This window comes from Clinocottus analis, unplaced genomic scaffold (assembly GCF_023055335.1).
Source record: "Clinocottus analis isolate CAN_PGR_092001 unplaced genomic scaffold, fCliAna1.0.p SCAF_15, whole genome shotgun sequence".
Classification (NCBI taxonomy): domain Eukaryota; kingdom Metazoa; phylum Chordata; class Actinopteri; order Perciformes; family Cottidae; genus Clinocottus; species Clinocottus analis.
Window position 1 is genome coordinate 10,957,140 of NW_027175876.1, and position 129,940 is coordinate 11,087,079.

General features: G+C 41.9%; 5 protein-coding genes across 8 annotated transcripts in view; 4 read left to right on the plus strand and 1 right to left on the minus strand.

The window, feature by feature from the left end:
• The window catches only part of esr2a (estrogen receptor 2a), an 11,326-nt gene extending 4,524 nt beyond the window's left edge, over positions 1 to 6,802 (plus strand). Inside the window, exons 5-8 of one of the 2 annotated variants that reach the window (XM_068577635.1) lie at positions 1 to 14; positions 1,981 to 2,114; positions 2,879 to 3,062; positions 3,297 to 6,802. The exon at positions 1 to 14 is cut by the window's left edge and continues 125 nt beyond it. In XM_068577635.1, the coding sequence (XP_068433736.1) occupies positions 1 to 14; positions 1,981 to 2,114; positions 2,879 to 3,062; positions 3,297 to 3,534 (570 nt within the window). In that variant the 3' untranslated portion in view covers positions 3,535 to 6,802. The remainder of the gene's footprint in view (positions 15 to 1,980; positions 2,115 to 2,878; positions 3,063 to 3,296) is intronic. The other variant, XM_068577636.1, reaches the window with a different exon arrangement.
• A 3,927-nt stretch (positions 6,803 to 10,729) lies between these two features.
• On the minus strand, positions 10,730 to 88,640 carry syne2a (spectrin repeat containing, nuclear envelope 2a). The gene is made up of 115 exons (XM_068577147.1): positions 88,598 to 88,640; positions 88,259 to 88,312; positions 86,714 to 86,855; positions 84,453 to 84,514; positions 83,480 to 83,575; positions 83,263 to 83,340; positions 83,092 to 83,184; positions 82,746 to 82,942; positions 81,960 to 82,159; positions 81,567 to 81,667; positions 81,262 to 81,351; positions 80,887 to 81,000; positions 80,645 to 80,782; positions 80,347 to 80,511; positions 80,082 to 80,194; positions 79,765 to 79,933; positions 79,458 to 79,554; positions 79,124 to 79,329; positions 78,823 to 78,975; positions 78,454 to 78,591; positions 78,227 to 78,328; positions 77,799 to 77,966; positions 77,255 to 77,413; positions 76,405 to 77,160; positions 75,890 to 76,024; positions 75,264 to 75,413; positions 74,968 to 75,128; positions 73,737 to 74,076; positions 72,469 to 72,584; positions 72,068 to 72,188; positions 71,678 to 71,844; positions 71,014 to 71,143; positions 70,007 to 70,923; positions 69,501 to 69,653; positions 69,248 to 69,398; positions 68,896 to 69,054; positions 68,188 to 68,355; positions 67,956 to 68,057; positions 67,644 to 67,847; positions 67,232 to 67,437; positions 66,290 to 66,397; positions 65,137 to 65,407; positions 64,621 to 64,799; positions 63,464 to 63,779; positions 62,772 to 62,936; positions 62,262 to 62,591; positions 62,033 to 62,160; positions 61,703 to 61,832; positions 60,066 to 60,236; positions 58,473 to 59,981; positions 55,931 to 56,101; positions 54,706 to 54,861; positions 54,302 to 54,543; positions 52,142 to 54,179; positions 51,708 to 52,042; positions 51,465 to 51,609; positions 50,700 to 50,900; positions 50,223 to 50,482; positions 49,993 to 50,143; positions 49,323 to 49,466; positions 49,092 to 49,223; positions 48,605 to 48,787; positions 48,357 to 48,494; positions 47,716 to 47,901; positions 46,522 to 46,644; positions 45,625 to 45,807; positions 45,176 to 45,277; positions 44,514 to 44,615; positions 43,976 to 44,053; positions 43,318 to 43,749; positions 43,031 to 43,116; positions 42,804 to 42,945; positions 42,140 to 42,226; positions 41,708 to 41,839; positions 41,340 to 41,540; positions 41,006 to 41,098; positions 40,385 to 40,570; positions 39,960 to 40,130; positions 39,659 to 39,790; positions 38,310 to 38,509; positions 37,459 to 37,591; positions 36,993 to 37,175; positions 36,272 to 36,421; positions 35,629 to 35,805; positions 35,019 to 35,174; positions 34,772 to 34,927; positions 34,232 to 34,396; positions 33,867 to 34,000; positions 33,392 to 33,581; positions 32,389 to 32,571; positions 32,076 to 32,189; positions 31,553 to 31,707; positions 31,163 to 31,310; positions 30,474 to 30,568; positions 29,588 to 29,819; positions 29,218 to 29,415; positions 27,478 to 27,585; positions 26,262 to 26,417; positions 23,990 to 24,148; positions 22,838 to 23,004; positions 20,016 to 20,178; positions 19,388 to 19,578; positions 18,870 to 19,020; positions 18,319 to 18,501; positions 18,032 to 18,169; positions 17,458 to 17,649; positions 16,764 to 17,052; positions 14,332 to 14,450; positions 14,060 to 14,186; positions 13,518 to 13,705; positions 13,261 to 13,437; positions 12,773 to 12,901; positions 12,496 to 12,687; positions 11,789 to 11,862; positions 10,730 to 11,566 (listed from the first exon to the last, which is right to left on the minus strand). Exons 3-115 carry the CDS (start codon positions 86,787 to 86,789, stop codon positions 11,356 to 11,358), a joined length of 22,773 nt encoding a protein of 7,590 aa, XP_068433248.1. The 5' UTR covers positions 86,790 to 86,855; positions 88,259 to 88,312; positions 88,598 to 88,640; the 3' UTR covers positions 10,730 to 11,355.
• atp5mj (ATP synthase membrane subunit j) lies at positions 88,575 to 90,701 on the plus strand. Of its 2 annotated transcripts, XM_068577152.1 has the most exons (5): positions 88,615 to 88,683; positions 89,193 to 89,330; positions 89,525 to 89,648; positions 90,052 to 90,072; positions 90,581 to 90,701. In XM_068577152.1, the coding sequence occupies exons 3-5, from the start codon at positions 89,525 to 89,527 to the stop codon at positions 90,592 to 90,594; spliced, it is 159 nt and encodes a 52-aa protein (XP_068433253.1). In that variant the 5' UTR covers positions 88,615 to 88,683; positions 89,193 to 89,330; the 3' UTR covers positions 90,595 to 90,701. The 2 variants fall into 2 exon arrangements, with proteins under 2 accessions (XP_068433252.1, XP_068433253.1); XM_068577151.1 differs by lacking the exon at positions 89,193 to 89,330 and having other exon boundaries at positions 88,575 to 88,683.
• A 1,789-nt stretch (positions 90,702 to 92,490) lies between these two features.
• Positions 92,491 to 106,444, plus strand: gareml (GRB2 associated, regulator of MAPK1-like). Of its 2 annotated transcripts, none has more exons than XM_068577149.1 (7): positions 92,491 to 92,823; positions 96,071 to 96,211; positions 99,894 to 100,024; positions 100,114 to 100,279; positions 100,773 to 101,623; positions 103,675 to 103,844; positions 104,901 to 106,444. In XM_068577149.1, the coding sequence occupies exons 1-7, from the start codon at positions 92,712 to 92,714 to the stop codon at positions 105,499 to 105,501; spliced, it is 2,172 nt and encodes a 723-aa protein (XP_068433250.1). In that variant the 5' UTR covers positions 92,491 to 92,711; the 3' UTR covers positions 105,502 to 106,444. The 2 variants fall into 2 exon arrangements, with proteins under 2 accessions (XP_068433250.1, XP_068433251.1); XM_068577150.1 differs by lacking the exon at positions 92,491 to 92,823 and adding an exon at positions 92,912 to 93,024.
• A 4,033-nt stretch (positions 106,445 to 110,477) lies between these two features.
• On the plus strand, positions 110,478 to 117,414 carry hadhb (hydroxyacyl-CoA dehydrogenase trifunctional multienzyme complex subunit beta). Its single transcript, XM_068576937.1, has 16 exons — positions 110,478 to 110,553; positions 112,194 to 112,266; positions 112,543 to 112,584; positions 112,813 to 112,909; positions 113,045 to 113,089; positions 113,305 to 113,404; positions 113,666 to 113,753; positions 114,022 to 114,209; positions 114,335 to 114,515; positions 114,822 to 114,943; positions 115,104 to 115,183; positions 115,278 to 115,325; positions 115,554 to 115,641; positions 115,917 to 115,991; positions 116,666 to 116,830; positions 116,987 to 117,414. Exons 2-16 carry the CDS (start codon positions 112,200 to 112,202, stop codon positions 117,020 to 117,022), a joined length of 1,422 nt encoding a protein of 473 aa, XP_068433038.1. The 5' UTR covers positions 110,478 to 110,553; positions 112,194 to 112,199; the 3' UTR covers positions 117,023 to 117,414.
• The last annotated feature ends 12,526 nt before the right edge of the window (positions 117,415 to 129,940 follow it).

Sequence of the window (129,940 nt, forward strand, 5' to 3'; positions counted from 1 at the left end):
CTCAGCCTGAGCAGGTACCACCGCCAGCATCTCCTCTATCTGCCGCACAAGCTTGATTTCAAAGGGACAGTTTGGCATCATTACTGTGGATGTTAGGCTGAATGTTCCCCGCATGTATTAAAGCACAATATACACATCTGTATCTCGGTGGACAGAACGCTGACGCTCACTGTGCTGGGATTCCTGTTTTGAGTCTCGTGCTCTCTCACATGCAAATTAAAAGTTTCAACAGAATATATTGCAATTTACATTTTCGACAAGCTGTCATTTCGGGGCTTTGTGCTATATTTATTTATTTATTTATTTTCTCTCGGCAAGTGTCAAACCATACAAGCCGAAACATGCCACTCCATAATTTCTTACTAACGTGTCTTTTGTTCATTTCTAAATAGTAGTTCTTAAACATATGTTGTTCTCGATGCTTAAAAAAAAAACCTCATTTACAGTTTTAACCCGGGAGATTATTCTGAAATCAAACCGTTTTGTTTTACTATCGTTGGCCGTTTATTATTCTACCGGAAGCCATTCAATGTATTTACTCCATACAGTTGTTTTATGCTGAGCGGCAGGGTCCGCCATTACCGCAAAACTAAAATGTATTTCTCCCGCACAACGGATGCAAAGGAAACTCTGCATGCGTGCGCCACATCCTTACTGTTGTATGTCTGACGCAGCAGCTGCTCGAGGAGTGTTTACTTGATGAAACATCACTTGCTGTTACCACAGAAACCACGAGGGTCAGGAAATCCACCGGGACTGAAACTGTAATCATTTTAACAAGGACTCCACTCAAAGTCGGGAATCTTGTTTAATTATGATTGGAAAATAGTATACTGGTGGTTATTGTTGTCTTCCCCTCCCCCCCTCCCCTTCTCAATAATCAGCATCAGTATCTGTCTTAAAAGCTCAGTGCACGATGTGCGCCATCCCCCGTTTATTCAGAATGTAATTAACTGAAATTAAAGATCATCCATCCCACATGCAGTGCAATTCCCGCCACAATGTGATTCGGATCATACTGGTTATAAATAAAGATGTAGCTTCCTTTTTCTTTAATGTTCAAACTGCTCCCTCCTCCACAGCTCCGTCATTTAGAAACTGACTGTAGAAGAGCAGCTCTGCACACAGTCAACGAGAACAACTTCGAAAGTTTCCCGATCCCTCTCGCTCGCGCCACTTTCTTTGTGGCGGCCCGTATAGTCATCATAGCGTACCGTCGATAGAGTGCAACGCATGCTCTGCAGTCAACGGCACATGGAAAAATTGATCTTCCAGTGTAGGTTTTGGTAATTTGCATAAGTAAAAAAAAAAAAAAAAAGATTCCACACAGAAAACGTACTCATTGCAATCAGAAATGTACTTGTGGAAAACTACCAAAATATTATGAGTAAATAGTACTTTAAATATCAGCATAATAAGTCATTTGCATGTGGAGTCCCCACTAGCTGTCACATTACTTTATTATTCGATTAAAAATATGAATGCATCAACATTTTTAGATTTTTTTTTTCTTCTTTTTTTTAGCATTTCTGCTTTAATAATGAGAGACAAAGACGGGAAAGTCTGGGGAGAGAGACGGCCCTGAGCTCCCATGGCACCGGGAGCATTATTATTCTTTTTGGCCCTCATGACATTGTATGCAAGATTAATTTTGAAAAGTAACTGGTAACTAAAGCTGTCTGCTAAAAGCAGAATAGTTCCTTCTGAAATGTAGAGGAGTAAAAGTACTTTCCACCACTGGACCTTCTGCTATTTGTGCAACTTCCAGTTAGGTGTGAATAAAACTTTCAAACGATCCAGACAAGAATTTATTCATTTCCCTTTCCACAAACTGTTAAACAAGCTCCGCTTCATTGCTATCTGTTGGATCTCGGTGGGAGTTAAACACATGCGGCATTCTTGTGAAAACGTCACAAGATTTCTGCCTAATTTCCTAAAAGGCAGAAATAAAAGAGCGGTTTCTGTGTCTTCACATGGTAGAGAAGAGGGGAACTGTGTCCAGGGCCTCTCGGAGATCTTTGATATGCTGATAGCTGCCACGTCCAGGGTGAGAGAACTCAAGCTCCAGAGAGAGGAGTACGTCTGCCTCAAGGCCATGATCCTCCTCAACTCCAGTAAGTGTGTGTGTGCGTGCGCGTGTGTGTTTGTTTGCACGTACATACACTTACAAAGCTTCTTGTTTGCGAAGCCGATGTCCTCTCTGTGCGTAAGTGAGACAAAGAGTTGTACGTTTGTGTCTGTGCTGCTCCACAACGCGTCTGATTGGTGCCTCAGCATGTGATCCTGTCGGTGCGTGAGTCGACACAAGGTTGGCAAGGGGACCAGCTAAATAACTTACCAGTGAAAACCCTAATGGGAACACTCTGTATGCTCTCACTGGTCCTGCTGAATGCTCAGAGCAACAGACAGTGCCTCTTTGAGGATGAACAAGGTCAGAGCCTCTCCGGTGAGCAGCTATTCCGAGGAGTAATTATCGTCTGACTAATGTTTCTGTTTTTCTTTTAATTCCCTGAACCAGTCGAACGGCGCTCCTATTTTTTTTTGCACCAAACTCTCTTCCATTTCAGCTTTTTTATGGGTTTGAGCATTTGTGTATTAGAAGGACGTCAAAAAAAAAAAAGGAATCTCTGACACCAAACCTTTTAAGAAAATTGAAAGGTTGGAAAGTGCTTTGCAGCTTATACAGTAGTTTAAACCAGATGTATCGCACAATAAAGGCTTTGACTAAAATGAAGGTTAAATATAACAACTACAGATCATAAAAGAAGTCAGACGCGTATATTGGAAGCTAAATGGCCTCCTCACAGCACCATCATCCTCGTCAGCGCATTGCCGGTTAGTCGAATCCAACATGTCCGCCTTCCCCGCGTGTTACCAGACATGTGCCTCAGCTCGTCGGACGGCAGCGAGGAGCTGCAGAGTCGCTCCAAGCTGCTGCGTCTCCTGGACGCTGTGACGGACGCTCTGGTGTGGGCCATCGCGAAAACCGGCCTCACCTTCCGCCAGCAGTACACCCGCCTCGCCCACCTGCTGATGATGCTGTCGCACATCCGCCACGCCAGGTAAGAGGACCCCATGTGGGGGATGTTCTCGGGGGCTAATTTACGAATGGATGTGTTGATTCACTTGCCTAGTCCCGTTTGAGTAGGATGCTGACATTGTGCACTATTATTAAACAAAGCGCTGCTCACGTGTGACTCTCCATCGTCATCTTGACCCAATATGTGGTCTGAAGTCATTCAGCTCCCGCCTTCACTACTCTCTTCTTCTTCTTCTTCTTCTTTCCAAACGCGCAGCAACAAAGGCATGGACCACCTCCACTGCATGAAAATGAAGAACATGGTGCCGTTGTATGACCTGTTGCTGGAGATGCTGGACGCCCACATCATGCACGGCTCCCGTCTGCCCCGCAGGCCTTCCCAGCAGGAGCCCGGCAGCCAGATGCAGGTTCCCGCTCGGCCACACGGCCCCAGCGGCGGCCCCTCGAATACCTGGCCTCCCAGCAGCGCCGGGAGCGGAGGGGAACCGAAGTAGTGGGACGCGACGAGTCGTCACCGCTTTGCACAGAACGTAATCCACGAGACGGATGAGACATTTTGCTGGAACGTTTGGCTGAACTCTGTGAACTCAGAAAGGGGAAAGTGAAGCTTTGAGACACTAATCATGAGTGGATTTTTGAATCTTTTGATGTTCCGCTGCAGACAGACCAATCTCTCAGTGTTCATAGCCTTATCACTACATTATTGAAGAGTCCGAGTGGAAACAAAGCGTTATTGATTTGGCCAGTAAAAACACTTCTTGCTTAAACAGTCATGTAACTAAATGTTACGTCTATGATTTCATATCGGATCATAATCATATATCCATCGTGCATGCCTGGTACTATTCTGGAGATCCCACAGAGAACGCTGTGTGTAAATAATGACTGAAGAGAAAACAACTGCGCTAATTAAAATTCTGACTTGATTGTAGTATTATTATTTTTTTAATCTTAAGTGAATAAGCCTTTTTATATTTTTTAAAATAAGCTTATTCGCTTACTTGTCGAGAGTTAGATGAGATCAATACCAGTGTCCCATATATGCGATAAATATGTATCGCAGGCAGTTAGCTTAGCATAAAAACTGGAAAAAGGGGGGAAAACAGCTAGCAGTCAGCACCTGAAACATAAACATGCTATATGTTGGTGATTTAATATGTACAAAAGACATAACCAATGTGTCATTTCAGTGCAGATTTAATGAATGAAATCATTAACGGGTTACTGACATATTTGGCATAAACTGATATGAATGGTTTCAATCCTCTCATCTAACTCTTGGCAGGAAATTCAAACAAGTGTCCTGTATGTCGTATTTCTTTAATGCAAAATTGAAACGCAGGTGATGGAAGACGATATAGTTATTTAGTTCGCATTCAACAACTGCGGCTCATGTAAGACTTTTGATAGCATACATGTGGCTCAAATATGGAAAGTGTTGTTGCGCGATACTAAAAATAACTTTGAACTGAGACAACACATTTCAGTTTGGCCGCAGAAAGATTGAAAGAGTAATTGAGAGCTGAAAGCAGCTTTTTCCTGCTCGTTTTGACCACTAGAGGACGCATTACAGCTCATCCTCGCCCGAGGGCCTTCTGCACACGACTCAACGGTTCCTCTCGAGTCCTGGCTTTCTCATCATAGACACACAATTTGTTTTCAGAGAGGAACAAGTATCTAAACCGTTATTGCTCTTACGACAACATTGCACTCCGACCTGTAAAGTTTTGCTTACGGAACAGGGAAAATATTTTTGTATCTTTAAGAAATGTCATTGTAGCGCTTCGACAATCACGATCACAGCAAGAAGAGCGCGTAACATGTAAATCTGTAGACTTTGATTTCTTCTGGTCACGCTCTTTATCCATTCTTGCAAACTGTTTTTTCACTGTGTACTTGGTTGTACTTTATGTTCCCGGACAATATTGTGATAATGTGATAATTAGTTTCTGGTCAAAGGGATCTGGCTGTTCCATCATCAAACATCCTGTCCCGTGTGTTCCACCACGCAGTTTGACCCGACTATGAACGATGTCGTTTTTGTTTTATCTTTATGCATTTATCCATTCTCTCTGTTTCACACCATGAAAGAAGAAAAGGTATTGTACAGCTAATACAAGACAACTATGGTTGGTAAATGTCATTTAAAAACGTACAAACAAGCGGCCCATCTGTTCTCCACTAGTTTATCAAAGATTCAGATGGAAGAGAAACTAAAAGAGCTTTCAACGTTCAGCGATGATTTCAATGATCATTGATGGTTGAAAGCTCCAGGATGAGCTCGTTAGTGGACTCCAAACTACGTTTTTTCTAGATCAAGAATGAACTTAAACCCCAAAAGTGCTCTTACCTAATATTTCTTAGTGAAGTTTTTAATGGTTTTAAAGTGAGTTACTTAATGTGGCTTGACACGTTTAAAAAGGCAATTACCAAACGACTTCATGCCAATCTTTAGTTTTTAAATTGTAGACCCACCAGTGTGCACTGGAGCTGGTTAGCTTAGCATTAGGCTAATCTCTGGAAGCGGGAGAAACGGCAAGCATGACTCCAAATTTAAAAATCAGTTATAAATTTGTATGATGTTTAAATATGTAAATAATTGATTCATGCTACTGTTCTTACTCGTTGTACCACTGGACTAATTTGCCCAAAAGGTGACTCAACGTCATACTACTCACCTGCTGTGTACTTCTACTTCAGAGCAAAACATTGCAGTACTCTTACTGGTTACGTTGCAGATTCATTGACTAAATGAAACAAACTATGATCAATTATTATGCATAAAATAATCCAGCATCATATTATAATTGAAATCTCCGCCTCAAACAGACGTAAGTACAGTGAAGTACATTGATGCCTCTACTTCACCCTTTACTTAAGGTAAACCTTTTAATGCAGGACTTACACTGTGCAGTATTAATACTTTTACTAATATTTCATAGTTTGACTGTCGTAAGAATGTTTTCAGTACCCTAAACAATTAAGTTTAATATGTTTTCAGGGGAGAAAGTATGCAATACACTGATGAGTATTTAGAATGCAGTCGGCTTAGAGGAGACGTTCATGCTTTTACGTCATTAGGGTTGAAATGACAATATTCTGTGAAGAATCACAAATACAACGAATGCAACAAGTTCTGCCCGTAGACTGCAAGTCCAACCTCCAAATATTGAGCTCCAAAAATTGATTACGTCATTTTCGTGCCGGCTTCATTACAGCGACTAAAGCCTATCGAGCTCACTGCCCTCTATTTTCTGTGTTTAAAGCTTTACCTCATAAAAAGGGAATTAAGGGCCGTAACTATTTCCTGGTGGACAACAGCTCGGCGCCAGTACCTTCTAGAAGGAAATGGTTGTGTTCACACTTTAGTTTTATAGAATGAGATATGTGTTATTAATCATAATGAAGCTGTTGGTGGTGCGAGTATTTTTGAGAGTTGTAGAAAGATCAAGATCGTTGTGTTCAGCGAGTTCCAGTCTCATGCTAAGCTAATTTCCTCCAGGCTTTAGCTCCGTGTTGAAGGTACAATCAGTGTTATTGTTCTTCTCATCCGACTGTTGGAAACAATCAAAAGGAGAAAAGTAATTCCTCTGTAAAGCGCTTAGTCACATATTCATTTTAGGAAAATTACACACAAAAAAAACATGTTTTACAGCTATGTCTATGAAACTGCCTTAATTATGTACAGTTGGCTTTATAAAGGGAACAATACAATTGTAAAAGTGTCTTTGATGTAAAAAAAAACAAACATTTGAATTAAAAATAATTCAAGCAGGGACTTGTCACTTTTATACTGTAAAATATTGTGTTTTGTTTTCAATTTATTTGGCTTCCACCTCAATATCAGCTGGAATATGTACACTGGCTTATTAGCTAAAGGATATTTAACATATCTTACCCGTTAGTATCACTGCTGGTATTTGTTTGCTTTACTCCTCCACAAGTGTCAAGATATTCCATGAAACCCATTAAGGCTGCTGGTCTTTGCATTATTAAACTAAAATATTGTCTTTTTTATTGGTCATGATATAAATGCAGTTAAATGATGTCGTTGTTTTAAATTAGTAAAACCTTCAGTAGAGAAACTTTCTTTGGATCCGCAGAGGAACTTTAATGTCTGCGGGAGCTTTATTTTTGAAAGAGGTTTTACAAAACACAATTATAAAGAAAAGCAAAGAAACGTATTTTGAACATTGGAAAAAAGAAACTGAAAGTCAAAGTAGATTACAATGTTATCTGGCCCTAAAAAGAGACTATAAATTGGCATAATATCTCTTTTCTGTCAGAAGTAAGAAGCAGAGACAGACCTGAGGGACACGCTCACTGACCACCAATTAGCGATGGAAAAAGGCCGACAGAAGAAATCTTGGCAACTAAAAGAAAACAGAATATGAGGTCCCTGTTAGACAGGTGAGGTTGACAGCATGGCACCAACACATAAACCCTTTAAAGGAGCTGTGATATTGTTTTTTATTCCCATGTTACTATAATGGGTGTAATATAATAGGTTCTGTTACTTAACTCATTGTTTTGTTGTGCACCTTCAACACACACACACACACGTGATGCATTGAGTGCATGGGCACTGACAGTAATTTCCAGGCCACTTTTTCCCTCAGTCCGCTCCTGGTAATGCGTGACACCTTTTTTTTGCATCGCGTCATAGATTTTTGCAAACGCCACCTCGCACCGATCAGCTTCAGACTTTTTTAATTTTATTTTTGAAAAATGCACATCTAAAAGCTCCAGGCTTTCTTGCCTCTAAGATTACTTTGAGGCTAGATTTAGAGTCCACGCAGTTAGTCTGTTTACGTTGATTCCGTCTAGTATAACCTAATTAAGCAGCTAATAAACAGCGTGGAGCACGAAACTAATGATAAATGTATCCACGAATATATAATATTTCTCGCGGGACGGTGGTGTGGTGGGTTAGGCAGGCGACCTTCACACAGGTGATCCGGGTTCGAGACTGAGTCGGGCAGTGCGCTGTCTGCAGGCTTACCTCTCAAGTCTCCTGAGTAAAGAGGCTCTACTCAGGCAGCCTCCAACCCCTGGTGCTCAGTGGTTTGAATGGCGAATGTGTGTATGAATGGGAGCGAATGTGTGTGTGTAAGGAGTTCACTCAGATTGAGCATGTTCACCTGGCGTGCAGCACTTGGGTTAGTTCACTCACCACAGCGGACAAATTTTATTTATTGAATCTATAGAGTATTACTACAGTAAGACATAGAGTTTATTATTCATCTATATTTATTATCTATTTTGTTTTCTTTTTTATTTAACTTTAATTTTGTTTTCTTTCAAAAACGATATCCGGATGCTCAGTTGAGGAGAATATGTTTTCCACAATTTAACTAAAAAAGGACAATACTTTATGAATTCCCAATTTGTCTCTAATTCTCATAACAATTGCAACCCAATTCTCTATATTTATACATTTTTTAAAAATGGCTATAAGAGTGCTCAAGGAAGTACACCTGAGCGTGAAGCACCTGTCGGCACCAGTCCGCCCCTGAGATGAAGTCATGTTGGATCATAGCGGGTCAAGGAAAAGATATCACAGTGATTAGTGCAGCGTTTACCTTTAGACAACACCTGCTAGTCACTTCAACTGTTGAATCTGGGATTGCGCTTTATTGATGGTGAATATGGAGAATTGCATCATAGTGCCACTGGCATGAGTGACTGGCAACTTTAGTTACAGGCGACCCCCCCAACTCCCCGACAGGTCCAGGGGGGATACTGGGATCCCCGGTTGGCCGACGGGATATGGGCCGACCCACCTCCATCACATCCATTACAGAAGCGCTCCTTAGCGCCATCTATCGTCAGGGAGTTTGAAAAGGGACAAACGCGATTGGTTGTGTGGCGTGTGAGCGTGTGAAAACATGAAAAAGCGTGTGTCACACGGTGAAACCGTGAGAGTTGGTAGCTCTGGTCATGGTTTCCACACCCAGAATGCAACACTACTGCTTGCAATCTGTATTCACACTCGTGGTTTGGATGTTGCGTGCAGGTTTTCTTTTTAGCCATTTTAGGATATTCTGTATTGATTTAAAGTCTGCCAGCACTCCGACAGACTTGAAACGTACATTTAAGTTTTATTTTTTGGGGCAAAGTCATCACGTAGCCTCTTAAGATGTGTCGAGAGTAAGAGGCTTAACACACAGACGGATGTGTCTGGTCCGTTTTCAAAATAAAACCAGACTTGATTTTGAAATTCCCAATTTGTCTCTAATTGTCATAACAATTGCAAATGAATTCTCTATCTTTATACATATTTATACCGAGGGGACGTTGCGTCACTCGCTCGCAGACGAAGTCGTTTCTGAGCGTGATTCGACAGCATGGCAGCAACACGTAAATCCTTTAAAGGAGTATGCTGATGTTTTTTATTCCCATGTTGCTATAATGCACCTGAGTTAGCTGCAGAGTTAGTTTAGATTCTGTTACTTAACTTATTGTTTTGTTATGCACCTTCAACAGCCCTACACACACACGCGCGCACACACACGCACACGTGATGCATTGAGTGCATGGGCACTGACAGTAATTTCCAGGCCACTTTTTCCCTCAGTCCGCTCCTGGTAATGAGTGATACCTTTTTTTTGCATCGCGTCATAGATTTTTGCAAACGCCACCTCGCACAGATCAGAGCACCGCTTCAGACTTTTTTAATTTTATTTTTGAAAAATGCACATCTAAAAGCTCCAGGCTTTCTTGCCTCTAAGATTACTTTGAGGCTAGATTTAGAGTCCACGCAGTTAGTCTGTTTACGTTGATTCCGTCTTCTAGTATAACCTAATTAAGCAGCTAATAAACAGCGTGGAGCACGAAACTAATGATAAATGTATCCACGAATATATAATATTCCTCGCGGGACGGTGGTGTGGTGGGTTAGGCAGGCGACCTTCACACAGGTGATCCGGGTTCGAGACTGAGTCGGGCAGTGCGCTGTCTGCAGGCTTACCTCTCAAGTCTCCTGAGTAAAGAGGCTCTACTCAGGCAGCCTCCAACCCCTGGTGCTCAGTGGTTTGAATGGCGAATGTGTGTATGAATGGGAGCGAATGTGTGTGTGTAAGGAGTTCACTCAGATTGAGCATGTTCACCTGGCGTGCAGCACTTGGGTTAGTTCACTCACCACAGCGGACAATTTTTATTTATTGAATCTATAGAGTATTACTACAGTAAGACATAGAGTTTATTATTCATATATATTTATTATCTATTTTGTTTTCTTTTTTACCTAACTTTAATTTTGTTTTCTTTCAAAAACGATATCCGGATGCTTTATTTATTGAATGCACCTGAGTTAGCTGCAGAGTTAGTTTAGATTCTGTTACTTAAGTTATTGTTTTGTTATACCTTCAACACCCCTACACACACACACACACACACACACACTTTCAATCTGTTTTATTGTTGTTGTTATTATTTTTGTTATCTGTATAAGTTGTATATTTCTATATTTTTCTGATGTGTTTTGATGCTTTGGCAATGTTGTTATTGCAACGTGCATGCCAATAAAACTAATTGAAGAGAGAGAGAGAGAGATGTTTAAGCATTTCCTTCAAATGTTCTTGATTTAAAAAAGTAATTTCACAAGTTCTGTTAGTTTTGGTGCATTGATTGTCAACGAGAAACTTTTAGGTTGCAATTCTTTCCAAAAGCATGTACTGCGTCCCTCTGTAAAGTACATATTTACATATTTATTTGTTCATCATTCTAGGCAACAAAAAAAATGCTTTGAGTAAACAGAGTTAAGACGAGTGTTTACTACCAGAGAGTTAGGAGCATACATCAACCATTTCATGTTATAAATAAGCATTATATTAAAAAAAACGTTTACATACACTTTCTCCTACATGATCTTGAGAGTTTTAACAATGCACTGATCACAATCAATCGTCAAATAGTGTCTAAAAAATATGTTTATACAATAATATGTACGAAAGTGCCGTATTTTTAAATGGTTGGATTCATAAAGATAACATTACAATTTTAACAAGTGCCTTCGATGTTTAAAATATACATTTCAGTTCAATCTAACATAATAGATTATGCATGATTCTTTTTGAAATGTTAAGTTCATAATGTCTAACAGGGACTTGTTTATGTTCACTATTATGTGACTTCTAATTTGTGTTTGTTTGTGAAATAAATACAATCTGTTCAAGGAGCCTGTAAGCAGACAATCCCTTCATCAGATTAAACACCTGAATGTAGAAATCATGTCAAGTGTGACCAAAAGGTGGCTTGCGAAAAATGTTCATTTTGTTCTCAGTCTTCGTATCTTCCTCCTGAGTACATTTCTATCAGGTGGGCGGCGGGCCGTTGGTGTAGCGCAGCATGGGGTAGAAGGACCGGGCGAAGTTGTTGGCCCCCGTGCAGCCGGGGTCGCTCTCTGACTGAGGAATCAGACAGGGGAGGAGCAGGAGGAACAGCAGGAAGAGGTGCAGCGGGAAGGCCGCTCGCAGCACTCTGTAGAAGAAGGAACGAGGCGGCGGCGGCGCGCCTTTCTTCTCTCTGCACGACACACGAGACACGGAGATACCGTTCATCATGGGAATACAGGAAGTGCACGCGCGTTTGAGTGACAAGGACACGACTCAACAACACCAGCAGAGCCTGCATACACTTTTGAGTATCTGCAGTCTTTCGGAAGCAATCATGTAAACTACTTATTGAACAAAAAAAGCTATTGTACTTTATTAATAAATGGCAAGACACTGAAGTCTTTCTACGCACCTTTGAGGAGAAGAACCTGTCTTTGGATCGGCAGCTGTGCTGCGGTCTTGGACGTCTGAGGCAGTTTCACAATCCTGAAGTGAAGACATGTTATTATTTCACCATCTATTATTTCAACATGCCGCAGGATCCTAAAAGGTTTAAAGTGCTGCGCCAGTTACCAGTAAGTATTTACAGATTGTGTAGGTGGAATCCAGCTGTGACAGTAATAATTATGCATCGCTTTACATGCAGGTGTTAAACTACTTCGGTAAAGGGGGAATGCAAATTTTCATAAAAATGAATAACAAATAAAAGTATAGTTTTCTTGACCTCCAATTCCTTTATTTGGGACTCGACACACGAAAGACACTAACATTAAGGACTGATATAAAGTAGCCTACAGTAATTCTATTCAAAGGAGTTCAAGTATGTGTTTGTGTTATCGGGAACAAGATTGTGTTTGTTGCTCTCGTGTCATATTGCGCTTGTGCTTCGTTCCCACCGTCAGTCATCATGTTGTTGCATTCGCTGTCATTGTCTTGCAATAAATGTTTGGATCATGTTTGTTTCAGTGTGTCGCTGATGACTTTAGAACTAAGAAGTGGTGACGAGGTATTTCCTGTAATATCTTGTTTTAAAATACATGAAATCCATAAAAAGTCTTAAATAAGAATTCAGGATTGCTGTCGGACACGACAAAGAAAGGTTGATGGTTAAACTCTCACCAGACGCTGTTGGAGAGTGCTGAGGTCCTGGTCCACTTGCCTCAGCAGCATCTTCAGCTTGCGACTCGTCACGTGGAGCTTCTCCTTGGCCTCGTCGGCCTCGTCGGCCTCGTCCTCGGGCTGCAGCTGAGACCACAGAGCCTGGACGGAGGCCTGCTGAGTCTGCCGGCCCCGCAGCTCCTTCTGCAGCTCCTTTCAAAACCACAATCGAAGGAGATGGTGACGCGGCAGCACATCAGAGCGGTGCATATTCGACAAAGCACGATGATCTGCTTACTGTGAGCGTGCTGAGATGTTGCTGCAGGGCTGGAACCGGTGTGGCTGGGTCACTGATGTCCACTGCATAGCGTCTGCTCTCTGCGTGGGCCAGCCACAGCAGCAGGGAGTGCAGGGTTTCATGGAACTCCTGTGTGGAGAAGAACAAAGGCATGGCATTTAGACGATAATTATACTATTATTTTACTTAATGACACACTGTCCAAGAGACTAATGCACTATGTTTCCTTGAAACAATTACAAATCTGTTGTTTGTGGACAGCTACATAAGTAGTGGAAATGTTTTTTTTATTGGGCAAATTAAAAATGTCTACATGCTGTGAAAAGGGCATTAAAATACGAATTGTGGAATAAACTCAATAGAACAATCCACCTTTTGTAATACTTCAAATGAAGAAGCATACAGAGCAGTAATGGCACAGTAAGAGTCAGACACACTTCTTCATATTTCAAGACACCACAAGTCTATAATGAATGCTCTCTTCTCACCTGGCAGCGCATCAGCGTTTTCCTCAGACTGGTGTCCCACTGCTGGAGGCCGGTGCACGCTCGGCCCCAGTCGTGGTTCATGCCAGCCAGCCTCTCCTGCTGTTCTGTTGCTTCCTGAGCTCGCAGGTTGACGGACAGCATGGTGGACTTGTAGCGAGTAAACGTCCTCTGCATCTCCTGCAGGAGAATAACATGAATATAAACACCGAAGCCGAATACTTCGCATCAGATCTGTTGCATTTGGTCTTATATTTCACCTTCAGTTCTGTGGCTCTGGCCGCCATGTCCTCGATACTGGCTGCGGGGTCGGACTGCTGGTGGCGCTCCAGCTCCGGGGTCACCTTTTCCAACCAGGAAGTGATGTCGTCGAGGACAGACGTTAGATGACGGGCCTCCTGCGGGCTCCTGGACTGAGCCTGAAGCAGCTCCCAGCGTTCAATCACACCTGAGGGAGCAAAAACACTTACTGATGTGGAAGTTGAAGTGCGGCGTTGGTTCTTTTGTCACAAGATGCTACGAGAAGCTTATCATCATGACACATTGATGAATAGACATTAGCACCAGCCAAGTCTGCTGTGGATGCCAATGTCCAAGCTTCCAGCTGGTCACACAGACATGAAGAAACATCCACATATGGGGCCAGTTTACAGAAGATTTAAAACACAACACTCAGGGGAATACATCCTCTGGATATATCCGCTCTCAAATGGATTCTTCATGAATATTGTGTTGTGCTTTGGCCTTGAGTCAAGCATTGAGCTTTACAGTCCATTAGAGCGAATCTCTAAATGTCTCTCACCTGACTGTTTGTCTGAGGCCGTCAGTCCGGTCAGCCCAAGGTCTTCCGGCTGCTCTTCATCATCCAGGATCAGCGAGACTCTCTTAATGTCTTCAATGCTGCCGCTGCACTCAGACATGAGACGCAACTGCAGACACAAGAAAGAGAGTGTTAGTAGAGACTGATGGCGCCGCGAACAGGCAGCACATGCTGTAAGAAGCATCTGTTACACAGTAATAGCCCATCCCAGTTATCTGGTACTGGTTTGCTTGTATCCACTACGTAAAACGTACATAGCCCTTCTTTAGAGGGGTGCTGGTGAGGAGGGCCTCGTCTGAGTCCAGTTGTGTTTCTGTGTCTCCCTGGGATCGCCATGTGGGAGACTCGTGTCCAGACATGGACCTGCCTGAAGCTGTAACAGAAAAAAAAGAAGAAAATAAAAGTGAGTTACACCAGCATTAATATGCAACACCCTCATCTTTGACAAATTATTAGTATTTCCGACTAAAAACATCTCATTTGGGTATATTGTATTTCTCAAATGTGTTGACCGATAAGAACAGCGTTTTTTATCGGTCAGGGAGGCAAATTGTGAGATGCAGGGTTTTTTAGTTTTGGTGGTATTATTTGTAGCTCTCTATTTGGGAGATAAAAACATCAGGATGACTCACTTCCTGTATGTATGTGGAACACTTCACTATCGTCAACAAAACTAATGCCACCGAGGGAAAGAACTGGAAGGACATTTACAGCGATCACTGATGAGAACTCCTCAGTTACTTCATGTTTGAAAAGCTAAGTGAAGGTGTCACCCAGACACAAATCATCCAGCCCAGGAAACTGAAGGCCTTGTTATTGTCACAATGGTGATGTTCCCTTGATGCCATTTTCAGCGGCAGGAGAGAAAGAATATGGCGCAGAGAGAAACTAGTTCAAACCTATCCTTAAACAATCAAGACAACAACTTTAAAATATGAAAAGTTTTACTTTCCCTGCCTGACAACTGGAATCTCGCATATGTCACAAGATCACGCGAGAATCGCTGGACTATGTGTGACACAATTTTGTATGATTTGTTTTAATATGCCAGCTTTTTTTTTCAAATTTCTGTTTCCAATGATGATGTCTCAGATAGTTCTGTGTAACAAACCATCTGATGGGTCAGATTAACATTAAATCAGTGATGGGGGCTGATCAAGGGTCTTTTAGAGTTTTTATATATGTGCCTAGAAATGATTGAATGAATGAAATGGGTGAAAACATTGTAAAACAAAGCAGGAAGGTCACGAGGAAAAGGTTCAATGAGATGGGATTAAATGATGAAGAAAGGGTCAAAAGAAAAATGGAGGAGATAAAAGACAGGGCAGGAGGAACGGGAGGATGAAAGGAACTAAAATTAACACAACACAACAGATTGGACTGGGATGAAAATAAAAGGAAGGTTGGTGGGGAAAGACATGTAAAGAAACATGCAAATTCTGTATAAGTGAAAAAATAAATGAAAAGGTCCAACAAAAATAAATAATCTTCATAATTCATGCAGCCACTGTATTCATCACGTATCCAGCGAGGACATCAAAGTTTGACCAACATTAAACCAGTCATTAAACCAGTGGTATTTGTATGGAGCCATTCAAATGTATAATTCGCAAGAAAATATAAGAATTAAAACTAATACAATAAGACGTCTGAACAGAGCTTTAACATCTAAGATTTATTAGCTTTATTTATATCCTACTTACAGACAGTTGGTGTTCTTCACGAAAAAAATTCAGACCACAGGGTGTCTAAAATGAAACATACCCGCTTAAAGCGAAAGAAAAGGCTACAAAGTGTTTATGTAAAATCTCGGCTTTCCAAACCGCATGTGACAGGGAGCGAAGTATCTGAGCAGCAGCCACATTACGACAAGATGCCAAGTGATTCATGAGCTGCTGCAAGATTTGTTTGGAACTTAATTCACCGCTAAGAGTCAAGGAGCGGATTTATTAGGAAGAAGGTGAAGATGTTCTTTTCTTGCATACCCTGTGAGGAGGCTCGTAGGGCCTCCGGGGCTTCGACAAATTCCTCCTGGCTTTTAGTCAACTCCACCTCTGCGAGGAGAGATGGGTCAGAGTCGAGACGAATGGATGTGTGGGATTATGTGTGTGTGAAATGGATGTTACACTCTTTTATTTTTAAATGGGTACTTTGGACTTTTTTGAAGGGGGTTGTATAAAGTACCACAGTAGATGGCGGTCGGCACGCCACCACTGAGAAATAGACAAGCGCTGTGCCATTGAGGACGGGTAGCCACCGAAAAGACTCATAAACTGCCATTATCTAAAAGTCATGTCTGCTGACCACTGACTACAGGGGAAAAAAACAACTGAACCATCACTTTAAATTCTTAGAAATCTCATAAAATCAGATGTTCATCATATAATTTTGTGGCCAGCATAAAATAATATTTTTTTTTACAAAAGGAGCTTTTCAGTAACCCAAGAAAAAATGTTGGGACTCAAAAGCTTTATTTTGACTGGAGAAACTAAATCTAAGTTTAAAGCCACGGTTCCTGAGTGTTCCTCATCTCCTTTCATCTGCGTGTCTCTTTTGCAACAACCAATCACAATCAGTCACATGAGGAATAATACGACCTTGTGACGTTTAAAACCCTTTCATCAAGAAAAACTAGGAAACCTAAAGTGTGTGAACCGTGAATCAAGATGTTTTTCAGTAAATCTACCTGATAGTGCACTGAAGTAGGTTCTGTCATCCTCATGTTCTTCCTCCTCCTCCTCATCCTCATGGGACGATGACCCTCCTACGTCTCCGGTGTGGTCCCACTCCAATGGCAGGGAGTCCACGCTCACCGGTGTCTCCCGTCCTGAGCGCTCCAGTGGAGAGGCCAGCAGGCGGGTGGGTGTCGCCGGGAGGCTTCCTTGGCTCCGCCCAAGCCAAGGTCGGCCAATCAGCTCCAAGCTCGACGCCAAGGAAATGGCAGTATCAGAGAGCTCCGGTTCTTCTCTGATCGTCTGCGGTGCAGAAATGACAGGTGTTCAGCTGGTCACTTTTCGGTTTGTGCATCTTAAATTTAAGATTTAACACTGAATATCACAATGTTTGAAACATAAGCTGCGATTTGACACATAGGATCATTTGCGCTTTAGTATCTTTGGCAACAACAGTCACCATCATCGGCACCATTTGTGATGCGCATGTCAATTTGTATTTCAATGTCAGATAAAGACAGCAGGACATAAAAATATATAATTAAATATGTTGCGATTGCAAATGGAATCACAGATGTACACATATAAAAATCTGTAAATTAGAATAGAAATAGTGAGATTTACTTGTTAAAAATAAATAGAAAAAGGCATAAATCAAGTAGTGAATGGAAGAATGGCTGAAGCTGATGCGTGTGTGGTCCAGCTCACCGGGGGCTGGCTGAGACGCTGATGGAAGCGGACCAGTCTGCTGAAAACCTCCTGGCAGTACGAGTGCAGCTCCTCCAGCTCGTCTTCTATCAGCGCTGCATCCTGCAGTGAGCTCTTCTGGATTAGACCCTCTCCAAACACGATCAGCCCGTCAATGCGCTCTGTGTTCAGGGTGATCTCCTTCTGGAAACTCTGCAGGAAGATTGGACGAACAGAGACAGAGTCAGTAACATGAGGAGTTTCAGAAAACCAAAAGGAACCAAACACAACTGCTAAGAGTATCTGTTATAGGGCCCTGGTACAAAACAAACACGAAAGCAGTACCTTAAACATCTGAATATGTATTTATTCTAATGGATACAACATGTAAGTGCCAAGAGAACTGGCCGAATACATTTTTTCTCCAATGTTTTTCTTTTTGGTCATAGGAGATCAATTCTTCTTTAAAAGATAGAAAGGCTTGAAGTCAGACAAATAAAAACTGAAAAATTCTTAAATTTAGCATGACTTGCAGTTTGTGCCTTGTGCAGACACCATAAAACAGGTGTCTGCATGTGTTCCAGTGTGTCCTCACGTTGAGCTGTTGGATCTTGTGGTGGACGTCGCTCTCTGAAAAGTGTTCGACGTTGGTGAGCTGCAGGTCCAGCTCGGTCAGCCACACCAGCATGCTTTCCCTGGTGCCTTCAAATTCCTCCCTCTGGCTGGTGAAATACTGAGAGAAAGGTGAAGAAATAGATGAACAGGGGAGAGAGGAAAAACAGGTAGACGCATACTGGCCGTCACTCTGATGAACAATTAACCAGAATCGTGGCTGCTGCGGGTCGTGGGCGGGGCCTTTCATGCCTCTGTCCTGTGCGGTACCTTGAGTCTGCGGAGGATGGCAGCCACTCTGCGGTGCAGGTTGTCCCAGCGGCGGTTGCCTTCGTGGACCATGACTTTGAGCTGGCTGGCTCGGTCAGTGCGGTTCTCCCTGGCCAGGCGGCGGTACTGGTTATTGACAAGTTCCAGCTGGGTCAGGCGCTCATGAACCTGCCTTTGGAAACCCTAAAAAGAGCAGGGCAAGATGGAGTGAACCAGCTATATTGAGTGACAGGAAGGAATTATGGCTCCAAATATTATAACAAGTGTTTGAATTTACTGCAATTACATGTTTTCTTTTTTTTATTAGTAGTAGTATATGGTGTGAATTATCAATTAATCATTTAAGGATTTCTTAAATTTCTTAAATGAATTTATTTCATATATGTATCTATATTTTCTAATTGTTATAAAAAATGGGATATGAGTAGTATTTTGTAGTCACATCCAATTTAATACAGAACAATGAAAATATTTCCCTTTGAGAAAACAAGCAAGCATTAAAAAAACGGAGCTCCTTCAAGTCTGTTCCGTTTGCCGATGTCACAACTGACCTCGAACTTCTTGAGCTCCTCCTTGGCGACAGTATAGAGGACGTCTGCAGAGTTGGGATTGGCAGCGGTGCGCTCGGCCATCTTGAGCCAATCCTCGAACCGCGAGTAGTCATCGAGGAACTTGCACCAGAGTCTCCAAGTCTCCTCGATCCTGCAGGGACACGGAGTTAGAGTTATTCTGTGACACAGGGGAAGTCTTTTCCAACCAATGAGAGCTTTAAAGCTCCTCATCAAAAATGCTTAATCTTATTTTAAATGATTCATTTGATTAGAAGTGTCTACAAACTTTGGAACAATCATATGTCGTACATCTCAATATGTCGTAAGATCAGAAGTAATTGTAATAGATAAAGACCAGAAGTTAGTTCTATTATTGTATAAGATCTTCTAAACATGTTAGCATGTAAGAATTGGTGTTTAATGGGTGGTTACTCTGATCCGACTGCTTTATAGCTGGAGAAAAGTTTGAGTACACACATGTGTGCGTGTCTGTGTGTGTGCGGGTGTTTAGTTCCTACCTGAGCCTCCTGTCTAGAGCCATGGCACAGATGGCCCTCCACCGCTGGTCCAGGCTGTGGCTGGTTTCCTGCAGGGAGTCGCTCTCTGGCTCGGTGCCGCCAGCAGCATCTTCGTCCCGCAGCAAAACGTCGCACAGACTGAGCACGGACACGACGCCCTGCGTGTGCTGCTCGATGTCCCTCTGCAGCTCCTGCACGGGCACATGGACGGACACCAGGTCACACATGGCATCAGACCACAGCAGTGAAACCATGTGTTAAAACATCAGTCAACAGACGTACAGATGGAGGACAGGAGCTCACTGCATGAGACCACCCACTCCCAAAATTAAACAAAGGACAGATATTAATTATTAATCATGAAGAGGAACACAAAGAGTAAGTGGGAGTGACAGTGAAAAACAATGAGAAGAAATATAGAACTGAAGTTTAACAATACTAACAATACTGTGAAGATAAAGACACAACACAACAACAATCTAACAAAATAGAAGAATTAAGACAAAAAAATAAAAGTCTAATAAAAGATACAATGCGGCAACCTCCAACAGAAATTTGAGTTTGAAGACCAAGCTTAAACTAGTGGTGAGATGTTATTAGCAACCATAATAATACTGTTGCTGTGTACCTGCTGCTCAGCCAGCCTCCTCTGGATCTCCTGGTGGTGACAGACGCTGTAGGTGACGGGTCTGGACAGTTCGGACTCGATGCGAGAAAGCCACGAGCGGAGATTACTCATGTTCTTATCCAGCTGCTGCACCGCCACCAGAGTCTCCTTCAGCTTTTTCACCCTAAACACACACACACACACACACACACACACACACACACACACACACACACACACACACACACACACACACACACGCACGCACATGCACATTGCTTTATTAACTTCATAACTTCATATTCCATTTTTCAAATTGAGAAATGTTTTTTTAAGAAAGCAATCATTGTGGTTAGATGTTGGTTGGGCCACGTAATGAAGTAGATGTTGACCAAAAAAGTGCTTCTGGATTCTTTTGGCTTGGGACCTGTTAGACGGTTCAACGGTTGTGTCTGTGCGTGGGTTATTATCAAGGTCATTGACCCAAGACTGATCCTTTTGAACACATGGGTGAATAAAGGGCAGGAACAACAAAAAAGCCTTCAGCTAAATCTGATACAAAGCATCACTTCTCTTTGGATGAGATTAATGTTTTTGTACATAACTTTGACAAGTATGTATAAAAAGGACAACATTAAATGAAATAAAAAGAAAAGAACAACATATATCACACAGAAAACAGGAAAAAGGCTAAAGGAAAGAAAGGCAAAGAGAGAGAAGATTAAAAAAAAAAAGGAAAACCGAAAAAAGAGGAAAAGAGATTAAGAAAACAGTCAAGAAAAGATAAAAGTTGAGACAAAAAAGAAAACAAAAAACTTTAAGAGAAAAAGGAAAAGGAGAAAGAAGGTTTAGCTCTCCGCTAACACACACTACAACAATTCTCAGGTATCTTACAGTACAACTTACAAGATCAGCATGGTAACTGACTCTGTTACACACACACACACACACACACACACACACACACACACACGCATACAAACACACTGGTGTCATAGCAACGCTCGGGACAATAATGGCACTCTCCGGAAGCTTAAGAGCCTGAAGTGTGCCCCGTTTGGGAGTTTGCCTTAATTTCCCCATTTGATCCTTCCTCTCCTGTCGAGGTGCAGGAGGGAGACGCTCTACAACAAAATATTAAGCCACGAAAACATTTGTGAGTGTCAGTGGCCAGCTGAAGATCTCATGAAAGGGTCCGAACAGATTTACGGGCTATAGATACACGTTGAGAGTCTGCACAGATCTGTTCTCGTGAGATCCAATTTGAGTTTAGAGTTAGGATGGTTTAGATTTAAAATTATACTTAGGTAGAATATAAAGTTTATATACAGTCTTGTAAAAGGTTTTGTTCATGCTTAATACTGTGTTAACACTATGAGTGTTTTGACAGACTTGGTTCATATCCGTTTGTACCGAGAGAACATTAAACAATCATGCACCAAAATGTTAAAAAAATATGTAAAAAAATTCTTAGAAATAAGGAAATCTAAGAATCTGCATATTTTTGGACCAAAGTGCTGGTGTTGGAAATGTCAACTGATTTCAAGCCCTAGTTACAGTTCAGGAATAATGTCCAGTGGAAGTTTGTGTGTGTAGTTAATGTGGCTTTATGTTTATGGCCGTGTAATGAAGACATAATAGAGTCACTGTAAATTCTGTCTTGAAAATACTCTTCCCCTCTGCAGATACAACCATCCTTGTCAACTAAATTGTCTCTGTCTCTTTCACTCCCGCTCTACCTCGGACAGCCGAACAAAGGCCAGCAGCTTCATGCCGAGGCCCAACAAAGACACAAAACCCGGCCAGGGGTCCTCGCAGAGGAAAAAGGGAAGAGAGGAGAATGAACAGAGCAGAAAAGAGCTGGAGGATAAGTGAGGATATAAGGTTGCCGTTAACAAAGTAGAGGACTCAAAGTTGCTCAGAGACTCTTTTCACCGTACTGTGATCTTGAGTGGTTATAGAATTATATAATTTACCTTTTACATACATAATAAAGCTTAGACTACTTGATTATTGCATTGAATCAGATGAGTTGTTGCCAGCAGCTAAACTAAAGGCATGAAGACGGCTAAGAAAAGTGTAATAAAATAGAAAAAATGTTGAAGCACCTTTCCATGGAAATACCAGGGACATTTAAAAAGGTCTATAATTCAGTATTTCAGTCACATCTTGGCTGCATCAAGCCCTCTGAAACCTCACTTTGAGAATCAGCGTTTAATGCATGCCGACAGACACGGCCCCTCCCACCCTAACCCACCCTCCCTCATGTCATCCATCATCATGGGGACATATGCTACTGTCTGAGACGTAAGCACAGCTTTTTTCTTCTTCTTTTATTTCGTGCTGGTGGGGGGAGCTTGTACTGTATGTGCAGGTTTGTATCTCCAGCAGGACTGTCCATCTGTCTGCAGGGAGGGGTCGGGGGGTCTCAACAGTTTACATCACAGGGTCTTAACTTACAGTCTGTACATCAGAAGCCATGTATTCCTGACAGCTGCAGAGCACGACTAACATAACAGCAGGTGGATGGAGCTGCATTAGAGCTATTGTTTAATTGCAGGCTCCTAATTAGAGACTTTCAGTTCATAATTATGCTTTTTAATGGAGCTTTGCTGTGAAACGTAGGCCAATAATGGGGAGACATTTGTTGTGTGGTACTGTTAAAACACACACACACACACAATTATTTTTAATCTAAAAACCCTTTTAGTGATTGCCATTGAAAAGTCTGACATTGTTTGCTTTCCTTCTGAGTCTTCTGATAAAGAATACACACACATACACGTCAGGGGGGCCGCTAAATACATTCCTTCAGCTTCTCAGGCAGATGTGGCGGTTCTCACCTGACTTCGATCTGGTGGAAGAGGTTGTGCCACCGCTGGTTGACCTCCTGCAGCGAGCCGTGGACCTTCGTCTGCTTGGCCTCGTCACTCGCCAACAACAGCTGCTCACCCAGGTGCTTCAGGTGGCTTTTATTCTCACTGAACAAGTTGATTTCCTCCATGCAGTCCTGTGGAAAACATGGTATGAATGAACACCTTGTGCTGCTTTGAAAAACATCATGTCCTGAAGAAAAAGAGAAGGAAAACTCTCACAAACCGTGTCTATAGAATACAGGTTGAACCGGAAATGAAACTCTTTGGATAGTTGTACGCGTTTGGGTTTTACAGTAGGCTGATTCATATGGATATTTTGTCAGTGATGTTTTATATGATGGATGTAAATTTCAACCGGAAAAGACAGTGTTTATGCCCAAAGCTCATGAAGCATAACATTAGTAAACTACATGTTTTATGCTCATTTGGCCAATCTGTTATTCTTTTAGAGCAAAGGACACCAAATAATAAGAGGGTATGACATCTTAGTTATGACATAATAGTGTCTATTAGAGAACATTTGAATGACCAGCACAACTACTTCAACTACTTCAAGTAAAGAGGAATGCTTCTAAGCATCAACAATACACTTTCCCTGTTCAGTGTCCCGTTCATTCAACCCACCAAACAGCTGTTTCAATGTCCTGGGAAGTGCCGTCTTTAGCTATCCAAATAATAAAGAGGGACTATCAAGTTCCACTAACTTTTCTCATCTCATCTAACAACTCAAAACAAGGATCCTGCAGCGTTCAAACCAATTATTATCTTGTAAATGAGCACACTTCATGATGAGATGGGAAGGTACAAAAGGCCTTTAGACACTGAAAGGAAAACGGTTGTGAATGAACAAAAGGGAAGTGCAGCCATCTCATTCCAGGCCACCATCTGTTATAAACCGCATAATTCATGTTGCTCATGTATGGAATTTAACCTACACAAGTGGGTCGATTGTTGGACTTACAGCATGTGTTATTCATGAGAATAGAGTGCGAGAAGTATCCAGTATAAATATGTTATAATGTACGTCAAGCATATCAATGAAATAATACCTGCAGTAAACTCTGTACACCGGTTCTTCCATGCAGAGAGGAAGATATTAACATTCATAAATTCTTGTACCTTCTTTAGTTTCTCCACCATTTCCTCGATGCTCAGCTCTCCGTTGTGGCACACCTTGTTCTCCATCTGAGTCAGCCAATCACAGAACTCTTTGTTCTTGTCGTTGAAGATGGTCCAGGCATTGAGGCGGTCTGCAATTTCTTGTCTGCGTAAGGACACCTATGAAGAGTGAGATGAGAGTCATTTAGCAACTCTGCACACGTTATGCTCGGCAGACCAATGTCAGTCCTGACAGGACACCTGTGGTGGCAACTGCAGTTAGAAATAGATCAATAAATGTTCATCTGTTGATAGATGAGTTTTGGTTGCACGAGCAACTTTTCGTGCAACTATCATGCTAGTTTCGGGTAACCAGATGACAAACCAGGGATTATAACGCATATACCGCACCAAGCACTAAACTTGATTTACAGCGTCTTAACAAACCATAAATCTGGCAACGTTTACACCAGCAAAATGAATGTGTTTCAGTTTCCAAACAGACTTACTGAGAACAACTGCACACAAAAATATCTGACAGCACATTTTGTAGATTAGAGCTTTGTGCAAAGGGACACAACACCTCGTAAAGTACTGAATAGAAGCACTGTTCAATACAACAGATTACATGGTACTGATGTGAATATTAATGGTTTTCTTTTAATACCAGTGCCATGTAATCTCTATCAGAATCAGTAATCAACTGAAATCCCTGAGGGACTCTGGCCGTTTGATAAAATTAACAAGGTCCATTTTCCTAATGACAGCTTAATGCCATAAGGAGGGGGCTGATGATCTTTTGGAGGTTAAAGGGCTTAGCGAGCCCACAAGGCATGTTTGAACCAGCTATATTTTACTGCTCGTTGGCATTTATTTGATTCAAATGAGCCCTGCTTTGGTTTTTATGTACTAACACTGCTGCGCTTTTTGGACTCTGGAGAATTTAGGGAGCATTGTGAGCCGCCGTCAGGTCTTTGGGCTTCCCCTGGAACAAAAGAGCCTGCCCCCTGAATCCCTTCAGCCCAGCCAGGCCATCTGCTCAGCGGACCCATTCCAGTGGCTTCCCCCACCTACAACCTGTTAACTATGCAGAGGAAAAGGTTGTAGCCCCCCAGGCATGTCAGGAATGAATAGGGATGAAGCATCTTGTGTATAATCTAACATCTGAAATTAGTTTGTCATATAGTTAGTATTTTTTTTTTAGCCATTTTGCAATGGCTTAAGTATGTACTTTGTTTTATGAAACAACAATGATTTAACTTATATACATGCATGTTGGCTTTTACATTTGATATGCAGTAACTAGAAAGCTTTTCCTTTCAAATGTAATAATGAAGTAGTCAGGATGAGCAGATACTATACCTACTACTGACAGATAACAAATAGACAACTACATCCAGAACACCAAACAACAGAAAGCACGCTGGCTGCTAAAGCTGCATCTGCAAATCCCAATAAGTCCTGCCAAGACAGGAGCAGGTGGAAGCCGCTAGTTCTGAGTGGGGACCCAATTAGCATGACTGCAATGATCCCATAACCCGAATAACGGACTGAGGCATGTCAAAACCGTTGGTTTGTAAAGAACAAGTGCGTGTTTGTGTTAAAGCCAAAAGACTTAGCTGTAGGAATTTGAACCCATGTCTATACAGTAGAGCTGCTTTCAGAAACAATGCAGTTACAGAATTAGCGGCTTGTTTCTGTTTGAGCGTTGATTGTTCTTAGCACAGTGCGTCAGAGCAAGGAGCCAATTACAACCTGAAAAGCTGTCAAGTGGCCTTTTCAAAACATTTGGGAAAACTGCATGAAGCCCCGCGTTTCTTTTCTTTCTGATCCAATCAGAAAAGACTCCATTTGAGTTAGAGGTAACCACATCGAGAACTGACCCATACAACACAGTAGTATCTAGTATACACAATACAATTGAGTTTTTGCCCTTTTGCAGTACAAATGTTCAGAAAACAAATTAGTTGGACCTGTATGGAGGCATGTTGTAAGTCGTGTTAACAAGAGGACAAGAAGTTGTCATTTTCCCTCCAAGAATCGGCACATGTTGCGCTTTTCTCAAACAAATGAGTGTGTGTATATGCGCGCGTGTGTGTGTTTGTGTGTTTAGACCCAGTGGTGCAGAGGCTTTGTGCTGCTGGTCAGTCTACGGGCAGCAACTTTTTCCTCTCCTTTCCCCCTCTTTCTCCCACTCCTTCCTCTCCACCTGCATCAGCTACACTCTCACTTTCTCTGGTTCACTTTATGGTCTCTCTTCTCTTCTGCTCCTTCTCTTTTTGTCAGTTCTCACCTTCATACACAGCTCTTCCCATTGCCCGTGGAGTTGCTCCAGCTGCTGCTCCAGCAGAGCAGAGTCCCCGGCCGCTACGTACTGGGACAGGTCCGTCTTCATGGTGGCCAATTCCCTAAATCCACCGGTCAAACGCTGCAGGAGGAGGTCTGTCTCCTGCATAACACACACATACACAGACGGCCGGCGAGTCAGACAGCCATGCACAAACTGCGCGGACACGCTTCTATACCTCTTTCTAGCTCGGACCGTCTAGATTAAAGGGCTGTGGACGGGACAGGGGGAGGGGATAGAAAGGGGGAGGGGAGTGAAAGCAGGGGGGTATTAAATAAAAGAAAGGGGGGTAAACCTCAGACGCGCTCTGGTGGGATGGGGGGTGGCTACTGATGGAGTTGAGGAGTGGGGGAACTTTGGCCAGTTTGCAGACCAGCTGACAAATTCATGCTGCTGATCTGTTGGAACTTAAGGCAACTTATGCTTTAACGGCATCCACATTATGAAATTATTACTAATTTTCATTGGGACAAAAACATTATTTGTATTTTTGGTGTTGTTGCAATTTCAGTCCATTGAGTTGGTTATTATATCATGTTATGCAATGAACGCAGTCACAATCAGAGCTTGGTTTCATGCAAATTCAAACATGGATACAATATTTTGGGGATTACATTACATTTACATTTGTGTACTTTTGGGAAAAATCTTCGGTGTCCTGCTAAATGAATGGCTGCAGTGATGTGGACTTATATTTGAGCCACAGGGACGTATCTAAATATATACACTCAGGTCACGAGTCCAAAAGAGACCCAAACGGTCAACTGTCGAGTCCTTACAATGAATTGAAGAAGTTAACAGTAACTGTGCAAAGAATACTGTTTTGAACTACTTTCCATGTTTCAATAGTAGGCAAAGTTGGTAAAATGAAATGATTTCTCATAACATTTCACCTATTATTATGCTTGTGCTCTATTATTATTCAACAAATGTAAGCTATAGTTTGGCACGGAGCAGCAGAGCCACTGATCTCGTATGTATCAGGAACAAATGGATCATTTCTGTGTCAATGTTCTATATTCAGGGCCGATGAAGGTCGTAAAAATGTGTTAATTTAAATGGGTGTGAAACAACTTCCTTCTATTATGAGTATGCAATGGCAGAAATACCAGGCGGTAGAATATAGTCACGGTTGCACGCAGACTAACTGTTTTGTAATTACCTGAGCAGAGTCCTGCGACCTCTCAGGCAGCGGCTGTTTCAGCGTGGTGTTCAGCTCATCCAGTTCAGACGTGATATCGGTTACCGCGTCCTGGCACTGAGTCCACTTCTTCATGAACAGCAGCAAAGAGAGGAGTTAGTTCAACCAATATATGACACGTTATGATCAGTGACCTGTAATGTTTAACCACAAAGGCCTGGGCTGCAATGAAAACCTGGGCAGTATATTTTGGGGAAATATGTTTTGAGAAACATCAATCACCACAGAGGCAACCTGCTTTTGTTACAGCTGTTATAGATGGTTTAGTTAGATCACAAAAAAGTGAAATTATAAAAAATAGCATGACTTTGTGTCCATCTGTGTTTTAAATTCAGAAAATATTTCCACAAACCTTTCATATGATGAAAAGAATACTGAATGAAACTAAAGCATTCATGTCAAATGCTGAAAGGAGCAGGACTAAACTCACTAATGAAGGACAAACTCGATGAATCCAACACCTTGTTGGTCTCTAGCTTGTCAGTTTTATTGTGCATTAATGCTGCAGTCTGTGTGATCTTTCACATGTGGCTCAGATGGATTTCCCTCTTTCCCCAGGGGGATCCTGTTTAGCCTGAAGGGGTTAGCGGCCCTCCTCTCTACCTCCTTCTGCTGATGAGAATCGTGGCATTGTGGTCCATGCCTACTGCTCATTATATGACTCACTTCTGTCATAATCATTGAATGTGCTGTAACTCTGTTACGTTGTTCTTTCTGTACACATGACATCTATGTGAGGTCCCGAGACAGGGATGTCGTATGTGTACGGATTGTAAAGCGCTTTTTTTTTAAATTTGTGGTTTTGGGCTATACAAAATAAACTGAATTGCATTGAACACAGCTTTCCCTGACCTTGCTGAGCACCAAAACATTTCAATACTGCATATCACGCAGCTCATGAATCTGGGCCGCACATCTGTGGTTCAGACAACACTGACCAATCAAAAAGGGTTTTACTAAAATATCTGAATAATATCTGAATTTACCCAACATTTATACAATTCTAAGTATGTCTATGATATGTATGTATATGTCTGATGCCTGTATGATATAGGAGTGCTGCTTTGTACAGTGATGGAATAAAAAGGGACAGACATCTCTGGATGTGGATCATGGATAGATTTGAGCTTCTCTTTGATCCCTCTTGGCTGGAGGTCTGTGTCAGGACAACACACCAGATTGTGTGTGTGTGTGTGTGTGTGTGTGTGTGTGTGTGTGTGTGTGTGTGTGTGTGTGTGTGTGTGTGTGTGTGTGTGTGTGTTGGGGTAGGATCAGGTCCTGGATATGTGTCATGTAAAGCTGACTCCTCCTACTCTGTTAATACTGTAACACATGCTCTTCACTTGGATTTTGTGAGTCCAAAGCTGCTTGATATTTGTGTGTTGTACTGGATTCTGCAATATCAAAATACTATTTCGAAACATTTGTTTCGACATCAGGCATAAAGCTAACAAAGAAGGTGAAGTTGACACCATGCACATTTTAAGAAATCAATGAGGTCCGTTGGTGGTAGTTGAAATATCTATATCTAAAGAAATATCATGAGCCCCAAAATAAACATAACCCATAACTCTTAGGAGCAGATCCAACTCCCAGGGCGGATACACACATTCTTTTTCACTTACATTAACATTTCTGTAGTTTTTGCTTTGAATGTTGAAAATAATCGATAAAAGTGTTTCATAGAAATATGTCTCTTACCTGAACGGCCGTGCTGACCAGGTCTCCTCTGCTCTCCAGCAGGGAGGTGCTTCGTTCCCAGGCCTCCTGTATGGCCTGAAGCTCTGACTGCAGCTGGCTCTGACACTCCGACTCAGTCATGGTTTCACATAAATGTCTGCCAGCCCCAAGCGTCTGGCTGTACACGGTAGAGTGCAGACCCAGAGCGTCTTTAACACACTTCGAAAGGGAACAACGGGAGATACAGGTTTTTTTTAATCATTGATCATTTTAAACCAATTCAATATTACATTTTGCACAATTTCACTTGCCCGTCACTATAAAATAATAATTTTGTTCATCACTGTAAGAAGCAGACTGTTTATTCTCACTGGCTTCCAAACATACTAACCTGGTAATCATCGGCGCAGCTTCTCCGCTGATGCAGAGCACACTGAGCAGGTCCAGCAGGGGGCAGCAAAGGGTCAACTTCCCTCAGCAGCCTCCACAAACGTTTTGAGCCATGATGGTAGACTCTCCATTGACCCAGTTGTTCTTTTGTTAAGGATCTGCGCTGGCCAGCCAACGCCAACGAGTTCAACCAGCTAATCCTCATGCGGGTCACTTGTGCCATGAGCTCAGATCTGTGAAGAAGAGCTTATGTTTTGTAAAAGATAAATCAACACATGAAATGGAAGAAGAAAAGTCACAAATGGGTCTGTTATAGTCCATTCCACAGGCAGTTGCTAATTCAACACAAACTCATCAGGATTTTAAGACAGCTTTCCTAAAGTAGCAATCCCATCAGTGGCAAGAGAAGAAACTTTCCTTTTTTAGCTTTCAAAGAAATGATTTAGAGACACTTTGGTGATGTTCCAGGATGGAAAACACCTGCACACACTGCATTTTTTTGTGTGTCAACAGCATAAATCTTATGTGTGAGTTAAGGAATCCAACCGGAAAACCTCAAATCTAATTACTTTATTAGATTTATGGAGAACGCAAACAACATAACGTATCAGCATGGATTCTGTCTCCAGTGTGGCTCCCAGACAGACCTGAATACTTTTTAAATAGCAACATTCTGAATACTTTTAATGAATTGATGAAGTACATTTTTTTTAGGAATCCATAAAAGTAAAGTCTGACTACCCACCCTAACTTAATATCTATTGTGTAACCACGAGTGCAGGAAAAAGTCACAACTCACATTAAAAGTACAGCTTCTTCACAGTGCACTTATTGAAATAGGTAATAACTCAGAATTATTATCATTAATATGTTAGTCCATCACTTACCTTTTCTCTCCCGTCTCAGTTTCCATGGACTCGACTGCATGACGGAGAAGACCCTGCACAAGCTGATGTCCAATCATGATTTCTGTCTCAAGCCTCTGTGGGAGTGAGACAGAAAGACCATTTGTAAGTTAATTAACACACTTTGCATCTAAATACCATTCACTATTGAAGACAAATGTTCTGACCTGGATCACAGTGATGCATTAACCCATAAAGACTGAATGCAAAATATGCCTTTGTGTTGATGATTGCTCATTAATTCAGCTGTCTCAAACAGCTAATTACTAAATATTTTTTTGTCAACGTGCTTGTCATCTGCAGAATACTGATGAGTGGTTAATATCAAATTCAGACTAATCTCCAGATGCAGTGTGGAAAGCCTTTAATAACAAACAATTAATCAGCAAATAATTTAACACTAGTTTTTCCATAACAAGTTAGAGTAGATGGCGACTTCACTTTGCTTTAAAAGACAATTCAATTTAAATGTATTTGTCAATACATTGTGCCAAGATGTGAACAACTTGAAGCACCCTGAAGTCCGTAATTCCCAGAGAATTATAGTCCTAAAGCCATTTAGACACTGGTCCTAGCTGGTCAGATACAAATCTAATCAATGTCTCTGAAATGAGAGAAGTGTATAGAATCTGAACAGTGTGACGTATGAAATGATGAAGTATGGTAAAGACCTTATGGACACTCAGCATGTCTCGGAGGCTGGAGAAACTTTGAATCTTTTGAGGCATTGAATCCTCCTCCAGCTTCTTCTGGATAGATGTCAGACTCTTACACTTCTCCGAGAAGGTCTGGGAACGCTGACGCTCAGCCTGCAGCTCTCTGGGAAAAGATAAAAGGACAATTAGACTTCAGCTGGAAGCTAAAATGGACACATCCACTGTATTCCATCAGAAAACAAACGAAGTCTTGCACATTTTGAAAAACAAAAGACAATGTGATATATCTTATCTGCGAGAATAACTGAATGAATTAATAAAAACATTTTAACAAACTCTTTTGCGAAGCTTCAAATAGTGAGAAAATTGCAGACTTGTTTTTATTTTTTCCCTGAACTCTCTCACCTGTTCTTGTCAGATGTGCGAGTCATGCTTTCAACCCATTGCTTGCTGAGCATGTGCAATCTCTCCGTCTCATGGCTGTTAAGGGTCACATAACAACTCATTTCCCGGACTTCAACCAGTGAGGGAAACAGATCACTGAGCTCCAAGAGAACCTCCTATTCAACCAAGAAAAAAAAAACAGCACATTTACAATTCACTGTGGGCCTCCTTCATACAAAACTGAGTTGTGAAGCCAATGGCGAAGCAACTTCAACTTAACAGAGATCAATCATCAATTATTATACATAGCTTCAAGACTAACTAACTTTTAGACTAACTTCAAAACTATACACCAATATAATAGTATAAATGATGCTGAGTGTAAAGATACGTGTCTAGCCCGTCTATTTGGGTTAATATATTGCAGTTCTGCCATCCATGAACTCTCCTCCGCAGTTTAAAAGCCTCTCTTTTTAGAAGAAGAAGTATAGAAGTATTGTCCAGGAAAGTTTATTTATGGGCCATAATAAAGTTTCAAACCAACCTTCATTGAATCTGTGTCATCGAACCTGGTCAAACATTTGTCTTGAGTGCTTTGTGTCTGCTTATCAAGGGCCTCCAGTCCACTATGAAATAGTTTCTGTTGCTCCAAATCTTCCTGCACAAAGAAATGGGATGATGATAATGATACTCATCTGGATTTGTGAAATTTGAACATTAAGCAACAGCCTCATATTAAATGTACATTGTGTTAGTCACTGTACATATGAACTTTCAACAAGTATTGAACTGTGGAGGAAACCAATAGTTCTACTATTGTAGTAAAATGAAGGTGATATTTCCACGTATTTCCTCACCTGAAGACTTCTCTTTGTTCCTGAGATCGACTTGTTCAGCAGCAGCACGTCACGTGACAGCAGTCTGGTCTCTGACTGGATTAAACTTGTGGCCAGTGGTTCTAGCCGTTCAGTGAGAGGCTTGCAAGCCAGAAGCACATCTCCCACACTGCTTTGCAAATCCTCAGCAGCATTCTGCAACTTCTGGTGTGAAAAAAACCCAAAAACAGTTAGATGAAGGAATGAGAAGATACGATCTGTTTCTAATCTGTTTGTATATTTACTTTTATTTACTAACTGTGACCTTTAATCGTATTCCATTACTTTGAATTTCCATTCCATCATCTTTAAAACTTTTTTCATGTCCATTAAAATACTCAAGAAGATGAATTCTTTTGTTGAAAAATAGAAATATTTCCCCCCACAAATGGTTGGTATTCCAAAATACACCATTTAGTGTACTTTTGGAGTGGGGTGAAAATGGAAATAGATGGCATAAATGGATCCTTGTTATTTGTAATAATGCAGCATCTGAACTACGGCAGGTCCAAATGGAGGAGATTGGGTAAACGAACACGAAGCAGAGCCTCGCTAATATTTCTAAGTGCATGTTGCCTGTGTCTTTCCGAGAATACAACAGGAGTCATTGAGAAACACTTTGAATGAAATTCTGAGATACAAGTCATAGAGTACACGATGAGTCAGTTAAAAATATATTTTTTTAAAAACAAGAGGTTGAAGACGCCTCGACGTTAATGCTCAACATGCTGTTTGTTGCATTATTCTCCAAAAGGCCAGACAAACAAAATGTCACGTGAAGAAGCAGTAAGACAACGAGTGTGAACGCCAAACCAACCTCAGCAATGCAGAGGTTGGTAATTAGTTGTAATTAACTGGTAACGTATATCTCATATTCATAAATTACTTTCTTGCTTTTATACACGCCTCATCAAATAGTGGACTGGTCGCTACCACATCATGTAAAAGGTCTCGCTCGCTCAGTACACATATCTACATATCTCACCTCCACTGACTGAACCTTGGCCTGTGTTTCCGGCCGAGGTGAAGATCTCGACAGCTCCTCCCACTGATGCCCCAGTGTTTGCAGGTGAAGGGAGCATCGGTCAGACAGGTGAGTGTATTCCTGCCAGAGAGAAATTGTCTCTTCGGTCCTCATGCGCTCGCTCTTTAACTCCTGCACCGCGTCCTTCCACCTGAACACAATACATTACGACTCTATAATGAGTGTGCTTTCAGAAAGGCCATACAATTATCTGATTGAGTTGATCATCATTTTAATGACATTCGCAAAATGGAAAATGTGCACTGTGAATACATGTTAGGATTATGTGTACTGGCTGAAAAAAAACCTTCAAACCAAATCACCAAATTTGGAGATGCACGTTTTTCACGAGACAGAGATTTTCAGATTTTTTTTTGTCTTCTTTAAGTTTGATCCACTGATCTGATGTGTGTTTCTGTAATTTCAGGCCACTGACCGTTTTCGCTCTCCACTCATTTGATCCTCCAGAGCCTTTGCTGTTCCACGATGAAGAGTCTTCACAAGACTCTGATAGGATTTGTCCACGGATGCCCAAAGAGTTTCTCCTTTTCTGGCCTTCTCCTGGATATGCTGTGCACAAAATTATATTTTCACTTCAAAGATGTACAGTATGTACTAAGTATAGTGACCGGGGTCTTGATGTCCATGAACGCCCACACCTTTACTGAATCCGTCTCAGCTAAATGAAAGGGCTTTAAACTTCATTGTGCTAATTATCTGCGTCAGAATGCTAAAAACATGTTCTTTTTTCTTGCTGCTGTAAAGTCTTTATGTGACATGACGGTCAGGACATGTGCTCACCTCAAGGAGGTCCACGTGTCCTTCTGCCTGCTTCAGTGAGAACAGAGGCTGATGCTGAAGAGCACAGCGCACCCTGGTGGTGTGCACAGAAACAACCCTCAGATCGCTCTCAAAACAACTCCACTCCTCCACGTTCTGTTGAAGAGCTGGTTGCAGAGCTTCCATCTGTAAATGAGCACAAAGGATGTTTGGTGAGGCAGTATCCTGTACTTATCCAACACTTTTACTTCTTAAGAAATCTGGTAGCATAATATTTTTTGTCTTCAATTTCATGTCGAACTTAAACGTTAAAGCTAAAAAACTTGAAGTAAATAATTAATTAATTCAGCTGCTTCAGCTGAAAGCAGCATTACAAACACACTTAAGTTGCAGGATAGAAAACCAACAATAAAAAAAAGAAACAAAAACACTGTAGATTATTATTAACTGACAACCCTTGCACATTTCATAAATATCATTTGAGTCATTGAAAAGGGATCTTAAGTATGTCATCACAAATGGCACACATTTTTCTGTCTAATTGACAGATATATTTTTTACCTGTTTACTAAGATCCACACAAGCATGACACACACTCTCTGTCCAGCCAGAGAAAGAGATATCACACGGGTGATCCTCATCCTTTTCAACATGCACTCTCATGAGTTTCAACTCCTGCAAAGCTGCAGACGCCTCCTTCACTCTGCTCACAGCAGCCTGAAAGAAAAACAAGAGCGGCCTCAAGATCAGAGGACAGCTGCAGGAGTGTCACATCAAATATACACCTGTTTACATCTCGCTACTGTACCTCCAACTCCAGCAGAGCCTCACGAGCCCCAGTTTGACTGGTGGGCTGTTTCCATTGACTAAGCTGCTTTTTCTGCTGTTCTGTCCAACTGTGAAGACGCTGTAAACGCCTCTCTCGGTCTGCACATGTGTGACGCATCTGTTCAGCTTCACGGGTCTGGGAGGACAATGCCAAACACCAGTTGATTCATGCAATCGCAGTCCGAAATAAATACTTTTCTTTTTATTCACTTTGTAGTCACAAAATACATCTTCTTCCATTGATGTTGGCATAATGTGTGGTATGTCTCTGGTTTGACTGATGGGTTTCAGTTTCTAAAATAGACCATTAGCCAAATATTTGTGCAAATAGAAACTAGTTGAGTTTTTAATGACAAGAAACCCAACTTTGTATTTTTTAATTTGTTTGTATGGAAACAGGCACCCAGATCCAGATCTGACCCGCCCAACTGAACTGTTTTTTTTTGCCTCTTTCACTACATTTCCCACATGCTAGTTGGTTAGCACTGCATACAAATATTATTAGGCAAGAAGAAAAAAAAGAAGCAAAGGTCACAGTTGCATCATTACATTTCAGATTCTACATGTAAATCATTAGCTGAAGAACAGACCTCACTCTCCAGCGCTCTCTGAAGATGCAGCCACTGTCGTCTGAGGGCTCCAAGTTTCTCTGCAAACATTGTACGTTCTGATTGTAGAGCGCGAATGTCCAGTCCCTTCGCCTGAGGCCCAGACTGACAGAGGAAATCAAGAAGGAGCAGCCCATTGACAATGCCTGTCTTTAGCTCCTGAGAAAGCATAGAAATAAATCAATACAAATGTGCACATAAATAAATCAGATTGTGGAGGTAAGTGAATTTGATTCTAATTACGGGTGTCTGACCAGAAACCTATTTCTAATGTTATGAATTTCCTTTGTAAATCATTAGTAGTGCTTTTATTGCATTAATAAACATTGGATTTCAGTAAAAGTATGTATTCTGAAGCATATTCTGTCAATGTTTTACAAGTTATCCCCATCAAAAGAGAGCTTAAGCTTTAATTTATGTTTCGTTATACAGAAAATGGCACCAAATGGTTATTTTGTTGACATAAAGTCAATGCAGAAAGGAAAGGATGAACAAATGTTTTTTGAGATGCTTATTCACTGAATGCGAAGCACATTTATCTAAAATTGAAATACTCATTTAAATTGAAATGCTCTTGAAATAAATGCACACAATAAAGTCAAGTGGACTGTAGAGGTGTAAGTACCTGGTAGTGTTGCAGAAGTTCAGTGATCTGAGCTGCATCTTTGGCCTTGAGGACAGTTTCTTTCTCCTGGTTCAGCCGAGCCTCAAGCTTCTTCAGCCAGTCCTCCAGGTCAGGCAGCAGCTTTACCGGCGGCCACGCTGCCAGCAGCCGCTACAACATAGAAGAAAGACATTTAAACTTTACATTTACTTCAGTCAGACAATAAAAAACTGTTTCATTTCAAAGGACTTGTGTGTCTGTCTCTTGTGGGTTTTCCAACAGTGTTAGACATCAAAGTGGATCTTAAAAAGGACTGGTGGAATATTTATTATAATGCAGTTATCTGGTTTCTTTCACTGGTAATAAATAGCAAAGAGGTGAAGGACATTTTTTTTACATTCATCCTCACTAAGTCCTCCCAAACTCCCGGTCCTTAAACACCCCAAAACAGATTCCAACAGGGTTTACACTCCCCTTCACTAGAGGAGATTTCTCAATGCCTAATTATTTTTGAAAACCAACAGCACATAAATATAATGTAGACCAGAATACTCTAATAAAGATAGAAATAGTTTGTGTATAGAACATTTGATGCAATAATGTATGGAGGTCACCCTGACCATTGCATCATTTCTATAAGGTAGTGTATGAATATACCACAAATATACCACAGTGCAACTACCTTATATTTGAAACCTCTTTTTTCTGCAACACACGTGACAACTCTTTGGATAATGTGTACCTGCTGCAGGCGGTCTTGTACTGAGGAAAGGTCAGAGGTCAGGCGGGTCCAGCTGCCCTCCTGCTGGGTGAGCTGAGCTCTCAGCCCAGGACAGTCAGCTTCCCTCAGGTGGAGCAGCTTAGTGGCTTCCCTGGATGCCGACGCCCTCTGGACCGACATGGCTTCAATCTCCACGTAGAAGTCCTGAGGGAGGAGAACACAACACCAAAAAATTGGGAATTATGCATTTTAAACGGTTGGCTGAGTTTACCAAGCTCTGCATCCTGAGGTGGATTGATCTTTGTTGTGGTCATTTAGAATATAACAGTTTATATTTCTGCTGCTCTTTGGCATTCATATAACTCTATGGGGCTCCAAACTATACAACCAAACTTAAAATGGTGTGTTATTTTCCCCCATGTTGACATGTTCCCCCTGTTCTCTGTCTTCTCTTTAGACACGTGATGAGTAGTCAAAACAGCAATACCAGCAGCTCAATCAGATTGTTGCAAATGCACTCCTGGTTCAGATCCGAAGTGTCGGCCAGGTTTGACCACATCTTCTGTTTTTTGTTGGCACCAACCAGCCATTCCCTGACCGAGGAAAAGTCAGTCTGGAATCTGTGGGGAGGATGAGAAAAACCAAAAGCTCATCCAGTGGGGTGGAACATGACTGCTCCTTCACAAAGAGTGAGTTACGGACCTGGAAACGGGTCAATACTGCTTTAGAAGAATGGAGACACTTTTCAAATGTCCCACTTAAGTTCTTTTACTAAATCCAAGATAATATCTTCAGAATTAGATTTTTTTAAAACATTCTCAAGAAGCTGTATATATATATATATATGTATATATATATATATATATATATATATATATATATATATATATAACACTATAATGGATTTGAGTTTAAATTTACTTTTTTTCAAATGGACTGCAGCAGAATTTGACTCAAAATGCTATCAAGCCCCTCAATAATATACTAAAGAGATTTAGATTACTAAGATTCAAATTCGGTCTGGACCTCAATGTATGCAGTTATTACAAATCATATCAGGTTTCCAGGTCATACATACTAGACTTGTAAAAAGATGGCTGATGTTGCTTATTTCAACATACAAGATCCATTACGTTTTTACATTGCAAACCCTGAACCAAACAGTATTCATGAATAAACTAACTGACGTGGTTTTACATACAATACAACTCGTCAAACGGCTCAGACTGCTTGATTGACATTGATAGCTAATAAAGTCCTTCACTGTAAAGATGTCCAAAATCTATCTTTTTTTTCTTTTAACATAAATTGTAAGGTGGTATTTTGAGACTGTCCCACCTGTCCTGGCTGTCCTGGATATCTCTGCAGCGTCGACTCTCCTGCTCTGTCCGTCTGTAGGCACTGAGCCATCGCAGCTCCAGAGCGCCTCCTGCTTGACCAACTCTGGCAGCAAACTCTGGATCTGTCTGCAGCACCTTCCCCTGATCCAGGAGCAGTCCTAAAGCAGCTCTGCTGTCATCCAGCTGGACCAGTGTTTGCTGGGTGAAACGGAGAACCAACGGTGCTTATGTTGAGTTTACATCAAACTCTGTCAGATTCTCTTGACCAGCCAACAAGTTAACGTTTGAAGAAACAGCATGGGCCGACTGGTGAGGACGAAATGCTGCTCGAGAGCATAAGTTTGTGAAATGTAAAATAACGTGAAGACAGCAGAGGTTGACAAAAAGGTGAAAAGAAGACAGAGGGAAGAATAAACATGAACACAGAGAAAACAAACCAACTAAACTATTACCCATGTCACAATATCCTTGATTCTGACTCCAGCCACTGCTGTGGCATCAGCTCTTTGTCTCTCTAAACATGTCTTGGTCCCGTCCAATCTGACTGTGAATACAATATCAGTTGCTGGATTTTGGTCAGAACTTATCCCCACTGTCTTTACCAAAGTCCATGTCTTTGTCTAGAGGTGACCGAGAAATGTAAAAGTCATAAAGACTTGATTTTATGACTGGGCACATCTGAGAAGCCAGGACCCAAATACCCATCAGCGTAGCTTTCTCTTACTTATAAAAGTACTACACACAATAATTATTTTCATTTTTTGCAGGAAGGAATCCACACTTGATCATCCTAAAACGGTTTATTAGCCATGTTAATATTTGATGTTTGGTTCTTTTTATTCAAGTGAATAACTGGCCAATGATTCAATTTTGTTGGAGTTGAGTTACATTTTTTTTAGGGACAGTTAAAAAAAGTACAGAAACTTTTCTCCCACACATGTTCAAAATGAGTTCTTTTGTGTTGATGTATTAACACATCAGTGTTAAAAAAAACAACAACTACAAAAGGAGTTCATCAGTTGCATCTTAATTATGTTTTTAAAAATATTTATTTAAATAAATAAGGTTCCTCTCGTGTTGATGTATCTCAAAAGAGACACATCAACACAAAAGAACCAAAAACATGTTGGCTTTAAAAAAAAGTATAACTATCGTTTTCTCTCAGCTGGAAGAAAGTTTTCTCTCTTGCCCTCAGTGAGCTCCCATCACCTTCCGATGATATTAACCATATATACAGTAGTTTGTGTTGTCTAGAGGCTGTTTGAGCCATGCAGGGAAATGTTGGAAATCAGTAACAGAAGTCTGAGAGAGCAAAACAATTCTATATGTTTGTATGACAGGGTTTACCTGGCAGGCAGCTTGTCGGTGCTGTGCTAACCTCTCGTTGTCTCCCTCTGGTTCCCCGCTGCTGATGAAGGCTTCAAAATCATCCAACAGCCCGCCAAGTCGACTACAATTATCCTCCCAGCGGGTCCACTCCTACAGCAGGTCCAACCATAAACCCACATATTCGTTTTGACATTTGATTTGTGAGCACAAACATTAAGTACAAGGGTTTCAACAATTTTTCCAAGTATTCTACATGAAATAAATTCCAGATTTGGTATGTATGAATTCATATGGCCCTCAGCAAATGTGTAGTACAAACCTGGATTCTCCTTTGAGAAGCCACTTCCTGTTCCAGAGCCTGTTGCTGCAGAGTTTTGGCTCTGACTTCCAGCTGTACCCGCTCATCCTCTTGACACTCGAGTGCTTTTGGCTCACGTTGGAACAGATGCTGCACAAAAGCCAACTGAGACCTGAGGACCCGCAGGAGCTTCTGGATCACCAAGAAAGATTTATGACAGAAGTGAAGTGAAATAATTGCACGGTCGGTCTGATAAAAAATAAAGACAGGGCAGAGAAGACAGGCACTGACTGAGGTCTGAATATTGTTGTGTGAACTTTAATCATTAGTCATTTTAGTTCTGGGTGTCTCTTGGAAAACCATCTACACACTCTTGGGAAGGTGCCTAGTTTAAATCAAGCCTTTGCTTGCTTGTTGAAGAACTTGCTGAAAGCGCAGTGAGATACCTTGTGTCTGCAGAGAACGGCTTGAAGTTGGCTGCAGTTGTGAACACGGCTCATCTGGCCTTCTGTTATGCATTCTTCACCAAGTTCCAAGAGGCGAGTTATCCCCTGAAGTAAGGACCAGGAGGCTTGCTGGAGCTTGGCTTTTACCCCTGGACTCTCCCTTTGATGTCGGCCTAGCACACACTGCTGAGAGATACAGAAAAGCACAAGTTGAAGGAAAACACTATTGACTTTTAAAACAAATCCTATATCTCTCCTACTTTGACATTAGTTTGTAATTATTGCTGGCAGAATGTGTTTTTTTCTGTGATGGGTCTAGATAAAGCCACATTTTACTGAGTATTACGCGATTTTTTTTCTTCTTAGGAAAACTAGCAATTAATTATGCCACCCACATTAGGTCAATACGCTTTTTAATTTAAATTGTCTTTTTTCTTGTGTAATTAAAAGCAGAAATTATAACATAGCAGTTATAGCTCACCAATTAGACCTGGTTTGTTATATAATATTGTTTTTATGAGCATTTCAGATCGGTATTCACTGGGTATGTTAAAGCAGTGCACATGTACAAAGGCAAACATGCATAAACACACACACAAAAACCTGCAAAGCACTGGTTACCTCCAAACTGGGAGCATCCTTAATGCTCGGGAACATCTCACTTAGTCCCAGTTCAAACTCGTCCAAATTACACAGCTGGTTGGAGGCACGCTCCTGTGTGACAAAAGGTACTGTGTTGTTTCAGTGCTGGAAAAAGTATCCATCATTTGCTAAATAAAAGTACAAATATGACAATGTAAGAAAAGTTATCTGCACAACAATGATTGCATTGTCTATGACAATTACAATTGAATACGTTGCAGCCATTAAGAATATAAAATAATGTATTCCAAAGCCACATTTCAGCTAAAAGGCTATTATTGCTGTGAGAATGTATCAAACTCTGTTTTCAAACCTGATGTTGGTATGTGTGTCCCAGATGTTCAATGACCTGGTTGTGGGATGAGGTGGAGACCAGCTTGACCATTTGTAAACAATCCTGAAGGGAGGTCAAACAGCAGAGCGCTTCTGGGTTTTCCCTCAAAAGTGCAGGTTTGGTCCCTGACTCCACTTTTCTCAACAACTCACACAGAGTCACCAGCTCAGTTGATACACACTACGCAGGGATTTAGTCAGAAAAAGACAAAAACAGAGCTTTTAGAATCAGAGAGGGAGAAACATGTATATTTTTTGGCAGAATTTACGTAATACAGAGAGGCCTGAATGTGCAGTTATGTTGGTTATACTATGTGTGTGTGCGTGAGGAGCATTATGGTCGGTCACCTCCTGCTGCAGCAGCCTCAGCTGGGGGTCGTCATCACCAGGAGTTAACAGGAGGTCAGTCAAAGCGTCCAGGCACAGGAGGACCTTCCGTGTAGCCTCGTACAACCCCTCATTCACACCTGGAGAGCTCACCTGGGAAACATTCAAACGCATGGTGATCACTATCAAGACACTGTAACAATGCAACAAAACAGGTCTTTTAAATATGGCTATAACAAAATACATCTAATACCTCTATATATTTGCAGTTTCTTTGAATTAAATCCTTTGGATTACCTTGTTAAGCCACTTAGAAGCATGTTAGCTGATCATTTGTGGGACAATTTATTAAAAAAACGGTTTATTTTTAAAAAGACTGAATCTCTAACAAGTCATTTTGATGAGATACACGCACGTTTGCTGAGATTTCACCACATCTACTATTCTACGTACTATTTGTCTCATCATGGCGATGCACTCATGTGTCCGCTGCAGAACAGCAGAAGCAGACCCGGTGGATATCAGCTCACTTTCTGAGTCCTAAACAAAAACAAAACATTTTGGTTTAAGTTTCAAATGGAGTGGAAGAAAAAAAAGATGCAAGGAGAGAATACCTGGACAGAATGTAAGGAGTTAAAACCAAGTGAGACCTTCATTTTAAGGGCTGTTGTTTAAAGATTCAATGCTTCATTCATAACGATTAGGCTACATTACCTTAAAGTATAGTAAATATTATATAATTTGTAGAATACAATTCCAGTGGTGGACTGAATCCGACTCGTAAATGTATTAAAAAAAGATAGATGGAATCTTTTCCATTGAATGTTTTTTATTTAATGAAATAATCTGCTTCAATCTATATTTGTTGACGATGTTAAGCCTTAAGCCTTAAGTGTCTCACAGAAGACAAAACCTTCTCTTCCTCATCCTTTACTACAGTAAAGGATGAGGAAGTAGAGTACAAATGTGGCGCCCACTGTTGCTGAGGATAAAGATGACAAAGTCAGTGTCTTTGCATCCACTTCTTTGAAATTAGAAATTCTATCTATTATGGTCCCATCTCATCCGCATCACGTCTCCTCATAGGAATACCATCCCAAAATGTATATCCTCCCACCTTTACATGGGTCCCTTCGTCCCCAGGGCAGATTTGATGCTCTGTCTTCACTTTTTTCAAGGTGGTCAGTTTTTGGGAGATCTGGATATGAAGTCGACTCCACCTTATCTGTTCCTCGTCAACTTCCACCTGTCCAGCCAAGCTGAGGGAACACACGGTAAGCATGACTCTGTGCTCCGCTATGCGAGTCGTAAAACATCAATTCCAATGACTGACACTCGTCTTACCTGATGGGCTCCTCAGACGACTCCTGGGCTTGATGAGAGTCTTCCAGCAAACCACGATGACTGGTGCTGACCTCTCTCCTCCGCTCCTTCAACACATAAAGAATATCCTGGACATTGAAGGGAGTCAAGAGATAATGAAAACAGACAAATTCTATTGTGTATTTTTTGAATGTCACTTTTAGGAAACATCCCATAAGACATAATTCATATTCAGGGTTATAATCAGTCTTGACTCTTCACTACACATGGATGTCACTGACAGGTTTGAAATTTGTCTCTTTTCTTACTGGATCTTGATGTGGAGCTGTAAACAAAGACAGATGTTTGTCTGCTTCCTCTATAGACCCATCTGATCCTCTTATGGCAGTAAATGGAGTTTTAGGTCTTGCAGGAATCAGTCTGGTGTCTTCCTCTGCAGCTGCTGCCTGGAGGGACTTTGCATCAGAGTCGAGGACCAGAGTTTTATGTTTTGTTGATCCATGCAAGTCCAGTTTGGCAGCGCCAGCAGTAAACTTGTCTTCATCCGTTTTTTCTTCAGTTTCGTGACTCAACGTTTCTCCAACGATGGAATCCATTGCTATTAATCCAGTTTCAACATGTTCTGATTCAGACTCGGTTGTATGAAGCCTCGGATTCTCAGATAAAAGCCCGGTGGTTTGAGCTCTTTCAGAGCTCGTCTTCACTTCAGAGGAAAACAGACCAGCCAGACTCTCCAGTGCCTGAAGGACAATGAAACTTGATGAAGACTCGACTGAAAATGACCAGCCTACATCATTGTTACTGACATATAACATTATCTGAATAAGTGTTTAGTTATTGAGATAATAGCAAAGGATTTTTTTTAAACACAGCAATGACAAATCAAAGGATTTTAAAACAATTGTGAAAAATGACCAAAGTGCTCATCAAACAAGTCCAGCCTCTGAAATGAAAAAAAATATTTACCGTAACTTCTGACAGTAGCCTAATGTCTGCAATGCCCTCATTTTGCACATCTGAGGTGCTGAGTGTTTCCTCTGGGTCCTAACACAGGAAGCGTATCAATAAACAAATGCAAATGGTATCCATGCGCACACAGACATACATGCCATTTGTGGTGTGTGTGTGTGTGTATGTGTGTGTGTGTGTGTGTGTGTGTGTGAAGGGACAGGTTTCTGAGGAGCAACATATTTCCAGCAGCTGCTTCTGACAGCATAAGAGTTCATTCATCAGGTAACAGGACAGCCGGCCTGAAAGAGCTTCCAATAAATAAACATGCACAAATCTGCAAACATCCCCAACACCACAGGAAAGGCAGAATTAAAGCTGGATATTAGTAACTGAGTCAAAACCCAAATAAAAAAGGGAAATATGACAGAAAACAGGGTCCAAGAAATCAAATCTTGTGATTTGATAAAGTTAGTTTTTACACTGTCGAGTGAGACATTTTGAAATGAAAGCCAGAAACATGCACTCCTGGGCTTTAGTTATATTTTAGGTTTACCTCTGGAATACTGCTTGTTAGTGTGTCAGAGGACGACGAGTGACAACTCTTGTTTTCATCATCCTCCTCTTCCTCTGAATTAGACACCTCAAAAGCCTCCTGCTTTTAGTGATGAGGGTGAATGAGATGATTAAAAAGTATTATTGATAACGAAATGGACCAATAGATTCTTTCCAATGATTTCTCCTCCCTAATTATCTAAATATAATTTTTCCTAAATGTAATGTGGGGAAGAAGTTTTCCTTTTCAGGATGCAGACTAGCAAGACTCCAGTTGCAGTCATCCACTCACTGTTGCTGTATTTAACATCTATTTTCATATTATATGTGAGACCTAACAAAGTCCCAACATGGAAATATTTTGTATAAAGTAATTGTACTGCATTACAGTAAGAAATATTAATGGCATAATTCCCCAATTATTCCCCAAAAAACAAACTAATAAGGGATTTTATTTGAGCCTTAGAATGGACGTTGCATATTCTGAGGTGTCAGGACTCAACCAGGCAGCTTCAATCAATTTCAGCATAAAATAATTTAAAAAGACATGTTTTTAATGGTTGACTTCAAAGGCCACTACAAAAGAGTGTCACACTGGTGTTATAGTTTTACCTGGTGATGAAGATTTATTCTACCTCATTATGATTGTGATGTTTGTATTACCTGGACGAAGCATCTGTGGAGCTGATCTACTTCTTCAGGACTACCAAAGACCGCGGTGACCCCAAGATCCTGATATGTTTCTTTCTCCTCCCTAATCTTGTTCTATGTTAGTGAAAGAGACAAGAGAAACAGAGAGAGAATATGACAAGTGACAAATGTTAATGGGAAACCACAAGATCAGCACACCGGTTCCACTAACAAAGATACAGGACGACCTTGAGTTTGCTTTGTTAAGAGGCATGACATAAAGATACACATTTTTGTCTTTAGTTCCGTGTTGACAACAACAAACATCCTCGATTGTGTCACAGTTCATTGTAAAGTTGTCCTAGAAAAATGAATACTGTCATTGTTAGAATTTTTGAAATACTTTTTATCTCAGTCAACCAGTAACAGATCAAATCAATGAGTGTGCGTATGTGCAGTGGCCTTCAGACTTCCTGCAGTACCTCCAGTAGAACTGCTTGTTGATGGGTGAGTTGTTCCAGCTCCTCGAGCGGCTGCAGAAGCAGTCTAGTTTTGGAGAAGACCAGCAGGCTCTCCTTTGCTCCCTGTGGGAGGCGAAGCTCTCCTCTGCATCTCTCCATCTCCTCCAATGACCTCCGCATTGACTGCATGTTGGCCAGGATCACCTTCAAGTAGAAACAGAAAGAACTGGTTAAGACAGCATTTGTGTTTGATGTCACGTTGATGCTGAAAGGAGGGTAAAATACTGTTATATTTATACTTTATAAGAACAGAAGAAATGTTAAGTGACATTGTACTTTATGTCTGTGCTAGATTTCTGTAGTTCAATCCAACTATATAAATGTAACCAATAATATTATTTATATTTGCGAGTAAAACAAGACATGTTTTATATTGCATTCATGGCAAATCATTGTGTGCAGCAGAATCCAAAAATCCTGACCCGTAATAGCTGGTCAAAAATGATAGTTCATATTTTTTTTAATTGTTTTTACAGGCTGAGTAAGGCTCGGCATAACGAGTAAAGGAAGATGTTCATTTGTAAAATCAGTCGTGTCAATTTTCATGTTTGATCACTGTCAATTATGGTACTTCTTTTTTACGAATATATTGGGAGGGAAGTTGTCGGTTGTCATGTTATGGATAATAACGAGCTCTATCTTTTCTTCCTTAATCAGACGTTCCTAGATCTAAATTTATTAGACGAATCTCTAAACAATTAATGCACAACCTTTCTACAATTTACATAAAGATGCTTATTTAAGACAGAGTTCTTTGCACCTTGTTACCATTTTCTATGTGTGTGGTGCTATTCATATAATTCACAATCAGTAGTACTATAAGTATTACAAATAAGATAAATGCATGCAACGAATCACCTGTCGATTGTGAAGATGCTCCATCAGAGTTATGTGCGAGTTGTCCATGGAGGATAAAATTGCTCTGATCTTCGGGACGTTCTTCTCCATGGTCTTCAGCTCTGCTTCTATTGCCTCCACAACCTGAAAGAATCCAGACTGTTTCACATACGGAGCTTTCTCCCCATCTCTATGTATGATAGTGAGTTCTTCAGTTTGAGAGCATGACTCATTCATTTTCACTTCAGATTCTGTAAGGCTTTCCCTCCAAACTTTACCTGGGTCCAGACCTTTGAAAACGGCCACTGCACGAGTTGACAATTCTGTCTGATATCACGCACCTCACTCTCAAATAGTCCCTGCATGCACTCAGATTACTGCTCAAACTCTCTTCTTGCACTATATATTCCAGATTTCTTGTCTTCTCCTCAGACCTGGTGTGCTCATAGACTCTATGTGTGTGCTCCTGAGAGTCCGCTTTGGATATCTGTTCTGCTCTTAAGATTGTTTTTGTGCACAAACAAGGCACCACTGTTCATTCCCTTCTGGCGCGCCAACAGGTGGCCGGTGTAGCTATTATAGTAAAAGAAAAAATTAAGGGCGGCACGCTAGTATACAAAAGAACTTTCCATCACAAAAGTGGGAAAGCCATCAATATAATAAAGTATCGGCTGCGGATGAACCCCCATCAGGCTTGCTGTCCTGGTGCGAGCACACCTGCAGTGAGGTCACAGTCTATGGTTACTGCTCAAAAGCATCTGAGAGCAGACAGAGCACAGAAAATCTGTACAAGTGACAATATGTCTGCTCGCAAGCATACAGTCTGAGCAGAAGCACAACAAATCCAAGCACACACAGAAGCTTGGTTCAGAGGCTAAGTGCAAGGACAGGGTTTTGAGGAAAAGCATCACACAATCTGAACATTAAATCAACAAGTCGTGCTCTCAATTTGAAAAAGAACCTTCTTGATTAAAGATAGGAAAAAAAAAGCTCCATCCAGCTGAATATAACTGCCCTTCTTGATCATGTTTGCAAGCCCAAGTCTGCAGATATATGTTTTATTAGCCCTGAATCTCAAAATGTGGTCACACTACAGGAGCACATTTTCCCAAAATCTTGTTAGAACCGTGGAACCAATATGTAGAAAAAAATTAAACATTCCAGCAGTTTACTCATAGGACAACCACTGAAATTCCTTTCTTTAAAAATTCTTACCCCAACAGCCTGCAGGAGCTGCTCCAGTGGCTCGAGGATCTTGTGTTGCATTTTCTGGACTTGTTGGTTATTCTGGTCCACCCTCTCCTCGTGGCTGCTGATGTCACACACAGCAGAGATCTCATCCAGGACTGGCCTGAAGTCCTGCAGGGCGTGTCTGATCCTCTTGGAGTCGTCCAGGACCAGCTGTAGCCCAGGATTTAGAATTAAATTCATCATTATTATGAAACATGTGAAAATGTTTGTGGATACTGTCGTCAATATTGAATCACATCTAATTGGGCGACTGAACAGATACAGGTTACAGGTAGGACTGTCAGTTCTGCCAGAGTTTGTTGTGTTTCATTACAGAAAGCGTAGATTAATGTCGGATTTCCCTAAATATGGCTATGTCTATAATTGTTGTCCCCATTAGTTACTTAGAAACAGAAACATGGGAAAATAGGGTCCAGGTTCAACAATTACCCTTTAAATACATACATCAATTAAATCAATGTATGAAAGTGTCACAATGGACTGCTGTATCATTGAAAACACATGTTCCATTCAAACTAATGCACAGTACAAAACAGATTATTTTAGTACACACAATACGGTATCAGGAGTATTTTGTGTGTTGCTAGTCACTTAGTATCACTGACCTGCAGGGAGTTTGCATGATTCTGGAGGCCTTTGGCTGTTGGGAAGGAGCATGGAGCACTGAGCCATGACTGGGCCTCTTCTAACCAGCAGGTGGCGCCATGCAGAATGTCTTCAAACTCCTGAAGACAGGCAGGGATCTGACAATTTTCAAGACACATAAGTCAACCAATTGTTCCTGTTTCATGACCTCTTATTGCCACTGTCCTGCATTCAATAGATTGTAAATGCATAACATAGCACGCCCGACCTTGCTGAGGAAGGCGGTGCGTTGCTCGGTCATCTGCGCTGCGTTTTGGTAAAGCTGCAGAGGTTGGGTGAGTTGGTCCATCAGGAGGTGGGCTTGATTAGGATGCTCCTCTGCAAGATCTTGCACCTCGCTTTCCAGCAGCATCAAGCGGCTGTGCCATGCATCCAGCTCATCCCACACATGCTGGAGAACAACAAATGTAAAATATGCAGGGCTATTGAAGCGACAATACAGTAATCATGGACTGTCATCAGCTCTGAACAAATCGATCACTCAAAAGTGATCTTTTTTTCTTTTTTTTTAAAAAAACAATTGGTACATTTGAGCCATTGGTGAAGAGATTTAAAATGATAATAAATTCAGATTAAAACAAACGTGCAAGACATTCAATAAGAATATTGAAACAAGTATAAATGTACAACTCCTGCATATCAGCAGGTTTATGGATAATTCACACACAGACACACAATCAAACATTAACTCACACCTTGAGCAAATTTTGAGCTTCATTGACTGTTGGACTCCTTTGCTCCAGTAACACTTTCACTTTTTCCAGGCCAGAACCCAACTCTGCCACTTGACTCGCTAGCTTCCGAACCGGGTTGCTCTTGTCCATGAGCTGTAGATTGACCACACACACACATTTAGAAAAATATAAGAGGCTTTAACTGGTTGATGGTTCATGAGACATTAGGGATGTATTTATTTTTGCAATTACCTTCTCCTCTTCTTTTTGTAGAGTCAGCTGAAATTCTTGTAACCGTCTGCTGATACCAGCTGGTATCTCAGCATACCGGCTCTGCACGCCGTCCATGATACACTTGAGTTTGGCTTTCTGGGAGGTCAAATCCTTTCTGAGCTCCTGTCAGTGTGGACATCCACAAGGATAAGATCAGGATAGGAAGTTCGAAAGACAGAGAGGGTCAAACTTTTAGATATTTAAAATGATCGAATTAAAGGCTGACGGTCAGCTTGCAGCAGGTAGTAAACAAGCTGTATTGCTGATCTCTCACAGAGTGTTTAGACTTTTTATTTTTTTAATCTAATTATTGAAGCTACATGTGATCTGTAGCTGCAATTGAGAGCACAATTAATGTTTCTCACTGACGCTGGGAAGGACTTTTTAAGATAATCCTGACATTAAAAGAAATATATCTTATGCGTAACATTGTATTATTATACCTTAATACTTTATAATTTCATCATTGATAAATAACCTATAAATAACATATACAAGTGAAATAGACTAAAAAGACACTCTTGAGTCTGTGTGTCATTATTTTTTGTCAAGTATAAAAAGCTAATTTGTTTATCTTTTCTGAATGCCTTATTAGACATCTCGCACAATTTTCATGCTTGGACTTGTAAGCATAAAAGAGGAGCCTGACCTGTTGTTTGTATGGATTTGAACACGCTTCCAGCGAGGGAAGAAGGGTGGACATGTGTTGCTCCAATTCTGCTATCTCCACTTGGACTTGCTGTCTCTCTTTCTCCTCTGCCTGAGCTGCAGCTACCACCAGCAGGTTTCTCTCTTTCAAGCTGTGGGGAAAATTGTCATCTCAGCACCTCTGTCATTAATGAGTAATCACTTTGCACAAGTATATCAAACGAATCCCACCTCCTGACATTCTCTTGGATCTTTACGAGAGTTTTGCCAACAGGTCCAGGACTGATGGGCTCCTGGGAGCTAGATAAGCTCAGGGCGTGCTCCAGTCGATGCTCCAGGGAGGCTAAGGCCTGCTGCTCCTGCTCCAGTCCAGCCTGGTGCATCTCCGCTTGAGCCAGAAGCTCCAACGGTTCCCCTTGAGAGAAGCTCACAGTGGAGGAGTCGGGAACCTCAGACTGAAGACTGGCCAATAAGCTGCAACACTGCTCCATCTAAAGAGAATGGAATTTAATACACAATATATCTATATATTACTTTTTGTTTTTTATTAACTGTATGTAATACAGCAACAAAAGTCACTTAAAGGCAACAGTAACATTACAGAAGAACATATTATGATAATTTAGCATTAATTTATACATGTTACTGTACATTGAGTCATGTTAGGACGCAAAAGCTGCAAAACAATTTGTTGCTGTTAAAACTCACACTTGTAGTGATGTCCTTCCATTCCTCTCCTCTCTGTTCTGTGTGTGCCATAAGGAGACCGACACCACGGCGTATCGATACCCAGCGCCTCCAGAGGGCACTCAGCTCCCCGTCCTTTCCAACCCCACAGCCCTGCACTGGACATCCAGCTCTCAGTTCTTCTAGCTTACCTGCGAGGCTGCGAAGACCTTCCATCAGGAGCTGTATGCAGCGAGGAAATGAAGCTCAAATTAAAGCTTGAATCGGGCAGTATTCCTTTTACATCAACCACTTGTCTGTAAATATGTCCAGTGCATTCACGTGAATTTAGACGGTAATGACAACTATGCTGACATTTGCTACATTACATTATAAGTATAGCTGATGGAAATGTCATATGTTTTGCTTGTATTTGGTCATAAAAATACTGGATTGGGCAAATGGATATTTTGACTTGATGATGACACAACATGAAAAGTGAAGGAATCACAAAACAAATCTCATTGTAATCGGTCCAATAATTGAAGAAACAGTTCACTGAAAACCACAAACATCATGATGGCTTCAACATCTTTAAGATTCATTGTCTGAGCACTATGGATGTCTGCATCAAATATCATAGTAACCCATCAAAAAGTTGTTGAGATAATTCATTCACTCTTGAACAAAGACCAACAGATATTGCAATTCATAGAGCAATGTCGTAAGCATCACTCAAAAGCTGACATTTGTAAACGGTCAAAACATCAGCTAACCACCAGATAATTACTGCTGCATCAAACCTACCGTAGCTCTTTTTTGTTGGGCAATACATTTATCAAATGACGTCACTTGTTCTGTTGCGCATTCTGAAAGCTGGACTTCCAGCCCTGAAAGACGCTGACGTATGTCTTCATGGCACTTCCTGTGGCTCTGTTGTCTTACTTCACATCTGTGAGAAACAAGTCTTTTAGGTGTTGAACTTAACAGAGACACAGTCACGACAAAAGCTATGCAGAAGCACTTCATTGAGGTAAGAACAGCCAGCACCTCTGCAGGGACTCCAGCCTGAGCTGGGCTTGGGCCTCCAGTATGGCTCTTCCCACCAACAACTGACTGAGGATGCTGATGTGCAGCTGCTCAGTCTTTGGGCGGGACAGACAGGGTTGTTGAGGTACCAGATCCACAAGGTGGCAGATGTGAGCCTGAAATCCATCTTCAAGAGCTTCTAGAGCCTGCTGAGTCTGCTTTTGTTCCTCAGCACAGCCCAAAAACCCTCCAGGAGCTGATAAGAAGGTGGCTTCAGCATTATGTAGGAAGCATATTGCTCCCTGAGCAGCCCACTGGTAATCTTTCAAGGATTCTCTCGCCTGGCATAAACTCTCCTGTTGGATACATGTTACATGATCAAGCGCAGTTTAGAGAAAGAACACACAAACGTTTGAATGGCAAATGGATAGATTAATCCAAACGTTAAAGCTTACCATTCGTAAATGGCACTCTTGCATGGTTGCATCCCTGAGAGAGTACAGTTCCTTGTAGTTCTTCAGGTTGATTTTCTCTTTCTGTCCCAGAGCTTCCAACACTCGCATCCCAGACTCCAAATGTCTCCAAATAATCCAATTCTTTGTTAGTGCAATATCTATGGCTTTTTCATTTGGATTTACTGGTTCCAGTCCCTCCAGCTCCACTCTTGTTCTTTGGAAAAGCTCTATTAAGGCAAGACGCTCGGAAGAAAAATGCAGGCCTAGTAAAAGCTTAGCCTCTAGGTTTTTGGTATCATCTGTGACAGAATGCTCCCAGGAGACTAAAGTCTCCACAACATGGTGAATCCTCTGCTTCTCCGTGTTTAGCGCAGATTGTTCCAACTCCTGAGCTATGGCCTCCAAATGGTCTGCCACTTCCTGACACTGTGTCTTCACCAAAGGAAGTTCAACTAAGAGTGCTTGGCATAGCATGACCCTCTCATCCACGCTGATGGTTTTATCTTTGGCACGCTGGATTTGCTCTTCAGCAATGTCCCTAGATTCCTCCATTTGTCTCCTCAGGTGCAGATATTTGTCTTGCTCAACGGCATTAATACTAAGTGCTTTGCACTGGTCTTGCAGTTCCCCAATAGTGCACAGCAGGGAGCTTCGCCTTGCCTCCTGGCATTGCTTCAGCCCTTGTACTTGGCACTCATGTTCCATTAGCATGTGCTTCAATTGTGCAATTGTTGACAGAGTGTCCTGTGGTAAAGGGAACCTTTGCTGTACCAAATAACTGGACGTTTGCTTTAAGCTAGCCTGTATGGTCGATAACTCCTCATCGGAAGTGGTCAGCTCATGAATTAGCTCTTCCAATTCCCAGCTAGATGCTTTCTCATGAGCGAGCAACCAGTCTAATTCTGTCCAAAGGCCTGACAGTCTGTTGACAAGGTATCGGCTCTCTCCTGGACTGGACCTTACAGCTATTTCCCCGCATGTGTCAGCCATTGCTTCCACCCGTTTTAGTTGACCCTCTATTTCAACTGCGGCTAATTTGTTACTTTTTAGCTCGCTCTCCAGCTTTCTGATGTCAGCTTTTGAAACATTATCAACATGAGCGCAGGGGTCTCTTTGAGCCTGCGTTTCTGCTAGCCAGACATCAATGCTAGCGAGCTGGCTAAAAAGTTTCTCCCTCTCTTGTAGATCTTTCTTCATGGTATCAAGAACCTGATCCAAGCTGTTACTAATGGCTTCATACAGGTCTTCTATTGTCTTTAATACTTGGTCACTTTCCTCATGTTCCATATCAGATACTCCAGCTTTCATCTCCTCCGCTTCTACTTGCATCTTGGATCTTTTAAACCAAATGGCTGTCTGAAATTTTCTCATCTCAACAATCTGAATACGAGCCTCCTCTGGGAAAAGGGCTGACTTTTTGCCCATGGTGATGTGGATTTCCGCCTGCTTGGCCCATATGATGAGATCTTGTAATTGCTTGTTGATCTTAGTTGAAGAAATGCCACCACAGCTGTATGCGGAAGTGTCAAGCTTGCTCTTAGTGACATTTAGCAAGGACCCAAGTTCCTTAAGACTACGATTGAGCTTATCCTTTTCTTTCTGCCCCAGAGAAAAATGGACAAGAGCATCTGTCTGGGACTGTAAGTGCAGATAAAGCTGGTTGTACAGTTTTAGGTCTGTGGTCAGGCAAACAAGTTCTAAAGCACTTTTGGTGTCATGGCTTTGAAAGATAATTTGCCGAAGAGCATCAAGCTTGGCTTTAAGCTGTTCGGCCTCTTTTATTAGAAGAGAGGATTGAGAGGTGGAGCTTGAGGCGTGCTGCACAGCTCTTTTGATGCCTCCTTCCAAAAGCCTCCATTCCTCCTGAACATCTCCAAGCTGGGCAAGAAGAACACCTGAACTCTCAGCGGCGCTCAAGTGGACAGAGAATTGGCTACTTAACTGGAGGAGCTTTTCCATCCTTTCTTTTTTCTGTACCATGGTTTGCAGCAGGGCGTTGAGTTTGTCAGCTTGAAGAGTACTGCTTCTCAAGGCACTTCTTTAAAAAAAAAAAGAAAAAAAAAGAATATGAGTGTATTGTTTATCAGGTACACAACAAAAGATGATTGAGTTGATGTTGACTAGAGTACAACCTTACTTTTAAATTAAAGTATTACTCACAAGCTCATCTTGTCCTTCTCCGCTGCCACAACCTCCAGGAAAGCTCTGGTGATCTTCATCTGTTTGTGATACTCTTTGACCTGATCCAGCTGTGCTGCTTTGACCTGCACTGTGGCCGAGGCATCAAGCAGCGCAGCACTCCACTGTCCTTCAACTCTTTTCAAGGCATCCGGATCACAAATCATGGAACCACTCGCGCATTTCATAGTCGCCACTTGCTCCTGCACGCATCGCCTGTGGTCCTACAGCAGACAGGACCGACATCAGTGAAAATGATTTGCCATTTTTGTACATTCATGTATATTTAACTTCCTTTTGAGAAAATGTCAGTTACGTCAAAATAAAGTTCTTAGCCGAGCACATGTTTATATTAAAAGAAAAGAAAAGAAAACAGAAGTGTATACCTCTGCCTCCTGAAGTTGTTTGGCCATTGCAGTGACATCGAGTTGTGCTGGTTGATAACGACATGCCAGAACTCTTTGGACAGTTCGTACCAATTGAATCTGTGATTCACCAGGAGAGGACTTCAGGTACCAATCCAAATCAATGTGTGGTGTCCGCTATGATAACAAACACGACCATGAAAGAAAAAGCTGTTAAAACACTCTGTTATACTGGAAATGTCAGAAAACAGTGAAGAAATGCCTGTTACAATTTACTACAGCCCAACAACTAAAAAGTATTGATTTACCATCACATAGGAGAAAGAAAAACAGTAAATCCTCACATGTGAAAGTTTGGGACGAAGGAATGTTTGTTATTAAAGATGAAAAAATATTTCAATAATTTAATGTTTTCTAAAGTTGCGTCAATTTCTTTTATGCTTAGAAAACTAGAAGATGTAACTTCTAGTTTTCTTCGTTCTTAGGCTTATACATGTCCACATGAAATTATACAATATCACGCTTGGCATAAAACAGTCATAGACTATATACTGAGAGTAATTCGACCCACTAATGAACCTGCAGGAAATCATTACATCTTTAAGGTCCATCCTGTGTAACTTCCTGTCAGCAGCATCATGGGAATGCACACAAACCTCAATCACAACACTGCAGCTCTTATCTGGCCACTGTTACATGCAATTATAATTAACTTCTTCCCCTTTCTGAACTATTGAAGCCATGCAGTTATGTCTAAAATCATAAAAGGCAAATGCTTAAATTATACTTTTCATGTCTATGTCCATTAAACATACGCTTTGCAATTACGGGAAACAGTGTCACAAACCTCTACACAAAATTCTAAAAAACATAAAAAGCTTTTTTAATCATCACATATATGAACTCTGCTTTTTACCCATCTTAATTTGAGGAGCAGCACAGAAACTTTGGGTTCAGAGTTTCACACAAGGGCACTTTGACGTGCGGGCAGGAGGAGCCGGGGATTAAACCACCGTACTTGTGATTCAAGGAAGACCTGCTCTACTGCCTGAGCCACAGCCGTCCCCTAAAATCCTAAGATTCTGACTTTAACTCCTCCAATCAGTGCAGAATGTTACCTTTTGTACACACTCTGAAGTTCAGACTTTTATAAGTCAGCGTCTTAACCCAGAGCAACACGTTTTGCAACAAAGCAAGTCTCCATAAGATCTAAACAGAGGCACCAAAAAAAAGAGTTGATACTCACATTTAGTATGTTAGTGTTTTCTACCAAGCTCTGGATCTCAGACAATACATCCTGCATCGTGGACTTGTGTTTGTCGCACTCTGGTGATCGCACTGTGGCCTCCCAAGCCGGCAGATCAAGTGCCAGACCCGGCCCTGTCCTCTCAGGCTCCATGCTTTCTGGGGTCTGACGCTACATACACAGGAGACAGGGAGGCGTCACAACTTAGCCTCCTTTTCTCCTGTTTGTCCACAGATAATAACAGAGCTTCCTGTTCTTTTCCCGCTCCACAGTGGTAAATATTACTATGTTGCCCGTGCCCCGGCGAGTCAGTACAGTTAACAACACAGGAATGTGCCTGAGTAGGGAGCAGTCTGCCCTGAGGGAGTAGGACTCTATTCATCTATAAAGGGCTTCCTCCCTTGTTCTCGAAAAAAAAAAAAGTGATCTGTTATAACTTGGTTAGAGGAGGCAAACCCTAAAGCACGATTTTACCTGCTAGGTTACTCCCAACAGGGGAGTTTCCTTGTGAAATATTTTGGTCATGAGCAAGGTGTGTCTTAGAGCCGAGTGCAGGTAGAGCGGGAAGAGGATTTTAAAAAGCTCAGCAGGTTTCTGATGTTCTTTGGGGAGACAAATGTCTTATCCTGTTTTAGTCTCAAAAGGGGTGTGAACGTTTAGGTGTGCATAACCACACCACAAATATCTGTTTTGTTTATTGTATTGTAACCATCTACTGAATCATGATCACTCTAATTATGTTGTTTTTACACAATTGTTTCCACAACGTTTTGACCGCAGTGCAGCACATAGTATCCAAACATTTTGGTGCGTTTTAGGCCACTCCTAGGAAACAAAAGGCAGCTTTGAACAGCAAGAAGGAGCGCTGTAATAACGACTAAGTTGTCTTTGTGAAAAAATCCTAAATTAACATTATTAAAGTACCAATTATTGTTTCTTTTCTCTGTTTCAGGCTGTCTCATGCATAGTTTTCTTTCCTGTCAGAGAGCTTTGGTACTTCTTTGGTCTTTCTGCTGACTGTAGACCATGTCTGCCTCATCATCTTTATTCTTTTGCCTTCTCTGCTTTCATACCGTGTCCTATCTGTCGTGGGAGCTCCTGCAGACTGAGCAGAAGGATCCTTTCTGAATTGGAGTAATTTTTTATTTTAGCTATTACGTGTCACGACTGAGAGTCTAACAGGAGTATATTACTTTGGCTGGTTTACAATTTTGTATGTTTTGTTGCATACTATGTTGCATCATTTTGTTTTGCAGTATATCATTAATTCCGTGCAATAAACAAGGCAATATGCAACAGAGATTTCATCCATTTGTTACTCAAAAAATGTGTTTCTTTCCACTGCATGAACAAAAGCTAAATGCCAAAACAGTATGAAGGGACTTTGGCCAAAGTACGACATTCAAATGTTAAGTGGTGGGAGGAACAAAAGCAACTACATTTCAGATACATTTAGGACTGAATTTAGAATAAAATAACACTCACAAAATGTCAGACATAAACTTTCACTTGGCCCTTTCTAACGTGAAGGAAAAAAGATGAAAGACAAATTGTTTGTAAATGTCACAGAAGACCCAGTTTGACATGTGCAATTTTGGAAGGCAAGGACTGTGGATTTAGCTGGGGCATCCAGGTCTTCTGCCAGCCATCAATTATATCGCTTGTGAAAATGCAAATCTTTTCATCATGTTATATGTCAGGAGTTTTTATGGGACATCATGGTGGCCGAGGTCTAACTGCAAATTGACCATGTAAACGCAAATTTCCCTTGTTTAAGTCCAGTTTGGACCTTTGTTGCACGTCCTCTTACTCTCTCTCTCTCTGCCTTCTCATTTCCTGTTAGGACTCCACTATGTGCAACTGATGCAGGAGGACAAAATGGCACCTCATTAGGATCAAGTTAGTTCAATGTAATATGTAAACCTGTGTTGTTTTAATGATCTACTGCATAATTTGAAGTCTTCAGGCCTTTAGAAACAAGTGGAAAAATTAATAAAGACATGCAAGAACTCTTTGGACAGTTTGTACGAATCGCATCTGTCAAGGACTGTGGATTTCCATAGGATTTGAATAGTTGGATTTCCACCAATTCAAATCAATGTGTGGTGTCCCCTAAGATAACAAACACAACCAAGAAAGAAAAAGCTGTTAAAACCTTCTGTTATACTGGAAATGTCCAAAAATAATGAAGAAATGCCTGTTGCAATTTACAACAGCCTAACACAGTCCAACATCTAAAAAGTATTGATTTACTATCACATAAGAGACAGAAAATCCTCACATTTGAGAGTCTGGGACGAGGGAAAGTGTGGTATTAAAGATTGATGATTATTTAAATGATTGACTGTTTTCCTGTGGAAAAATCACTTTTTGGTGGAACTCGTGGTAGTGGACATGGTGACAAAGAGCATAAGAAGACACAACATTGTTGTGAACCACTGCATTAAAAGACAGTGAAGCAAAATTATTAGAAGAAGATTGAGAAAAAAGATTGATACAGAGAAGATAGGTAGAAAATCTGTTGTTTTAATTTGACATCTACCTGTCTCTTTTTCACCTCTGTGTCCTCCAGCGATGCAGGCACCTCCCAGTGGCTTTTTACAAATGGCAGCATAGCTTTCACTCGTCTTTTTGGCACTTTGGAAAGTTTGGACTCTGGGCTATCAGGGTCACTTCCTTCTCCCGTGTTTTCCCCCTCTGCCATCTCCAACTGTCCTGTACCAGCACGCTGTGCACTGTCAGCAACAGTCAGCTGTTTATTGTCACCAGCAGGAATTTCTGCTGCAGTTGAGGCATCTACCTCCATAGTGCCCAAGACTGAGCTCATTGCTTGCTTCTCACCGTGACAGAAATCTGACGTCTCCTCTTGTTTGACATCCGGACATGTTGTTTCCTCTGCATGTGCACCAGTGAGCTGACATTCAGCAACAGTGCCTGATGATTTGGAGGAATTCAACAACTCATTATGCATTAATTCTTGGCTTTCTGACCTTCCTTTGCAGAATAATTTGGCACTTATAGACTTTATCTCCTCCAATTCTGTACAAACTAATGCCAAGGGGTTTCGTGGCAGTGAGTTTGCCACTTGAGACTCATTTAATGCACCGATCTTCGTAAAATGGATCTTCACGTCTGTTTTACACAATTCAGGACTCGGTGTTGTAGTGAATGTTGTAGAAACTGCAGATTCCTTCTCAGAAATACTTGAAAATTCTGTAATCTGTACATCGCAAACCTTTACCGCCTGTGAACATGTGAGTACATCTGAAATGTTGGCTCCAACGTTGTCCTGTTGCTGGAGCTCAGGCGTCTCCATGTCCAACACGATTGTGAACATGTCATCTGGCCTCACCTTGATGTCCTCACAGTATTTCTCCTTTTTCTGATCATCAGGAACTGTTTTAAGGGTCTCCAATTGGGCTGCTAGATGTTGAGACACAATTTCAGTGGTAGAAAGGCGGAAGTTGTCAGGCTTTGTTGTTGGGGATCTAACCAGAGGTGTGACATAGTGAGCTGAATCGCTTGCTTTGATGTTGTCAGTGTCTTTAAGTGACAGTTTTGAGTCCTGGGTTGAGGCGTTGTCTTCCTGAAATGTTTCAGTGTTGTCTTGCCGAGCTATTAAACTCTCGTTGAGAGTAGGAAGCGAGTCTGACATTAAAGTATTAATACCAGAAAGTGTCCTAAGCCCACTACTTAAAGGATTGCTATCAGTGGTCAATATGCCAGGATCATCTTTGGGCACAAAATAAGTCTTCACATTTATTTTTGGCGGAGCTGATGTTAACTTTGGGGATTTGAAAAAATCTTTGACTTCTGCGCATGAGAATTGATGAGAGACATCTTCTTCCGTTGTTTCCAAAGTGTCTTTGGGTTTAAGTTGGTTGTCATTATGATCACTTTCAGAGTTATCCTGGCTGTTTATTGCAGAAGGAGAAGCAGGAGGACACATGGCCTGAGTTTTATCAGGTGAAGCTAAAGACTGTGCATCACTTTCACTTCTGAAAGTTTCTTCAACAACTCTGTCCGGCAAATCTTTCAACTCCACTGAAACCTGTTAAATTAAATAAAACAATTAACCACAGAATCTCTTTATTGTCATTATTATAATAGTGTATGGTACAATTATGAAACTCACCTCGCATGTAGATAAGGTTTCGAGTACAGTTGTGCTTTCATTTAGAGCATCTGAAGCACTTGTTTCCAGTTTCTTTGTTAATTGTTTTCCCAGACAGTTAAGAAGAAGATCTCGTTCACTGAGCACGTCACGGAGACTTCGTTGAAGCCACAACCCCTCATCAAGAGCTGCCTGTGAGAGCACAAACAGTTATTTTACCAACAACAAAATGTATTTTTAGAATAATAATAATCTATATTTCAGAAATGAATTCAACATTATTACATAATTTGTCCTGTGAGCAACATGAATGAATACCCAACATTGTATCCAGTATCTATGAAGACATTTCACTTAAAACCACACATATGAACCTTGTGGTGTAATAAAGGAAAGGTCAGGGAATCACCAAAGTCATGAGGAAATATCATCATGGTAATCATAGTTGAGATATTTTCCTTGAGAATGAAGCCAAAACCTAGTTTGATAAAGATCTGAAAATGTACAAAAATCTTTTTTAATTTTGCTGTTCAAATTAGTTTTCATCGTATTTTGGCATAGACATCAGTATAATTACTGGACAATAACATACTAAGACCATCACTAAAAGAATGGCAAAACAGCATCTGCTGCTTTTTGCCAGCAGCAGATGATGAAGCTGATGTAAAAATGAGTCACAACATGTTTATGATCTTTAGTAATGCCAAAGGACCAACCTGGGAAAAATGTGCCACATCCTCCCAGTGAGCACTATCTACGCTGTTCAGACGAGAAGGTATTCACCTTGTAGTTTTAATTAGCATTAAGGGCGGACCTGTGGCATTTCAAGGAAAGGTTTACAAAAGACATGAAAGTCCTGCTGGGTAAGAAATCGTGGGTATTTGCTAAAGCAGAAGGTACTCATCTTGGCAATAACACAAAGTGCAGGCCCAGATGGGTTTGGATGGCTTGTTATTTTTGCCTTTGTGAAAACTGCCAAGCATTTTAAGGAAAGTATTAAAAATGTAATTGTGACCTGTTTTTCCAGATTTGCATTGACGGAAGGAATCGAGGGGCTACAGACACGGCTGAAAGTAGATGACATTGAGAGTAGCTGCGTAAAGATTTATTGGAGTAATGACTACATGATCAAGGAATGACTGTAATTATAATCCAAGCCTCTCCATGTTTGGGTGACATAGCAGGACCGGCCACCCGTGCCTTTGAGTGCATGTTAGAGCTTGTGAGCCCGCTCCACTGTTAGCTCTGCAGACCAACAGAGTCGTTGCAGCAGCGTCGCGCCGACTCGCAGGTTACACAACATCAGGTAAACACTGTTTGCTCTGTCAGCACTCTTGCTGTTGTTTTGCACTGTTAGCGCTGTGAGCACCATTAGCTGCGAGCCGACGGCATGTTGACAACCGGTTACAGGTATGCTCTGAATTTCATAAACATATGCTTGAAGAGATGAACAAACCCATGGGTTCAGCTTCTCGTGGTCTTATCTTACAATACCAGTTTGCTTGTTAAGTTCATTGCACATAATGCTACCGTGAAGACATAATAAGGCATCGAGGAAGTTTTGTTCAAGCTTGTTATATGAATTTGCATATTTGTTAATATTCTGGGATTTAATAAATAGATTTATAGAACAATATACAAACATTTTGGTGTTTTACCTGGTTGGGTGATGATAGTTCAGCTTGTACGGTTTCTCTCCAATGCTGCAGCTGGTTGATGACCTGTCTCACTCTGTTAGCTGTGTTTTCTGCACATGCCTGCTTCTTTTTTAGAAAGATGGATGTGAGGCTACAGCGAGAGAGGAAGAGAGATAATCAAACACTGAGTTCAAATACATAAAGCTTTACCACCAACACCATTTTATTATAATTACATTCAAAATGACTTCTTACCTTCTGATTACCTTAATAATCCTGCACAAGATGACTCCCCTACTTATTGTTGCATAAAATAATTTCATTTTTAATATGAGGAACGCCGCTAAGTACCTGTCGAGGTCTTTAGCAGTCGCATCAACAGTCAACATGACATCTGCAGGAAGAATTTCTTGTGACTCTCCGGTCTTCTGCAGTTCATATACTCTTGCACCCAACTCTGTCAGCCTGGTATCATAGTCCTGAGAGACAGAAATGCTTTTTTGATGCTTCTATATTTCTCCATGCACTTGTTAAACACTGTTACTGAGAGAAAACATCTTGTAGGGTCTTTCAACAATACCTGTATTGTATACAACTGCTGTTTGAGCTGACTGATATCAGGCAACACTTCAGAGTTCTCACACAGATTGTGCGCCAGGTCCTTCAAAGCTATTTGTACACAGGAGACCTCTTCCTTCACTCGTCCAACTCTCTGGCTGTTGTTCTCTGTGAGCAGTGCCAGAATTCCTCTGATGCTACCGACTAGTGCCCTCTTGTGGTTTTGGAGGCTGCTGACTTGCTGGGAGAGGCTGGTCTGGGCCTCGGCTGTGGAGCTGGCAGTGATGGAGTCCTTGAGTGTTACAATTTGTAAAAGCTCTTTTTCCATGTCGGTAACTTCTTGTAGCAAAACCTGAAATGTGGAGAGACGGACGGATGAAAATAAATATAAATTGAGAAATGGTGGCTTATGGTTGAGTAAGTCTCCCTCCTCTTTATAAAAATGCCCACTTCAAGTAGAGGAAATGTGAAATAAAACATGTATCAGGGCTTGTTCTTGATTCATTGGGTCAGTATACTTAATGGACTTCACCTCCAGAGCTGGCGCATCAGTGACCAGTCCAGCTGAGCTTTCTTTCTGGGCTTGACAGACTGACATCCTTTCCTGCAGGGATGTCAATTTATGGCGGCAGTCCTGCAGTGACTGGCCAAAATGTTCCTCATTACATACACCTTCCTCCAGGCTGGAACAAACACCCTGTGGACATTTCAGGCACACCAAGCCACAGATTATTGTGATTATATGAAACCGGCGGTTCGTTCATCACATCCGATCAGACTAAGTATTCGTTCATCCACCAAACCTGTCGTGTGATCATTTCTACTGATTTTAAACTTAACACCACATAAAGTCTACTAGTTAAACTTTTCATTTCTACTTTTACTTCTTGACCTTCATATGTATTACTGTTTGCTAATACCTGTCAACTTACTTTTAACATATTGTTTGACATTGTTATCCATCACTTATATATCACAATATCACAATTAATGATTTCACTTATCCATTACACCTGTTTCTTCATCATTTTTAGGTTCATATTTTACCAGTTTGACCTTTACTTTTGGCTATTATTACAACATGCTAATGGTGACAACTTCCTCGGGTTAGTTAGTTTATGTTTTTTTTAACTTAGATTAGATACTATGCAATTTTGCATTTACCCCTTGCTACTGCAGAAGTACGCCTGAGGGTCTGGGTAGCAAAGAACATGAACATTTTACCTTCAGCTCATCCATCAGTGATGACCAGCAGGTCTCCAGCTCAGCCAAAGACGGATCTTTCCAGCTGGCGGCGCTGGTTCGTTCGGCTATTTCCCTCTTCTGTTCAGCCAGGCCGCTAAGAGTTAATTGCAAGGATTCAGCCTCATCCTGCAGTTGACGGGCTAGATGGCAGATTTGTCTCCGCTCAGACAAGCCGGGCCAGGGGAATAAAGTAGGGAGCTGAGCAGTTCTCTGCTGCAGCTCCTCCACTCTGCAGCTGGCCTGCTGTCTTCGGTCCAGGTACGAGGAGGTGAGGTCTGGATCAGCTTGTAGAACCCTGATGCACCAAGAATACGCTTTAGCCACTTTAATCAGCTGTCAGCTGTGGAAATCTGCACCTTAATGTCATGTATAATAAGTAACCAGTATTTCATTTAAATTGTATTTTATTAATTACTGTCATTTTAAGTTTCACATGCATGAAACATGTATGAAATTACCCAAAAACATCACTTGAAATGTACTGCTTTAACAAATTATTGTTTAAGCATTGTTTATTATTGTAACAGCGCAAGGTTATTGTAGGATATACAGTATATTGAAGGGCTTCACAATCAGACCTGTGCAGAACTCTGCCCTGTATGGAAATCGTATGAAGTATGGAGCTCTCTACATCACCAGCTTGAGAGAGTTTAGCTGTGCAAAAGCAAGAGACTGTAGCTGTCTTGGGGTATAGCATAGAGAGTACAGAGGCAACAGTCTCAGCAGGGAGGAGTGGAACCCAAGGGAGGCAGTTTTACAGGCTCAGGCAGCACTTTTGTAAGGCAGCTGCAGCATGGGTGTCAGGGGTTTGGATTAATGATGCCACAGCCTACTGTACGTGGAACAAAGCATCAGCGGTTGACAGGAGGAAACTGGTAGTAGAAGAATTTCAGAGGCAAGAAGAGGCTGATAGATGAGCAAAAGCTGTCTCTCAGGCAAAGCAGAACTAGTGGATGGGTTGGGAAAGTGTTGAAAAGAAAAACATAGCTGAAGGGAAGTATGCATTATGTGTTTCCATTTCCCTCAAAATCTTAGTGAATGGATATGGGAGGACGCCACAAGTCCTCTATGTCCAGACATAGCTTCACTTCAGCACAATATGTGAGTGTAAAACAAGCCGGTATCACTCCACTCACCTGTGATGAGACTGGACTGGCTGGAGAAGGTCCCACCTCTGCTCCTGTGCTTTCTGAATGCTTCCCTGAATGTCCTGTTTCACGCCGTCTCCATCACACAGTCTGTGGCTCAGACGATTTCCAGTAACTTTGAGCTCTTCGAATCGAGCCTCACCATATGCCGTCACACTCACTTCAGCCTGAAATTATTTTTTTACAGGTTAGTTATTGAACATTTTTAATCCTGCAATCGCAGCAGTCTGTCACTGCAGGGACTGAAGAACGCGTTGCTGATGAAGTTGTTTTATCCGTGCACACAAATATGCCAGACTCAAATATTTCCATCAACAATGGACAGTCCTTGTTGAAGAACAAGTAGAAACAAATGTAGGTGAAAGAAACTACTGACTCCTGTGGCCACGCCCTTGTTTTAGATAATATTATACTATTATGATACGTTTTATTGTAGAATACCTAAACAGGTGAAATATGTGGAAAAACTGAGCAGCTCAGTTAGAGTGCATAATGTTTTCTTACCCTTGCATTGTGACGCCTCTGCTCTACGGGACTCTGGATGCCGAGGTTTGCCCCAAGTGGAGAGTCACGAGTTTGAACTCCGGACTGAGTCTGAAACAGCTCGACGACGCTGCTGGGAGAGCTCTGCTTCTCTGTGGAGCCACGCAGTACGCTGGTTTGAAAGTTGTGGTATCGTTCCAACAGTTTGCTGCTCTCCTCCAGCAGAGCAGACTGCTTCAATGTGCTGCTTTGTAAGGACAACACCAGCTGATTCAGGGTTTCTGTCCTTACCCTGCAGGGGAAAAACATGGATGATACATCTGTATGCTCAGTTATTCACACTTTCAGATGTCATTGAAGGGACTAAATATTTGCTCTGTCTTTGCCCGTGCAAGATTACCAAGGATGTATCAACATGGGAAAAAAGTAAAGAGAGAAAAGAAGGTCACAAGCTGCAGCTGTTTCAGGGTGTACAAGCAGAAAAACAAGATAGGAAATTCTCCGACACTTAATAAATACAGTTTCATATTAATACAACGTGTCATGGATGAAGGAGTCTGCAACAGCCAACTTTTAACTAAACATGTGAAGCTGTACTGCTACTTATCTTTCCAAACAATGTGTTTAATACATGATAATGTTAAACACAAATAAAAAATGTAACTTTTAAAAGTACTCCTGCACCATTAATAAAAATCACAAGTGGGATGAATTTTACATATTGTCATTAATTATCCCCCCGATCTACACATTTTCCCGCCTCTTGTGTGACAACAAACAGTCATGTAGTTAAGGATGAGTCAGGCGTCTCTACTGAATAACAGGCTCTCCAACTTCCATCGTTCCTGACTCATCATAAGTGCCAACATTAAACTACTGCAGGCTGTTGAAGTCGCTAGATCACATTTGAGTTTCTACTATTTTCTACAACCTTCTGGGTCCAACTGATTATATTCGCATTGATATCCTATCATTTTATTTTTCTATCATTTGCAAGATGTTACGATCACTCTGTGGTAATTTCATCTGTAGCTCACTACAAACTCAATATACAGACTATAAGAATGCACACAGCCTGGTAGCGTCTGGCCCTACAGACAATGGCATATCACAAGACTTGCTTATTTCCACACAGAGCTTGAAGGCATATATCTGAAATCAGAAAACAGTCTACCTTTGTTGAAGTGCTTCCTCTTGCAGGAGACTAAGATCCTCCTCCTTTGCCGCTTTTCCCTCAACGCCATGTAACCATTGTTTCAAATGCTCGCCTTCGCTCTGCAGCCTACAAGACACATACAGTATGAACGCGGGCGCGACACAGACTCATATGTACAGAACAAATGCTACACTGTAGTTTATTGTGACATGGTGATCAAATGGTTCTACTGCAGAGTAGAAGACAAAATAAGTTGAACTCGTCCCGCTGTCTTATTTTAGCTCCAGAGTTTGAACTGTGTGATGTGATTCCCAAAGACAATTTGTACTCAAACCTATGATTGTTACAGAGATTAAAGATATGTTTTATATCTTAACCCTCTGTGCTTTATGTGCCTTCATTGTTTTCTAAAACCTATTGAAAATACAGAAATGAGCCACACGTGTGCTCAAAGGAAATGGGGTGGAGCAAGTGAATGGTTTCTGGGAATCAGCATCACAAACGACGTGAAGTGGTCATCACACATCTCCACGTTGGAGAAGAAAGTTCCTACATGGCTGTATTTCTTAAGGGGACTTAAGAGGGCAAAAGTCCTGTGTCACATGCTTGCTAACTATGACATACACGTAATAAAGAGCATTATACTGGAAACATTACTAACTGGAATGGGATGTCATCTCCACATACAATGTAGTTGCTTTTTTCGTGCAACCCTGGTGAGCAATGAAAATAAACCCTGAAATAACTAGGCTAAAAAAAACAGAGAAAGCATCTGAACAAGCTCCAGATGTACCATATACCTGCCGAGCAACACTCTTATGCTCTTATTGTAACGTATAAGCATTGTATGTTATATTAAATATTTGTATGCAAGCTACATGGTTAAGAAGAGACATTAATCAACATGTCTGTGCATATAACATGACTTGAATTGACACATGATCTATTTGAACCTGTTACCTGTCGAGGGCCTGGATATTCCTCTCAGTCTGTTCTTCTACTTCAGAGAAGAGCTGGTGGGTGTTTCTGACTTTATCCTGAAGCTGAATCCCATCCAGAGACAAACTCTGGAGGGGCTCTGGAGTCACTATAGAGGCCATAACACGCACATCCTCCAGCAGACTCTCTGCCCGCTCATCTTGCGTCTGGAGCTCGAAAAGTAGACCCTTTTCGAGAAACACAAGTTACTGTTAGGCATTTTGAAGCTTCAGCAATCAATGTCCACTCAAACACTAGCTTTGTTGTCAGAGCCTCTATGTGTTGCAGTTTAAAATTATATCACTATAGCTTCTCTTTGATGATTTTGATACAGTAGAGCATTTAAAAAGAGTAAAATCACGATGCGACATAGAAAAACTAAATACATTTTTACCTTAAGTTTTGCAAGAACTGCTGCAATATCGGAAGCACTGAGAGTGAGAAGGGAGTCCTGAATCCTCTGCAGGGAGTTGAAGCATTCAGCCATCCTGGCAGTAATTTGTCCTTTAGCAGCCACCATCTGCCTGTAAAGGTCCTCAGCTTCAGAAACAAGCTCCTTCAGCTGCTTCATCTTCTTCCTTATCTGGGTCTCCACAACCTAGACAAAACGGAAATCAATCGAGAGAACCATCCGATCAACCGTATCTGTTGGCAACATTTCAGCCTGAAACCCTCGCGTCCTAAACACAAGAGCTCCATGCTGTACCTGCAGCTCCAGTGGAGGCTCTTTGCTTTGAAGCAGGGCCGGAATCTCAGTGACTCTCTGGTGGAAACGCTCCATATGCTCTTCTTGGGTCACAATCTCATTCTGGAGGCATGTAGAGGGAGATGATTATTGTTAAAAAGCAACCGTTTAGAGAACATTAAACTTTCAATAAGACAGAGCAGAGAAGTCCAAACCTGTGTCATTACAGAATGAAACAGGAAGGCAGTTTTACCTGCAAGGTCTTGATGTCTTCCTCTGTCTGGAAGGAAGGAGACTGAGCAAATACTGCTAGCTTATTGGCAGTCCAGCTCTCCACCTCTGCGCCCAGCTGGATGATGCCATCCCACAGAGTCAGGCCACGGTGGAGGTTTTCTAGGTGGGAATCTGTTCGTTCTGATATCTGCAATAATTTGAGTTGCAATGAATGCTATCAGTGCTTTAACAACACACAACCAAACTCACAACATAAGACCTTGGAAATGAGTTATGTGTAATGATAATGATCTATGATACGATGCTTGCTTTACATATGGGAAAAGCAACACATGAAACAAAAGGGTAAATACTATTTGCCTTGCAAATTCTCCTTTAATAACAGTACCTACAACTCTGCATAATCTTCGAGAGCTAATATATATTCAACAGCCTAAAAAACTACTCTTTTGAAACCGAATTTCAAAGATTCAAATTTTGACATGGGAGGTTTCTTCCTTGATAGATGCATCCGTAAACAGCAGAGCGAGGATGGCAGTATGTATGCAATTATGTAGAATGTATATTAACAAAAAGGCAAAAATAATGAAGAAAAACTAAAATATTTAAAAAAGAAAAAATATAAATGTTGTAACAAACATGTTGTAACAAACAGAAAAGAATATACTGACATAGGAACCAATAATAGTAAGTAGTAAACAATAAACAAAAGTAGAAATGGACTCACGTCCAGCCAGCGGTCCATGAGAGCATCCGCTTCAACCTCAAATGGGATGATGATGCATTCTGGGATGTGACGCAGATGCGTGTGAAGCTGCCTGCAGACACTGCGGACCTCTTCTATCCGATCCCCGAGACCATTCAGCTCTGCTTTTGTTTCCTGGACCTGTGAAACCACACACACATACACACAATTAATATAAAATCCACTCAAACTAATCAACGAAGAACCATAGCTTGTGATATACCACGGACACATAAAGGATTTGGTCTACATTGACTAACCTTCATTAGTGATTATACTTGTACAAATATCTATCTTCATCAATAGCCTCCACTTAACAGTGTGTAGACTGTACCTTGGTGTGTAGTCTCTGCAGCTTGTCTCTCCCCATGTAGGAGGCTTGTTCACTGATGGTGCTTTCTGCCCCCTGCAGTGTCCCACTCAACTCCCCACGAATGCTCTGAAACCTCTTCAGCAGCTCTGTTAGAGCGTGACACTGCTCCAGTCTGTATGTGATCCACAACACAGCACACGCGCCAAACTCCATAAAGCACTCAAATCCAACATAGACATAAGTCAAAAATAGGACTCCAACTACTCCCTTTTACCGTTTAGTTACAGCTTTTGTCGCCTCCTCCCAGGCATCCTCCACCTCTCTGGTTTGACTGCCATCACCTGACTGTGAGGATTCATCTTGTATGTGCTGCAGCTCAGCGAGGTGGCCAGCAAGACGGCTTTGTAGCTCTGTCAATGCACGTGTTCTACAGGACATGAAACAATCATTAGTGTACCTTGTGTTTGACATTTTTTTACCATTATTATGGTTTCTGCATACCAATGAGGAAGTGCTGCCAAACTAAAATAGTATATAATACAAAATAATTATATTCATTTGTATTGTAATGATAATGTGGATGTTGTGGTGCAGCTTTAAAACCATAGGTAATCTTTAAGCATCTTGCAACAAGCATAGACATAAATATATCTGTTGTATATATGCGATCTCCACACAGCTTTTAAGTTTTAAGAGAGAAATACTGATGCATAGAGTTAATACGATGGCCTAAAGTCTAACACACACAAAGACATAGTTGTGTTTGGGCCTGTGTTGTACCTGTGCTGCAAAGCATGTAGGGTGGGCTCCTGCATCCTCAGCTGCTCAGCTCCTTCCCTTATCTCCTTCAGAGTGCTAAATAAGGCAACTCTCCTCTGGACAAAACTCTCCTTCTCTGCTCCCTCTTTCTCAGCCTGGCTGCTGCTTCCTTGTCTTCTCTGGTCCTCAGCTTTGAAGACATCCCGTTCAGACTTCCGTGTTTGAGCCTCGTGCTCTTCCTCCCTTTGTGACTCTATATCATCGTCTCCTTCCAGCCTACTCCTTTTGGCCATCAACGCGTCCTCCTCTTCCATCCTACTTGGGGTGGGATACTCACGCTCCTGTGCTCCCCCCTGATGTGTTGAATCCACCTCTGTGTTTGTCTGACGTATATCCGAAGGATTCAACTCCTGGATTTGCTGCCTTCTCATTGGAAATAACTCTTTTTTACTCTCCCTCTTCTTGGCTCTAATCACTTCATCTCCGTTCGCAGCTTGTTGTGACAATGATGTCACCACCTCCTGGCACATCACTGCTACACCATCCATGGTCAGAGTCATCCCCACAGCCTTTAAAGTGCTGTCAACACTAACGGATTGTTTTGTGGCAAGCTGCAACCTCTGCCGCATTGCTGCCTGCCAAGAGCGTGTCTCTTGCTCCCGATCTGCCTCATTTGGCTCTCTGCTGGGGTCCTGGTCTGCCAGCAGGTTTGGGATCTCAGCCTTGACTTCCCTCACTGTGGCCAGGAAGTGATTCAGAGCCTGGGCAGCTGATTGAACTTTCTCGAACCGCTGTCTGAGCTGCTCAAGATGATGGACACTGCTGTGGAAAGCCTGGCGGAGGGATGAAGAGGTTGTGGCTTCAGGGCCTTGTATTTCCTCTTCAGTGCCTCGCTCTGATAACGTTCTCATTTCAGACTGCAGTCTGTCATCTATCTCCTGGGTAATTCAAGAGGGATTGATTATTAAGTTTCCATATTTCACTCTCTAAATTTAAGTATTAATTATTTGAAAAGGACATAGAGGTACCTTCAAGTCAGATGTCAGTCTGGAGTCAGCGATGGTGAAGGAGGAGATGTCCACAGACTCTCTGATGATCTGGTCCAGTTTCTCAGTGATCAGTGCCATCAGGTCAGCTGTACTGTCCAGAGACGTCATCCTGACACAAACCAAAGTAAATCATAAGGGCTTCATATCTATTAGTTAACTCTTTTTGCTAATACATATTATGTAAGATAATTAAAAGTTACAGAACAATAGCAAATGGACATTGAGGTGAGAAAAAGGTGAAGAATAGGCTTTGATACTCTTGACTTCACTTTGATACTTTTGACTTAACATTGATGACAAGTGCATAAAGTGCTCAAAGAAAATGTTTCCGTTTCCATGAAAACTGGGCAAATTCCTTGTGCTTATGAAGATGATGTGACAGGATCGAAAGCTCCCAAATAGCTACTAAATATTCCTCAAGGTGTGATGTTTTTTTAGGGTCAAGAATTAAGTGAGAAACATTTTACAGTCCTTCAGAAAATATACAGTAATTTGCAGTGATGTTTTTATAAAAAAAACACTTAATTCAATGACATATATATCTATCTATATGAATGTTTTTATTACTAAAACCAATTATCCTGTTTTCCTTATCATTATGATCATTATCCTGATCATCGTTGATCTGAGAGGTGCACTGTACCTGCTCTGGAGGCACATTTGTTGTCCTCTCCACTGCTGATTCAGCTGCTCCCAGTCTCTTTCCAAATCTCCCTTATCTTCTCTGGTCATCAGATGGGAGAGCTGGGAATGCTGGGTATACTGGAGCTCACAGTCAAGCCACAGTGCCTCCGTCTCCCGTTTTAAAGTCTGTTGAGAATAAACAAATTAACAAAGTAACAATTTCATATTGTGAAGTCTGACCTTGTGAGAAAACAACTGCTCAGCAGTTTGATTTTAGATTGTGGAAATGCTCCAAGATGCAGAGAAGCACATGTGATGAACAGCTTTATGAGTATGATTTAAAAAGTGTGAAATACTCATGGTGTCAAACAATTGCTGAATATGATTATGAAGTGGTGCTGTCTCATGCCTGTAGTTGCTTCTTTTGGTTCTGCAGGGTGGAGATGGTGATGGGGTCTGAAATAAACTCCTCCAAATGTTGCTTGTTCTTCTGCAGTTGAAACTGAAATACCAAGCAGGACTTTCTGTACCTGGACAGAAATATTGACACGTTGTTTCAATATGAGATTCTACATGGGACGTTAACCTCACCTATGTCTTTCATTTGTATTTCACTAAAATTAATTTGGGGTAATTATGGTGTTACATTTAGGTGATATAGGCAATAAATACAGTAATTTCCAAATAAATTGAAAACATTTATTGAAAAGATTTAGAAATGATAGACTTAAATTGTGCCTTATGTTCCCCTGCACTAATCTGTCAGGTGTAACAAACAACAAAATGTAAGAACTGAGAAATGAACCATACCTTTCCAGTACTTCCTGTTTGGAGGAATGCTCTTCCTGTGGGAGGGCGGCTGACACTGGGATGACGGTCCACTCTGCCTGCTGCTTGGTCACCACAGTGTTTCCCCTGACAACCACCTGCGAGATGGTGGAGTTGCATAGAGACAGTCCAGTGAAGACAAGAGGAAGAGATGGAACAGCAAGCAAAGCGATCCAATTACTGAGGATTAGTGCCCTGCAGCTGGTGCTGGGTCTTGCACAGATCAGTCACAGCCAATGATACTGCTGAGCTTTTTTCTGACCAGGAAGACTTAAGGAAAGCCAACTTTAAATGCAATGTACAAAATAAATAAGATTAATTTAGACTCATCAACATATGCAACATATACACTCCAACCACAAGTCACATCAAACTGTGTTAACATTTTGCTAGTCTGGTTACAGCAAAACCTCATATCTCATATCATATATATCGAATATCAAAGCTCCACAGACACACTTTTGTATAAAAACATTTTAAAAAACCTGGAGGAAAATGCACATGTTCACACAGTGAGAAGTAATTTTTGCTCCAAAACAACGCAAATAGAACACGGGGCGAAACTCCAAGCGGACAAAGCTCATTCCAAGACGAGCGTGAATCTGGGGTTGGCTTTCACCCGCCAACAAGCACATTAAACATAACCGCGGTCTGGCATCTTACACTTCTGGTGTCATTGAGCCGGGGAGGAGGAGCCGGCTTCGAATGTTGGATTTACAAACCAGGAAATCCTACTCTCCCTGTCTTTAACTCTTATATTTATCAGCATCGTAAGGAGACAAAATGTGTAGAAAGGGGTCTAGGATTTTAAATAAAGAAACTGCATCAAAGTTATGACTTTGAGCGTTATTTCTTTATACATGTCATGTGACTTATTAGTTTGATTTCAACTGAGAGGAGTGTCACACGCCATATTACCGCCAGACTGGCCCAAATTATGATCTGCTGATGAGTACAGAAACTGCTGGATATTCACATAAAAAATACGATGCTCTAAAATATTAAACAACACTTTAAGGCATTGTTTACAATATGGAGGTGGTAAATACAACTGAAGCTTAGAATCTAAACATCTTCTAAATCAAACTAAACGTGTACTACATCTAAAGAAAAGTATTGCTAAAATCACAATACCTTATGACCAGACACACCAAAGATGCTATTTATGTTAACTTCACATTGCATGATGTGTGGGCTTTTGGGAGCCCACAAAGCTGAGCAGCTCAAGACAAACAGTGCCCTCCTCCTACCTGTATGTGAGCTCGGGCCTGCTGGTTGCTCTCTGTGAGGCGCAGCAAACGAGCTTTCAGCTGCTGCTCTTTGGCCAGAAGTGAGGGGTTTAGTTGTATCGTCGACCCGCAGTCCGGACGTTGTGTTGGGTCATCCTCGCACTCTGTCGGGACATCCTGATATTGCACGTGGATGACATCGCCGCGAGGCTGCACTGACGCTGCAGCACCACACGCAGGCGAGCGGTCTCGTTGTGGTGTGGCCACGCTTTGTTTTTGTGGGAGATCGTTGCTCTGCGGTGTGTCGGCCGGCACGCCAGTCGCTCTCAGCGGGGTGTTTCCCCGGAGCTGCAGCCCCCTGCTGAGTAAGAAAAAAAAAAAGGTTTATCAGGGGGAGGTCGCGGCCAGTCAGTTAGAAACAAGCAATCCTCCAGGAATCTCATTAAGATCAATAGACTGGAAGGATTTCAGAGTGACGACGGATAATAAATAATCTGTCTGCTTCAATTCAACAATGCAGTTCAACTTAAATTCACAGTTTGTATACACTATAAACTGAATCTTAATTTAAGGGTACATTTTAAAACCCTGAATTCCATCCAACTTTTGCCAATTACAATTAAAATACGAAAAATGCATCCCAATGTTTTATGTGCAACCTACTAATTAATGGCTAAAACGTCCAAATCTCATTTGGAATTTTAAGCTAATTTTCTGTAAAATATCTTTTAAACTTGAATTGGACTTACATACAAATGTGAACTCCAATGTTTAAATGTACAAAACCCATTATTCGGAATTAACTTTATGAGAGTAAATTCAGAGAGAGATCTTTCAAAAGCCTTGTTTGGGGAAAATCGAGCACTCAAACTTGACCCCTTGGCCACATGATACAAGGCACAACATGAGTGTAACACATTTTTTCACCAACAATAATATCTATCATGTAGTTTTCTTCAAGGTGTGTAAGGTTGCTTTTTGGACTTGCTGTGGTCCAGGAAGTTGATGTCTGCTATGGGGAATACATTTCATAGACGTCCAATTGATTTCTTTGCTTACGAGTTCCCAGTTACACTTAAGATTCAGTCCTAACAAATCAAAATGAATCTGTGCCAGGCTGAAGGAGGGGCTTGCTTTACCTTTGCTTCAGAGCAGAGCAGACATGTGTAAATACAAGTTATTACGTCCTTCATAAATGCAGTCGTGTCTCATACACAACACCTTATTATGCATCTTCTGAGCATTATCTTACCACTCAGATGGGAGCGCTGTGTCACAGGGTTGTGTTTCCTGATCTTCATCTGACTCCTTTAGTTGCTCTGTTGCTGGGCAGGAGGATTGCCCTGGTGTTAGTGTTTCACACAGCGCTCGGAGGGATTCAACCTCAACCAATGCGGCTCCGTCCATGACGGCCTGGAAGGAGGAATGTCAATTTCTGAGAGAATAAAACCATGCAGGCCAAGCTTTCTAATTGTTTCCCTAAATCATTCAGGTCGCCACATGACAGAATCAGATGTTAATGCCGTGTTATGGAGTTATGGCAAATACCTGTTGCTGTAGCAAAGAGTCATGGTCAGTTTGGTCATTGGATTTGTGCAGAGCGTTAGTTTGCGTTTCACATTGCAGAGAAGAAGGCTTTCCCTCTCTGATCTTAGACCACAGGTTTGGAACAAAAGCAGCCATTTCTCTACGTACATCCTGAGTGCACAAACAAGCAGGATCTGAAGTTAAGTACGTGGTGTCAGGTTATCATGGTATATCACAGCTGTTAAAGCTAAAGTTAACCAGTAAAATACTGAATTAATTGGCTCCTCATTTAGTAAGATATGGTAAGTAAAACAGTTAATTCTACTATGAGGAATTTTTACTGGTTATGATCCGTCTAAATTTAATACTGATGTCTCTTCATGACCAACGAGAAGATTGGCCATATATAGTTATATAATATATAGGTGCCCAGAAACACACTCTGAGTCCTTAAGATTGAGGAAATCATTACAAAGTGAATGAACATATTTTTTATGAAGTTCCTCATAGTAGCTTTAAACAAACTGGATTTTTTATTATATTATTTTAAAGCTATTTATGTGCTTTGAGTTTGATGAGAGGATCAATATCCCTCTCATTTCTAGTGAGTGTACAACCGTCTGCTGTGTTCAAAGCCCCTGTCATACCTCCCACTGCTTTCTGACTGAGGCTGAGAGGAGCATCAAGTCCTGGAGTTGGGGCCCAGTACAAAATGCCCCCAAACCCTCAACAGCACCCAGGAACTCATCGAGGATGGCAGGCTGCAGCATCTTTAAAGCTCTCTGCACAGAAAGACATAAAGCTGGACACACATGCACAAAACTGGAAGCGATGCAAAAGCATAACAGCACAGACCTTTCAAGATTTTGTTCGAATTTTGAGATTATATTTTGAGTTTCTAAGGTCTGGATGTTGTAGCATGAAAAGCATCTGCTCTGTTTTTAAGCATTTGACAAGTGGGTCGAAAGCTGGTTTTACAGTTACTTTAAATGTCTCACACGTATTTGCGGGTGCAACAGAGGATTTTTGTCAAATTCAGTGTAGACTTTGAAGTAGGAATATAATATTAATGAAAGTAAATCACTGTTTGAATAAATGAATTCAGCGTTTACACTTTTTTCAACATTTAGGATTGGTGATGTCTGTATTCTCCATCATTTACCTGCTTCCTCTTGGCCTGTGACTCTGAAATCTCTTTGCCACCGAATAACCGGATGGCTTGCTGGATGCGTCCTTGCACACGGAACCTGGCCTTCTCCAGTCTGCTCCTCGCCATTGAGTGGGCTTTAGAATGAACTTCACTGTGGACCATAACCGGCGGCTGTGGAGACGTTTTAGCGCCCTGTACAGTGATTGGCTGCCCTCTTATTCTAGATTTCCATGTACGGGTTTGTGAAGGAGATGAGCTTCCCTCTTCCTCTGGGACTGAAATGGTCACATGTTCAGACAGAACTGGACTTTTTTGACACTTTGGTCCAGCAGGAGTTTGGATCGTAGTAGGCAGAAGTTCACCATCTTGACTTCGACACTTGGAAAGTGACTGAGGCTGGATCATGGGCTCAGATTCAGCTTCTTTTACAGTTTGAGGAAGAGGAGAGTGAATATGAGGCATTGGGTCCCTCGACGACCGAGGCAAAGTTTGGATTTCAACGCGGGGTTTAACAATGGTGGATTCATCCTGTGTGTTCACGTGCTGGGTTTTAGGCCAACCCCAAAGAGCTCTTGTCCTTTGTGGCGTCTCAGATGAAGTCTCAGGTGAAACCAGATTTGTGTCCTGGGGGAGCATAACACTCCCTATCTGGTCTACAACTTTGGTTTTGGCCACAACAAATAACCCTGCCTCTGGCTGTCTCTGTGTCTGATGCGCTGTTTTGATATGTTGCAGAACCCCAAGGGAACTAAACAGTCCGAGAATCTCCTAAAAAACGTATACAAAAAAAATAAAAATACATATATGAAAATATGAGTAGCTGTTGAAGAAGTCAAGTCTATCATCCATTGATGTATCTCACCTGGCAGTGGGAGACTGCCTCTGAGATCCTGTCCTGCGTGCCAGAAGTGCTGAGGTGCTGCAGAGGAGAGGTTTTCTGTACTCGTGCCACAAGGTCCTGCAGATCCTGTCCCTCAGTTGCAACCTGCTTCTCCAGGTGCACACCTCGAGGGATCAGCACCTACACAGGATTATGAAGCAAGTCAGTACTGAACCAAACATGAGCATAATTTTACAACTTTACAAGACACATTTATGCTTTACATTTGCCCAAAAGTCACACCAAAGGCACACTTAATTCCCCAAGTCACTTAAATCCAGCTTTGGTTAGTCAACGGAAATTTCATGGGAAAAGGTGTCACACATACTACCTTAACAACACCATTTACAAGTAATTACTGGAAAACACAACGTGGAAACAAACCTAGGGATTATATCACCAAATGTGCAACTGCACTGACACTATTTACTCTTGCTGAAGTCAGTTTTAAAACAAATACCATGAATAACCATGTAAAAGACCTGTAGGAAATTTGTGAAAGTGCACAACAATTTAGTTTGCTGACTTTGGCTGCAGATTCCAATGCAGAGCGTCCTCTGTGCTCTTTCTCCCTCAGGTGCTGGTAACAGTCTACAGCCTCTGTGCTCCAGTGGTCCAGCTCAGCCAGACGGCCCTCCAGCCTGGACGCCGCCCGCTGCAGCTCTCCACAGGTCCTCTCTGCCTCGTCAAGCATCTGTCATGCAGATACAAGAACTCAGAGCTAAACCCTATCCTTAGTTTGTCATACTACAACATTGAAGTGGAGCACTAAACCAGATAATATATCAATAACAGATTGTATTAAAATGTTGTAAGTTTGTAACTGCAGGGTTCTTTTTTTTTAGTCTTATATAAAAATTGGACAGCATCAAAATGGGTGAAGTGAAGAACTAGAAGGAGTGAGGCCTGTTCAAATGTATCAGAGTCAATCAGAAAGTTGTTGCAGAAGGATACCTGTGGGAGATTTTGCTGGAGGTTCTCTGTGTTGCCTGTTTGAAAGTATGAGGATGGACTAAGTGATGAAAGATCCATCTCGGCCATCTTTTTACTCAGTAGCTGATAGAAAGTACAAGAAGCAAAAAAAGAGAGTCTAGCTTGAGCATGGAGAGATTTAAAATGCATGACTATATTTTGCTGCTGATATCAGCTCATCAGTTAGTATATTTGTAGATTTTCCCAACCTGTAGTTTCTGCCTGTTAGCCTTTAGTGGGACTGAGGCCACCTCCAGAGGCTGCTTCAGTAGCCTGCTGGCCTCCTGGGTCAGTGAATGCACCATCTGAAGACACTGGGGACCAACATTGGGCTCCGATGATACGTCCTAAGAAAGACATGTTCATGACCGGCGGTGTTGGGGAGATACTGGTTACATGTACAGAGTTACAGAATTAAATTACAAAATAGATGTAAATGTAATCACTTATTTTTACTGAGAAAATATATGTAAAGAAATTACACTCGCCAACATTTAAAATCCTTTGTTTTGAATGAATCTCAACTTTACCTCCATGCACAGGTGTGGAAAGAACAGCGAGAACACGCTTATACTTACAAACTTTGTCCTCTTCATACATTCAGCCCAATTCATGTTGACCTTGCTGAGTTGCTCGGCCAGAGCGCGGCTGGTTGAAGCTTCTGTCACTTCAATGAGCGCGTTCCCCGCCTCGTTTAACTTGGCGTGACATGACGTCCACTCACTCATGTCCTACAGTAACCAAACAATACATTCACAATTGGCTATGGCAGCTTACAAACACTGGACTACCTAAAGAGTCCTGTAAACGCAAGTCATAGAGAGTCATAAAGGAATGTTTTTGAGTTATTCAGTAACAGACTTCCAGACAAGAGGTTACCTTTGTTCCCCCTGGAGGAGACTGGGCGTGTGAAAGTGTCGTCTGAGCCAGCCATGTCTGGAGAGACGTCAGACACTGGTTGTAAGTTTCCCAAGCAGACACCGCTCTCTCCATCAACCCTCTCACAGCCGTCACAGCCTGTGTGACTCGCTCAGCTTCACTTTCTGCTTCCGTCACCTGACGAGTAACAAGCTGAGAATCTTCACCTGAGTGGGGAGTGCAGAAGTCAAGTCCTGCCTTTTAGAAATAAAAACCTACAGAGATCTCGACATATCAACGATTAAGCCAGGATTTCATGCTAAGAGACTTCTTATCACATCGACGTATTTCATACCTAGTGCTGCCTTACTGGTGTAAGTAGCCGCCCTCTCCTTCAGGTTTTGGAGGGCGTCCATCAGAATTAAAAGCAGGCCATGTCGCTCTACCGTTTCCTAGACAACAAACCAACAGAACTTGCCATAAGACAAGATTTTTTTGGATTGTGGACATTTATTTATACTAAAAGCCAAGAGCATGTTGTTTTTTTCCCCGAGTGCTTTGAGAGCCATCCTTGTTATCTCCCAATAATGCGGCTCACAGTTGTATTGGTTTCTGGAACTGGTGTAACACGGTTTTAATGTCCTGCTCTTCCAGATACGTACATGCCAGTCCTGCAGAAGCAGAAGCACTGTCTCCTGAGATCTGTAGGAAGCTTTCCAGGTCAAAACTTTAGCACTGATGCGGCCCAGGAGATCCAGTACAGTGTGATGGGTTTCCTGGTATTCCAACTTGATGCCTTGATACTTGGCTGTGACTCGGATTTCAGTTAAGCTGTTTTCAAATACAGGTGGTAATGTATTATTTCATTATTGTAGTGGAACCAAACTGGAGATAATGTAGATACAAGGGATATACATGTCGGGATATAGATGTTATTGAAATTCAGTAATAACAGAAGTTAACCAAATATGTCACGCACCATCTTTTTATGTCATCAAACTTTTCAAGCGGCACGAGTATGTTTCCTAAGTCATCAATGTTGTGGAAGGTATCAATGATATTGACAAAGTGGCTAATCTCCTTCATCAACGTCTGCAAAAAACAGCAAACAACATTATTAGAAGTGTCATGTCATGCTGTTCATGTCCTAACTGCTTATTTTTGTTTTACAATTGTTTCAGGGTTTCAGAACACTAGAAAAACGTAATTGTTCGATATTTGAGCAGCTTCCAAATGAAAACGACCTTTTGTGTGTCTTGTTGCGCTCTCGCTTCTTTAGCAGCATCGGCGTGATCTTTTACTCTTCCTCCCTCTTCTGTAAGCGAAGCTTCCGCACGCTGCAGCCACACAAGGACTGAGTCCAGAGGAGGAGGAAGGCTTGAGTCCAGGTCTACTTTACAACTTTGCAGCTGGGGAAGGACACACACACACATACACACACACGCACACACGCTTGTCTGATTTTTCCCACATTGCATTTTGCTAAATACAAAATTAAAAAAACACCACAGAATGCCGATAAGGAAGTAGGGATTTCCTCACCTCTTTTTCCAGACGATCCCACGCTGTCCTCAGGGCACTTTGCTCTCGGCTCAGCTCAGGGCGCCGTCTTATGGCAGCAAGGAGGGTCATCACTGGTCTCCTTTGCTCCGTGAAGGAGCCTGCGAGGCTCTGAAGCACCTGACGCACAAAACAAAGTCAAACCTATGGTAGCTGCACAAGAAGACAAAATAATACAAACCAAAGAATGTTTTCTTCTTTCAGCTCTCATTCTTCGTGCTTACATGATATTTTTCTGAGAAGCTTGATTTCTCTGTAGCTGTCCGTGCCTCTGACAGCTCCTGGTACGCTTGCTGCAGCCAGGAAGTCACCTCGAGTGCTCGCTCACTTGAAGAGACCTACATTTTCAAAATGTAAACTGTCAGTAATGACCTTACTGTGTTAAAAAGGTGAAAAACTATTTTAGAAGTCCATATTTAGTGGACGAATATAAGAATAAAGCATACTCATATTGACCTAACAGTTAACTTCAACTGTGTTTCAGCAATTATTTTTGACTCCTGGAAACAGCAGCAGAAAGAGCCATGCATCACATAACAGCTGTCAATGCAATTCAAATCATGAATGCAAATTTAGGACTCATTTGCTTGGTGTATTACCTGACGTAATGGTGAGACAGCAAGTGCTGGAGTGAAGTGAGCGGGCAAGTTCACAGGTGAGAGAGAAAAGGGCTGGACCAGAGGAAACAGCTACACCGCCACCACCAGAAGACAACAGGGAAAATAATGAACACCCCTCTGTTTCATGCAAGAGAGTGTGGGTTTAAGCTTGAAAGGGGGAAGGGAAGAAGCGTGAAACAGAGTACCAGTACTAAGAGGGAAGGCGTAGATGTGACTGAAGGCAATATTGTAATTTCTGCCGTAAAGTCTTGAGAAGGTGTGGTGGTCAAAGGGACACTGCCTACCTGCAGATGGTCATCGGGTGCTGGCATGTCATTAGAGTACTGTAGAAACTGGGCCACATACGTCATAATGGACTTCTCCTCAGGGTCTTTAACGTCAACATCTGAGGTGCAGGTAAATAGAACACAGAAAGGCTTTATGGTTGTTCAGGATGGCAGCAACTCAAACGGCATTTTCAATGATGTTTTACTCAATGGCATTCAGCACAACCTTAGGTTTGTTATTTAAATATATAATATCTTAGAAAGATATTCCACGTTTTCTCTGTGCTTCCTTGAAAATTATTATTTAAAAAGGAGTCCATGGTATTAGTAATTTGTCATGCTGCCTTTTATTTGGAAATGCTGTGAAACATTATTTAGAACTTGTCAACAATACTACTTCGTAGGCCTCACCCTGGGGCTCCAGCAGCCGGGGGATGTGGAGCTCCCGCTCAGCGAGGTGAAACGCTTCTTCCAGGTTCTCCTGGTTGCTTCTCAACTGAACCAGTGAGAGATCCAGCAGCTCCGGTCTGAGGGAACACAGGATGGCCAAGAAGGCCTCTCCACTTCTCCAGCTCGACTTAAAGTTCTTCACACTGATGGAGCAACCAACCCTAGAAATAAGAAGAGAAAATGAAGAAAGTGATGCTTTTGATTAGTAGCGTAACTTTAAAAAGGAACATGTATTAATTCTCAGGTTCATACTTGTATTTGGGGTTGCTAATAGAAAATGTTACATGATTTAATGTTGAAAAAAGCATAATGAAAGGCATTCTTTTAGCATCTGTCGCTTTAAGACCCTCTCACAAAATTACCCAGTCTGCTCTGATTGGCAAGAAAATGATGCGCCACCACTACAAAAGTAGTTCTAAAGCTGTGAGTGGAGATACGGTACTCAGATAGTATCTGTATATTCTAATGAGTCGATATGTGCCATAGGAAAGAGAGCCAAATCAGAATAGCCTGTTGAATCACATGTGTTTTGATCTGACAGCTCAAATACATCTTATTTCACAGTTTGTGAGTTAATAGGCGTTCTAGATAACAAAATGTACGTGCACAAGCACTGACAAAGTGAGTTGTTCATGATATGTCCCCTTTAATGAAGACCAGAATATATGACAAGCCAAAGAGGATTTGAACTGTTCTTAACACCAGTGACAACAGCAAGCCCAGGCACATACACAAGAGATAACTCACTTCAGGCATTGGTCCCTGACCCACATGAGCAGGGCCTTCTTGGCAGATAGTCGAAAGCGTCTGTGAAGAGGCGACGTCCGGCCTGCGGGGGCTGGACTAGCTGGGACTGGGCTGCCAGACCAGGAGTCCAGGCTGGCCAGAGAGTCGAGGGAGGAATGACACGAACTGTAGGAGAGAGTGCTGGCCAACTCTTCAATCTAAAACACAGGCAGTGAAACTAAATGTTGGATGTCACATCAGTATCTTTAAAATGGTTCACACAATTTACAGTCTGTCATTTACAGGCTCTCCGTAATAATGATGCATCACAGGTACTGCTGCTTCTGTTTTTGTCCCTGGTACTCACATGACAGTGGAGGATGATGGTCCATATGAGTCCGAGGATGATGGAGGGTCGTCCATCTATGATATCTGGGATGTTAATGTTCACCAATTTGATCTACACCAACCAACCACAACAAAGTTAATACACACACAGTGCAGATTCCGATGACATGTCTCCTTTGTGGAAACTTACTGATTTTCTCTTGAGAAAGTTTAGCGCTGTCTCAATGTTGGCCCTCTGCTGGAAAACCCCTCGGCCCTTTTGTCTTTTCTGCGGAGAAAAATTACAAACTCAGCTTTGTTGGATTTTATTTTATGTTGTACTTGTCCACTGATGAATCACAGAACGCTGGGAGGAATTTGTAATCTATGTAACGCACTGAAAACAGAAGCACACTGTAGAAACTCACCATAGGTTGGCTACTCATCACCTCCAACAGGTCCAGCAGCTGTGATCCATCTCTGAGGTCAGAGAAGAGGTCTGACACAAATGAGGGAGGGCATTTCTATGAAAAGCACACAAATGTATCTTAATAACATCAAACCAAAGTTCAGGTTAAATCCAGTGTTAATTTCACCTGCCCGTATACTACAATAGGTGTCATTGTAATAATACTGCAATAACCCACATGTTTGAATAGCCTAAAGATGTCTGCTTAAAAAATACAATAAAACGTTTTGAGAAATGATACAGTTTGAGTTCCTTCTAGTTTCAAGCTCATTGGATGCTTTCACTTCCTCTTTGGCAGTTTGGACCTTAGACCATCAGGTAAGCTGTGATTGATTGATGGGCAAAGTGAAAGATGACAGGAGGCACACTGCAAATCTTTCAAATTAATTTTGTGAGCATGGTAAGCCCATGTGTACATCCTTCAGATCCTTTGCTGTTCATCCAAAACTTGATGCAATGAAACTGGATTCATTGAAACGTTTCTGGGTCAAAGCTTTGGGTCGAGTCACACAGTGAATGTTGTCCTCTAGACTTGTGTTGAGTGTTGTCAGTGGACTCAGATTGCTCTAACAGATGTCAGGTTGTGAACCAGTGATTTTAGAGCTCAGTCATATGGACATGAGGTTATGAAAAGGTGTCTGGTTTCAAATGACATACCGTCCTGCTTCACTGAACCCCTATTTATACTCTCACAAGCAGCTCGACAGCTTTCCAACAAGATCCGCGGTGAACTAATTCATTGCACCTCACTGTCTGAATGAGTCAGCGTGTCTGCAGCCCGCTTCATTTCATTTACAGCCCGACCACAGCGTGAAGTCGTGTCGTTTTGGAATACAAAACGACACAAAACACTTGGTAGCCTTCTCTAAAATATTTAGAAATATTTACTCAGATTGAAAATCATTTAAACACACAAATATAGCTCTACTTACCTTAGCCAGTTGAGCATTAACCCAGTTGGTGAATGTTCGTTTCTGAATCTGCTCGTGCTCCACTGTCGAGAAAACAGACAAACACAATTTAATCTAAATCTACACGTGCAGGATGTATTTTAATGAGGTGGTACAGTTATGAAGTACTGTAAAGATATCTGATTTCTGTAAGAAACGCACTAATACAAATTAAATTATTATTTATTTTTTATAGATTTTGGAAGTGTGTGTCAGTGGCAAATAGGTACACACAGTAATCAGGTGCTAAATTGCATCCCTTGGTGGTTTCAGACTCCTTAATATGACAGTCTACGTGTCACACTAACTACATTCCAGTCGATTCCTCAAAAGCGACCTGACTTTCTTTGACGCTATGCTGATGTAAAATCAATACTAATTCAGAAATCTCAGAAGAGCAGCGGGAACCCCGGTCTGAGCAGCAGGTAGGTCACAAGCTACTCACCGACATCAGAGGACTGCAGGACTCTTCGACCCTCCATGCTCGTGACTAATATTCAACAGATCCATGAACATATAGAGTAAAGATTCCACTTAACCAACATATAACTGCAACAGATGAGCCTGATTGGCGAGCTTCCTCTGTGAGCTAAAGTAAGGCTATCAGCTGGGATCTGGCAACAAGACTGTGACAGACATAGATACTGAGGCTGACACACACAGCAGATATACACTGAGACACACTCACAGTGCGGATGAACTCCCAGACAGACGTATGCAGACACAGTGAGGTTGATTCTGTACATACATGGTTCTGAAGAGGGACCTGATCTTAAGCTTCAGTTGCCAAAACATAAACCTTTTATAACAGGGGTGGGCATATTTGACAGACGGGTCAGGCCAGTATAAGATGGATGCAGAGTGTTTGTGTGAATTAACATAAATTAAAAGTAAAAGCCGTTAACTATAAAGTAAATAAAAACGTGCATTTACATTTTCAGTGGGAAAAATGTTGTCAGGCGTCATTTTTTGCCAGTGCAATGGATGCATTAAAGTTTGGTGTCAGTTTGATTGCTTTAATTCTCAGGACAGATCTGAGGTCAGTTAACTCGGTGGTTCTAAACCATTTTCTTTCACGTCCACTTTGGAGGAAGAAAAATGTTCATGCCCCACCACTCCAATTAATTTGTAACAAAATGGTCCATGCTTAATTTTTATTGAAATAAATACTTTTTGTGACTTCTCCATCTGCTTTTTCAAATAATAGAATAAAGACAATTTGAATCACTTTCAAGATAGCTCCATCAGACAAAAACTAATAAAAAGTGCAATCACTTTGTTAGAACAATGGAAATATATCTGTGACATAAAATAATAGCTTATTGTGGCTGCAATTGACCTGTTTTGCACTGAATATATTTGTAAGATATTAACAATGAAGAGCAACCTGTGAAAAACAAAACAAGTTAAAATATTTGGCAATAAAGAGTTTTACTGAGTTTTACACTGCATATCTTTTTAAAACAACAATAATTTGCAACCTATCCAAAACAAAATATAATTAGATATGTGTGTGTCATCAAGTGTTATCAGTATGAGTGGCTGCAATGAGCCTGCTGTCCACTACAACTTTTAAAAAGGGGTTGCAGGCTGGACACGACCTCACAGAGATCGACTTCTGGCAAAACGCCAAGAATCAGCGAGTCGCTAACTCTTGGCTATTGCGTACATTCCCGGCACATGCTTTACAGTCCATGGGTGCGTTATAAGATGATACAAGTGATGAATTATTGCCAATATCTCCATTATTACAGCTAGCAGGAAGCTGGCAGGCAGAACCCGATATGTCACATAAGCGCGCAAAGCGACACTGTCTCCCTTTATGGGAATTTCAGGAAAAAAGCTAAATGAATGCTGTCTTTATTCTAATTTTGACAATTTTGAACCATTGGTCAGGCCCGCGTGCCGCCCAGGTACCTGCTATGTAATGTTTTAAAGGCTTTCCGTGTTATGTTATAATGGTATTTGCTGCTTGTTTAAGAGGGTGCCGCAGCAGGGAGTTTTTAATCTCTGGACTCCACCCACTTTACCTGACATGCAGTGCAAACAACAGTCAGAGGCTTCTACACATAATGTCCTGCTTTAAAGAGTTGCACATTTTTTCATCACTTTCATTTTTAAGGAACTTCTTCAGGTTATGAATTCATATCTCTCATCGGAGATGCAAGCCACATGGAAGTATCTCAACCAACTTCAGCACGTCATGTGTCACAACATTGACACAAGCATGGGAGTAGACAGACCTTGGAGAAGCATGTGTACGTTGTCGATGTCCAATGGAATGCCTCCATTGTCTTCCTCTGCTCCACCAGAAGCCATGAAGCCTCCAGCCACAGCACGAAACCTCAGGAAGGGCCAGGAGACATGGATTTGTAAAAACGTCCCCTTACGAGAAATCCACAGCAAAAGAGGAAGAAAAGAAGAAAATGCCACGAGTAATTACTGCAGTGTCAATGTTTTGCTTCGCTGCGTCCATTGCCTGATGTAAAGGAACACAACCACACCCTTACGTTACCACACACGCATATACAAGTACACACATGTAAACACTCAAACAAAGAGCTCAAAGAGGATGAATATCTGTTACATGGAAAGAGCTACACTGCCATAACGTAGCTATGCTTGGTCACAAATCTTCTGCTTACCTGTAGCAGCGCTGTAGTCACTGAAAACAGCTAGTGCACACTGGATTACAATGAAGACCCCAGTAGAGTGTGTTCCATGAGCAATAAATGTCCTCAGCTGTGTCCTTTCATATTGGCACACCTCTGAGCTGATTCACTGCGTTCAATCCCTTCAAATAGGACTTGGCCTGAGGTGCTCATAAATGTACCAAGGTGCCTCTTGCCTATTAGAGTGTGAAGACAAACAACACTGGAAAGTCCCGCCCACGCTCACTGCATGCCCAAATCACTCCTGCAGGCTCTCATACAAACTTAGTAACCTTTAGCTAAAAAGTAATCACAACTTCACAAATCTTTGAGTGTTTGCAAATGCTGATCCTTGTCTAGGGTTCATGCTAACTCATAAATGCACCATGTAGTATTTCATTTAAAAAAAACATCTATTTGGCTTTTGGTTTCTTAATGAGTTATAGTGATCTTTTAATTATTTTCCATTCACCAGAAGATACAAATGGTGCAACAACAGCAGAGAGTGTCACCCAAGTACATATTCACCCTTGAGCGCAGTGCCAGAGTTGTATTTGTTGTTTCACTATGGTGAGCTGACTGAGATCGTGCACTGTCAATGTGCCACATAGCAGCTGCATCCTCACCTCAAATTCCCACCTCTGAAATGGCAGTGGCACAGGAGCCAAAAAGCAGAACAAGACACATGATTTAATTGTTCCACTGGTAAGTAAAACAATGTGCTGCATAATATCAAATAGAGGAGAGGAGGGCGGGGGGACTTGCTACGATATCATTGTGTTTTAATGTAAGGCAGGTTTCTTTTCCCCATGTTAAAAGGTTAATGTAGTGTGTTTCGACTATGTAAGACAATATAGATTATAAAAGCTCAAATTGAAGGAAACTGATATCAGGTTGAATTACATGATGGTCATCAAACTCTCGCTATTTCGACTTATAAAGATCTGAATGTGCCACCAGAGTAATTATTAATTGTTTAGAATTCGATTATTGTTTACCTCAAGACGTGGAGTCAATGTGCAACACTTAAAGCGAAACAAGATGTAAGAAACTTGTGTTGACTAGTTGTTGGACTTTGAGTCCACACATACAATTTTCAGATTTCTGACCAATACAACCAATTTGACACAGCCTTACCTTGTAATTCTGAGGACCAGGTCAGATTGTCTTTCTAAACATAATGTCAGCATACTGTTTGGACAAAAAATAACATTGTTTTAAAGTCAAGTATGATGTTAAATCTACAGTATTAGCTGAATTAACTGTATTCAGTACATGCTTTTCACTTAATTCTGAACAAGTGAACAGCACATTATCCCCACATTTCAGAGTCCAAGATTACTATGTTGATCGTTCATGGTCAAATCCTCAAGGTGGAGCCAAGAGAGAGCTAGACAAGTCACAAATATATTAATCGTGTATCTCCATCTGGTGGCGCTATGCACCAAAATGCCTGTGACGTTCTACTCGGTTTACCGTAGAAGAAGAAGACTTCCTCCACGACTTTGACGTTTCATAGCAGCACTTGTCCTGACCTTCTCACTGCAGCGTCGAACTGAAAGGTAACAGACGAGTTAATGCACTAATATAGCAAAGGCACTCTATTAATAACAGAAAACCGATGTTACCTTCAATCACAGCGATTTTAAGTGAATAGTCTCTAACGTGCTACTGTGGTTATGGGTGCAATTTTGGCAGATGTAGCCGGCTAGCTAGCTAGCTAGTGTCATGCTAGTTTGCATCATTTATATTTGTACAGTGGAGCAGACGCTTAATATGATAGCCAGTGTCCATTTATTGGTGTACGTAGCTAGCTGGACAAGTTACACGACCGCAATATGGACATCAACTATTGTTTTAATGTCTGCTTATAATTATTGTCGTCCCTGCTTTAATGCTAACGATTCAGAGGTGGCAATGTTAGCACTAGCCATGGCGTTAGCAAAATACGTTACCTTCAGTTAAGGTATTGGGACACGCCAATAAAATTACTTCTCTTATCCTACAAACGGTTCAAATAAGACGTATTAGCATGTTAGCCACGTTAACAGTTGCCTATTCTTTCATTGAGTGTCTCACAGGTGTGCATAGCCGTTAGCTGGTGCGTAGGCTGCTCAGGGTCAGAGTAGCATTCAAGCCATCAAGCTAGCTTTATGTTGAGTAACCACATTGTCCGAATGAAGAAATCAGTTTCCAAAACGTAGCTTCGGTAAGTATTAGTGCAGCCTAACGTAATTTAAGGAGTATGCCTAAAGACGGCGCTTTAAGGATGAATTACGTATCCAAACTTAGTCCTGCAGTTAAGCTTTCTTTGTAGGTAATGACACTCGGGCTTCTTGCCATTGGTTTAACAGAATACATGAGCACTGTTTTGAAACTATGCTTGTTGCTTTTCCCCACAAGATGGCTGGACGCGTTTTTGCCAGTTGGTGGTCCAAGATGAGCCCTTACTACACTAAGGCCTACCAGGAGATCTGGGTGGGCATTGGCATCATGGGATACCTGTACTACAAAATTTCATATGGAGGTGTGTTCAAGGCTCACTAATTTGTACATGTTGAATCCAAACTGAGTGTGGAGTAATGTTGTTGGTCTTGTCTGAAAATATGGCATTCTTGTAGCTGACAGAAAGTTAGAGATTTGAATGTTTTTTTAATTGTTTTATTAATCAGTCCATGCACTTCTTTGTGCAAGACAAGTTGGATCAATCTGCAAAAATCACCAATAGATGTTTCACAACAAACTGTACTCAGTTTCTGTATAACATATTGGTGAACAAGAATACTGAAGTGAGTTACGGGTGTAATACATTTGACTTTTCGTGCTGCTGGTTAAATTTAAGCAGATGTAACTTTAGATATACTTTTTAAATGTGCTGTGCCTCAGTGGTTTGGGTTAATGTGAGTAATATGTGTTTCTTTCTATTCCAGGCAAGGCAGCAGTGAAGGCCAGTAAGTAGCCAAATATGTTCTTTATTCACACTATGTAATTAGAATGGGGCAATGATTGTATAGATTACAACACAATATACATTTGTATATCAAATTTTACGATATCATCGAGAGCTGTCCCTAATTATTCCAGGCCTTTTGGTGCATTGGCCATTGTTGCCAATCAATGACAATATCCATTAATGTTTAAGCTGTTTAATAGGCTGTTTACAAAATGGAAAATAAATGTGGTGATTTTAGGCACAGATGTTAGTAATTTGGGTAATTACTCTCTATGGAATAATTTTGTTACAGCAGACAACATAACTTATACTGCAGGATAAAAGGTTGGATAAGTCCGACGTTATGCAACTACATTTCCTCTCGATGTCACAGACAGACTGACTTTAATGGGCGATTTTAATTAAAGACTGGAAGACATTCACTACGATCTTAGTTGGAAAGGATTCAATAAAAGGATTTTGTATCATTAAACATGTCATTTTTTTGTGTTTCTCTCCTTTTGCAGAGCCTTCCCATTGAGTTTTCCAACATGCCAACCATCCCTCCACCAATCCATAACCCAGAAATCCAGCTTCATATTTGATTGTTGTTAATATGTAACAAATAAAGTTGCTATCTAAAAAATACTTGTATTTCATTGTTGGCTTCAACTGACTTTTACTTGTGCATTTCTTGTGACTATAAAGTAATACCTCATGAAAACTAATTCTGCAGCAATGACTCTTAAGCACAAAAAGCTAGAAACAAAATGTTATCAAAAGAAAGGTAAACACCTCATCAACAGACAATTCACATTTTGGAGGATTTAGCACTGATAATTAGCTGTTAAATTTAGAAAAGATAAGTCAACTACTTACTGACTGCCAAATCTGTGTGTCTTGCTTAATGGTTCATCCAATGTTTAGGTTGCAAGAAAAAGATAACTATGAATCCATTCTATAATCAGTTATTGAAGCTATTTGCTTCAGTCCAGATTTTGTAGTCCTCTTTATTTTAGTCTTTGCCATATCCTGTTGTGGGAGAATGAGTGAGTCATTAATAGCCACTGACTCACAGTTTTGGATGACATTTTAACAAACTAAACAGACAGAATCCACCACAGGACTGCCATACGTGCTTTCGAAAAATGTATGTCAAATTAATCCACTTCTGTTGACAGTTTGGTTCGCTGAGCGTGAGTTGACCCGTCCTGCTTGGGGTCAGAAGTTTAGTGCTGGGTGGAAAGGTGGATAAACTGATTCCACTTCCAATACATCACTACAATCTGTCTGTGATTGCACAATATGTATATGAACCGTGTCAATACTTCATATGCGCCTGCAAAAATGATTTATAGAAGATTGTCTTAGTATAACAAAGCAAATGTTTTACCAATAGCTTGAAATCAATTTCAATTATATATGTTACTATTACTGCTTATATTATCATGAGTATTATATTACATCCACTGCTGCTGGTATTATTGGTAATCATTATTACCTGGTACAGAGGATGTTGTATACTGTACAGATTGTGATGCCATTTGAGGCAATTTTTTTCAATATGTTTAGTTAAACACCATATCTCTTTAGTATTTCATTATTGTGTTTCAGCTAAACATAAAATCAAGCTTTGACAACTCCTAAAATATGACTTTTCTTTTTTACAAGTCTTCCAAATCTGTAAATCATCAATTGTGTCTGTTGATGACATCACACTGTAGATGCGGTAGTCTTTGCAGGATTGCCCTCTTGGGGCCAAGATGAATCGATTGCTTTTGACAGAGGGGATGAGATACTAGTCCGGTGTGTACTGTGTAGGCATTCATGAGTTTGTTCTACCGTAATGCTACATCATTAAATAAATGTCTGGCCTGAGTGTCTGGGGGAGCTGTCATGGTTACTTCCTGTTTCTAGTTCCCAGCTTATCATGCCACGGTTGCATGAATATACAAAGTCCATCAAGTGAAAAGAAGTGCATGAGTACTGGTAGTCTTTAGGTGATTGTAACAGCCAGTCACTGATCTGATGAAGTATACTTTATGAGTGTTGTAGTTGGCCAATTCAACTTAAGACCATCGTCAAAAATTATGAGTCACATTGTTTCATGTGTATCCTGTTTTTCACCCAAAATGAGCAAATATTATAACGAATATTGATTGTATATATTTTTTGTGCAGCAGTGGTATAGAGAGAGGGAGGGGGCTATCAAACAGTGAACCTGAAAAGATAGAAAGGAAGCTTCTTGACATCCACGCTTGATATGTGACCTGCATTTAAATGACACACTTCATTACTAATACAAATCAAACTTCCGACTATACTAAGTTTCGCGCGCGCGTGTGTGTGCGGGTGTGTGTGTGTGTGTGTGTGTGTGTGTGTGTGTGTGTGTGTGGTGGGGGGTGAGGTGGACAAACACCGAATGACAGACAGAGAGAAAGAGAGAGGGCTCGCGCTCCCTCCCACCGCTCGTGCTGTGACTGCGCTCTCTCTTTCCTACATTCAAACATGGCGAAACTCTTTGCCATTATACCACCACCACCACCACCACCACCATCATCATCACCCTCAGCCTCCTTTACCTCCTCGTCAGCACCGTCATCATTATCTTCCCCACCACCGTCACCATTATCTCCGGTAGCGTGATGACCCGGGAGGATGGAGAAGCTGTCGGCGAGCCTGTCGGAGATCACTTGGAGCCCGTTGGCGCTGCCGCTGGACGCGGTGGTCAGCAAGTTCCGTCTGCCCACCTTGGTCCGCCTGGCCCACGGTAAGACACCACCTGCGAGTGCCTCGAGCTAGCACGGCCGGTTGGAAAACTTTTCTAACGGTTGTTTTCTCGTGACAGCCGTTTGCTAGCTAACTCTTACCGCTCCGCCGTGGGTTTTATATACTCGGAGTTTGATTAACTGTGACAGTAAAGAGGATAAATAGCAATATATATATATAGTTTTCCGGTTGGGGGAAAGAGGTAAACTCAAACTTTCATCGGGGGAATTCTCTTTCGAGTAGTTTCTTTTTGTGTAGTGTAACGACGCTGATGTACGAACAAGTGGAGCAATTTAGTGAACGATCTACACCGCGGTGTCAAGATTGACAGGACAATATATACCACTTCCGGTCAAAACTTTTAAAAACAAAATTTTTACATTTACAGTATTCGTCATAGTACATTCTCATCATGTATTAATACGTTATCAATAACTTAGAGGGTGACCTAGTTTAAAGAAAAAAAATTGAAAAATAAGTGTGATTGTAGATGGTGTTTCATTAACTAGAGGTTGTTATCCAACTTTGACATCTTTACAAGTGGCTGATGAGTTGATACTTCACCTCCCACTTAAAGTTGTCGTTAGTGAACTGCACATAGTGTTCCTGTGAGATGAGGCTCCTTATAATGATTTAAGAGTGATTAGAGACACTCTGCTGTTAGGAGCCAGTAATAGACTTAATATATTAATTGGATTAATTAATTAGTTCCTGCAGAGTCACTTTCATCAAAGATGTACGTTTAAGATCTTGGATGGGCTTTGCTATTTTGGCACCACTTTTCTTTTTTTTCTTCCTTTTTTTGCTGACGGGCTCAATAAAGATGCAACTCAGATTTGGTTTGAATTAAAATAGCTAATGAGTTCATGCATTAGTCAAATTAAGTTTTGACTCAAATGAGTCGTGCTGTCAGATACAGAAAGACTCAAATTGCACTCTGGATGGAGTTATGGACTTAGACAGCAATGCTGTCAAAGTAGATTTGTTCAAGGCCTTCTCTGTCAATTACTTGTGTTTGTGTGCAACATTATTAGACATTATTGATGTAGTTCGACAAAACTTTTGGGAAGCCACTATACTTTTTTGATGGACGTAGTATGATAGTATGTAATACTTTTCATTGACCATCCCAGCCGTGGCCACGTTTGGTGCTCTTATTTTGAAACTGACGCCGCTTTATTTCCGTTATATTTTGTTTAAATCTGGCGACCTTGACGCAGCTGCAGCTTTTTTTTCCTCGGACACCGACCTTTCCTAGTTCACGCCAGCCCACTGACTCAATGGAGTCACGTTTGTCTCCAGTTTTCTATCATCTGTTGCACGTTTTTTCCTGCGAACACGGTTCCTCGCTCCACCAGATTTGGTGTATTTTTCTTTGGGAGCGGTCGATGGTTGTCATCATGGCCAAAAGTTGTTCTAGTTCAGCGAGGCCTGGAAAGCCACAAAGTGTCTGTTGTGCTGCTGAAGTGCTGCTCAATTCTTTTCATATGTAAATGGTGTAATCTGTCGGTGAACGTGGTGAATACTAACGAGCAGCGACGAGGAGGAAAAACCTCCCAACTTTCCTTCCTGGACAAAAGTGCGCACCCTGAAAATTACGCACCTTACTTGCGCGCGTGCGTATGGAGAGAGAGACAGAGAGAGAAAGAAAGAAAGACAGAGAGCACCCGTAGGTGTTTATTAACTGCGCTGTCGTTATCCCACGGATGCCTGTTTGTTTGCACAACCAGCCGACCCAGATGGTGGTTAGTTATTTACTACAGGCATGATGTCAGCATCCTGTGCAAGTTACATGTCGCTGGTCATAGTTTTGCAGTCTACTGACGAAGATGGGACTATTTTTTTATGTATGTTGTGGTATTTCCACTTGCACATACAGAGTTTCGATTACTCAAGATAATTCACCTCCCTGTTGACAGTTGTCAAGAGGGAATTGGCCTCATGTGCGCTTCAGACTTCTGGACTTGTTGCAATATGGAAAAATCATACATGAAATCAACGCTCAGTACCAATCCAAAACCCTAGAATGTGCCCTGAGTCAACTAAAAAAAAGAAAACGCACATATCACTCTCGTAAAATAAATAGACCTTTCAGCACTTTTGGTGTCAAATTGTCTCAGAACCTGCATGTTTTTTAAAATGTTTTATATGGGACAGATATGTCAGAAATGTGGGACGCTGAAATGTCTACAAAGCCTAAAACACACATTAATTTGTGTAAAACATCTCAGGTTTTTCCTTCCCCATTTCCTTGCCTGCCTCTCTCTCTTTATCTGTGTCTGTTGCTCTCTCTCCCTCTCTCTCTCTCTCTCTCTCTCTCTCTCTCTCTCTCTCTCTCTCTCTCTCTCTCTCTCTCTCTCTCTCTCTCTCTCTCTCTCTCTTCCTTTTTTCTCTCCTTTGCCATTCTGAAATACATCCCATCAAATGAATCAATAATACGGACAGAATGAAGTGGAATAATTTAAATAAATTGTTATGAATGGATTAGACATGTATTTCTTACATGATCCCAGACTTCAAAACACTTAATATAGGGAGTACCTTCATGCCAAAAAGAAAAATAAATCCAAATGTGTCTGCATAACTTAAAGATTGAGGAATAAGAAGGAAAAGGTGTCTTTTGTTGGCATTTTGGGTGAAGCAACATTTAAACTTAACATGCAGGAAAAAGCTTTGACATGTCATCTCATCAGGTGTCCCGCGTCTATATTCAGCCGCCCATCATCGCGATTGTTAAATTAAACTGCTCGCTTCGTGCAGCGAGAACAGAAAAATGTGCATCCATGTGATCTGTGTGTGAGTCTGTGAGAGGGAGCTGTGTACGTGTGTGTGATGTGATTGAATTGTACCACTGTGCTATCAGCAAAAAATCAATGCTGTTGTGCTACATGATGGCTCTAGTGAAAGCTGGAGAGCTGTGTGTGTAGGTGTGTCGGTGTGTGTGTGTGTGTGTGTGTGTGTGTGTGTGTGTGTGTGTAATAGTGGGTTGCCAGTTGCATAGTGGGATCCTGATGAGTAGGTTAGGGGTGGTGAACCGTCACTGATAGTGGTAATTATGGACACTGAGTTCTGAACGCGTGTGTGTGGGAGGAGTGGTTTAGTGTTTTCCATCGCCGAGCTACTCGGTGTGACTATAGAAATGATAAAAAAACTCTTGTTTTCGTCACCCCGCCCTCCCCAACCGTGGGCCGGCAGATTATTTGTTGATCCGGATCCATCTCTGTGTGTCAACTGCCCGTGTGCTCCAGGTGAATGCGTGGAGGGCCTGTCGGAGGAGGACGTGGTGCTGTTACACTCCTGTCGTCAGTGGACCACAGTGACGGCCCACAGCTTGGAGGAGGGCCACTACGTTATTGGACCCAAGATAGACATCCCTCTGCAATACCAGGGTGAGCGTGCGCAAACACACACACACGTACACACACTGCATTTCTACAACAGGCGATGACACGCATGGTACCGCTGCCGAGGACTGAGCGAGAGGTCGCCCGGAGAAATGTCTTAATACTTAGTCAAAATGTCATCCTTAACCTAAAAATACCAATTTCTTTCGGAAGTTGTCCATTTCCTCTGTGGGGGAAATAAATGTCACAAACATTTTTGTCACAAGGCCAGCATCTTCCACTTGCTCTATTTAGGTTGGAGGAAAAAGTCTCTTTGGGCAAACAAACACATAAAGCAGACGCGGTGGCATTAGATATTGATGTCTGTGAATAGTAGTGTTGGTCACAAGCTCTAAAGATACATTGAAATACACTTAATGTGAAGTGAGTGAAATCATTTATTCCCCTGTGAGCAGATTGTCCAGAAAAGTCTGGATTGGATAAAACTAGAACAAATATTTTCAAGTGGAGCAGTCTCCTATTTTTAAAAAACTTTATTACAAACATTAAAAGTGGTACATTTGCATGCTTCTTCCTAATAGGCTCGCATTTGGGGTATGAGGGACACCCCAGTGTTGAGTGGATTTGGGGCATCTGTATATAATGATGCACAACACATCACCGTCACAGTGTGGAGTAAGAGGAATTTACTCACTTGAAAGTTACTTCAGGGGAACTAAAGGAGGAATGACTTCGCTGCAAAACAGCTGGACTCGAAACCCCGCATCCACACATCCAGCCACAGTGTGACCTTGCGTCGCCTCCGGTCCGTTGACCTGTCTTCCTCCTGCTGAATGAGTCTAGTCAGTATGACCTCACCACTCAATCCCATAGTTCAGACTATTATTCGCTGTGTAACTGGATCCTGATGTCTCCTCTTCATTGTTTCCGCCACCGATGGAGTGCTGATGTCACTTCACAATGCCGCCGCCTCTCAGGCTCCTTTTCGGATGAATGAATGAACACTTGGGCGGGAGGGGCTTGTGTTGAGGTCATTGACAATTTAGACATTTCAGCATTGGACATCGGAAGCATGTGAGCGCCAATGTTGGCAATATTAGCAGTCAGCAGCAAGAAGTAAACAGCTTTTAGTCCCACATTTATCAATGTGTCAAATATGTAAAAAGGAGCTGTATTGTTTCATTAAAGCAGAAGCACTTGATAAGGCCTGACTGAACAATAGTTTACAGGCTTTTTTCTCAATAGGATATTCCAGTAATTTAGTATTACCATAGTATTGATTATTGTAGTACTATTGTAAAGTTATAGTTTAACATTAAGAGAGGCCAATTATAGGAGACATGTTTTTTTCTCATAATGCAACTCAACAGTGACATTCATTAGCACCAAGTTGTTGTTTTTTCTCCAGTTTTTGAAAGCGCACACTTTTTTACTGGGGGACATTTTTTTTTTAATGACAAACCATCCCGTTACAAATCACTAAAGACCCCGACAATAAGTCATGAGAAGATTGAATTTGTGCGCAAATCCTGTCCATATTTACTGTCATTTCCATATCAAATTATATTATCATGAATAGAAAAAAAGCCATTAAGAATGGATTTACATTTGATGAATCACAACTTTGTTTTGTGCAGGTCTTTTGCATTTTTTCCTCCTCTCATCAGGAAAACAAAGAGAACTCACACCAGCCTTTCATATTAGATTCAGTGTTATAAGTAGGCTGCAATTATAAAAACCTACGGACATTTTGACTTCCTCATCAAAGGTGTACTGCAGTTAAATAAAAGATTATAATAATATAATGACCCATTAAAGATATTAAATTCACATGCTGAGTAGTCCTCACTTGGACAAGAAGACTGAGCTTCATGTGCAGTGTGAAGTTCCCTTTTTAAAGTGCTTTTCCATTAAATTATCCAGGGACTTAAGGTAATAACACTGATTGTCTTCCTGCCACATCACAAGCACTGCGAAGATAAAGCACAGTGGGAATAGGTGAACTTTTGATAGCCTCTTATTGTGTCTAGAACTCAAGATCAAAATTCCTGCCACCGCTCGTCATTTGACATTCAGTTTTATTTATTTTTGGTTTTCTGGCATGGCTCTGCATTTCTTTTCTGCCGCTGGATCAAGCCGACATGCTTTTCAGTGGTGAACCGTTTTAACAATGCATTCCAGGAGCCACGGAAAAAAACAGCCAACAATAGTCATTTTAAATTCATGCATTCTTTTAGAACTACCTTTGTGTCTCTTTAAACATGACAGGTGAGTTGTTGTTGAACCAGAGGCCATCGCCAGTGATGAGCTAATGTCTGTGTGATGACTTCATACGGGAAGTCTAAATAAGCTGAGGAGGAGAGCAATATAGGTTTCCCCTTGAGATCAGACAACAGGATGTACCCTCCCCTCCCTCCTCCTTCTCATCTTCTCTCTCTGTCTGTATCCTCCTCCGTCCATCAGCGAGAGAGGCACGGATGCCTGAAGGGTAGAGGACAGAAAAGCTGAATGAATGGGTTTCAGGGAAGCAAGCGGCGCCACAGCCACCCTCGTAATGTGGGACTGGTGGCCAAAGCCTTACGTGTCGGGATTTAAAAGCCTCAGAGTGATTTTGTTTTGATTTCTTGGACGGACATTTTCTCACTGAGTCAGACATTCTAGTTTCTTTCGGTGTCGTGCTAAATCATTTCATTTGACACGCCTCTTCAGTCTATTTTTTTTGGTCAGGGTGGTGGTTTGTTGTGTTGAAAAGTAGCACCCGCTGGTATTGTTCGGTGGGTGGAAGCTCTTTATCCTGGGGCCTCTGTTTGAATATTAGGTGGGGACTGAAGGAGAAAGATGGGGGCGAAGGTGGAGGGGGGGTGCTGGCGAGGAGGACGGAGGAGTTTGGTATTCTGCTCGGCCTCTCGGACAAAAAAAACTTTCTCATGTCTCTGTCCTCCACAATCACACAAACACTCTGACTGTGAGAAAAAGGAGAATCCTTCAAGGGTTGCAAATAGTTAAATGCAATCCGATAAACTGCTAAATAAAGACAAGGAATAATGCGATTCAAACAAGGGTGACTTATAGTATATTGTGAATTCCTGAAACGGTTCTTTACAACATCAAGAAGTGGCCACAAGACTAAACAAAATGTTCAGTTTAAAGAACACGAACACAGTTCCTGGATTCCCGAGTGAGGAAGGATTCCAGGCAGAGGAGGGGATGAGCACGGGAGAGAACGGCTGGAAGTGTGTGTGTGTAAGTGTGTGTGTGTGTGTGTGTAAGTGTCTCCATGGTGATGTGTCTCTGCTCTGCGTGAGAATGGGGGCCCTTTATTGGTTGCCATGACAACCCCCGTCGGCTGTCGATTGGCCGAGAGCCGGTGCCAGGTCACACAGGTCACGGAGGTGTCTTTGTATTCTTCCCGTCCAAACGGTGTCTCCTGCGGATGTGTTTGAATTTGACTGCGGGGAGTCATACAGTGAAAAGAGAAAAAGAAGAAAAGCAACTTTTCACTTCTCCTTTTCCCTCCGTCTCCTCCACTCTTCTCTCCTCTTTCCTTGCCACCTTTCATTCCTTCCTCTTCATTCCCCCCCTTTTCTTCCATCTTCCTCTTTCCTCTGAGCTCCCTTCCCTTATTCTTCTCTCTCTCTTTCCTCCACTCCATCTTTGCGCCTCCCTTTGTCCACCTCCTCCACCTTTCTCTTTGCTCTCCCTTGTCTCGCTTCCATCCTCTCTGTAGGAAAGTTCAAGTTGTTGGATGAAGACCGAGACGTCAGGGATCCGGTCCAGTATTTTTCCAGTGTGGAGGAAGTCGCTGGAATCTTCCCCGACCGGGTCTTCGTCATGGAGACAATCACTTTTAGTGTCAAGGTTTGGAGGAGCATGACATCCTTAACTCATACTTAAAGTTTCTGTCATGCAAGGTCACCTTCACACATCTATACGTCTGTATGCTGCAGGTGGTGTCAGGGGAGTTCAGTGAGGATAGTGAGCCCTACAGCTTCACTCTGCAGGCTGGAGATGAGCTGTCACTCATGGGGAAGGCGGAGCTTCTCTGTGCCACGCCCTCTAAGGAAAAGACGGGACTGAGCGCGCTCTTGAGGCGCCTAGGGAAGACTCCTAGAAGTACGTAAGGCCAAACTGTCGAGTGCTGTGATTTACGGACTGAGGTACTGTGTGGGATGAGAAGTTCATTCTGACTCCATGAAAGGCAAATGGATGCTTTTGCTTTGACGCCGGTTGGTTCAGTTCAAAGATGAAGACTCTATTTCTATTCATATCGTAGTCATATTACCCTTCCATGCTACAATGAATCACTCCGTCTCCCATTGTTGTGTAAGGGTTCGTCAGATTCGCAGCTTTTTCAACTTTAACCGTGCAGCTCTGCTCGGCCAATAGAAGCAGTGACGCAATGTATTTGGAAATCAACTTTATCGTTCTCTTTAATCACAGTGCTTTCTCTCCATCACACCACCAGGGTACAGACTTTATCAGAAGGTCTATTTTCAGTGCTGAGTGCGAAGGAACGTCATTGGACATCAGACTAATGTACCTTTACTCTGTATTCAGGTACCCTCTGACCCCCGGCTAATCCAGCTCTCTGTCTCTGCCTCCTCAGGTAAAACTCCATGCCTGGTCTGCATGAACCATCGCACGAATCAGAGTGTCAGCCTGCCCTTTGGTTGCCGTGGTCGCTTTTGCACACGCTCCCCTCTGGAGCAAGGCATGCTGGGCGGGGAGCACACGGTACGCAGCATCATCGAGAGGGTTCGCCTCCCCGTCAACGTGTCCGTGCCCTCGAGACCGCCACGAAACCCTTACGACCGCCATGCGGTCCGGGAGGGCCACCGCTACAAGCTGCTCAACATCGTCAGTAAGACGGTGGTGCTCTGCATGGTACTCCGCCGACAGGAAGTCTCCCCTTCCCACTTCCTGCTGCTGCGTTGCATGCCCCGGTTCAACGTGGCCGAGGCCTCCGTCCACACGGCGGCGCTCGAGAGCCTCCTATTGCGACACGCGTTCGACCCGGATGCCTACTCTCGAGCTGTCAGGGAAACCCGGCCGGAGCTGGAGTGTATGACAGAGGAGTGTGTGAGCCCGCGGCGCTCTCGCATGTGCGTGTCGGGGCAGGACTCGTTGGCGCCGGCACTGCAGCACCTCTCCATGTGCGGGTACGGGGGTGGGGTTTCGGACGGCCTATCACAGCGCTGCAGGGACTCTCTCGGAGAGCGGCTGGGAGAGGGCCCAGGTGAGGAGCGGGAGTATGTGACTCCTGAGTGGACTGAGGCCGAAATGAGGACCAGTGAGGAAATCCCTTACGAGGAACTCTGGACCAATCAGAACACGGAGGGCTTGGGGAAGGAGCCAAACCTCATCTCCTTTCACTCCACTTCCTCATTGGATGGGTCTCTTGGTACCGTGGTGACAAGAGTGTCGACCCCGCCGCCCGTCCCTCCGAAATCAGAAGCTGTGAGTTTCAGTCTTCACCTCCTGTCCTTCTTTTCGACCTTCTGTCTCCCTCTTATCTGTCCACAGCAGCATCCGGTTGTTAAAAGTCAGGATGCCTGGTTTGAATTATTCATACATTACAGCTTTTAAAGCTCACGGGCCACACACACACACACACACACACACACACACACACGCTGACTTCCTGGAAAGCAACAGTCCTTATGCTCACAGTTCATGAATACACATGAATACATATCAACAAGAAGGCTGAGCTGTTTCTGTCCCGTGGTGGAAACACTGATGGAGTCTTCGGTCTTAAGAATGACCAAATTAGTATTGATTCCACAATAAAAGATGGCCCCAAAGCCACAGTCTCACCATTTCTCATGATTAAAACATATGTTTCTGTCTTAGAGGTTTAATTAAATTAAGATTTAGTTTCTGGAGGTCACACTACATAATATATTTTTCTGCTCAACCTCGTTGGATGTTGCTTTTGCCATTTGTTGGAGTAAAGCAGTGCCACTAATTCTGCATCTACATCCAGAACGAGGGCGGGGGTTTAAGGCCATTCTTTTAATTTAAAATGCATATGTTGATTCTTCTTCATATGAATGCCAGAAAAGGTGAAAATTGCTCATCACAATATCCCAGAGTCCAATATAGTATCTTGCAGCTTTGTCACCTCAAAGTGTGCGTTCCCATACAACAAAACACAAATGTTAGTTATGTTTTGAGGGAAACGTATTTAGTTGTGTATTACGTTTGCTTTTGGAGGTCGGGGTGGTGATTGTACAGGACATTTTCTTTGTTGTTTTTTTGGGTTAAATTTACAGTGTTTATCACATGTTTTAAACTGTTTAAAACTGCAACTGTAATTTTGGTGAAAATATAGTTTCCCTTTAAAATGTAAGTGGGAGTTCAGTTGAGTTGTATGGCAACGTAAGACAGGCTTGCATTTTTAAACAGCTTCAAAACCCAAAGATATTCAAGATATTATAATAATAATAATAATAATTAGGTGAAATTGAGTAAAATAGCACAAAAGTCACATTTAAAATGTACTGGAAATGTTAAATGCATCACTTCCTGAAGAACATTTTCTCCATTGTGCTTCGTTGGAAGCAGACGTTAAGGATTTAGAACCGTTCAGGTTTTCATACACATAATGATCATTTCATTACTGTGGTGCATCGCTTCATGTCAGGGGCAACTCCATGTCCAAACTTCTACGTCAGAGTGGTACTCTTGTACTTTTCTTAACTTATAAGTTCAGGGTTGCAATGAAAAGCTCATTCTTAACATTTATTTTCTTGTTTTCCCTCTTTAAGCTAATCTATGCTAGTTCAGGACAACCACATGATTCTGTGTTAAGACAAACAGGAAGTGCTTCTTCTACTTAGCCTTTTTCTGATTGTGTCTGTGTTGATCGGCCACTTACGATCCTTGGGGTCTGTGGATCCCAGAAATCTTTGTTTTTTTTAATGCAATGTTGGTGATTATTAGGTGCTGCGCTTTAACAAACTCCAGCGCCAGTCGAAACACAAAAGGATGTCATGGTGTTACGTATAGTGTGTGTGGTGTCTGTGTTTGCAAGGGGGGAATTATCGCGCGTTGTTTTGTTGCATTAACTTTTTCTTTCAAAGTGATGGCAGCTACAGAGCGCGTGTGTGGGCGCTAATGTCTGCAGTACAGCTGGATTATACCCTGCCACACACAGCATTCTTGATGCCCTGATATTTAGCTTGCCAAGAAACGTGTGTGTGTGTGTGTGTGTGTGTGTGTGTGTGTGTGTGTGTGTGTGCGTGTGTGTTTGCTGGCTTGTCCCAGTGTTCTGTTTGGTAAATGTCAAACTTGGTGACCTTTACATCTCAAACAAACTTCCTCACACACAGTAGCAAGCTCTTCACAAACAACACACACACACACACACACACACATACACACACACACACAAACACACACACACAAATACACACTCCCATTATGCCCCTTGTGCAGTCGAGTTTTAGAAGTTAACTTTTTTGCTGCTGTAGCTCTCATTGTTCTGCGCGTGTGTTTGTGTGTAGGTGAGAGAGGAGTGTCGCTACTTGATCGCCCCTCCGGTTCCCCCTCGCTGCTCTAAAGGAGGCTCTATCTCCAGTCCGGTCCCCAGCCCTCCGGTCCCACCTCGCTTCCCCAAAACCTCCACGTCCCCGAGACCCAACCTCTCCTTCTACTCCTCTGGACTTCAGGACAGGTACAATGGGAATGTTTCATGTGTACATGTGTTTGGAATTATCAGTATAATTACCGAGAGGATTGTGAGCCCTTTTTTTGTTGCCCCGGGCACTTTTTACTTGGAAAGCGGTTGATGTTCTTCCAGCTCAAATTGAGCTAATGTAACCACCTAATCAAATCTCACCGCACTCATCTGTGTTGCTCTTTAATGCATGACACGATATGTGGAAGTCAACAGAGACAAATAGCAACTTCCTCTTGAGAAATAGATGCACTAATGTTGTTAGATAAAGGCTACCATTGGATCCCAGGTTAACACATTACTTCATATATATTGTAGGCTATAATACATTGATAGCTGCATGAGAGCAGTGTCACTGAAGTTCTCCACCGAGCGCTTTTATAACATCGTCGGTCTCGAGATGTACCAGAGATATCGTCCTAATTGTGCCACACTTGCTTCTTGCTTGTCAAAACCTGTCGCCTACATTGTTTTGTTGGTAGTGGCACACCTAGAATTAGGAAGATAAAGCGCTAGTAGCACTTTAGTAGCACTTAAATGTATCTTACTGGTAGCACTTTGTAATTTTACTTTATTGAAGAAATTGTACTTTTTTGATTCTTGTTGTTCTGAGTTTGTACTCACGGTTGAATGCACTTATTGTAAGTTGCTTTGGATAAAAGCGTCAGCTAAATGACATGCAATGTAATGTAGGGGCAAAACTCAATGTGATAATAATAATAATACTAAGCTTAAGAGTAGCTTCCTCAGGGGCCTTGTGCTGGTATTATTTTATCAACTACGCTTACATTTGTGAAATTAAACCACTAAACCACATATGACTATCATCATGACATATTAGCATTGAAATATTGTAATTTAAATACTATTGAAAAAAGTCTAAAGGTTTTAGCCTACAGGTTAAGAGAACATTTGACCTGCAAATCACAAAATAAATGTGTACCAGGAAATTACTTGTTGATATGGGAACCATAAACTCTCCCTAATGCAATGGATATTTGTCATACTGACTGATACCAGAAGCTAACATCACGTTCTCGTGCCTTGTCCCAGCTGCTCGCCCTCTCCAGATGCGTCCCTCTACTGTTACCCGTGTTCCTGGGCGGACTGCCCGGCCCCGAACCCTGCCAGTCCCAAGCTCGTCTCTGCCCCGCCTGCAGACAACACAGCCAATCCTCAGCCAGCTCAGGCTACCTGGGCAGAGCCGTGGGGGGATTCCTTCACCTCCTCCGGACCTCGACTGAGGCCGCCACCTCCGCAGAGTCGGTTTGCCCCCTTCGGGGCGCTGAACCCCTTCAACCGCCAGTCCCCCTGCCCCTCACCTGAGCCCACGGCCCATCCCACGACAGATTCCTCCAGAGGGGCAGAGGGCGGTGGGACGTCCGCGGGGATCCCTGAAGGGCTGTCCCCGCCCCCTGACCCCACCTGGAGGCCCCCCGCTGACCTGTCTGTGCTGTCATTGGAGGAGGTGTCGGCCTGCCTGCGGTTCATCGGCCTATCAGAGGCCGCCGTGGGCGTGTTCCAGAGGGAGCGAATCGACGGCAGCCTACTGGTGCAGCTGACCGAGGACATCCTGTCACATGACTTCCACCTGAGCCGACTCCATGTCACCAAGATCACACAGTTCATACAGGGCTGGAGGCCCAAGATCTAACACACACACACACACACACACACACACACACACACACACACACATACTGTCCTGATAATGTGCCTGTTGGCTCCTGAGCCATGCTGAATGTGCCTTCCACTGTGACCAATGGGCTGCCGAGCCCCACTGACTGAAGCTGAGACTTTGCTGAAGGAAACCACGCCGCCCTGTGGTCAAAGGGTGGAACTGACACTTGACTGGCTTTCGTCAGTCTCCATACTTCCAGTCTGAATCACAGACTGGGACAAGTTTACTAACAAATGTCTACGACGGAGAGCCACATGAAGCCCCCATATTTGGGGCAGATAGTCAACCACAGTACATCTTCATGCTTCGAGACAGCGAAAGGTTTTCAACACTTTGTGGATGTGTGTGGCCTTCATGCTGTGATCCCACATACAATCTGTATGTACAATAGGAGGAGAAAACATGCCTTCATTCAACAGTAAATATAGAGGGATTTATTGTGATTTACAGCCTCTATTGTTGACCAGTAGGACATGTAACCACTCAGATATAACACTGAACCTGTTCCCTACCTGAACCTCGGTCCTCTTCATCTGTGCATTCAGAGTCAGTGGCCTGTAATTGGCATAAATAACAATTCTTACGATATAAGAAAGAGCTAGTTGTTTAAAGCTAAGTTAAAAAAAAAAGAAAAATTATCAAAATGTGGGGAAACCAATGAAGTGATTACGTTTCAGGTTATGGCTTCACTGAACAATATCTTACACTATTCTGTATGAAGGCCATTTTGTACTTTGGGACAGTGACACTTACTATTAACATTCCCTGTGAGGGTAACACGAGATGTCCTTCTGTCTGTAGTCACATATACAGATGTGTTGCTCAAACATAGATTTCTCAAAATGTACCTCAGATCACTTGTTCAGATATGCTTGATTTAGCCTTGAATAATAATAAATGAAATGACACTAAGTAATATGTCCAGGTGGCCATTTGTTTATGTCTTTATCACACAGGGAAGGAAAGGCAGAAAGCCCCATCAGAAACGACAGCATTATAAACTCTTGAAGGATTGTGTTGCATCAGATATTAAAACAACTGTTGTAGTTGTCAAGGTATCAAAACTGAATTTAGTTGAGGGAAATTTTGACAATATTTTCTCCTTGGTCAACTCCACCGTGAAATTGATGTAACTGCAAGGCCGCTGTGAGGGAAGCAAAGAAGGAATAACAGAGAAAAGAGAACGCAAAATGAATATAAACATAATGACCCGTGTAAATCAGGTCATCCTCTTGTTTTCCCTGGTGGTCGAGTCAGAGCATCAGACAGACACGAGGTTCTGAGGCTTACTGCAGATAAGGTCGGATACAGTACCACAGTTATTGCATTGAAAGATAATGATCAAATAAAACAGGATCCCAGATCTCTTGGCTATCAGAGCGGTGCGAGGCCGTGCGATAAGCAATTCAGCCGTGCGTAGTCATCCACGACACTGTCAGCATACAGAGAGGACAAATTACAACAGACAGCCAGGCCCACGAGCACTGCACTCTCAATGGAAGTAGAAGTCATCTCAAGATGTATAGATAGAAATCTCATTCAAGGTACAAATACAACCACAAACACAATAGAACTACATTTTATTTTATTTTGCGACTCTGGTGAACAATGTTTTTGTTTGTCTTTTTCAATAACAGTGATCAAATGTATGACTTTGCCTTGGTTTAGCTCGCAATCTCACACATTGTGTGAGGCGATGCCTCAGGTAAGCAGTGGGTGGAGATGCTCAGATCCTTCAAACATGTGAAAGTACCAATACAACAATGTAAAATACTTCAACGCAAATACATGTCCTGAATTAAATGTCTTATTTCAATAAAAGCGCAGGGGTACAATCAGTAAAATGTATTTAAAATAGTTAGACTTGATTGTGAATACATATTTAGTTTGAACTACTTTATACCACAGGCCGCATAGAGGGCTTCATAAACAGATGATAGTTTAGTCCTGTTTAGACCGTAGAGGTCGGGCCCCTCAAATGTGTCAAGAGATAAATGAACAACTTAAAATGAATTCATATATTTATATTAACACATGTATATGATTGAAACCATGTGAAAAGTTAAATGGGATATGTTTCTGTGATACAACTGCTAACAACTTATATAATCAAAACCAGGACAGTTTTATAAACACAATCTTTACTGGCAGAGGTTCAGCACACAGGTAGACAGCCAGCAGGGAAACAAATAAAAAACAGGTGAAGCAAAAAGCAGACCACTGAGACCACGGGGAGAAATTAGGTGAAGTTATTTGAAACGAGAGGTAGGAATAGGTGACAAAATAAAACACGAAACATAAAAAAGACATAAATGTGCAAACATATCTGCAGGGAAAATGAAGAGGTGTCACATACACATCTGAAACTTTTTAAATAAAAAACATAAAACATGTTTGTTGCGCTATCTCATACCTAAACCAACGTCAGGCTTTGTTAACAAAAAAATAAGATATATCATTTTCATGCAGATATAGTTTGTGGACTGGATCATTCGTGAAACCTTTGGCGTGCTCCTGAAGAAGCTAGCCGGGGGAGGATCAGTTTCCAGATGATCTCTTGATGGAGACTGGATAACTGGAGCAGCATCAAGGGGTTGGAGGCAGAAAACACAGTGGGGAGGGATTACCTGTGGAAACAGAGAGGAGGTAAATACCTTGCAACTTAAATTCAATCATCAGGCCATGAATGCCAGTCAATTCTGTTAAGGTTAAGGAGAGTACTAAAGGATTTAGGTCTGAAGGTCTCTGTGGGGCTTCCAGAGAGTGAATCTTTCCATGAACAAGTTATTTCTTCAGCCAATCCTAAAGGAGAGCATCTTTACTGTTACAATACCGGGAAACCCACTGTGATCAAAGAGATAATCAATGTTTAATTGCTTAATAGACATGAACCATTTCACTGGACAGTAGCACTGATGTACAGTAAATAATTTTGAAATGTACCTATGCACAGACAACTATCACTTGATTACTAAAAGAAACACTTAAAGAAATGACAATATGTGATCTCGAAGCAGATTCATGGACCTTTAGAATAATATATATCATAGGATTATAATTATTGGTGCATTACTGTGCATATCATGTTAGTTTAATCTCCTTTCCATCGTCCCCTGAGGAGCACATCACAGACAATCAAAGCAGTAAGCTAAACAACTTAAGCTAAACAAATAGGTATACAATACAGAGACATTCTATTCCAAGCCCTAATAAGCCGACTTGATGTCTATACCCAGGGGATGAAGCTGGCCGGGCTGCTGGAGATTAAGACCCTCCACCCATCACCTCCACCAGCTCAGACTGCATCTAGCACAACAGTTTGTTCACCTGCATACACACAAATGCGCACACTCTGATTAATCATGTCACATCTGTCAATGAGAGACTGATACGGGAAGTCAAGACTGTCACAAACATAATCTCTCTCTCTCTGACATGTACGGTACTGTCTCATTCATAAACACACACACACACACACCACACACACACACACACATCTTCAGCTTTTGGATCGATGAGTCGCACACCTGCCACATCATCCTTGAGCTTGTCGCTGACGCGTGTTCGAGCTTGATGGAGAGAACAGTAAAAGAGATGAGAGGCCGTCAGACAGAGGAGCAGTATTGTATTATGCTAATTTCTGCTGGTTAAACATTATCTCTGGGGAAAGTATGAACATTAAAAATACACTTGGACAGTGTCCTTCCTGCTCAAGGATCCCCGGGCATACACAGAATTGTTGGAACAGGGAGGGCCCAACAATTTGGCCCGCCGCCAGCTGAATGGCAACTTCACAAAAGCCTGAATCTAAGAAGTTTGCAAGCTAAAAAACACCAAAAAGATACAATAAGATAGATTTGTATTCATCCCGAGGGAACTTGTTGTGTAGCAATGGCAGAAAAATAAAACAATAGAGTTCAAACACTGCCAGAAATGCCAGAAATGTAAATAGTTAAAACAGTTAACGGTAAGCGTCTAACATAACTGGTTAATATTAGGATGTAACTTAAAAATACACACGCTCAAAGTAAACAGTGAACAGGAAGGATCATACAAATAAACAGGTTTGATGAAAAATACAACGCTATATGCATAATTAAGGAAAAACCCTGCAAACACAGACTAAGCAAGTTGATTTGAAGTTAATCAATCAATTAGTTAATCAATCGTTTAAATTGCTGGTGTTAATTTATTGTTTTTTTTTTCGTCCCTTGACTAATTAATTGATTAAAAAATTGGTTAAGCAAACCATGTATACAGTAGACCACTATATTATTGGGGCAAATATTGCCCATTTTACTACATTAATAATAGCTTTAGTTACTTGTTACTTTCTAGATTTATATGATGATATATTTATTTTAGATTACGATATCCAACAATATATAAAGTAATAAAAAAATAAACATATTTTCCTACTACAACAATAAAGTGATCTACGTATTTATACATCAATAACAATGATAATCATGAAAATAATGAACGATATTCTGAAATAGGTCATTCTGAACATGTAGTAGTATTTTGTGTACTTCAATTGAATGCTGATGCTAATAGTTTTGTACGTTCAATGAAGAAAGATTTTAAATGCGCGACTTGTACCACTTATACAAGATCTGAGCAACTCTCCCACAACTGACCATGACATGCTAATTACGTCCTCTTTCTCACCTGTTCACATCTGAATGAAGTGGATCACACGGTCAAGAGTGTCGGATAAGGACCTCAAAGCGCGCGAAAATATTGCCGTAGTATGAAATGTTGTGCTTGTACTAATGTATATTATTTTATTCAAGTAAAGCTAAATGGTAATTTCTGATGGTGTAATAATAAACATACAATAAGTGCCTTAACTACAGATAGACATGTGACTGCTCCTGAGTTAATAGTGTTTTTTTTTTCTTTCAGGCATTATTTTGGTCAGCTCACCGATTGGTGGGTCCTTGAGAGAGTGTTCAGCGCTGTAGGGGCTGGCCGATCGTCTGACAGAGCATAGGTGTCGGCAAAGACATAACTCCAATAAAGGTAAGCTTCAGTAGTGCTATCACTATTGAAAACACAATTAGAAAGAGAAAAGCCATGCAGCGAGCTCAGCAAAGGCGTTTTTTTGACCCCAAGCTTGGCGGAATAGATGACAACCGAAAGGAAACGTCAACGTTAGGCTAACAAGTAACGTTAGCTTGGATTTTTGCTTCCAGCTTCTTCGTTTCGCTGTTAAGATTGTTTCTTTTTGATTAATGTAAACGTTACTCTACAGGACCAAATACCTAATCTACAGTAGACAACTTGCAAACAGTTGTGATCCTGTTTGACTCGTGATCCTGTATTTCTGTCTCTGTCATTTGTCTTGAGAGGAATCTAGGTGAAGGTTCAGAGCCCGGGTGTTGGGCTGGGTGACCGTCAACTGCTCTGTGACACATTGTTCCACATAAAAAAATGTCGTTGTATATTATATTAATTATTATATTAATATGTATAACGTTAAAAAAAACCTGTTGGTATGAGTGAATGGTGACTACAAACAGAGAAGAGCCTAACAAACCGTGAACGGTCTTCATAGTGAGTGGGCTGAGTTCAGTGGTAGAAGAGTTTAGTTTAGAAATGCTACAGTCTAAGAATATTAAAATGAAAATTCAGGTTCTAAGAGTAAAAAGTACAAAAGTAGTATCAGAAAAATGCAACAACAAAAAAAACTCGTTATGCAGACTGGTTCCTTTCACAGTGTTGTATCATGATACAAATAAAACTATAGTTTTCCTTGCTAATGTATGCATGTAAGAGCATTTTAATGTTGCAGTTTTCATTGTGGAGCTACTGTTATGTGCTTCTACTGAGTAGATTGGTGGCATAGTGCTACATCATATCATACAGCATAAAGCATATCACACTGTGTTTTACTTTTTATATATGTACAAATGAACAATATGCGTTCAAACTCTGTTCTTCTCTGATATGTACTTTGTTGCAATATCTCGATATAATTGATGGATTCAATATTTATTTATGGGAAATATTTACACAATAATGAGGGCACAAAATATGAGATTATTATTAAAAGGTGTGTGTAAGTGTGAGTGAGTGTGAGTGAGTGTGAGTGTGTCCAATCCCGGTCCGAGACAAGGAACCGAGGTTTTGATACAGTGGAAAATGAGCATGGAAACTATTTTAAATATTGAGTATCTATGTATCAATAATTTGATGTTTCCTGTAGCACTAGTCTCTCTTTACCATCTGTTATTCTCTCAACACTGCAAATATGGGGGGTGACAGTTTATTGCGTCTCGTGTGATTCAGACTTAAAGTCAGCCAGGTGACCTTTTGCCTACAGAGTTAGATCCTAGTATTACATGAAAGGCTTTGTCGTGTAGTTGTATCACACTCCAGCAGGGATGCCACCTCTTGTACACATGTAATGTAAGAACATGTTTACTACCCTCACTGATATACATGAGTTCTACATATTATAATTATTTCATTAGCTTGTAGTTTGCAGTCCAGTGTAACTATACATTGGTTACTGCCTGAGAAAAACAATACTATTAAACCAAAAAGTATTACAATAAAAAAATGTTCTGAATGTTATGCAAAGACATGAACTTTTTACATTTTTATCAGCATTCAGCATAAAACTTTGCGACTAACAATCAACGCTTCTTTCTCCACAGAACATAATGGCTTCGATGTTGCTGAACACAATGCGGGGCAGCTCTGTCAGGCCTTCATGGGCTGTGCGGCTCGGTAGGTTTGTTTCACAGATAATCAACAATTCAACTTTTTTGGGGGGGATTTGTCATTATAAATTTACAGTATGTCAGTATTAATATCATCTAATGCCATGTTAACCCCTTTGTCTAAATTGGTGATCAAGCCTAAAATAAAAACACCTGTTGCTTTAACTTCATGCTGCGACAACAATGTTATCTGCTCATTGTATATTTATCATTGGAGATGTTTGGTGAGGTATTTTAAGTGACATGATTGAGGATGAGGAATGTTTTTCTGTGTGTGTCTCAGGGGTGCGCTCTCTCAGTACAACAAGCCAAGTTCGCGCTGAGGGTAAGTCTTTACTCAAGTTATATCATGTACAGTCACATGCTAATCCAGACTGTAGTCTTAGTAGTGGACATCACACTGTTTTCAAATGAGCTGAACATTGTAATACTACAGAACTGAAAACTATCCTGTCTAGAAGAAAAAAGATCTTGACATGATGCTCACGATTGATTCCTCAGGTCAGCTCATGTCATCTCTATCAGAGTCTTACTGTCTTACTTTCATTTTCAGTTCAGACAAAGAGCAAAAAGACGCTGGCTCGGCCTGGTGTGAAGAACGTCGTTCTGGTGGAAGGAGTTCGAACCCCTTTCCTCCTGTCTGGAACCACGTATGTGTTGGCTTTCTTCTTATTACCAAGTTCACTGGCTGCAGTCTCTGACCACCGTACCTTCTGGAAGAAGGAAAGCCTGTAGTCTAATCATGTTTACATTTTTAATCTAAAACGTTTGTTTTTTGTTTCCAGATATGCTGACCTAATGCCCCATGACTTGGCCAGAGCAGCTATGCAGTAAGTGTGTCCTTATGTTTTATTATTTCTGTGAATGGTGTGACAACACTAACATCTTCACCATCAGAGTTGTTATTAACACAATAAATTACACTTTTCATTCTGTATTGCTGCAAGCCTGTTTCTCAAACTCTCCGAATCTTTATGATGAAAAGAAAGTTTTGTTGTTGTTGTCTTACCGTGATTTGGACATGTTCCGTTTTGATTTTTCCTAGGGGTCTGCTGCAGAGGACGGGTTTATCCAAAGATGCTATAGATTACATTATCTATGGAACAGTCATCCAGGAGGTCAAAACCAGCAATGTGGCAAGAGAGGTACTCTCACAGTCACAAAGTGCTTTTAGTATCTGGAGCTTCACATACCTTGCACGTGTTTTATGTACTCTCATTAAGCTTCAATCCTGAGACATAATGTTCACAAAGGAGCATTTTTCAGCATCTGTCCTGTTGTGCGTCTTCTTCATTATATATATATATATATATATATATATATATATATATATATATATATATATATATATATATATATATATATATATATTTTTTTTTTAATTTTTTTTTTTACTGTGATTTCAGGCAGCACTGGGTGCAGGCTTCTCTGACAAGATCCCAGCTCACACCGTCACCATGGCCTGCATCTCCTCCAACGTGGCAATGACCTCAGGTAGGTCAGAGAAATGAATCTCCACTCCAAGCCTCTACTTGTAGCTGCAGAAAAACAAACAGTGATATTTTATGTTATTAATATGACATCTGGGCTTGTTGAAGACGAGTAATCATTAAAAAAAAAAGGTAACAGCAGGTGGCTGAGATCAAATGTGTTCTTGTCAATACATTCATAACGCGAGGGACAGAAAACAAGGATGTACATTTTTGGGTGTTTTTTTTCTTTGACCTTCTTTTGTCTCGCCCTCCATCCTCCTCTCCTCCAGGCGTCGGTCTGATTGCTGCAGGCCAGTGTGACTCCATTGTCGCAGGAGGGGTGGAGTTCATGTCCGATGTTCCTATCCGCCATAGCCGTAAGATGAGGAAGATCATGCTGTCCCTCAACAAGGCGAAGACCCTTGGGCAGAGGATGGGTCTAATTGGCAGCATCCGATTGGCACATCTTGCCCCAGAGGTATATATTCACTTCAAATCGATCGCCGCTTTCATTTTGCGAAATGTATGCTCCTGGACCTTCGACTTACACTATAGTATCTCCATGTAACATTTTATTGTGTGTGTGTGTGTGTGTGTGTGTAGCTTCCTGCTGTGGCGGAGTTCTCCACGGCTGAAACGATGGGCCACAGTGCTGATCGTCTGGCTGCTGCGTTCGGGGTCACCAGACTGGAGCAGGATGAGTTCGCCGTGCGATCACACACTCTGGCCCAAAAGGCCCAGGACGCCGGTCTGCTGCAGGACGTCATCTCCTTCAAAGTGCCAGGTAAAACACATTTATTTTGTGTAAGAGATTTAGAGGATTGGATGCAATTGCAAGACTTGTACTGCTGTCATGTTTTACATTTATCTGGAGGGCTCTAATGCAAGAAAGCTGGTAAATATGATGTTGGCACCATCAGCCAGTTACAGTACAGTGCACCAATCTATTGATTTGTTACTATACACAGTCTCTTTACTTTACTGTAAAGTATACATACAAACATAAGCATTGATTCATAGATAACCTGAAGTGTTTTTTTAAAATTCCTTCATGATTTATATGATGAGTGTATATTTTTGTCTTCCCCAGGTCGTGATATTGTGTCCAAGGACAACGGCATCCGCGTATCTACCATGGAGCAAATGGGCAAACTAAAGGCCGCCTTCATTAAACCTCACGGCACGGTCACCGCCGCCAACTCCTCCTTCCTGGTACGCACACACTGTTTCTGTATGTACTTTTGGTCCACCCGTGAAACAAATTGTATCGGCCTCTTCAAACTATCTTCCATGATTCCCTTTCAACTGCATTGTCATGACTGCTAAACGACCCGGACATTAAATGAGCTGCTTTGTGTGCACGTGTCCTCAGACTGACGGTGCCTCCGCTGTCCTCATCATGTCTGAAGAGAAAGCTTTGGCGATGGGTTACAAGCCCAAAGCGTACCTCAGGTATCTGCACCCTCTCTGTTTGATAGAGCCGCCTCAATTTCCCCCGACGATGCTCTGTCAGATGTGCTGATCATATTGTGTTTGCATCCTGCAGAGACTTTGTCTACGTGTCCCAGGACCCCAAAGATCAGCTGCTTTTGGGGTGAGTCCCTCGGTGCCGTATGATTGAGTTGAAATGTCAACTCGCTTATTTTATTTGAAGTTCCTATTTTATTCACATTATTTAAACTTTTAACTTTTGCAAAACAAGTGCTTCTCACACCATTTATGACACAATTGTGATAGCTGACGATATGTGTTTTAATTTTGAGGTGGATTTCTTTTTTGAAGACCAACAGTGTGACTCTGCGCCCTGTTTTAACTCTTGCAGGCCAACGTACGGCACACCGAAGGTCCTGGAACGGGCCGGCTTGACCATGAGGGACATTGACGTCTTCGAGTTCCACGAGGCATTCGCAGTAAGTTGGAGGAGAGAAAAAACTGCATGAGCTTTTGTAGTGGCGGCTGAATGTTTCCTGTTAATTGCCCGGATATTTTAAGTTGCAGGTAAGCATCGGTCATGGATCACGAGCAGACCATGGATCAGCTGATGAATGTAGCAAAATGGCACTTTTTAAACAAAGTTTTAATTTTTAATCTGAGTCTAGTTCATATCCATGCACGTTTGAATCAGTATAAATCGATATGTCTGGTATCTATGGTAAATCTGTGGATGTATTTGTGTGTTTTCCAGGGGCAGATAATGGCTAACCTGAAGGCTATGGACTCTGATTGGTTTGGCCAGACATACTTGGGCAGGAAATCAAAGGTAAAGATGGCTATAAAATATAAATACCTGTTCTGTTTTTTCCTCTGTGAAACAATCTGTCTTTTGAACATCCTCTCATCTTATCAAACTCAGGGGGAAAGTGTGTGCTACAGAAACTAGTGTTTGACACCTACACATTTTCTCTTTTATGTGAAATGTTTTTAATGTTTTGCTGTTTTTTTTTTTTTTTAAGTTATTTGTGTTTTTGTGGTAAAACTATGATGCTGCCGATTGGCCAGAACCCTTTTGAAAATGAGATTCAAAATCTCAATGTTCCTATCCTGGCTAAATACAGATTAAATTAATTCAAATAGTATATAAACATCAATTAGATATTATACATTTCTGCTGAGTTTTATATACTGTACATCATCATGTTTTTAAACAATGAAGATGCATATTACGTATTACGCACCTAATTCCTAACAACAAAATAATTTCAGAAATTAGGTCAAGAGATGAATGCAAAGCAATTTGTCAGGAAATCCTAAAATAAGTAGAGCAGTAGTTTTCAATTATTTACCTGACCTTTTAACCTTGGCAGTCAGTCTCTCGCTCCCAGCTCTGTGGATGCTGAATTTTGATTTTCCACAAAGACCTGCTGCTGTGAATATCAGCACTAACCACGTGTATTTTGTGTGTGTGTGTGTGTGTGTGCGTGTGTGCGTGTGTAGGTGGGAACTCCTCCCATGGAGAAGTTCAACCTGTGGGGAGGCTCTCTGTCTTTGGGTCATCCCTTCGGCGCCACAGGCTGCAGGCTGGTAACCACAGTGGCCCACCGGCTGCAGAAGGAGGGAGGCCAGTACGGCCTGGTGGCGGCTTGTGCTGCCGGAGGACAGGTAATTACTGTGTATAAGACCGCGGAGTCACAATGTCAAGCTTTGGTTAGGTGACTGCAACGCATATCTTAACATTTTCTATCTGGGGAAACGCAAATATTGATCAAAATAATCGTTTGTTTTTCTTGACGAGCGTGTTTTCTTGTGTTTTTCTAGGGTCATGCCATGGTGATTGAGGCCTACCCGCAGTAAAACAGCACCTGATCTTCAGGTTCATTGTGACAGCTACACACACACACACACACACACATACTAATGTCCGGACAACCGAGTGTACATACTAGAGCCACTTTGCCTTTTATCAGAGAAGAGTTGGATACAGTATGAGAGTGTTTTAGGAATCTTGTGTAAATTCAACTTTGCCAAGGCTGTTAAATTACAGCAGAATGTTGTCGAGAAAAGTAGCGGATGATTTGTGGACTGTGAGGTTCATCCTGTCAGCGTTGTCACTGAGTCGAATGTAACATAGCAAAGTTTAAGCACTCAGAGGAGAGACAGTGATCCTAATGTTTATATCTGCTGTAATAATATTTTTTTTCTTACGAACTGTTGGAATTAAAAGGTGTGATGATAAAAACACTTGACACTGGTTTCTGAGTCTATTATTCTGTCTTGCCTCTTGTGTAATCAGACATTGTTAATTGTATTGTTCACATCGAAGCTTTGTGGTTATTAGGAACAGAAATGCCACTGGCTCCAGCTTTAAAAATGTGAATAAATATGATGTTCGTTCTCCTGATGTAGACTTAATATCGTTGGGTTTTAGACTGCTGCAGTAGGCCATTTGAAGAAATGTACATTTGTCTATTTTGCTGACACATCTGCACAAAGATACATATTAATGTACAAATAAGGAGAGAGAGAGAGAGAGAGAGAGATGTTATTGTCATAGGCTTTTTCAATAATCACTTTCAATTTATAGACTAAACCATTAATCAGGAAATTATTAACTGGTTATGAAACAATCATTCAAATCTTCTGTTGTGAAAAAATCAAATACTTGAAAGGTCATAAAAACATGGTTTGAACTGATTTTAGTTAAACCTGCAACTGCCATCACTTCCACCCCTAAATGAGCCCCGCCTACATTAAACCAGTGAGGGGAGCAAAGACAAACATGTGAAATAAACCAAATCTGTATATTTTTTTTGTCTGCTCATGGTAGGAGCTTTAAGCTATTCTCATAAATAAAGAGTAAATAGATGGGTTCAGCCCTTACCTGATGGAGATACTTAGAGTTGGGCCTCCAAGTGTACATTTAAATAGTTGTTTCCAGTAATCAAGCGCCTGCTTTGTTGGTGTGAAACCCAGCCATCCGGTGCTATTGCATTGTCTCTATGTCTTTAAACTCTGCTCTGATTGATGCCCGGACAACAACTTCAAGTGCTGTTGATGGGCCATGTTTAATTCAGCAGGGACCGGGACTATTGCAGGGAAAAAGATCAATGTATAGAAAGCTTTGTGCTTCAGATAACAACAATGAATTTGGGGAAAAGAGGGGGTGTATACAGTCTACTCTTTTTTTCTTTTAACTGATTTAAAAAATTTGCATTTCCAAAATATATTTTTTTGTTGCATTTGCATCCCGGCCTCGCTACCAAGACGTGTCACAGCAATAGAGCCACTGTGGATCCCTGCGCGCTTAATTGATGGTGAATAATGCTGTCTGAGTCTGACGGGTCGACTGATGGTAATGAGGAGGTAAAGAGGGGCGCGCGCGCTTCCTGGTGATTTTTTTTTTAAAACGAATTTGGGAATACGACTGTTACTTAAAAGTTCAGCTTGCAGTGGTGTCTTCTTGATATTTGGTGTTCGTAGTGTGCACACACACACACACACACACACAAAACCCCGCTAAAGTGTTTGTGTAATTGACAGCGGATGGGTAAATGTATATCAACACTTTGCCTCTTTTCTGCTTTGGTGTGTACGATCCCCTCAGCGCTCAGCGGGGGACGTACACGCGCGCGCGCGCGCGCACACACACACACACACACACACACACACACACACACACACACACACACACCAGGTTAGGAGGGGAGGGGGGGGGGTTGTTAACATAACTTCAGTCAGACACTTCCGTTTAAAATGTATTTAAAGATTTAATTCTTCCAGTTTAAGGACTCCTTGACTCTGAGCGGGAAGAGTTGATTAATGCAGCCGAGCCTGTCACGCGGGCTACAGGCGGAGGGAATAAAACCAATGTTTTACTGCCACGGCAAAACGGAGCTCGAATGTAAATAGCGGGGAGAGAGAGAGAGAGAGAGACAGAGAGAGTTTTTTTTTGTCTGTTTTTAAAGCTTCAAACCCGCCTCAACCCTGCGAGACACCGGAGACACGCAGACACACACCGACACGCCGACATAGCGGGCCGCCTCCCTGCCTCTCCCAGCCTCAGCGGAGCTTTGATCAGACGGAACCTTTTATGGGGAATGACTGGCGAATGCACCCGCTGCTGTCACTACAAATCTACCTCACCGAGCGCGCGGGGAAGCGGGGAGGGGAAGAAGGAGGGTACGGGGGGGTGGGAGGGAGGGAGGGAGAGGGAGGGAGGGTGGGAGAGGAGAGAGAGTCGGCGGGTGTGCGGCGGAGTCTTTCATCTCGTCCTAGCCGGCTCACGCGGGGCGGCACCTGCTGAAAGCTGCACTTGACTCGCGCTCCCTCGACCTGCGCGTGCGCTCAGTGTGCGCGCGCGCGTGTGTGTGTGTGACAAGTTTCAATGCACTGTAAAGTAATGCATCCTGATGAATAGACTATAGGGGACTTCAGGGTCAGGGTGCCCCCCCCATCCTATTTATAGAGAAGAAGTCACTAGAAAGATCAATGATAGAATGATGATGGATCCACGTCCACTGTGCTGAAAGCCCAATCTGTATTTTTCCCATCCTGCCACCACCATGTCTTATGGGCGCACTAAATACTTCCAGTAAAGCTTGAAGACCGTCTATGACATTGGAAGTCTTCAGTGGAAGACATTATGAAACTGTAAAACACCTTTAGAATAAAAACAACAGCTTCCATGACTGACTGAATTAATTAGCGGCCTACAGTACTTCAAATTAGTAACATTGTCCCTCATTCATCTTTCGTCTTTTCACCAAATACACCGTTTGACGTTTTGGGAAATAACCATATGGGCTTTGTTGCCACAGCAGAATATTACATTATATTAGAACATCAGCAATTAACTATACGTATACTGTAGCTGTCTCAGACACCTATAGGCTATAATAACATTTATAAAAACAGCTGGAACAAGAAACTAAAAGCTCCAACAGCATTCAGAGAGTAGATAAAGATACCTGTCAATTTTTACTTAACGTATCAATGTCAGTCAAACTGTTATGGAACTGTGACACAAGCAGTTGCAGGAGCAACTTTGTAGCAACTTTTTTTTTGAGTCCTGTCAATCACTTTGGGAGCGATAGCAGGGTTTATTTCATTTTTTTGTCTCATATTCAGATTTAATTATCATTTTGGTTTGAACATATGCATCAATTCCTCTATCTGGCTCTGCATGGGCTCCTTGAATCTCTCAGGGTCCTCGGAGGTCCCTGGTTGTAATACTGCTTCTTTGACCTTTGTTGACCTGATCTGGGACATTAATTAGCACCATTTTTGTCAGATCGTCATTTAATTGTCACTCAAAGTTGTTTAGCAAGCAGGACGTATACCTGAGCATGAGAGGGTGAAGTGACATCACTCAAAATGTTGACCAACGCAACGGCAGAACTGTTTGTGTGACTGTGTGCGCGTGAAGCTTTATCTGTTCAGCCGCTACCCAGCTCACACTTTGTCTCAAATTCAGATTTGCTTTGGAGAGAGAGAGTGATGCCTAACAGGTTTCCATACTGCCTACTTACTGTACAAGTGTCACAATGAGTGTGAGTGGGTGCGTGTGATGTAAAAAGTTTTGGTATCGACTGTACAAGTGACAGAGCTCTGCCAGCGTTTGCGAGAGAGAGAGAGTGAGAGTGTGTGCAACTTTTAATAAGTGTTGGAGCTCCACTGTGTGTTTTTGGAGGCAGATAATATGAAACCAGTTTGAGTCAAGATGTACGTGAATGCATGTGCAGGAAGAGAAGTAGTACAATGTGTGAACAAAAGGATTTTTTTTTTTAGGGTTAATTGTTAAAAAGAAAAGCAATGTGTAAAACATCAGAACATTGTTGTCAAAACTTTCTTGTAGCCATCTAAGCATAATGCAAACTGTTCAGTGCTCAGTATCTGAACGGGTTGGTACAGGTTTTGTGGACATCTTGAGAGAAGTTTGGAGATCGGCTCCTAAATGTTTCATTTGTGGTCCAATCTTTTCCATTAAGGCTATTTTACGCTTGCCTTCCACCTCCGCTTCCATGAGATGTACAATTACATGCTCAAAGGTCACACTGCTATCTACACTCGATTGGGCAACTTCTTTCTTACTCTCTCTGGGCCTCTTCCGCGCTTCTGGAAACAGCCAAGCGAATCCTAATGCACACATAGAGGCGCAACACAAACCACCTTTTTCTTCAACACCGTCTGCAACTCAAGACTCGACAAAATCCTGAGACATTAAACAGACACTTCAGTTCCCAGCAGTTGCAGCCAGTGAAGCGAGACGGGGTAAACTACCAATGCTGATCTGATCGGGGACCTGTGGGCTTAAGACGGTGTATCTTTGTGGATTCAGGAGGGAACTTTGGCATCCTCAGCAACACACACACACGCACACACACACACAAATACATCTCGACGTCTGTTGGTTGTACAGCGACTGTACACAGGTGGATGGCAGAGGCTGCGTATGGAGCAAGTGGATTATGAGCAACGGTAATTGGCTGTCCAGAGAAGCTGCTCGTATATATCCGAGTGTGTGTGCGTCTGTGTGTGCGAGTGTGTGCGCGCGCGCTCTGTCCGGAGTTCATCATGTTCTCATAACGGTCAGTTAGGGTTGTCTGCCAGGCTCGATCTCCTGTCGGGGTTGTAAATGTTATTGATCAGACGCATACGCCGCATCCATAATGAGAGCTGAGACACTGCCTTCTTACACGCACACGCACACACACACACACACACACACACACACACACACACACACACACACTAGAGTACGACTCATTAGGAGCCGTACACACTTATACACATATCCTCATTAACACTCCCGAGTCATACACACTAAACATCCATACACACCTAGTTGTCAGAGAACACACACACACACACACAGACACACACTGACTGATTTAGTTGAGTGAAATGGGGGGGCACAAAACGTGGACATGAATGGTGTGTGTGTGTGTGTGTGTGTGTGTGTGTGTGTGTGTGTGTGTGTGTGTGTGTGAGAGAGTGTGCATGGACATGTGTGTTTGTGTCTGTATTGAGCGTGACATTTGTGTCAGTGTGCGGTAGCGCACACAGCAGTGTGTATGTCAAGGTGTGTGTGCGTGTGTGTGTGTGTATGGCGCGTGTCAGAGTCTGTCAGCCCCGGCGTCTCGTGTCAGGGCGAGAGGCGAGACATTAACAGCTTCTGTCATTCTGCTGACAAAATGGTGGCAGAAGATTTCCCATGGTGCCCTGATGACTGCTGGCGTTTGTCAACAAGCCCTGTCACCGCGGCAATGAGGGGAGGGTGGTGGTGGTGGTGGTGGTGGGGGTTAGTGACAGGCCCCGGACCCGTTCCCATGAGCACCAGGGAAAGAGAGAGGGTTTTGTGTGCGTGAGTGTGTGTGTGTATACGTCAACGTGTGCATGTGTGTGTCGGCGTGTGTTTGTGTGAGTGTGTGTTGGAAGGGGAGAGGGAAATAGGGGGAGGCGAGGAGGGAGGGGGGGAGGAGGGAAGGGCTGTCTCTCAGCAGCTTTCATACATAGACTGCGAAAAAACCAAAATGAGCTGTCACTGCAATTCCCAGGATGCCTTGCTGTTTAGCATAGCAGCAACAGCAGCAGCAGCATGAACGGTGTGTGTGTGTGGGCCAGTAAGCTGATAAGCTAACTCTCTCTCTCGCACACACGTTCTCTGACTCTCTCTCTCTCTCACTTTCTCTTTCTCTCTCTCTCTCTCAAACACACACACACACACACACACACACACACACACACACACACACACACACACACACCTATACACACGCACACAGACTCTCACTCAGATAATTAAGCAGAGCAGAAGCTCCCCCTGACGCGAGGCAGAGCTCATCTGCATTTTGGCCTCCGGCGCGCAGTTAGGAGCAACGCCTGATGGAGGGAGAGAGAGAGAGAGAGGGCAAGTGAGGGAGGGATGGAGGGAGGGAAGTAGAGAGAGAGAGAGAAAGATAGGGAGGGAGGGAAAGAGAGGGAGAGGGTAAGGAGCCAATTAGCCAGCTGGATGGATGAGTGACTGACAGCACTCTTGACACACTGCTATCCGGGCTTTTCTGCTGCGCGCACACACACACACTCTCACACGCACTCACACACCTTCCTCCCCGTCTCTCTTTCCATCCATCCATCTCTCTCTCCCTCTCGTCTCAGCCTCCTTCTCTCTGTATGTGTCCCATGCTGTGTTGCTGTGTCTCTTGTTCTCTTGTCTCCTGCGCTCTGCATAACGCCGGTGCTCCAATCACGTCCCCCCCCACCCTCCCCACGGGCCTCAAATGTCCAACGACCTTGTCCAATGAGAGCGCCCGCTGGGCCGCGGGGTCCCGCCTCTCAGGCACTGAAATGTAAAGGGGTCAAAGGTTGTCATCCCGCCATTTTGCAGACAAAGACTCTATTTGTCAAGCGCTTGTTTTCAGCCCTCCCTTCACGAAAAGGAAAGGCTTTCTGACGTTACTGAAACGTGGACCTCATCGCTGATTTCTCCGTGTGTGTCCTTGTGCTTCTATCCTCTTTTGAGCTTTGGAGGGAGGGTTTATTTTTGCAAAGTGAGCTATTTCTGTTTCGGTCCCTCCTCAACGCCTTTCAGTATCAGTGTTAACATTGTAATTAATTTGTGAAGGTGAGGCTTGATGTGTAGGCAAAGGTTTGTCTCCCTTCATCGGGGACCATTCTGTCTCCTTTAAATCTGGAAGGACTGCAAGTGGAGGTCCAGAGTTTAATCCTCTTCTACTTCAGGCTTCACCTGATTTAAATGTCATTATCAGGTCAAACAAACGGGAAGAAATAATGGACAGAGTCGCTGCATTGCTCAAAATGCCCATCAACCCAGCAGCAGACAGCGTAGCAGAGCAGGACGGGCGGCAGGTGGGAGTTGACAGCTTGCTGACCGTGCACCAATCATCAAGGTTCTTTAGGCATCCATCCAAGTTTTCTGGAGTTTTGGCAGTTTATTTTTTGGACTCGCAACACAATTTGCAAAGAATGTGACACACAACTATTGTTTACATTTTTAAACGAGAGTGTTGTCTCACTGTGTTTAGGCCGGTCTGACTACCTTTAGTTATAAATCATTCATTCCCTATTACGTTCAGTTCAGTACCAAACTAGACTCATAGAAGCGCAGTTTATGAGGTCGATAGCTCCGCAACTACCTCTTTGGTCAGAGTCTGTACACTCGGTTCTGCTTCAGGCGTTTATTAATGTACACCATGAAAATCCATAGCGCCATAAAACTGTCAGTCACGCGCTGCATGCCATAAGGTGAGCGAATCCTTTTTATACGAGATCACTTGATGAAACGGTGCAGCCGCATAGCACACCGAATAAAGACGCCATGTTTATTTTTCATTCAGGAATGTTGAGTTACTGAGAGATAATATTGCAATGTATTCGTCTATGTCTTATTGTTTACAGTTTGCTAAAAGGTTATTTTCCCTATCCATTGGGCACAGCTACAAAAGGAGACGCATGGTTAACCTTAACGACCCCAGTCGGTGTGCTCGGTCTTCGTTTAGCTCAAAACCTCTCTGTGTTATTCTCTTTTACATTTTTCACTGACTTTGGCGGCGCAGTGTAGTTTACAGAGTCTGTGCGAAGAAAAAAACGACACCAAAGTTCTCTGAGGTGCTTTTCTTCTTTGACTGATGTGTGCAGTGATCAAACATGCGATCTTCATGCTGCTTCCTCCCATCATTATACGTGAAAGTACAGAGGGTGCAGAAGTTCTTTTAGGAAAAAAAAAAAAGAGCATCGTGAAGCAACGAGAATTTATATTTCTATTGAAACCACAGGAATTAAAAGCCATCTATTAGCGGAGCAGGTATTCCACTCTCAAAACAGCACACTTTATAACGTTTTATGAAGATTGCAGTATTGCTGATAATAGGCGTTCTTGCAAGAAACCATTTAAATAAAATTCAGTGGAGTTTGCCTGGACGCTGTCCGGTTATTTACTAAAGTATCATAAAAGGGGTTTACAAGTTTGCACAACCAGCAATCCAAACATTTATGTTTTTGTTCTTCTCTCTTTCAGCCTAAAAGATCTGATTAAATGCAATCTCTAAGAGGGGAGGGGACTCAGAGAAACAAAGAGGGTTGCTTTTAAACAGCACTGTTTGTGCTTCATGTGCACATCGCAGCCTCATTAAAATCTGACATTATTCAGGAAACAAACCACAGTGTGAATTTGCTTTGAGCTTTCAGATAAGTGACATATTCAAGCTTTGCCACTGCCAAAAACAGAGAGCTTTGAACTCTCACAGTTATCTATATGTCATATGGATAGCCTGTATATTTTCTGTAAATCAATACATTTTCAAAGAAAAGTATGTCGTCTCCAAGCCACACATTTGTCTTTGTGCTCGATATTTTCTTTAAGCTCCGAACGTTAGCTTTGTTCATATTAACATCGTGAATCCACATGCGACATATTTGTCTTCTGCTCTCTTCCTCTTTCCCCCCATGTCCTCGTTCTTCTGTCCATGTGCGACATGACACGTGCACCACCAACGTTTTCATTATTATATTTGAAACATCTATTCCTCCAGGTGTGAGGTGCCGCTAAGCATATATAGGCTTGTTTACGGCATCATGTATGTTACAGAGAGGCGTGTGACATGAGAGGAAAAGATAGACCTGCCTGTCTTCCTGTGTGACCTTTTAAATTCCTCCTTTGTGTGTGTTAAAACACACACACACACTTGTTGGAGTACGTGTTAGCGGAAACCCTCTTGTTTTTGCCGTGGGGAAATGATGTATGAGAGCATCATTCTCTGGGACGTTTCGTTTTTGACTCAGACGTTAGCATCACACCTCCCCAAACATGAGTTGTTTTAGCGTTGAAGCAATTTAGACTAAAGTAAGGAGACGTTTCACCTCCTGGTTCCTGTGGCAGCTGTGGAGTGACAGGCACGCAGAGAGCAGGAGAGGATGTGCAGAGGGATACGGATGTGTTCCTGCAAATTGTATGCAAATGTGTAACAAGAAGATGGCAAAAAAACAGGGCGAGAAGCAGATGTAGCGTACGAGTGGGTGGAAGTGAGCGGTTGGAAGAGGAAAGCATCGGCGTTGGTTAACAGCAACGGGGCTGGAACAGGAGGCCTCGTGACAGGCTGCCGGAGAGCTTCCTGTTTGCCCGCAGAAAGACGCCAGAAGGAGGAATACTGGGGAAGATGGAGGGAGGAGAAAACCAGCGGAGGAGTCACAGCTGAAGCGAACAGACGCACACCTGCCTGACAGCGGGAGGGGGAGGGATCATGGGGAGGAAAACAAGGGGTGAAAAAGTTTGACAGGAGTTGAATTGGACAGTAATGATGAAGGTGAGACACGGCCATGTTGCGCTAATATTTACCACCGAAGCCTTTAAACGATCTTGTTTGAAAGTGTAACCTACATATCGGTTGAACAAATAGTCAAGTGAATCAATTTGCAACAGCTTTTTTTTTTTTTTTTACAGAGCAGTAAGAAGAAATATTTCTTCTGATGCATAAAATTGAAGTGAAAGTCTTTTCAATTCATTTAAAATGAAATCAGCATTTGAAACTCAAACAAACACCAGTTTATATTTTAATGTGTTAAGCTTTTCTTTCGGTATTTTAACCGTGGGCATATTCTATACTTTGTTGTTGTATAAAAACATATGCTTTTCATTCATACACATTCTTTTTTTGTTCTGGATGTTTATCTTTTGGGGGATTCAAAGACACGTTTCCACTCTGATGAGAAATGAAGTTGTGTTTTATTCTTCTATTTTATTCTGATGCTCGTTGTTGAAGGAGAACAGTAAGAGTGACCAGAATTCATTCATTTCTTAGGTAATTCAAAGCGTGCTGAATCAGACAAGCAAACACACTGAGATGATTGTACTTCAGTCCAGCCTTGATGGGATTTCCTCAATCTGAATGTATTACAGACAGGAATATTATTTTTCTATAAACTCTATATGTCGAGAATGTGGAAAAGAAGCTGTATTTCTAAACTTTTCCAAAGAAATGTTTACAGGTCAAAGGGCCTAAAGGTACTAAAGTACAACACAAGACACTTACTGTTCCAAAATATGGTTTATTAAGGTTAACATTAACACTTTAGTACACTTTATTATTTTTCCACTACTGCCTTAAATGAACCTGCCAAATGTATCACTCACTAAAATCGCGGGTAATTTCCCCGCTAAAAGGAAACATCTTCGTTATTAGCCTTAACATTATATATGCAGTAAACAACATGCCCATCACATGTTTCTGTGATGAGATTATCATTTATAGTCTGAGGAGAAAAAGCACCGTCCTTTAGGTCATGAAACCGTTCACTTATTTCAAATAAGTGAGTGCCTTCAAGCTGAAACCTGTTCCTCTCAGTTTCTAAAATAAATGTTGACATGTGGGGGAGAAGCTGAGCAGACAGCAGCGCTACTGTACGGTGTGTTAGAGAGGGACGGAGCGGCAGAATGAGAGCATCGTCACTGAGCTGAAGACTTTACCTCAGCTTAAAAGTTGACTTTTTTTTCTCAGTCTTGTGTCTGCAGGTCACAGGAAGTGGAGCTGCATCATCACCACTGCTCCAGCAGGACACCTGCCAGCTCCTCATTCAGGATAAACAACTATGTCTAAAAAGAACACAAGCAACCGTTAATGTGTGCAGATATGGATGCATTCATTGAAATTGTTTAATGTTATTTCCAGCAATCTAACAGGTATTTCAAGAGCTATGACTCGCAAACAAGTTTCACTTCTCCACTAAGTAAAGATTTCAATGGAAACAAATCAGACCGTTTCCTCTTTTGTGTTTTATCTCAACGTTAATTTCCTTTGCGAGTCTCACGCACCGTTGAAGGCGGTGGAGAAGACGGCCTCCAGCTCAAATGTTCGCGCTCCAGTGAAAGGAGCCAGTCTACCGTTTCACGAAGGCCCCGAATAAACGCAACACACTCAACTTTTCTCGATGGGATTTTTTCTTCTCCTCGCAGTTGTGTGTTCAGTCCGATGTCATTCTTAACTGGTTCAGGGATCGAGGACAGGAAATGGAAGTACAGCACGACAGGAGGAGGCATTAGACGGGTAGATGGACAGGGGATGAGGGAGGAGAGGAAGTGGGGGGTTGAGGGGCTGAGTGACGGGTAGTGAGGTGGTAGTGTGCGTCTTAGACGAAGGGATGGAGGGAGTAAATCCTTTTCTTCATCATTACCTCGTCTCTGCCACTGCCCTCACCTTAATTAGTCTCAGAGCAGCTCGCCCGGCCAGAAGTCTGCCTCATCCCTCCATCCATCCATCCCTCTACCCCCTTCAAACCCCTCCGCCGCCACCACCATCCCTCCCTCCCCATCGCTTTCACCTCCTTCTCTTTCTTCCTCTGCTCTCTCTTTTTCCTCCAGCGATTTCCACACTTCCTCTGTCTCTCTCGCGTTCCGCTTCATCTTCGTCTCTGTGGAAATTGACTGAAATACCAAACCCCTAACCCCACAATATCAACAGCTGTGCAGCTTATACACACACTCTCACACACACAGCACAAAGAGTTTAATGTTGGTAAATACCGCAGACACACACGCACACGCGCACACACACACACAGACATACGTGGCCGCTCCAGGCTTGGCAGCTATAAATACAGAGGATTGCAAAGAGGAGGAAACTCGGTTAAAAAGTTAAGTGGGGAAAAAAGCAGCGCAGTGAGATTGACACCCCGACGTCTCAGCTCTCTAGAGGCTAAATTAGGAGATCCACAGCTCTTCACACACACACACACACACACACACACACACTGACAGACACCTGGCGAGAACGTACATTCACACAAACTCACACTATTTTGTAGGGTGCATACACACAAACACACACGCACGCAAATACACACAGGTGTGTGTGTGTGTGTGCGTGTGTCATGTCAGTCTCCGTGGTCCCCTGCTCCTCCACAGTCAGACACTGAAGGCCCATCCGGTGTCCCTGTTTCCCCTCACCAGCTGAACGTTGATGGCCACCAGGACTTCAGACACTGTGTTTTTATGAGCTTCCTTATTCTACTAAACTGTATGTTGAAGTTACTGATGAATGAAAAAAGAGACGGCATGCCATAAGGGACTCTGTGTCTGTATTTCATTGTCAGTCAACCTGGTTTATTATCCATCTCACGAAAACCCATAGTATGGACATACTGTATGCTTATACGTGCCTATTGCATTTGTCTTAGATACCATTTGAATATGGAAACAATATTTCTTGGAGAAGTTACACATTCGACATTTGACAAGAGTTTCCAGTTTTATGGGACGAAATAGAAAAAGTGCTGTGGCAGTTATTTCCTGTACATCGTCAGACGCCAGGGCTAGACAGAATAAAGAGTGATACACAAACACACAATGCAACAACACAAAATCTCAGGAAAGAAAGATGGAGTCCAAACTAAAGGGCAAACGAGGGTTCAGCACTCTTTAAGCAGCATTTCTCCCCTGCACAGATTGACACTGATGCAAACGATTTTGAATATTGTAATGTACACCAAATATTGTTGAACAAGCAAAGAAATGCTGTATCAGTAGAATGTCTATAGCTAAAGATGTAAACCATCTTGTGCCAATAAAAAACAATAAAGCATGTTGTGTCATTACGTTAGCTTTTGGGCCAAAAGAAACTCTGATGCAACTGTGACACACAGCAATATGTTCATATTTTATAAGTGAAAGTCAGCTTTAGAAAGGTGAGTTCAACGATCTGGATCTATTCGGACTGTGCAAGTCTTTAAGATCAATTACGGAAATGTTTAAAAGGGGTCAAG

Excerpts from the sequence above, each read along its gene's own strand:
- syne2a (XM_068577147.1), bottom strand. The coding sequence starts at position 86,789 with ATGGCTTCTGGTGGAGCAGAGGAAGACAATGGAGGCATTCCATTGGAC. Across the intron at positions 70,924-71,013 it reads GACTGACATCTGACTTGAAG|GAGATAGATGACAGACTGCA; the intron begins GTACCTCTATGT and ends TGAATTACCCAG. Across the intron at positions 62,592-62,771 it reads CTGATGCGCCAGCTCTGGAG|GTTTTGCTACAAGAAGTTAC; the intron begins GTGAAGTCCATT and ends TCCACATTTCAG.
- gareml (XM_068577149.1), top strand. The coding sequence starts at position 92,712 with ATGGAGAAGCTGTCGGCGAGCCTGTCGGAGATCACTTGGAGCCCGTTG. Across the intron at positions 101,624-103,674 it reads TCCCTCCGAAATCAGAAGCT|GTGAGAGAGGAGTGTCGCTA; the intron begins GTGAGTTTCAGT and ends GTTTGTGTGTAG. Across the intron at positions 103,845-104,900 it reads TCCTCTGGACTTCAGGACAG|CTGCTCGCCCTCTCCAGATG; the intron begins GTACAATGGGAA and ends GCCTTGTCCCAG.
- hadhb (XM_068576937.1), top strand. The coding sequence starts at position 112,200 with ATGGCTTCGATGTTGCTGAACACAATGCGGGGCAGCTCTGTCAGGCCT. Across the intron at positions 114,210-114,334 it reads TGGCACATCTTGCCCCAGAG|CTTCCTGCTGTGGCGGAGTT; the intron begins GTATATATTCAC and ends GTGTGTGTGTAG. Across the intron at positions 114,944-115,103 it reads CCGCCAACTCCTCCTTCCTG|ACTGACGGTGCCTCCGCTGT; the intron begins GTACGCACACAC and ends ACGTGTCCTCAG.
- atp5mj (XM_068577151.1), top strand. The coding sequence starts at position 89,525 with ATGGCTGGACGCGTTTTTGCCAGTTGGTGGTCCAAGATGAGCCCTTAC. Across the intron at positions 89,649-90,051 it reads CTACAAAATTTCATATGGAG|GCAAGGCAGCAGTGAAGGCC; the intron begins GTGTGTTCAAGG and ends TTTCTATTCCAG.